This window comes from Malaclemys terrapin, chromosome 11, assembly GCF_027887155.1.
Source record: "Malaclemys terrapin pileata isolate rMalTer1 chromosome 11, rMalTer1.hap1, whole genome shotgun sequence".
Taxonomy (NCBI): Eukaryota; Metazoa; Chordata; order Testudines; family Emydidae; genus Malaclemys; species Malaclemys terrapin.
Genome location: NC_071515.1, coordinates 26,018,714 through 26,162,892, shown reverse-complemented (window position 1 = coordinate 26,162,892; position 144,179 = coordinate 26,018,714). Strand labels below are relative to the sequence as shown.

At 40.2% G+C, this 144,179-nt stretch overlaps 1 long non-coding RNA gene across 1 annotated transcript; it reads right to left on the bottom strand.

Annotated features, from left to right (window-relative positions):
- Window positions 1-8,123: 8,123 nt before the first annotated feature.
- On the bottom strand, window positions 8,124-9,784 carry LOC128845702 (uncharacterized). Its single transcript, XR_008446706.1, has 3 exons — window positions 9,492-9,784; window positions 8,911-8,962; window positions 8,124-8,654 (listed from the first exon to the last, which is right to left on the bottom strand). It is a non-coding gene; the product is annotated as an uncharacterized LOC128845702 (long non-coding RNA).
- Between the last annotated feature and the right edge of the window lie 134,395 nt (window positions 9,785-144,179).

The following is a 144,179-nucleotide window of genomic DNA, read 5'->3' as shown; positions in this document are numbered from 1 at the left end:
ATATTACATTGAGGGAGAATCACTTATAAGCTCTCTTGCTTGTATCCAATAGGTGAGAGAAACCATGATGGTGAAATTCTGGCCAAATTGAAGTGATTTGGAGTTTTGATTGATAGGGGTTTAACAAATTACATTGAATATATCTCTTTCTGTGGATTTGTATTAGTAAGTGAAGTATGGTGCCAAATTGAATAGTGACTGCAAGATTTATTTTTCTGTAATATTTAGAGAAACTGATATAAATGGATTATCTATATTGTTATTGTTATTTTTAGGTATAAATTACAGAACTGAAATTAGCCTGTGTGCGTGTATGTATATCCTGTATTGTACATATATATATAAAATATTGTTGTTGTTTCTGGGTAATCACTAATGAGGCACTCACTTGTGTTGTAGCTATAAGTACCTCTCTGCTCTTCCCTATACCACATCATGCCACCAAATATACAGATACTCACATGAATCACTGTAGTTCAGCAAAGGTTTCCCAAGAAGCCTGTAACTTTTTTGAAATATTTTTTGATACTACTGTCCAGAGCAATGCAGATGTGGTCTCCTCTGGCTTCAATATACAGAAGGGGTCTAGTTACAAATAGCCACTTTCTCACTGATATCATAAAATTAAACTCTGTTCCAAATACCACCTGGCTTCTGTAAATGGCAAAAGACTTAAGACGATGCTCAGCCACCCACCACTGTGGATGAGAATTAATTGAGGCCTAAATAAAGGTTAGTATTTGAGTCAAATCTTATTTTATCTGAATCGGTTCTATCCACCGTATTCCAGAGTCTAAGCTGCCTTAAGATATTTGCAAACTGTTTATGTAATGAGCTGCATCTAAAACTCTAGCTGTGGAGTCAAATTTTGTTCTCAGTTGTATACCAGAATAAATCCAAGGTAACTCCACTGAAGACACATTATGGTATAAGCAAAAGCAGGATCTCACCCATATAATACAAATTACCATCTCATGTCTTAAGAAGTAATTATCTAGTGTCATGAGCAAAGCAATAATGATTATTTTCTAATGTTTCCAAAGTAACATGGGAAGCATCAGGCAAGCTGAATCCATTCCGAAAAGCACAAAATTGCTAATTAAGATGGAGGCTGAGTTAGTGGATATAACAATGTAATCCCTCTGAACAAAGTGGCAGATATGCCAGCTTGTAATTGCTAACTATACTTTGTGGTGGGCTTTTTCCTCATATAAGGCAAAAGTACGCATTTTCTCCAATCCCTTTTCAATCATTCTTTACGTTATGTTTTGTTCTTTTTTACTGCACATGCCAGGTGTTCCTTTTTGCTGCAAAACAATACATTAGTTCATTTTTTGAAGCTCAGTGAGTTGAGGCTTTCTACATTTCCCTGCTCTCATCCAATCAGCAAGCAGGAGCATTGGCATGTGTCATAAATTTTACTGAGAATGTGGAACAGCTGAAAAGTGTACCAATCCAGAGATCATATCTTCTCAGAATCCCAGTGGGCAGAACGGGAAATGAAACGTGTGGTTATGTTCTCATGAAGAAATAGGCTGGAGCATGAACAGAGTGTTTTTTAAGTCCTTAGAAGAACTTCTCTTAAAACAAAACTTTTTAAAAAAATTAACTCCTTGACCATTATATAAAGTTTACTTTCAGGGACCAGTTTATTGAGAAAGAGAGATCTAATCATCTGAGCACGGCACCAACACTCCCACCTGCTTGGGAGACCCATTTAAGGATCTTTGCGTCAATTTTCCCAGGTACAAAATGGACTTGCTACCTATTTCACAGGGGTGTTGTGAGCATATGTTACAATTAGTGTTTGGAAAGCTCATTGAAAATGAAAACTATTATCACTGAGAAATATTATTTTTGGTGAGGATTCTTGCACTGTCTGGGGTGGCTCACAACCACGAGTGCCAGCTTCAGGGCAGACTGTCAAAAAGCAGGGCAGAGACCCCAAACTGTTCTACAGTTAGCTTTCACCAACCCAGTAACAAGTGTGAACTCCTAAAGCACCATAAGAGTCTTACCACGAAGTCACAAACCGTTGTCTTGGGCATTCCAGTCTATCTTATCACCCAGACAAGCTGGACCTAGTGATGGTTGCTATACACCAAAGATCACAAAAGATTCCGGTTGCTTCCAGTCCCCAGGAACCGTCACTTACCCCACGTCAATTTATACCTTAGATCTCGCCCCAAAGACAATGGTTTCTGCCAATCCTATAGCAAACTATCTAAGGATTTATTAACTAAAAAAAAAAGAAATGAGAGAGTTATTGCAAGCTTAAAGCAGGCAAACATACATTTTTTACAGGTACAAAGCAAAAACTTAAATATTACCTTCTAGCATGTGATAAAGAAATTATAAATGAGATTAATATATGCAGAAATTTACAAGCATTTCATAAAGTCTAAACACTAGATAAATTGTTATCAATCCAATACCCATCTTAAGCACACTAATACAGAGACTGGTTTCCAGCAATGAATTTGTCAGTGCTCAGCTGAGGCCTAAAGCCTTAGCAAAATCAGGCACTTGGCTAGATTACTTGGATGCTCATTGTTTCTCCACAAAAGTACACAGGAGCTGCTTTCCTAGTCATTCATTATGCCCCCAACTCTTCACTATCTCCAAACAATGCTCATATGTATTGGAGAATGATAGCCACAGAGAGCCGGTTGCCAATCTCTGATCTCCAGCCACCCATTCTCTACAAGTGAGGAGAACCTACTCCAATTTCTGCCACTGGCATAACCTCCATAACATATGTAGTAAGGAATGGAAATACATAGCTAAAGCACTCAAACTATCTTAACTCCTCCCTACAGTGATACCAGGAAGTGGGGGAAGGGGAGAGGAAATGGAAGAGAGAAATCTACTGTGGTTTTAAAAATCAGTTTAATCTAATTTGGACCACAAACAATAAAATGCCTTAATCTTATGGTTATTGGATGTTATCACTGCAAGACAGAGTTAAGTATGTTTGTGTGCTCTAACTGCATATTTCCACATCTAACTGTGTTTGGCTTTCTTTTGAGTTTAACTTTAACTCTTGAGTTTGTAATGCTTAGTTTGGGGATTTACAATATCTCTGTAATGCATTTTACCCAGTTTACTAATTTGTACTTCCAATCTTAACTTCATTTTACCACAATTTTTTTGTCTGGGAATATTTTATGTATATGTATATATACAGTATGTGTATATATAAATATACAAGCCTGTGCTTTTATTAACATGCATAAGATGTTTGTGTTTTATTCAGACTGGCCTGCATATTAATTTTAAACAAGGATGAGATACCTGGAAAATTCCAGTGTTTACTGCTAAACCCTTTTAGAGTTATGTATGCTTTAAAGAAAGTCTTACACTTTTTGTGCTGTAAAAAAGGTTTTATTTTTTCACACTTGCCTCATTGAAAAAGGAGTTAAAGGAATTGTTCCACATTCCAGCGGGGAAATACAAACATTCAATTTTGGGTTGAAAGAAGTATGAAAATTTTCAGTTAAAAGAAGAATTTTCAAGAAAATTACATGAGAACACAGGAGGTTATAAGTATCTCTCAACAAAATCTTAACTGTAGCTTCCACAAGGGAGGCTGAATCTTGTTGCCTTTATAGTTAACATCAACACTAGTGTTGCCAACTCTCACAAGTTCATTGTGAGTCTTGTGATATTTGGTGCTGGCATCTTGTGAATACAAGAGATTCTCAGCTTTTACTTTTTTTAAAAAAGCAAGTCTCTAGCACTCGTTGCACAAAACAGTTTGAAAATGTGAACCAAGTGTACCCTACATGCTCAGAAACCAGAACGCAAATAAAAAGGGTGCAAATGTATTATTTAAAAGTCTTATGATTTTTAAACTAATTTCATGATTTTTGGGGAGCTCATCATTGGTGATGCTGCAACGTTCCCACTGAGTTCAGTGGGAATAGTATTGATACCTGAGTGAAAGCGGTTATAATTAGAGGTGTGAGAGAACATGCACAACAAAATTTAAAACACTTGAAATTTGCCTAATTTTGATTCTGTGGAGCTTCCATCAATGTGATAAATTCTGTACAAAAAAGTACATCATCAAACATATTGTCAGATGCAATTTCTAGTGAAAAGAAAAAAAAAATCACTCTTCATTGTGCCTGGACCCTAAGCACAGATTTAAAAAGAAATACCTACTGTTGTCTGTTTGTTTCAGTTTATTTCTTCTTAACTTTGCATCAAGGGTATGTATTGACTTTGCTGAATTACAGAGGGTAGTTGCAAATGATGCATGAAATGAAAAATCCTTCTCCGCCTATTACACAGAGAAGCTACAGACAATGCTTAGCAGTCACGGCTGTGCTGCTCTGGTTTCTGTGATATTAAGCGTAACTAGATACAGCCAAAAAATGTGAGGTTTAAGGGAGTGCTAGGGTTGCTATTTTGGGCATTTCTTTAATTCATTTAACCTTCCCTTTCAGGAAAACTATCCAATTAAGGAGTAAATTCCATCCCTGAAGACAATGAACTCACTCCAAGTGTAACCTGGTGTAGAATTTGGCCCTAAGCCAAAGGAAACAGAGCACCTACAAATGGGCTTGCAGAAATCAGGTTTTTCTCAGCTTCATTCAGATTTATGACCCTGAGTGTGCCTTTTAATATTTATTAAGGTCAAACTTGGAATAGAATACATAAGAATTACCCTGTAGCCACAACAAAGTAACGTGTACCTATATGCAACAAGTAAAGCAGTAATAAAACACAATAAAAAAATCCCACTAAAGAATAAAACACAATTTTTTTTTAAAAGAGAGAGTTAATAAATTATATGTGGAAGAGAGAAACATTCTTCAAAACGTATTATGCAAAGATACAAAGCCTTTGCCATTATACAATAACAAAAAATGGGGGGGGAGAATGAAATAGACAAAATATATTGGGCTAGATTGTGGCTTTAGAAACAAGACCTGACTAAGAGATGGTGTGTAGCTACAGCATTCAGGAGTAGTCCCGAGAGGCAGGATGACTCTGAAGTGTGTCTCTGAGGCACAATGCTTCTCTTACTTCGTCTTTGCTCCTGGATTATAGTCTCTATTGCTGGTCCATACCATCTGTAAATTACTCTCAATCCCCACATGTTGGCTAAACTACTTGAAACTGGCAGGGGATTGGTGATGCTAAGATTCCACCCATTACCTATGTCTACCTGCTCTAGGAATGGAGTAACAGGGCAAATAGACCAGTTTATTTCTGCTTGTCCAAACCTAGGTCCAGGTAGCCCACATAAGGGCATTACGTGTTTACTCCAACTTACTTGCATGTGTGGGCCTGTAGTGTGAGTCATAATCTAGCCCACAATAAGCATTTTCTTTGGACCCAAGGGAAATTATACGGTTGGGAGCACTGGTAGCATGGTGTGAACAAACACACAAAAACCATTCGGGTAAAGGTAGGTCCAAGTGGACACCCATTCCCATCATGTCTCCCATACAGTTATCCTAATCTACTGTCTCAATTTCATCCTGGTGAAACAAAGTCTAAAAGATGCCTGTGTCTATAACTGCTCTCATCATCCCAATTTCTGGTCATTCAGATCCTTCCCTTAAACCCCACATGTTCCACAAGGTCCACACATACAAAAACTTGCCTCATATCTTTTCTGTGAAAATTGATCCAGTTTTTAGTTCATAATAAAATGTAAATAAACCCTAGCCCCTTGAATTCCAGGTATTCCTAAATATTTTGTACACCTCTGTTTTGAATAAGTTTAATGTATTATAGCGAAGCATCCCCGATCAGAAACCCCTCACCCAAACTTTGATGTAATTTAAAAATCTTCTGAAAAGATGTTTTCAGAGAGTAAGTGCTAATATCAGGGTTTGGAGTTTAATTGTGACTATGCGACACAGCTGCACTGACAGATTAGTGCTAACACCAGTCTGTTCAGAATTTATACCCTCATATAGGTTTTCAGGAAAATTAAATTTGAGGAAGTTGTGTTTATCAGCTTCCTGGCTTACTGTCAACAGACAATGCTGCTTTCTTTTTCAACTGTGAGGTGCTAATTATGGTTTTCTCAGACTTCAATATAAATGAAAATTATTTGGCAGTTGCCAACAGCTTTGCAAAGTTTGATAATGCCTTTATGAAGCTTTGAAAGTCTGAGCATAAGTTTATGATTTTAGCACTTCTGACTATATTTTATATAATTCTAGTGTGCACAGGAAGATATGACCTTCAGAGGTCACTACCAAAGAAACCTATTTCATAGGTGAGTATTTTGTTTTGGAGACAGGGAAGAAACAGTGTCTGAAATTGCAACAGCAATGAACGTCAGGAATACCAATCTTGTGTGAAAATATGAGCTTGAAGAAAGTTGATCCTTAATTGATTATTTGATTTTTAACAAAGAACATGATGAAGATTAAGCAGAGGTGCACTTGAGAACTTCTTGTTCTGTAAACTTGGGAGATTTTAGTGTTGGGTAAATTAGATAAATAGCATGGCTTTGTCCTTCCATATTGACAATAAACAAAGATTTGTGGGTCCTCCTACAAAGAAAATTAACACTCAGCTTTCAACAGAGGAAACCATAACAATTATCCTCTAAGATAGAGTGAAGGGAGCATTGTCTAATGAAAATATTATTGTTTAATTATATAGATAATGAACTATTGGAATATGAAAATAGACAGGTATATTGCTAAGAAGTCAGCACTTTGGCTCCATTTCTGGTTCCACAGGCCATGTAGGAGGTTGGTGCAAAAGCCTTGAAGTTTCATAAAGAGGCTCGTGATAGTTCGTGGGAGGGGCGGGAAAGCAGTCTCTATCCCTGAATCTGTAGGAACAGGATACTGTCACTAAACATAAATTATATTGTCAAGTCATCTAAGCCATTCCTCTTTGTCTCTTCATTGTTTTATGATTTTCATATCAACAACAACTTCCTCAACAACAGAATGTGGAGGGAGTCACAGTGCAAATATCCTGATCTGAAGCAGTTAGACCTGGTGGTTAGAACTGTAGTCAGGCCTAGTGGTCAGAGCAGGAGTCAGGAACTGGAGATCAATGACAGAGACAGTGCAGGAGTCAGTAGCCAGGGGTGGGGTATAGAAGCAGGGTTATAGAACAAAGCAGGAAGGAAGGAATCGGGAATAAGGCAGGGCCCAGGAGTCAAGCAAGAAGGTTGAGTCCAATGTAGCAGTAGCCAGAGGTACACCCCATTGGTCAGACAACTTCCTGTGCTTCCGTCTGGCTTAAATAGTGAGCTGGGCCAATTGGGTAGGCTGGACTACTCCTTCAATTGGGAGCTTCATGGGTGATGCCTATGGTGAGCTAGGTCCACCTGCCCACATTCCCTCCAGCACCAGCGAGCTGATGGGTGATGACTGTGGTCCAAGAACTGTTTGGGTAGCTGTGGATCCCAGTTTGAGCCCCACAATCCCTCACAGTTACAGACAAACAGAAAGAGCATCAAGCTGTGTGTTAGGCCTTGTTTTGCTTGGCCAATTAAAAGAAACTTTCTCAGCGATTGTCTTATTGCTTTTTAAAAGGACACTGTACCTTGTAAGTTTTCCTCTCATTCCAATGTGCCATTATCTTCCATTTTAGAATTATTGTCATATTTGCAATCACCATCTCCATTTCTTTGCTAGTGTTTCCCAAATCATATCCCAAATACCATAATACTCACCACTCCCCTGCACATGAAAGTCTGTGTCCACTGTGTAATGATAACAGCATCAATTTACAATGTTCACTTCCTTCTGAACAAGCTCTTGATTGATGTGTCAGTGCCCCCACTCTCGCTACCCTCCTGAGAGTACACAAAGGAGGGTAGCCTCCAGGGAATCCTAAAACAAAACTAGATAACAAATAAAACACTGGTTTTTCCCTGAGGAGGTATTAACCGTGCACAGGAATCAGGCAATGTACACATCTCTCTCACAAATGAGAGGAAAGAGCATTTATTTGGATTTCCAAATTATGTTATGTGAAACATGCTTATGTCCTGTTTCCCCACTCAGGCTACAGCACACATTCAGTCCAGTTCAATGAGTTTTATTGGCATTCATTGTTAAAGTAATTAAAAGGGACAGACCCCTCAGGTGTCTATCAGATGTATCATCATAGGGCTATGCATTTTTTTTTTTTTTTTTTTTTTTTTAGTTTGATCCCCTGTCCACTTAGTTTTATTGTCCATTCCTTGTCTGCTGGCAGGTTGCTACGTAAAGTGATGCCATTTCAGCCACATGTCTCCTTCCTACCAGGCACATGCACAATTTTTCCTCATTGCTTTTCCTCAATCTTTTATGAATCCTGATAGTTTGAAGAAATGTCTCCCTTGCACTTCATTGCATTTGTGACATTGGTGTAGAAAGCATCTCTCTGTTGCATTCTCTCCTGTTACATTCCTCTCAGGTTTAAACTGTGCTCCAGTTTCAACCTCTAGTTTCTGGTCACTGATTCTGTACTTGGTGAAAGTCTACTTTAGTTGTAGACATTTCACTGAGGTGAAGTAGTATGACAGTTCTGTGGCAATCTAGCTTACCACTGGCTTTGATTTGTCCTTCCAGTGACTCATGGAGCGGTGCTTCAAGTGCTGGTCTAGCATTTTTCATTTTTGAGCAGGGTTGTTTGCCCCATTGGAAGGAGGTTGGAGTTGCTGAGCCCAAACAGCGATGCTATATAAAAGTGGATCAGATTAGTGAGTCAGATTAGTACCTCAGATGAATTTGTGGCTCAAGAACAGGACAGGAATTGAGGTGATCTGGGTGACCTTGGGCAAGTCACTTTTTGCCTCAGTTCCCAGCTGTAAAATTAGGATAAAGCCTCCCAGGGGCATTATTTAAATTCTTGAATGTTTGTAAAGCGCTTTGAGATCCTTGGACGAAAGAGATTATATAGGTGCCACAATAAGGATTATTAATAAAAATATACCTCTTCAGATGTCCCAGTCTTGGAGTTATGGATGGAGAGCTCTTTAATAGACCTGTAGTTAGTAGCGGGTAAACAGATGGATTCAATCAGCATTAATTTATCCACAGATAGCTGAAAACAAATCATGCACTCCACACATACAATGGAGTTAATGTTTTGAACTATGCCTGGCAGCACCACAAGATCTACGGTTTAACTAGTAAAAATATGGGGTGATCTCCTAGAGAGATACTAATAACAAACAAAGGGTTTGTGTAGGTACTTTGATCCCAATTTAACAAAGTACATCAATCTATTCTTAACTAAAAAACATAAATACCCCAGAGGACATGCTCAAGAGCTTTGCTGAATAGAGATCTCTCCTAGGATAAGTTTCAGAGTAGCAGCCGTGTTAGTCTGTATCCGCAAAAAGAACAGGAGTACTTGTGGCACCTTAGAGACTAACAAATTTGTTAGTCTCTAAGGTGCCACAAGTACTCCTGTTCTTTTTCCTAGGATAAGGAGTTGCAGTGCAAAGAGTACAAAAAACAGGTACCCATTTTCCTTCCAAGTATCAGAAGGAAAAAGAACAGCAAACTTACAGCATAGATGTCTATTTTTACAATGTTGTAGAGTATCTCTCAGTAGGATTCCTTCCTTCCTTTGCCAGGATTCTTCTGTTGTGAGACTGAATGTCTACCTGGGTAGTAGGACTCAGTCCGTGTAAACTTGTCTCCTCAAGATTCACGTTTACCTTTTAACTTTCAGCTCTTCACCCTCTGCTGTGAAAAAGAAACAAGTTGTGGTTTTGATGAGGCAGCAAGCAGTCTCACTGAAGGGATCTGATTTCCTCTGGTGAGTTAAACAAGTATAACTACATGAAAAATAAGTAGGAATGGGAATGCAGTTTTAGTGGAGACTGGTGTCATCTCAAAAAAAGGAGGTAAAAGTGTGCTCTGAGGCAATTTACAGCACTAAGTAAAGATCATACCATATTTGATTCAAAACAGGGTAGGCAATGTTTACTCTGCACAGCTCAGGAAGCCTGAACCGACATATTTTGTAAATGCCAAAGTGCAAAATTTGCTGATTTCATCTTATGTGCAAACTTTTGCACAGCTGTGTTCACCCCCTGCCAAAAATGTATTCCTTATACATTCCTTTATTCTTTTCAGTCTAAAATGTGATCATCAACATAATAATTTATTTTTGCATATTAAAAATGGAAATTTCAGAGCCTGAAATACAGTTTTCTGTTGGTAGCTGGAAATGAATTGAACAGTAATCTCATGCTTAATAAGCCATTTACCAGAATAAAGTAGCTTTAGTTAATATGCACTCTTCAAAGATATAAATCCCCATATACCTACATGTGAGAATGTATATGGTACACTTGATTCTCCCATTTGAATAAATAACAAAGACTGTAAATTTAAATGTGCCCTTTCCATCTTGTATTTGAAACCATTTGTAGTTTCTTTATGTGAAGATACAAATTTGATCTCATCTCATGAGAAGGAGATGTTTCTTTTTGGCTAATGGTTCTTTTTTGAGTAATGTAATATTCTTTATGCACAATGACTTACATGTGTGTCATGCATCTACTGCATCCAAATCATAACTTGCACATTATTTGTTATATCATAAAAATAGAATGGAGAGGAATTGATAAGATTCAGTCATTTTAGCATGTCTTGTACTTTTGCAATTAAATTCTTAAAATCAGTAGTGCCGCACACACTTTTTCATTGTTATTCATGACAAGAGAAATATTAATACACCAAATAAATAACCCAGATTGAAAAATGTATATGAAAAAATCATCAACATGTAATGGCTGAACTTCAGATAGTGAAAATAAAAGGGAAAGGGTACTGAATTTTTAATCATTATCATGTTTGGTCTACATTTTGAAATGTGTTTTATACACAAAGAGCAATCATATTTCAGTCAGATGACTTTTATTTCAGATTAAGTCAAACAAACAAGAGCACATAAAGAGCTCGATTCTCTATTTATACCTTTGTAACTCTGCTAACTTTGATGGTGTGACTTCAAAGACGTCAGATATCCAGCAGTGAAAGTGAAAGCAGAATCAGTCCCAAAGTCTTTCTGTGAGAGAAAGTAATTTATTCACACTAACATTCTTTATCTTGAACTAAATTACTCTCCAAAGGGAATTACCTCTCATGCCAATTTTAATATAGGCATAGATCATATGTTATAATATTTTTATTTAGATATTGTTAAATCTTAGAGATAAAATAATCCAAGAACAGAACATCTACAGCTAAATGGAGTCTCCAGAAGGCTATTAAACATTGTAGTTCCATAAAGAATGGAAAACAGGTCAAATAATGATAGCGAACCCACTGAAGATAATTTGAGACTGTCACAAAATGAAGGTAAACTTGTCATAGAGTCAGAGTTTAAGCCCAGAAGGGACCATCAGATCATCTAGTCTGAGCACCTGTACATCATAGGTGACCAACATCAGCCAGTACCTGCACACTGAACCTAACAACCAAAATTAGACACAAGTATTACAGCCCACAAGAAACTAGACTCTTACGTGTCATAGGCAGAGAATAGGAAGGGACCAAGGTGCACCAGTGGCGGAAGCCCCTGCAATGTCAGAGAAATAATTAAGTCGGATATTTGACAAGTGACCCACCCCCACATGCTGTAAAGTAAAAAACAAAATGAAACAAAAACACAAGGTCATTACCAATCTGACCTGGAGGAAAATTCCTTCCCAACCTCACATATGACAATCAGTTAGACCCTGCGCGTATGAGCGAGAACCAGCCAGCCAAGCACCTGAGAAAAAGAATGTTCAGTGCAGCCTCAGAGAATTGGTCTGCCATGTCCACTGACTCATCTCCAGCCATCGCCATCTTGGAGGCTTCAAAAGAAGGAGATCAAAAAACCAATACATTGGGGAGGAGAAAAACATCCCTTCCTGACCCTGCAAATGGTCACTGAAGCCCTGAACCATGAGCTTTTAGAAACATAAGTCAGTAAGTTATAACTTAATTTATATAAGGTTTGTCCAGAATATTGCCATATCTGTCATAGTCTTAAGGATTTTAGGAGTCCAGTGTATTGAAAATGAAATTGTTTCTGTATTGTTGTGGAACTGTTTGTAACTTCTCTAGGAGATACGATTAACACAACCCCTGGGAAATATTAGGAACTTCAAAGAATTTTTTGGGACAATGCATGAAGTGGATTTCCTAGGAAATACTTGGTGTGAGAAGAAGGCAAATGATCCACCCCCACCCTTTTGAAGTTTCACCTTGAGCAGAAAACCACGTCTGGCTATTACCTAGTTATGGTCTCTTAAAAGGCCCAAACTGGATAAATGAATGACTCACAGAGACAAGAGTGTGCTTGTTCTGAGCTGAAGCTGTGATGAACTAGAGACCACTGGAAAAAGCCTTGTGTATTTGGTTAAACAGATTAATCACCAACCAGAAGCCTGTTGGCATGAGGGTGTAATGTCTGCTAAGCTTATCAGCAGGGGTGGATGTTCTTTTATTGTTTTTAATATTTTCTCTGTATTGCTTTTATCTTAAGGCTAAATTGCACTTGCTTAGAAATAGCTGTGTGGTAGCTTAGCTGTGGCAATTACATTGTATCATTGTGATCTAGGGTGCCTGGGGTAGCCCTCACTGAAAATGCCAAGGTCAGGGCAGACTGCGAAAAGGAAAGCAGATACTCCCAAAATTGGTGGTTAACACTGAAGTTAGACTCACCAACCAGTCACAAACTGTGCTCCTGATCCCCCACACTGGTTATCAAGAAGCTTAAAAAGACATCACACAGCCCCCTTCATTGCATTCCAGTTCTCTGGCTCCCAATCAGCACCTGGGTCAGTACAGTGAGAAGTTATTTAAAAACCCTGTTCACCTATACAAAATGTTCTTCTGACCCCAAAGGGCCAGCCACATTACTGGGTCAATATCAATTTGGATCTTAACCAAAATACCACACACCTACACAATCCTTTAGCACCTAAAACTAAAGGTTTATTATGAAAGAAAGAAAGAACAAGAAGAGAGTTCTTAAATGGTTAAACAATAATATACATACGTAAGACGACGAAGTCCATATATCAGGTTCTTAGTAGTGTTAGTGAGTTTGCTGGCTTGAAAGTCCTTCTGGAATACATCCAAAGCTTGGATGGGTCACGCAGTCCTTTATTCAGATCTTCATTTGTAGAAAAGTTACACCAGAGATAAGAAGCAGGAATGAAGACAAAATGGAAATGATGCAGCTGCCCCTTATATTTCTTTTGCCATGTGGCTTGTACTTCCTGTGTCCCAAACACAAGTTTCACGGCACATGGGCATGGAAAAGTTCTCTGTCTATAGGCATACACCTACAAGTCCTGCTGACTCATAAGGTGTATCCCCTGGCTCTTTCAATGGGTTCATTGTACAGTTTATGACCCTTGATGGGCCATCGAACAGGCTAGGCCGTGCTAATGACAATCTTTCTGGGCTTAATGCCACCCAGAAACACAGGACAAGTTTTGCAATGTAGATATAACATACATACAACTCACAATATAACTCACAATACAAAGGTGATACAAACATATAAACAAGATTATCATTCTTGGCCAATCATAGCATTTTCACAGATACCTTACATGGTATATCTGGTCAGATTCATTGCAATTTTATAATATTGGTATTAACAGTATTATAAAGTGTTCCACATATTCCATACAGTGTCACAGTCATAACTGAAGAGAAGGCAAAATAGCCTTCTAAAGCAGCCTGTCTGTTTGATGTGGATATCACAGTTTAGTCAAGAGACTGTGCAGCCTGGAAATACCCTAGTCAGAAGGGAGAGAGACGCGTGTCTTTAACCAACAGAGGCAATGGCTGGGAAGCTGGCAGCCTAGAGTGAGTGTCCTTGCTGGACCATTGAGACAATGCAAGTGACAAACTGAACTGTGACAAAGACATAAACCAGGAGTGAGTGCCAGGGCTACAGAGTCCTGGCCTACCCTCCTCATCACAAGCAATCCCATCATTCAATCATACTGATACATTCATTCATCTCTCTCTTAATCTAATTAAGTTGTTTGTTCCCACAGATCCTATTGGGAGTCTGTTCCAGAACCTCACTCCTCTCATGGTTAGAAACCTTCTAATTTCCAGCCTTAATTTGTTCATGGCCAGTTTATATCCCTTTTTTTTTTTTTTTTTTTTTTTTTTTTGGTGACAATATTGTCCTTTAGATTAAATAGTTCTTAATTCTCCCTGGTGATTATGCCCTTCCCCATTCACACACACACACACACACACACACACACACACACACACTCCACACACACCATGTATTTATAGAGAGTAATATTCCCCTCTCAGCCTTCTTTTTGCTTGGCTAAACAAGCCAAGCTCTTCCAGTCTTCTCTCATAAAGAGAGGCCCTCCATTCCCTTGATCCTCCTATTAGTTCTTCTCTGCACCTGTTCCAGGTGGAATTCATCTTTCTAGAACATGGGTGACCAGAATTGCACACAGTATTCAAAATGAGTTCCTATCAGTGCCCTGTACCGTGACATTAATATTTCGCTATCTCTAAAGGAAAATCTCACCTGATACATCCTAGGTTCACATTTGCCTTTTTCACAGACACATGACATTGGTGGCTCATATTCATCCTATGACTGACCCACACATTCGGGTCTCTCTCTTCCTCTGTTGCTTCCAACTGGTAAGTTCCCTTCTTTTAGCACAGATTCTTATTATTGAACCCTAAGTGTATAACCTTGCACCTTGTACAGTGGGAATTTCATTCCATTTCTATAACTCCAGTCTTCAAGGTCATCCAGATCTTTTTGAATAATATCCCAACCCCTGTATTGACGATGCCTCCCAATTCTGAATCATCAGCAAATTTCATAAGCACATTCCTAATTTTGTGCCAAAATCATTAGTAAAAATATTGAATAAGCTTGTTCCCAAGACTGTTCCTTGAGGAATTGCACTAGTAACCTCTAATTTAATAGTTCACCTTGCAGCACAACCCTTGCCTTCTCTTCTTTAGTCGGTTCCTTATCCACCTTACAATGTTTGTACTAATCCCCATCTTTTCTAATTGTACTAATAATTTCCCATATGGTACCATGTCAAATGCTTTACTGAAGTCCAAGTATATTACTTTCACTGCATCAGTTATTTTCTCAAACAAAGAAATCAGGTTAATGTAGTAAACCCTTATTGCAGTAAGTCCCCTTTACCATTTACCTCCATAAATTTAATTATTCTTTCCTTCACAGTTTGTTCTAACTTGTCTGCTCCAGTTTTTAAGAACCCATAAGTATATATACCATAAAACAGAAAATGTACCTGAACTCCCGCTTAGTTTGGATCTGGATTCAAATCTGGATCAACATTTCCTCAGAGTTCATTCGGATTTAAGATTTTGGTTTGGGTCCATCCCTAGATAATATCTTTAATAATTTAATTTGGAATTTCTTAATTTAATGTTATTTAGAAATATTTACTGAGATGCTCATGCTTGAATGAGCCAATTTAATCACTGTGTAAAACTATTATTAAACAGAACATTCGTTTTATTTGAGATTATTGAAATTTTTTTTTTTTTTTTATCTTTGCAGTAGGCTTGATTCATAGAATATTTGAGTTTTTCTGAATTAAAGAAACATGTGATATCATTTTGGATTCCAGATCAATCTGTATGTCTGCTTCAGATAATCTGGAATATAAAATGCAATTGCTTTTAATGGTTTCAGAAAAAATCTAAAGACAATAGCTTGATCAGAGTTTCGGTCAACCAATAAGTTTTAAGTTCTGTAAATGTCTTTAATTTCAATTGGTTGTTTTCAAGGGAATTAAATTATACAAAATGCTCTTTAGTCAACCAACAAGGGTGACACAAACAAATACATGTGTGAGAGAGTAGTTAGGTAAGTAAAATACCTATCTAATTATGTGGCTTCAGAAGACTAGCACGAAAAATACATAAACTGTGGTATATATGCACTACAAAGGAAATTAAGAAATTTGAAGTCCTAGCTAAATATATTAGAACAGAATCTCTGCAGCAAAATGTTGCTTGAACTGAATTAACTATGTGAAGTGCAAGCTACCTTAGCACATAGGAACATATGAGGTTCTTCAAGGTCAATAAAGGTCACTATTAAAAAGTGCATGATGGCTTAGAACTGTGACTGCATTCTCTAACAAAGCAAGAAAGGGGAGGAGCAAACATGTCAAGCCTCTGAGAAGCTTCTGGCAGTTGTGCAAAAAACTAAATAAGAGGCAGGCTCATTTGCTAGGGGGCAAAGCGGAGGCTGATTACAGCACTCTGAGTTCTGTAAATGAGAGAGATAAGGGATTCTTTGCTGTACAAATGGTGAACTTTGCTCTTTGTTACTAAAGCAGAAAGCACTGTTATTCTGGATGCCATACAGGTGGTGTCAAGACCAGGGGCGGCTACAGGCACCAGCGCAGCAAGCATGTGCCTGGGGTGGCAAGCCGCGGAGGGCGGCCTGCCGGTTGCTGTGAGGGCGGCAGTCAGGGGGCCTTCGGCGGCATGTCTGCGGGAGGTCCACCGGTCCCGCGGTTTCAGCAGCAATTTGGCGGCGGGTACGGTGAAGCTGCGGGACCAGCAGATCACCCGCAGAAACGCTGCCGAATCCACGTAACCGCGGACTGCCCGCAGGCGTGCCGCCGAAGGCTGCCTGACTGCCATGCTTGGGGCAGCAAAAAACATAGAGCCGCCCCTGGTCAAGATGAAGATGCATGAAGGGTGGCTACTTAATTTGATTCCCAAAGCTAACGGACCTGAATAATATATGACTCTAGATGCCCAAGCTTACCGCAATGATCAAAGGTGAGACACAGCCATATGGACTGAGATTTACCTATGCGCTGTGGAAGCCAGTGGAGGGCAGGAGAAGCAGTTAAATGAGATGTTATGTCCTAGAGTCATGATCCATAGTGGCAGTGATGTCCTTCGGGATAATCCCGGGTCTTTTTGCAACAGTGAAGACTTCCCAAAGCCAGATAGTTGATTTTTGATAGGGCTAGAAAAGTTGAGCCCTGAGACAGAAAGCACTGAGCAAACCAGAAGAAGATGAAAAAACTTCAGGAATTAGAAAATCTTTTCAGAGTGTGTAAAGTGAAACACATCTGGGCTAATCATGAAATCAGGACAAATGGAACGCAGGAGCAAGAAGAACTGGCAAGATATTCACGAAGCAGGATGTTATGGGAAGCTGAGAAAATGCCAAAGCAGTAGGTGGCAGAAGGAAGCAGAAAACTGCCTGAACCCTGAGGACATTGGCTAATCCCCAGTCATTTCTTATTTAGGGCCATCTGGCTACTTGGACAGAGCAGATCCCAGCCCTAATAGAGCCAAGAATTATCCCTCCTCCAGACCCTTGCATAGCAGCTGGTTCAGAGATAGGGCTGGCAAGAGAGATGAGGTCAGTGGGCAGCATGAGGTAGCTGGCTTTACTGATGGCAGGGCTGGGTTTTAAGGCATAGACACAATAGGCATGAGTCTAGAGTTTCAGTCCCCAGTCGCGTGATTACAGCAGACGCTAAGCATTTCTAGCCCTCATAGTTGCAAAGAAAACCTTGAAGAATGTGACCTGAGCATAAATGATGCAGTGATACCTGTCTGAGTCTGCAGACAGCCTTAGATGTGGCAGCCACTAGAGTCAGGCAGGAAGCATCCTGATTCCACACCCAACAGCAGACAACAGACCCTGCTTCTCTAGGGAGGGCCTCTGTGACTGCTCAGTGGGGAGGGGCACCCTGCTTTACACTACCGTATCTTGGAGCAAGGGCTCCTGCCTAGGTGGAATACCCATGTCAGGATGTACTTAGTATCCTAGCGTACCTCAAACCAGTCCTTCTGAGGGTGGCACTCTGCAAAGATGAATGAGGCTGAAGTAAAGGCAGAGGAAAGGAGGAGGAATTGGAAAAGAAGGAAGTGTGATGCTCTGATGCATTGTTCTTGGCCATGTTAAGTACAGCCCAAAAAAATGAGAGAGAAAAGAAATGCCAATTTATAGAAAATAAAATGATCAGGTAAATGCACCTTGGCAATGGGCTCAGTTCAGTCCTGAGATAGGGATTAACCTGCCTTAATTCTCTCCTCCTTATCCTGAGTTCTTGTCAACTCCTTAGTTTGTCAGGAAGCTTCTCTCCCTCCAAAAGCCTTCCCTTGACTGTACTTATTGTGCTAACAGGTACTTTCTAGCCTCTGAATTGATTACTCTACTTGTGGCACCTTCTGGACTATTAAAGATGCATCAGCTTCTCAGTGCTCTTCATATGTTTAAGTAGCTTTGCCTCCTTTTTCACTTTAATCCATTTTCCAAGTATTAGTTCCACTGAAGTCTGAACACTGGTTTCTTCTGAAATTAGAAGGTGGTATCATCTTATTTCCTCCTGAACTCCCCTTTTACAGCTCTACAGACTAGTCCCAGGAGCACTTGCAGCTCTGCCGCCTTCTAGTTCTGGGAAGTGTTCTGTAATTTGTCCCAGGCTTCTACATTCAGTGCAGATCAGACCCACCTTTAAAACGCCATTCCAACATTACTACTATGTCACTCTCCTTTCTCTCTCCCACCACACTGACTAGCAACTTCTGCTCTGGAACTTGATTTCTTGTGGTTTTAGACCTTTTCAGAAAACTGCAGCTGTATTTCTTTCCACCTCCTCTGGGATTTGGCGCCTGATCAAGCCCTTGAGGAGGAAAAATTTCCCAAAAGGATCTGACAGCTTTTGAGTAGTAGCCAGCAAAACAGAGATGCGTACATACTCATACAGAGGTGTGTGTGTGTGTGTGTGTGTGTGTATGTGTGTGTGTGTCTTTGCCTCAACAATTCTAGGGTGCTTCTCTTTTCTCATCCCACTGTCTCTACAGATCTTCTAACCAGAGATAATTTTGAGCTTCATTTGCCAGGCTCATGATGGAAATCTTCGTTTGCTTAACTATAGCCAATCAGAAAAGGATTTGATCCACGGCAACTTATCATCAGTGCTTCTCTCTTCCCATTTGGCTGGCAGGATATGTAATCTGTTACAATAACTTTTTTAATTATTCACATCAGAAATATAGTAACATGGACTAAGGATTTAGAAAGGTTTATGATGAGGAAAAATTAATCTTATGTGATACTAAGATTCCTGCACTAAAATATTTTATTGCTTATTTTGGAACACTCACCAGCATAAAATTCACTGTAAAACACCAAGAAAAGGAAACTTCTAATTAAAATTAATATTTTAACTTTTATATGATTTCCCTAATCTTATTAGCATCCATTCATTTAATACATTTAATGGTTGTGACTCATAAGCCTAAAAGCTTAATTTTGTTAGATAAATACACCAAAACCTAACATAAAATAGCCTATTATGTGTGAGAGGATTTTCTTCTGTTAATTGAAAACAAACTGGAACAAAGCTAAATTACATGAATATTTAATCTTTCTTTGCTACACAAAGGTTGTTAGGAGATGCAAGTGAATACACATTTCTAAACAGAAAACAACAAGCTATTGACTGTCGCAACTTTGGTAAATTCTAAGGAGCCCAGTGACCTGTAATACCAATAGGAATAAGAACATTTTGAATTTCCTTGAATATTTCCAGTAGTAACAGGCGGTATCCCTTAAAACTCGGGTTTGTCTTGCTGGGGGAGCTTGAAAAAAACCTACTTGCGAATAAGCTCTTTTTGAAAGTGTTGCCTCCATCATTAGCTTAAAGGGAGTTATAGCCTTAGAAAATGATGCAGATGGACAGGTTTGCAGATGGACAAGCAGAGGAGCTATTCTAAAAATCAAGCAGCTAGGAAGCAGAACAGATTGGAACTCGTGCCTTCGGGGAAATTCCAACCAGATATTCCTCCCTATGGCCAGAAACCCTCACTAATTTCATACTGTCTACCTCTTTTTTAATATGCCCTGCTTACAGAGGTGGGAGTGTAGAATATAGCTTGTAGGGTGGCTTAAGTGGCACTGGGGAGGTGAATATGAGATAGTGCATAGCCAGAGAAGAAGGAACCCACAACAACACAGGGGAGGTCAAGTGGGAATGCTTTCAGAGGAGGTGGGATGAAACTGGCAAGTAGAAGGTGGCTAAATCTCTTTATAGGGTGCAATGGTGTGATCAGTGACTGCCTGGGGAGAGGCAGAAACGGGGAGCTGAAGCTGCTTATAGTCTTCTATGTCTTGGTTTGATTTACTGACAAATATACACCTCCCAGGTGTGTTAAGTGTTAAATGTTAATGCTGCAATTAAATGGAGAAACAACTGAGACTAAATCATTACAGATTTTTTTTTAAAAATCATTTGTAGCCCTCCTACAATCTTCTCTACTTTTATTGGAAAAAAGTTCAGCGATTGGCTGAAGTAGGACCGAGAGGACTTGTAGATTCTAAAGTTTTATATTGTTTTATTTTTGAATGCAGTTATTTTTTGTACATAATTATACATTTGTAAGTTCAACTTTCATTATAAAGAGATTTCACTGCAGTACTTGTATTAGGTGAATTGAAAAATACTATTTCTTTTGTTTTTTACAGTGAAAATATTTGTAATAAAAAATAAATATAAAGTGAGCACCTATGCTTTGTATCCTGTGTTGTAATTGAAATCAATATATTTGAAAATGTAGAAAACATTCACAAATATTTAAATAAATGGTATTCTATTATTGTTTAACAGTGCGATTAATCGCGATTAATTTTTTTAATCGTGCAATTAATGACAATTAATTTTTAATTGCTTGACAGCCCTACTAATAACTGATTCACCAATCTGCATGCAGACTGTTTGCTAGCAAAGGCAGACCAGTTATTTGCTTAGCTAGCAGTGATGGTTTAGCTAGCAGGGAGGCAGAAGCTAGCAGGCTCATTTATCTAGTCAGTGTGCCAATGTCCCCTGGCCTACAGGAACAGAGGCTTGTGTGCACCTGCAGCTGCAGAGAACTGGGGGGAGGGAAACAGCTGGAGTCACTGCTGAATGCAGCTCCCTCTACCCATGTTTCTTGTGTTACTATGGAGACCAAGCAGCACTACAGGAAAATGAGCTCTTCGGTGGCTGGGAAGGCAGAAAAAGCTGGTGGCAGCAGTTATTGCTGGGAATCACTATGAACCGAGGCTGGTGAATACCCTGGCCACACTCCACAACCCATCTTACCTTAGAGATGTGAAAGGAACAGTGGGGGGATAGTCAGGGACTTTCACATGGACTGCAGTCACTGACTGGAGGTGCCCATGTTTCCAGTACCAATGAACAGGTGGAAAGGACTTTCAGTAGGTATCTGGCTGGCTGAGTTGTGAAATGACTACATTCATGTTAGTTATTTAATTGTGTTATTAATGAAGCTAGAGCACTTGAGGCCTAGACAGACATCTGTTTTTATATTTTTAAAATCTAAAAAAATAGGTTTCCCCTGTAGCAGGAGGTCTCCACACAGGAACCAGGTTTAGAAGAGGCTTCCCTTTCCCTGGTTGCTAAGCCCCTTGTGGTGAAATCTGGGTGTACCCCTGGAGGCTACAGGTGGGTGCAGGATTGGAGTAATGGCAGTAGCTAACTGTGCATCACTCATTACAGCTAGCAGAAGGTTGCAGTTCGAGCACTTTTGAATCCTAATCAGACAGAAATGTCAGGACAGGGGCCAAGGAGGTTGAGATGTGCCCATCTCAGTGGGTGGAATATGGGATGGATCATCTGGTGAGTACCCCTGTAGCTAACAGTCCCACTCTTGTAGTGAGGCAGGCTTATCCAGGAGTGTCTGTTCCAATCAGTGTGCACCTTCTCAAGATCAATAGGGATAATATTTTGAGGACAATATATAGAAATATTCTCACTATTACACAGGCAAGTGGGACAAAGAGCAACAGGAAGGCCATGGAGCATTACAGAAACGCTACAGTAACTCAGATGTGGGAAAGCTGGCATACTGCCCACCTGCTTTTGTGCAGAGGCAAGTTGTTCAGAAGATGTCTCAGCCTGGCTAAAATAAAGCAACATCTTCTGTTGTGTAACCAGCTTTTCCTGTTACTTTGAGGTATGCTCATTTATTAGGGTTACTCTTCTGGGGGGGAGGATTCTGTATTTCTGTCAATGTACTGCTTGTGTCACTTGTGTTCTCATACGGAGTTCTACTTCTCACTGCAGCAAGTTCCCTCCCAATGGAGCGATCCTGCAGGACCTCGGTTCCCCAGGGCTGGGTTCTTCCAGCCCCAGAATCAGATGAACACACATACACATTAACAGCGCACATCTGAGAGGACCGGGTTAATCAGCACTTCCAAGCTGTCACCCTCATAGGCCCTTGGACTCTGTAAGCTGGGTCGAACAGCACCTCCAAGCTGTCACCCTCATATGCCTTGGGCACTGCACTGGAATAGAGCACACCTGAGCATACTGGGTCGAGCAGCACATCCAAGCTGCCACCGTCATATGTCCCAGATTCAGCATGTCTTTATCCCCACTTTCACATTACAGTTGTCCTGGTAGTAATCTACTTGATGAGCAAATCCCACAGGATTTTGGGGCGCTGCAGGGATCTTTTAGCTTAGGTACGAGGAGCATTGCTGCAGAGCGAATGAAGAAACCAAAAAAACACCCATGGGGGAGGAGGCACGGGGGAGAGAGAAGCAACCACATTAATCATGTTATTTATTGCCAGGTAATAACCACAGGGGAGCCAAACAAACAAAACAGTTATAATATTAAATCTAATTTAAACTTGATTATAAAAGTCAGGTTTAGAAAACTATAACTCATCCCACAAGTCAGGGTCAGAAGGCTATACTGAGAGAGAGAGAGAGCTGGGTTCTCACCACTCCATGAAGCTTGAATTGATCAGGGGTCCCAGGTGGTGGGGGTACCTGAGGGTCCAGAGTGCTGGGGACAGGCAGAGCTCCCAGCATGATCAGTCAGGAGAAGATGAAGTCCCAATGGAATTGATGCAGATTTTGGATCCAGGCATCAGAACACTTACTTGAGCATGGATAGGGGGTTCTGTAGAGAAACAACAATGGTTCAAGGGAGAACACTAGATTTGTTTATGTGTAAACAAGGGAGAATACCAAAGTTGTTTTGTTCAGGCTAGACATGGGAGCTGATCATTCCTGGCTTTGGGCGATGTTCCTTGGAATGCAATTAGGGAGCTTCACTATTTTGGATACCAATAAAGGATTTATTACTAGAATTGGTCTGATAACTACTGAGCTGGGTGTGTGCAGGTGTGGGTTTATTAACATCTGGAGCAGAGATCCCCCATCAGGCAGTGCTCCCCTGCTTTTCTGGTCCCGGAGTTCCATGCGGTTCTTGCCTTGGAATCTCTGTTCTCTATTCTGTATGCTAATGGAGATGCCTCATTGTCCCATCCTCGATGCAAATGAGGCTAGGAGAGTTTCCTTAATCCTTATCCCAGGGGTTCAGGTGTGTCTCCCACAGCCTTTTCGTTGCTTTTTGTAAGTCTTTCTTCTGATGCAGATTTGGTTCAAGCAGAGGCTGGGGGGGGGGGGTCTTTCATGGGTCAGACAGGCTGGGTACTTCACCCTGGTTCCCCAAGAACACAGAGGTGCTAGGTAACAAGTGGGTCCACAATACATTGAGGACCCATGAGGAAGAATTTAGATGGATGGCTGCAGTGTGCATTGGAATGAAGTGAGACCAGGCTGATAGTGATATGGTGTTAGAATGGTTGACTTTTGCTCATCCGGTACCATCACTGGTTTATTAATTCCACAGCAGGCAGGCCTCCCACCTGATCTTAACAAACAACTCCATTGGGACTTTAGTGAGTTCAAATGTTGTTGGAACTTGCACAAATATGAATGTTAAGGTGAGAAATGTGTGGGTACTCAAGGAGCACACATTTGCTGCTGCTCCCAGGGAGGGGGCAGGAATCAGTCAAATGCTCCTCATCTACACACAGGGCCAGTAGTGAGAGTATGGTAATGGCCACATGCCCAATGAGCTCAAGATGCTATGGGTACTCCTGTGGGAGTACGGTGTGGGAAGCATGTGCAGTAGGACTCAAGATATCATATTAGGTGGTACATTTGACAGGATAAGTTGAAACTTTGAAGACCTTAGAGGGTTTACGTCACATAGTAAGAGGTAAGATTTTGCAAAAAACATCCTTGTGAAAAGTTGCAAGGCCTTTCAGGATAGCAAATCTCCTGGTACTTCCTTTGGAGCAGGTGCCAAAAAATATCACTTGAATATCCCAACCTTTCATACCAGGAAGTTTAGTGACTGACAGGAAAGATCAAGCATAATGATCTGTTTCTTATTTTTCCTTTGAACTGCTCTAAACATGGTGAAGGCTACCAATTCACACTGTCATTTTTCTGGCTACTCCCTATAGCACCTCAGCCTTTTATGTCTGGGTTTGTATTCTGAAGGTCAATTTTATTTTGACAAGTTCAAGCCCATGGGATGCTTGGGATCATGCTCAGGTTCTGAAGGTTCAGTGCATTGTCAGAGAGGATAATGGTATAGAGATCAGGTTTGTGACTGACCGATGGTGGTGGGATACTTGAATAAATTTTTAGCTGCAGCAAGGGTGAATTGAAGAACACATACAAGCATGTACAATCCTGTTCATCTCATTTCAGATTGTCCGGTAGCTTAAGAGTGTGTCCTAGCCAGAGATAAAACAGTACTGTGCTTTTGGCCCACTGGCATTTGGCCAGTTCCCCCTGAAGTTTACAGCTCTGCCCTGAGGCAGCTCTGAGTAGGTATGGATGGAGGGGCACACTTGGGCCAGTGGATTCCCTTCTATGTTCTTTAGCCAGGGAGAGGCCACTTGAATTGGTCAGTGTGCACTTGGGAGAAAATGATTTGGGGCTCTGTATGGGACTCAATTAACAATTAGGGCAAAGAGAGATTGGGGTGAATCCAGATCCTGGGAGTAAGTATAAACTGGACTTTGCTGCTGCTGAAGAGGATCTAGAGCAGGAGCTCCCAGGCTTTAGTGGGAAAACAAAGCCTGGATAGAGTTAAATTGGGCAATGGCAAAATGAGGTTGGTTACAGATGTGGAAGGGGACAGGGCAGATGACAGATCAGGAGGTAAACACCTTTGTTCGGTTGGACTCTTAAGATGCCATGCAAACTCAAAGTTGGCGAAAGCTTGGGGCTTTGCATTAGCTCTCACATGGCTGAAATAATTTTCTTCCTATTCAGCACTTAGCATAGAGGATATGAGATTCAGCAAGATTATTTTCCAATAACAGAAGAGAGCTGTAGTAGGGACACAGACTAAGGGTCAAATAAGATTGAGCACACTGTGAGCTCCACTGCATAAAATATTTTGGACCAAATATAGATAGCATTTAGCTCTTGTTCTACCACTCTGGAGACTTGAAATCCAGACTTTATATACCCGTTAAATATATGTAACCATTTTGATCCAGAACTGTCAATCAGAACCTCACAATAAAACACTACCAGCTATAACTCTCTCACCTCCAAACTGTGGACAGTCTTGGCTCATTTCCTTTTAGAGATTAGCAATGCAGATAACAACAGATTATAGAAAAAAATTTGGAGCGTTTTCAACAATGGTGACCTATCAGTTTTGGCTGTAATATAGTGCTGTATTTATTACAATTAATCAATCAAAGTATTAAAAGGAAAAACAATTTAATTTTAATCTGCTCAGTAGTTCCTACAGCAAGCATAGAATTCAGCTTAAAAGCCTAAAACCTTATACATCTGCCAGTGTGGAAAGTTTTGTGTGTGCGTGCGTGTGTGCCTGCGTGTATATGAGAGAGAGAAAGAGCCTCACAGATTTCAGATACTGATCTGCCATTCCTCTTTGTTTGATCAAAGAAGGCTCTAAGTAAAACAGAATTTAACTGAAAGACAGGCAAAGTATGATTTTTCCACCTATTTTGTCAATTAAGATATTCCTGAACATTTTTGGTTTTCACATTAGTAGAGACACTATGTTAACTAATTATTCATAGAGTCAAATTATCCATGAATAATTTTGAAAGTACATGACAGGCCACACTTAAGGGATATAATGAGTTGAAGTATTGTGTCTTATACTTGCAGTCAGGACACTGGGAACAAACTAACTGTGGTTTTTACTGAGTGCACCTGGCAGTAAAAGCTTATACATTGAACTCCATCATGGGACTGATCTTACAGGAGACAGAGCCTGATCCAAGTCTATTGAAGTCAATGAAAGATTCCCATTGACTTACACGGGCTTTGGATTGGGCCCTAAGCCCCAATTGTAGAAGGTAAAACTCTAGAAAAGGGGCAGAAAAGAAAGGGAAAAAACAATATAAAGTCATTCGACATAGAAATATAGATATTGCTGTACTGGATCTGAGTTAAAGAAATGAGATGTGATTGCTATAACTTGTTTTCCCTTTATTCACATATTAATTTCCTGTCACGGAATTCTAAGATTCTACCTTTGGAAGCCAGATCTTTTAGAAGCATATGGAAAATTTCAACTGGTCTTACAAACAGATTGCCCGATTCTCCAGTCCACATTTCTGCTGAGTAGCACATGTAGAAGAAATCCCATTGAAGTTGCATGATATAGCTGCTATGCAATTTAAAAGTTGCAGAACTGAGCTCAGAATTTGGGAAACTTGATTAGTCTGTAGAGTATTTAACCAAATGATCTCTTCCCCCCCGGTTCCCCCAAAATATGAAACTGCAAATATTTAACTAAAGCTCATGCCATTTATCAGACAAACGTCAGTAAAAGAAGGTACTGATTTATTATTGCTTCTCTGTAACACTCCCCAATAATTACAATGGTAGCTACTTACTAAAGTAGGTTTAAAATACTATTAACAGGCTGACATTTTTGCCCTTTGAACAAATAATTATTATGGTTTTTTTTCAGAGTCCTTTATGGTGTCCCAGTGCCTGGAAGAATATTAGTTTAAAATTTCAAAACAACATTACCTGAAAGCTCTTTGTTATCCAAAATGCAATAACAAAGCCATTTTGGCATGTGGTCCAAAACTCATTATCATATAGGATTCAATTTCTAATCTGTTAAAGCTAATGAACCTTCAGTTTGGCATGCAGGTTGCTGCTAAAACAAAATATCTGTTTAGTGAACCTTTGGAATATGCACATGATTGGAGCCAGATGTATCATTACTTGCTAAATGTGAATATCATTTACAGTAGGTGTCATGTCTGATTTTGATAAACTGGAAGAAAACATGTGACGGATGTAACATTGTGTATGTGATGCTGCTAGGCTTGCAAATCTAAGATTTATTGGAAAATATGATATATTACCTAAGCATTCTCATGTCTAAAAAGATAATGAAATGCTATCTGATATATGAGATGGTGTCCTATATACAAAAGCTCAGAGAAGAGAAGCTAAATCAACACAACAGTTTTTCTCACCCTAACAATTCACAGTGATGGGGTTTCTATATTTAAGTCTTCCAAGCACAGAGCTTGTCCTTGGTTATAATAATAGTAATACTTATCACTTGTATAGCCCTTTTAATCTTCTAAGGCCTTTACCAACATGAGCTAATTTTTCTCACAACAGCCCTCAGTTATAAGCAAATATTTTTTAACACAAGAAAAAGGAAAGGAAACAATTTAGAGAAGTTAAGTGAGTTGCCCCAGGCTATAGACGGAATCAGCACATGAGCTAGGATTAGAATGCAGATGTCTATGGATTTCAACTGATGCTTAGACCCTCCTGTGTTGTAAATAGTGTAATTGTAGCTGAAGAAATACTGTTAGCCTGTGATCATCAAATTTGGCATTTTAATATCAAGAAGAAGATGCAGTGAAACATGTTCAAAACTCTTATGCTATTAAAAGAATATATCCCTTAATCAATATATCATCATACTTGAGTCATTTTTGCTCTATTGCCATTTTACATGTATTCTTGTCTCCTGAGTATGTCTTTCTCTTTTTCCCGTTCTCTCTTCCATCTTTTCCTTCCTTCCTCTCCTGTTTTCTTCATCCCCCTTTTACATCATCTCCTTTAAATCCAAAGTGGCCACTCACCCCCTATATCCATTAAGCATTTCCAAAAGCTTTATCATCTTATATGAGGAGTTTCCCAAATGGGCAAATCCACTTAGCAGAGAATACCTGGAAAGACTAAATTTCTCAGAGCCATGTCAATGCCATCATTGCATGAAAGTTTGCTAGCTTTGTTAATAACTTTACATTTGTTTCAAAATTCTCAGTTTCTGTTTTAAAATATGAGTTTTTACAAATATTAAGTATTGTCTTAAGTATTTAAATTATTTTCCTCCTTTGTCTCCCCCCACTATTGTATATATTTATAGATATAGATATTGATATGTAAGTCAAATTGCAACAATTAGATATTTGAATAAAATGAAAAGATTGCTCCTGGCTGAACATTTATGGTCCACATTTTTAAAGCTACCTTCCCATTTTAAAGCTGCAATTATGTGGGTTTGCATAATAAATAATAATAATAATAAATATAAATATACTAATGTGGTATTGAAAGGCCCCAATGAAGATTAGGACCCCATTGTGGTAGGAAAAGTGCAAAAACAGAAACAGTACCTGTCCCAGAAAAGCCTTATGTTTCAAAATAATGCTGAATGTGCAATCATGTCTTTAGTTATCTGAATGCCATCCACTGCACCTGTGAATGTTTGGGCCTGCAGTTCTGTGTCTTTGATTGTGGTTGCAAACTAGAGACTTGGATGAGGCCCTGTAACAATTTTGGCCCAATGTTCAGTGCTTAGACCAGACTTAATATTTATGACTAACCATTAAAACTCCTGGAAAAGAAGGATTTATATGAGAGAGGCTAACTATTGCCACCACTTTAACTTGAGCAGCATGAGTAGTGCTACCATAATTTCAGTCTGTTATAACACAGAGCCATATGCAATGAAATAAAATACAAGACAAACATACCAGTGCATCTGTTGTTCCAGATTTTCTGCCTTATAATTGTGGTGGATGTCTGCTAAGGGTCTGACATTCAGCATATCCCACTGTGTGTACAGTTTTTTTCTTATAATTTGGCCAGATTAACAGAGCCAAATTACAGATCTTGCTGGGGAGAAATGTTCATTTTTCATTTAACACTGAAAGGCCTCCCCATCCCCTCTCCCCATCCAAAGTCTGTTGAAATCAATGGGATTTTTTCCCAAATAATTAACAATTAAACAGGACATCCACTATGCAGGGATGTACTCTTAGATTTAAAAAAACAATGAGTCCTTGTGGCACCTTAGAGACGAACACATTTATTTGGGCATAAGCTTTTGTGGGCTAGAACCCACTTCATCAGATGCATGGAGTGGAAAATACAGTAGCAGGTACAAATACACAGCACATGAAAAGATGGGAGTTGCCATACCAAGTGGGAGGTCAGTCTAATGAGACAATTCAATTAACTGTAGGATACCAAGGAAGGAAAAATCACTTTTGTAGTGGTAATGAGAGTGGCCCATTTCAAACAGTTAACAAGAAGGTGTGAGTAACAGTAGGGGGAAAATAGTATTGTAATTTTAAGAACACTTGATAGAGATCCTGTAGGTGTTTGTCTGAGGGATTGGAACAAATGTGGTTGTGTCTTAGAGCTTGGCTGTAGACAATGGATCGTATACAGTTACAGGATCTCTATCAAGCGTTCTTAAAACTACAATACCCACCTGGTGAAGTGAAGAAACAGAATAACAGAGCCAGAAGGGTACCCAGAAGTTACCTACTACAAGACAGGCCCAACAAAGAAAGTAACAGAACACCACTAGCCATCACCTACAGCCCCCAATTAAAACCTGGCCCATTTCAAACAGTTGACAAGATGTGAGTAACAGTAGGGGGAAATTATTATGGGGGGAAATTTGGTTTTGTTATGACCCATCCATTCCCAGTCTTTATGCAGGCCTAATTTGATGGTGTCCAGTTTGCAAATTAATTCCAGTTCTGCAGTTTCACGTTGGAGTCTGTTTTTGAAGTTTTTTTGTTGAAGAATTGCCACTTTTAGGTCTGTTATTGAGTGACCAGGGAGACTGAAGTGTTCTCCTACTGGTTTTCGAATGTTATAATTACTGATGTCAGATTTGTGTCCATTTATTCTTTTGCATAGAGACTGTCCGGTTTGGCCATTGTACATGGCAGAGAGGCATTGCTGGCACATGATGGCATATATCACATTGGTAGATGTGCAGGTGAACGAGCCCTTGATGGTGTGGCTGATGTGATTAGGTCCTATGATGGTGTCCCTTGAATAGATATGTGGACAGAGTTGGTACCGGGGTTTGTTGCAGGGTTTGGTTCCTGGGTTGGTGTTTTTGTTTTGTGGTGTGTAATTGCAGGTGAGTATTTGCTTCAGGTTGGGGGGCTATCTGTAAGCGAGGACTGGCCTGTCTCCCAAGATCTGTGAGAGTGAGGGAATGTCCTTCAGGATAGATTGTAGATCCTTGATAATGAGCTGGAGAGGTTTTAGTTGGGGACTGTAGGTGACGGCTAGTGGTGTTCTGTTACTTTCTTTGTTGGGCCTATCTTGCAGTAGGTGACTTTTGGGTACCCTTCTGACTCTGTCAATCTGTTTCTTCACTTCACCAGGTAGGTATTGTAGTTTGAAGAATGCTTGATAGAGATCCTGTAGGTGTACACAATCCATTGTCTACAGCCAAGCTCTAAGATACAACCACATTGGCTCCAATCCCTCAGACAGAGACAAACACCTATGGGATCTCTATCAAGCGTTCTTAAAACTACAATACTAATTTCCCCCTACTGTTACTCATACCTTCTGTGACAGACCCAGACCAGTGGGGTACAGGAGTCTGGTAGAGGGCAAATATACTGGTCACTGGATGAGTAGTTTTCTGTTCCCTGAGTGACCAGAGCAGGGGCTGCACTAGAGTAATCAGGAACCTGCTAGAACCAGTTAAGGCAGGCAGGCTAATTAGGACACATGGAGCCAATTAAGAAGAAGCTGCTAGAATCAATTAAGGCAGGCTAATCAGGGCACCTGGGTTTTAAAAAGGAGCTCACATCAGTTTGCAGTGCAAGTGTGAGGAGCTGGGAGCAAGAGGCGCAAGGAGCTGAGAGTGAGAGGGTGTGCTGTGCTGCTGGAGGACTGAGGAGCACAAGCGTTATCAGACACCAGGAGGAAGGTCCTGTGGCAAGAATAAGGAAGGTGTTTGGAGGAGGCCATGGGGAAGTAGCCCAGGGAGTTGTAGCTATCATGTAGCTGTTACAGGAGGCACTATAGACAGCTGCAGTCCACAGGGCCCTGGGCTGGAACCCGGAGTAGAGGACGGGCCCGGGTTCCCCCCAAACCTCCCAATTGACCTGGACTGTGGGTTCTTCCAGAGGGGAAGGTCTCTGGGCTGTTCCCCAACCCACATGGTGAATCTCTGCGGCAAGAAAATCCGCCAATAAACGCAGGACCCACCCAAGATAGAGGAGGAACTTTGTCACACTTCTTGTCAACTGTTTGAAATGAGCCACTCTCATTACCACTACAAAAGTGATTTTTCCTCCCTTGGTATCCTACTGTTAATTGAATTGTCTCGTTAGACTGACCTCCCACTTGGTATGGCAACTCCCATCTTTTCATGTGCTGTGTGTTTATACCTGCTACTGTATTTTCCACTCCATGCATCTGATGAAGTGGATTCTAGCCCACAAAAGCTTATGCCCAAATAAATGTGTTAGTCTGTATCAGCAAAAACAATGAGGAGTCCTTGTGGCACCATAGAGACAAACACAGCTACCACGCTGCAACGTCTTAGATTTAAATTACTGCCATGTTAGTTTTAGGTAGACTAGGAGGCTGGGTATTATGATTCACATTATACTAATTTGTGGCATCATAATGGATCTCCAGTACATTCAGAGGACTTTATGTGAGCAGATGCAGAAAAGAAACAAAAGTTCAGCTGAATGTATGTCAAAATAGAATAGTCAGAATAAGGACTTCTAGATACTAGGCAAATGCCACACCACATTTCTGCACATGAATCACACACAACTGAGAACCCTGATACAGGAATCACACCCATCCAAAGAAATACAGCTTGGATTTTCAAAGGAGCCTGTGGTACTCAAATACCTTTGAACATTAATGAGCATTGGGTGGCTAGTTTTCAAAAGGCATTTAAGTGCCTGAAGATGTAGATAGAAGCCTAGTGGGCTTTACAAAAGCAGCGAAGGGAGTTTTTTTGAAAATCCCACTAGGTGCCTATCTGCATCTTTAGGTGCCTAAATACTTTAGAAAATTTGGCCTACATTATTTTGGCTTTTTCAAAAATCCCAATAAACCTCATTTCATGAATGGCTTGCAGGAGCTGTGTCTCAGTGTCTGTAATCTGTAACAATTTTGGTAAGGTGCCTTTTTAATTACAAATGGTTTGTGAAACCCTTGAATGAGTATCTGTAATCTAGAACTGCAAGAAGATGGCTGAAAAATGTTGATGAAATATTTTGTTCATTTTAGCTTGATGAGGACAGTAAGTAGATATTCCTTGCATGACTAATACAAAAATGATTATTGGCTTCCTGTTTTGGCGACCTGATGACAACAATATTGGCATAAATGATAGAGAAGAGTCTTCTTACTGAATTTTGAGTGTTTGGCTCTGTAACTTTAGGGGTCAGCTAAAGACATGCAGAGGATGTAGGTGAAAAAGCTGCTTATTTTCACTTTAACTTGCTAAATATCAAAGAAAGTGAGTTCTACTGCTTTGATATTCTGGAGTGTAAGTGACCTTGCATGTCTGAATAGGTTGTGTGGTTTGAATGGAGTCTAGCTGGTAATGCAGATTCAGCTTGAATACACGATGATTGCATTGCACTGACATGACTATAAAAATCATTTCAGTTGAGCCCAATGAGGTTGAAACATGCATACACCTGGGCAATAGCTAAATCTATGTTTTTTAGGAAAATGAAGGACCATTTCTAAATATGTATTGTAATGTCTATTTTGTCTCATTGGTAAATTAAAGTATCCTAATTAGTCAGAAAAAAAAATATTCCTTCTGCATAATGTAAGCCCCAGAAGGTTTGGATTCTGGGACTCAGAAACTGATTTAATTCAACAAGATGAGCCAGCTGCTGAAGCCCATAACAAAAGTGGACACTTCACAGCCTAGCAGACCTAACCAGAAGGCAGAAAGTTCATGTCAACTTGCTCTTTTATTGGGTCCTGATACTGCTCACATTGAAATCATTTGGAAAACTCCCATTGACTTCAATGAACCAGGATAAGGAATTTAGGGTCCAATACCCTGTTATTTTTCCTTATAAAATATACTCAGTATAGTGGTGTTGGGTCAATTAATTGTTCTGATGAACAACCAGAGGTGAAGGAACAGACAGACTCAGTGGTTTAAATTAAAATACCTCTCAGGGACTGGATGGCATGAAGCTACGGGTCAGTGGCCAGTCACAATCAATGTAGGCTTTTTTCCAAAACTTCTTGAGTTTATTTACTGCTCTTGCCTGGGAGACATCTCTATTAGTGACATCATCTAAGAAAGTGGCCATCAGGTTATGTTTTAAACCTGTATCCTTAAAAGTTCTTTGCCAGATCATTGGTATCCGTAGCTAGTCAACTGGGAAATAACCTGGTCCCATTGTAGGACTTTTGGGTGGGGAGTTGAAAATGCAAGAATATCCCCAAGCATCTTCATCTGGAACCTGACACGATCAAGGACTCCAATCCAAAGAAAGCAGAATTTTCCTCCTGGAATTTTGATTAGTTTCTGCAACTACAGAGAACAGAAAGATGTTCACATTTTCCATAGGCCAACATTCATGGAAGCTATAGTCACATCACTATGAGATTGTCATATGCTTTGGTCATGACACTACATTTCTTGCAAACAAACCTCCAATTGAAGGCAGTAACTCCCATTGGAGCTAATGAGATTTTGCTTTCCAAGGATTGTAGGATCAATAACTGGTAGTGAAATATCAGAACATCTGTGATTGCAATATTTTGGGGCCACCTGGAACTGACAAGTAAAGGAAATCAAACAGGAAAACCTGAGGAGATGAGATAAGATAGCCCAACCAGATTCCAGAGCAGATTTAGCTGCTGTAAGTTTTGAATAAGCATAAAATCATCTGCTTATTTAAATAAAGCCAACCATCCAACCTCTGGAGGAACCTATAGTAACTATTACTGGGCTAGCAGGCAATGCTCTAATGGATACAGCTAAAATCAATCCACTAGACTCTATTAATCATTATATTCTTTCCCCAGTATTAAAATTAGTTGTACTTTATAACCTTCAAGTATTATTCATGTCTGAATAGGAATTACTATTTACCTTCTATTTTCAGATTTCATAGTTTAAAATTCTTTCTATTCTACAGGGGAGTTCCTGCAATGCATGGTGAATTCTTTTAAATAACAATGACATTCATTTTAAAAAATAGATCTTCCTTTCCTGCCAATGGGACTGCACTGAATGTATGTGAAATACTCATCTCAGACCTCAAATCCATTCAAATATCACCTTGGGTAATTCCAACCCTTAGCCCCATGATGCTTAGCAGGTCTCAGCCCATACTTACAAAAGTTGAGTTAACATAAACTAAAATTGTTTGCTTAACTGGAAACCTGATGAATCTCCTTCCACGATGCTAGCTTGCTTAATTTTTTACAAAAACAAATCCTAGGACAAACCTTTCCTATCTTAGATGTCATGTTGTCACCCAGGGCTGGCTGATAGAGGACAGAGATGAACTCTAGCAAGATGGGTGAGGGAAACAGTTGTGGCAGTACAGAGGAGATGGGTGTTGTGTGCTGTTACACTTAAAACTACAAGGTTTGGTTCATTTCTAACCACTATAAACCAAATAGCAGGGTCTACTTTGTTAGCTGACCCCTGCAGTGTTCACAGAGCCCTGCTATTTATATCACAACTAATGAGAAATGAATTATTACCTTAATTTCAGAAATGCATAAGAAATCGATGCAATGCGGTTGTTATTTAAAAGTTAGCACCATGTGACTAATTCTATCAGAGTTTATATTTTGTTCTCCTGACATCTATAAATTACTGAGCTTCGCTCTCACAGTTTATGATGTCAGCTGAATCCCCTGAGAAGATATTTTCCTTCCAAATGCTGTTTAAATGTCTATAATTCTATGTTGGATGGAGTTTAACATCAATTGTAATGCTTTATGGCATACAGTAAACTCCCTTGTGTCACTATCAGCCAACTTGGCATTTGAGATAATTTGTTAACTGTAGCAAAAATATATAAACAATGTAATTTTCTTTTAAACATTTGCTGTATAACACATGAAATATAATTGATAACCTATTTCGTAGTCATAGAGAATACAATTTGAAGTGGCACTATGTGATTTTGAGTATATGAAATCACAAGAAGGCAATTGGTTTGTGGCTCAAGTTACTTTATGCAGCTAAAAACGAAAAAAAAAAATCTAGTGAGAAATTACTGCTGAAATATTTTGAGCAGAAACACCGTACTTAAGACTTAGTCCCCTTAAGTAGTCTGACAGAATTTAAATGGGGAGGATAACATGGAAAGACAGAGCAACTCAGGGGACTGGTGAGAGGATACTGAACTCTTTGGGTCATCCTCAGATGGTATAAATTAGCATAGCTCCATTGAAGGCAATGGAGCTTGAGAATCTGTGTATAAATCTGCACACACTTAAGAATTTGTGAAAAGTAGGCCAGAAAAATGCCGTGTATCTGGTATATCTCTTTCTATAGCTATCTAAGTATAACATGGCTCCTGTTATCTGAATGTATCCCAAGCATGTATGGCTTTCCTTCAAAACACTCCTGTGATGTAGAGAAGTAGGACTATTGTTGCTATTTTACCAATCAGATATTGAGGCACAGACACATCATGTGACTTGCACACTGTCACCCAGGAAATCTATAACAATACAAGCAATCAAATCAAGTCTGGGGTCTGCTCTGGCGGATGGAGTGCAGACTGAGTGGGCTGAGAAGAAAGGCCAGGAGTGGGGAAGACGTACATCAGCCACCTTTAGCCTCGTGGTCCTTATCTGGAAAATGCAATATAGCCCCAGGCTTCACTAGTTTTTCCATATAGCCTCATGGGAGAACCTAGGGCTGTTATAGTAAAATAGGAGAATCCCTGTTAGCTTTGCTCCGTTGGAGTCATACTGCCAAGGACCAAGGAATCAGAGCCAGGTAGGAACATGTGATCATTTAAAAACTAGAAATTAGTTTTCCAAAAAAATAAATTGGTTGATTAGGCACCATTTGAGGAATCATGATGTTTCTAAGGTTACACACAAAAATCCCACATCAAACTCATTTCTATTTGGCCTGTATTACTAACCAGCAGTGTCCCCATGTACTTTTGTACTTAAGTACATACTTGAGTACTTTGAAGAACTCTATATACTGGCACTTAAGAACTTTGAATATTCTGTACTTGTTACTTGTATTTAAGTACATTTAATGGGCGCTTAAAGCAAAAGTAACTTTTTAATCAGCAAGTACTTTTTTCAAAATAGTTTTTTTTAAACAACCACAGCCTTCCAAAGAGTCCTAGATTCTGGCTAGCCCCCAGAACCTACTGTCCCAACTTGAAAGCTTCAGGCCCTGAATTCCGGCTGCCCAGTTTTTTCCGTTGGCTCTGCTGTTGCACCAACCAAGGAGTGTGGTTGCCCCGTTTCCTTCATTTCTTATTGGTCACTGCAACCAGCAGCAGGAAGACTTGCAAGTAACTTCCCAGCCCAGCATCAGTGAGGAGACTCACTGTCTGGCCTGGCCTGGCCTAGTGGAGGGATGAGTCAGTGGTGGGGTGAGAGACAGACATGTACATCTGAGTTCTGCATTGAGAGAACAAGTTTGGTAGTTGCATCTCTTTTTCTTTCTGTTCCACTATGTGCTTCTGTTTTTTAAGTAGTCGTCCATATATTGACCAGACAATTGCAGGGAATATAGGAGTTGAAATTACTTGTGCTTGTTGTTGTACTTTTACTTAGAAATACATAAGTACTATTTCCACAGCATATTCATACTTCTGTAATGGTGTACTTGGCACTTATGCTTTAGTCCTTTTCATCAGTACTTACGACAACACTGCTAACCCATGTCATATGGCCCATGTTGTCCATTCAGAGCCTCTATTCAAAGATTCTCAAACCTCTCACCAAATTGTCTCAAAATTCAAAAGAAGCTGTCAGTTTTCCAGTGGATGTGCTTTGGAGCCAGTAAAATATATGTCTCCTATGCCACCATCTTGAGCATCCAAATAATGTTAACAATAAAAGATTCAACTGAGAGACAGTTTTATGCTACTATAGATTGGATGACCCACAGTTACATTCCCCCAACTCAATCTGTTTTTTTCTTGACTACAAAGAAATCCCCCCACTATATCTAATAAAATGTGCTGCTCCTACACATACAAGAAGGTGTCCCACTAAAACAGTCACCATAACACCATAATTAATATTATCAAAACAAGTTGTAATTTAATCAGTTAAGCAAATAGGAGATAAATTACTTGGTAAAATAAATACTAGACTATACAATTAGTTAAAATTCAATCTATTTTGAACATCTGCAATTTGCTTTCAGATTTCTAATCATAGGACTCTTCCTTGAGAACTATTGTCAAGAGGAAGCCACATATAAAATCTTGTAAAATGTTCAATATTTCTGTCAAATGAATTGTCAATTGCTCCAACATATAACCTGCGTCCTTCATCTGGACTCTGAAAAGATTCATTTACCTGTTCTATTCACTTTGCTTTCTTGCAGGGCTTTCTTTTGTGAAACAGCTCTCTTTGCTGTGTCTAGGCCTTTTCTAGCAGATAACTGGGCTACCACAACCTTTTCCCATTCACTTTGCACTCCTGTTATTATAGCAGCTATCCTTTGTGGAATACTTTTGTCCTCTAAACTTCTATTTCTTCTGATTCAAAATCAAATACACTATTTCTTCCAGCACATAATGGTGGAATATGCTTTTCACAAAAAAGATCTTTATCTGTAGGTCTCTTAGTTATCCGTCTCAATACTGAACTTTTTATTGTGTTTATATTATGAATTCTATTTCTATCTCAATTGTACTTACAATATATTTAGAGGTATGTGAAATATTTGCAAGCCCCTTATCTTTATTTAAAGAAATAAAATCTTCTACCCCTATATATATTGTTCATGCACAGTAACGCTGTTGCTATGGGTAGCAGTATTTTTGCAGCATCTTCTCTAGCTGAAGTTTCATTTTAGCACTTGTCAGCTCACTCAACAATGAGAACAAAGCAAAGGATTTTTAAAAAATCTTACCTGAAGCTTTATACAGATTCAAGGGTAAGAGCACCAAGCACTCTATTCTCCTGTCTGTTGGGCTCTGTGTATTTCTGGGTTTTGGTGTGATGTAAATGAATGCAGAATATCAGTGTCTCATTCAAACTATGCCTGGTATTTTTGTCTCCAAGAAGACCCTGCTTAATTACTAAAGGGGGGGAGGGGGTTACGTGTTCAGTAATGAGATGTATAAAATGGGCGGTTGTTTGCCCAGAGGAAGCAAGTTTCTTAATTTGATTCCTCCATAAAACTGCCGTTTCATGAAAATCTAAACATTTTAGTTAGAACTGTCCAAGGGCTCTTTAACTCTGATCCAGCAAAGCATTTAAGCAGCTACTTACCTTTATGCATGTGACTAGTCCCATAAGCATGTACTTAAGTGTGTGTTTAATACTCTATCAAATGAACTGTAAATTGCACTAATGTAACCAAAATTAGTGGATAAGGGCTAAGGAGGTCTGTACCTAGCCAGATTGAGCCCCAGCTTGGAGACCCTAATGTTACACCCCAATTATTCAGCTTCCTTTCCCACCTTTGCAGTTAAAATGTATTGAATATATAACATTAAAAATCACAGAATCTCTTCTTTGAAATTCAATCCCTATCACTGGAAATGCACAGTACTACCCAGATTACCTGGAAGTCTCAGGTTCTGTTGAAAAGTTTAAAATCTGTGAGAATGAGAAATAAATGTACGGAACAGCCAGCATGCAGCTCAGTGCAACAAGTAAGAATCATGGACAAAAAGCAGAGCTTCTGTTCATTCACTCAAACCACTTGGGACTAGACTGTGGCTTTTTGCCACTGCTCTGAATTGTGGGGGCTGTGCGGAGCCACATCCTCACAGGATGTGCCTGTATGCTGGAGGAAGAGTAATGTGTAATAGCCTTTTAAAGCATATAGCATACTTCCCTTTGTGTGGCCAAACATCTTTTTGGGGAACAAGTGGTAGAGCATTCTGTGCCTTGCACCCTACTGAGTGAGTTGGTCCTGTGCAACTTGAGCAACTTGATAGGCAATTCTGGGCAGACCAGCACTAGTTATCAGTCTGGAGAGCTGGAGAGTTACACACCTCTCAAGATCAACTGTTCATCACCGGAACCCAGCTCTTACTGGGGATAGCTAAACTGGGGGAAAAGACAGGGCCAAATTTGTGGCTTTCTTTATTCATGGGCTGAATCTCCCTGTGCCATGTATCACTTACAGCAACTACTGTCTCCAGCTTGGCACCAGCCCAAGATCCCCCAATACTGTGGGAATAATTAATGAGAGATGACGGGAGTAATCCATGAAGCCATTTGCACTCTGTGCTAAGATGTTTACAAAGGTAATTAATATCAATATGTGTAAAGCAACATGGGCTCAGACACTTTCCAGTCACCAAGAATTTAAGCTTGTGACATCCTGTTGCATTAGTCCATACCTGTAGATTGAGCTGTTATTTCTTTTTTAAAATCAAGGGGCAATTTTCTCGTTGGCTGAGAAGTGTGCTTTTATTGAGAAGCGCTTCCAATAAGATCCTGTCTCGTCAGTGTCATAAATTTCCTCAGGCTGCAATCCTTCATTTCCCATTAATTTAACTAATTGCTGCCTAAATGGATCAATGGGTTCAGTAGCAGCCTACATACACTGGCCAGTAAAGGACAGTTGTCAAATTTCATTAAGTTGCTGAAAGCTCTTAAGCCAGCCTCTACTTGCTGATCAGCACCATGTACATCATGGTTAAGGTTAGTTAATTGTGATAGTATCAAAATAGGAAATGTCAAACTTTAGCTAACATACAAAATCAAATAATCATTTTTACAAAAAAGTTTATTTCATTAAGAGTTTTAAACCATGTGAAAACTCACACTGAAGATGCATAGAGCCATATACGTAAACAATGATAGCGTCTCAGGGGGCCCACCAGGGTAATAGAGAAAATGGGCAGGATCTCCAAGTGTGCCAAAGGAACGCTCTGTGCTTCTGGGAGTGGGGATGCATAAGTGGCTTTATAGCACGTTTCTGGCTCTCTAATATTGGGAGCTTGAACTGGTCTTCAGTACAAGAAAACCAGCCCCACGGCTGTTCTAATTGCATGTTTGGATAACAACCCTCAAGGAACCAATTGCTGGCCAGGACTTTTAGATTATACCATTTGCCAGCCCCACTTCTCTCTTTCCCAGGCCACCCCACAATGTTCTCTACTCTGGAGGAACAAGAAGGGAAAGGAATAGGGCCGGCCAACAATAACTAAATCACAAGAATTGAGAACCCTAATACTATAAGAAAAATAGCATTCTAGCCTGTCTGTAACAGATACTACAGCAGTGGATATCCATCCCACTCCACCTAAAAGCCCATGTCTTGAACCCTTCAGAGAAGCCCTGTTATACAGGCTGACTTTTATAGCACACACTGATGATCAGCATAATCAGACTATTTTGGACCATTTAGGGAGTGAGTTCAGAGTCAATGGGTCCTGCCAGTCACCCTGTGAACAACATGACCATATGAGTGACAGCAAACCAAACTAAGAGCTATTATTCATGAAAATCTTCTAAAAATAGTTTATTTGCTATTTTCCCACCTTTGTAATGATGTTATTTGAATCTTTAGGATCCTGTACCTATGTAATTCCTATGTAAGGATTCCTATATAAGGAATATAAAAACTAATTGTTTCTCTAATCCTAAAAAATTATATCTCCAAAACAGTTGATCTGAGAGGTGGGAGCACTTGGAGTTTTAGAAGGTTAATGGTGCAAACAAACAAAGCCATTTCTCAACTGAAAGCACTGTACTATACTCTACCTCAAGCATCAGAGTTGTTTCATTGTTACGTTTGCTAGGCTTTCATTTATACCTCTTTTAACACATTGTTTGGTTATAGTTAGTTTTAAAATAAAAAACCCTGAGCAAATCTCTTTCAATATAATTAGACTTTTGTATGCTTCCTTTGATAGAAATATATTCAGTTTGCTATTCAGCTGTTATTTTTCCATTTCCATTTCATTTTCTGTGGGATAAATCTTCTTATTCATTTGTTTCAATGGAGCTTGAATAAAGGTCATTTAAATTGATTCACCTTTCTTATCTCCCTTGTGTTTATTCTATAATCCTACCTTCCATTGTGCAGGGGAGAATAGCTTCCTTTCCACTGCCTCTTTCAGTTAGAGGGAAAAATGTAACCTTTTATTAAATAAATCCAAACAAATTGTACTCTAAGTCCATATTATCACTATTTTGGGGAACAAATTATTTCATAAACTTTAAACAATTTTTCTGAAGTTCTTATAGTTTGTTACTAGCCGTACTGTACTTTCGGATTCAGAAAAGTCACCAGAATGGATGGGGGAATGCCTTGATATAATTTGCAAAGGCAAGTGTAGATACAAGTGTCCATTCTGCCTAATATGAGAATGAATTTTTATCCAGTTCACAACTGTCCCTTAGATGGTACCTTTGCAAAAGTGTTGCAATGTATTATTTTTTGATACAAGAGATTATGTAATGTAAAACAATACACAATACCATACGCACCTTCAACAATGTGGCTGTGTTCACCACTTGCTCTGGTCCAGTTCTATGCCAGTGTAACTCCACTGAAGACACTCAAGATGACTGAAATCAGGGAAGTTATACAGGCCCCAACCCAGAGTAGTACAGTGGTAATGGTGATTAACCTTAAGTGTCTGATGTGAGTTTTCTAGTGTTTCCGAGTTCTGATTCAGGCTCTGATCTGAAAGTCGGAGCCATGTGAGTAGACACTTGCATCCATGCAGAATGCCGCTGATTTGAAAGGGGCTATGTGCTTGTGAAGAACCCACGTGTGCAGATTTGCAGGTTCAGGGCTTCCCTTTGTATTCAGACCCCACAATCACTAGGTTGATCCAAATGATATGAGCATCTTGAATCTGCAAGACTGAGATAATGACCTTGTGAGACTAGGTTTCTTGGGCTCCTGGCACTTCCATTCCCTAGTCAGAGTGTAAATACAAGAATAGTCTTTTCCTGGTGTGCTTTCAGGTCTTCTGGCCAGGGATGAAAGCAGAAGTGCAGAAAAATGACAAATCCCAGGAATAAAAGATAGCTGATATTACAGAATATATAAAAGATTAGTTTTGGTTCTGTTGTAGAACCTGAACAATGATGAGGGGGGAGTGGTGCATTTTATTTCCTGACTCGGTTCACCCATACTATCAATTCTAGTAGCACCCACTGAGACTGGGGGACCCAGTGGGCGAGGTGACATATATACATATAGTAATTGACAATCGCTGTCCAGAAGCGATTCTGATCTAAATAGACAAAACAGGCAAAGGCAGGGAAAGAGAGGGAGCATTACCATTCCCATTTTAGAGAGGGGAACTGAAGCACAGATCGATTAAGTGATTTGCCCGAGGTCACACAGGAAATTAGTAGCAGAGTTAGGAACTAAATTCATATGTCTTAGGATGCAGTTTGATCATTTAACCACCATAACATCCTTTTTCTTTATAGCTAGTTCACACCTCAAAGATACAGAAAATTAATCCAGAGCTCCTGAGTCCCAGTGCAGGGTTTTATCTATAAGAAGATCCTTCATTTCTATGATTTCCAAATATTTCCAAGTTTAGAGGCACCATCCAAACTATGGACACATCTCTAAGCTCAGCTTCTGAAGCTATCAGCCTTCAAGGAAATATTTCTGTTCTTACTGCCTGAGGTTCTTAACCTGAAATATATACTATTTGCCTCTCCATGCACATTTCTTTCTGTCATGGTCTTTTTAAATGCAAAGCTATACTTTTAAGAAGCACCAACTGGAACAGAGTAAGTTTATACACTCTCGAAAAGATTTGATATGAAAATAATCATGGGTGATTGCTTGGTTTGCCTTGAAAATTTACTGAGTGCATGCTTTTATTTTCCATTTATTATTGGTTGGAAAGTGGCTCTGAGGCAAATATAGACTCCTGCAACATTTTCTGATGACGTTTGCACATCTGGTGCTGTTTTATCATATGTGGCTTTGTGATGCATGGCCAGTTTTATATAAGATAATACATGATATTATCTAACACTAGAATGATTTAGAATGTGGGGGAAGGACCAGAGAGAGAGAATAGAGAATTTGAGCCATATGATCAGGAAAAAACACCAAGCCAATCTGTTAACAATATGCTTAGATAAATAGGATATATGTTCCTCACTTTAAACAACTCTAGCAGTATCACTATTATTTCTTGTTAATAATTAGTAACAACTTTTATTTGTAAATGGCATTGCATTTTAATGTTTAAAAGAACTCTGATCAAAACTACCAGAGCTTTGACAAATCTTTGTTGTCCAGAAGGTACTTGTGAAAGCAAGGTGTCAATGTTACAACACTGGAAAGTGGAGGCCACTCTATCTTATAAAATAAGAATAGCATGGACAAAATTAACGTAAGATTACCTGACTGCCAAACCAGTGTAACTCCAACTTGGCCGAAGGGAGCATTGCTAGCTGTATGAAAATAGTTCAGGGTCTGTGCTAGTCAGAAATTTGTCAACAAAAGTGAAGCTTTTTGGAATAATGTGTTGGTTTCAATGCAAATGTCCTGGGGTCCAGGATGGGAGGAAGAGAAAGAGAGACCCACCCCAGAATAACCAATATCCCAGTGAGTAAGGCCCTCATCTGTGAGCACACTGCATGATACAGAGCAGGGACCTTACCTAGTGTCTCCCACATCCCAAGTGAGTGCCCTAAATACTGGGGTTTCTCTCTCTCGCTCTCTTTGAGTGGGATCATTTTTGTCCTGATGCAAAACAAAAACAAACTGCACCACCTCAAAAATTTTTCATGAAATTAATTAGCATTTTCCACCCAGTCCTATTGCCATGGACTGCTTTCTTCTGAATTTACTTCTTTCATCATTAAGGTTGCCTGTTGTGATGGTGGTTTTTGTGGCATGGCCATTCTCCATTAGCCACTGGCATGAGACCACCTATTATAGGCCAAAGTACAGTGAAAGCTGTGGAATATAAGTTTGTTACCCCTGTCCTGAGCTAACCAAATATTGGGCTGTATCAAGAGACAGAACAGGGCACAAATCAGAAGAGAAAGCAATGGCACACAACAAAAAGCTTATGAAACCACATGTAGAGTATTGTGTACAATTTTCAGCAATATATGACAGGCAGACTATTGAGAAATGTAAAAAGATACAAAAGAGCACAGCAAGAGTGATAAAGGATCTCAGGAGCTATAACTAGAAGGAGTGTGTAGGTTTGTATTAATAAAAAAAAGATTAAGTGGGGACATGACTGAGGTATATGCAGTTCTGGAATACAGAGATCATTGATACCGCAAAATAATCAGAATGAAAGGCTCAGAATTAGCAGGGTTCAGCTTGTTGCTAAGAAAAGGATCCAGTCCTGTGGGTATACACAGAGGCTGAGAAGACAGATTCTTCCTGGAAGCTACATCAGCTCACAGGGACTAGCAGCTGTGGCCCACAGCACCCTTCCATAATTTTGTTGCCCAGTGGATCCACAAAGTGTGCAAAAACCACTTGTTTTCTCTTTAATCTGTCCAATTTCCATCAGGCTCTGAAGCCATTTAGGAAAAGTAATTGAGGAAATGCTGCACAGAGGGGCTCATAATCCCCCATGCTTTGCCTCTTTGTGCAGCACACCATCAGACTCTAAACTGATTTTGGCCACTATCCCCCTGCTGTGACAGATGCATATTTAAGAGAAAAGTCTTTGCAGAGAATTAATTAGCATGGGGAATGGTTGCTAAAAATAGTGATAGGGCTGAAACAACCAGTATGTTAGAGAAGTGCACAAGTAATGAGGGGGGGAAATACTAGAGTACAAATGTTAGACAGGGTCTAGACTCAGATGGGACATATGGCTGCCTTGCTTTTCTAGTGTTACTATGTTACTCTTTGCTTGTTTGTACATGTGGTAGGTGTTTGGATCCAGTGAATCACAATAACCTGGCAAGATACTGCATTTCAGAACATATATCAGTTTCTGTTGTACAGCAATAGTGTTAACATTTTATATGCACACAGATACTGAAAAGTATTATCACTGATATGTACAACAATTAATTTTCAACTCTGAATTAAAAGGTCAGCTATTTGGGGCATATTTGTTGTGGTTTCTTTTTTTAAAACCACCACCTTCAGGTCCCAGATCCTATATGGTAAATTTCACTGTAGATAGTGTAACCCACACACCTCCTGGATGTGGTGTTCTGTCCCATCTAGTGGCACCGAGACCACTGAGAGAGAGAGATTAATGAGTCTGCTCTACAGCCTTAGCTAACAGCCAGTTGGCTTTTAGCTCATGCTATATAGAGGCTCATGCACTAAGCTCCAGAGATCCCCAGTTCAATCCTGCCTGTCGGTAACCAGGGTCTGTCGACATTACAATAGCACTCTTACCATAAAGATGTAATCCCACAACAGAAAGAGTTGGGGGCAGTCTGGGCAGCACTGGTGACTTTAGGTACCTCATTTGTTGGGTTCCTAACTTGAGACAGCTTCTCAGAAAGTAATAATGAATCTACTCTCTGAAATTCAGGCCACTGTAATGATTTTCAGACTGGGCATCCAGAAAATGAGACACATAAAATTGTCAGTCATTTTTGAAAATCTTGGCCAGAACTCAGAACTTTGAAGGAGCTGTGTTTGTTTGTTTGTTTGTTGTTGTTGTTTGAATGATGGTCTGACTGAAATTTGTGGAAAATCCTCTCACTATTTTGGTTCTGCATCAAATCAAAACTGGAAGTGGCCTATTTACCAATTTGATTAAGGTGGTGTCAGCAACTTGTGGTATTTCAATGTCACCAAATCCAAATCCCAGTTCTGAATCAATCTCAAATGCAACCCGCAGTTTAGCTTAAATCTAATGCAGATCTAGATCACTCACTGCCTCATCAACCCACTTATTTTTTGGAATAGAAAGAGTTAATGGAAAAAGGGGTAAACAGTGAGGCAGTAGAGTTTGCAGATACTAAATTACTTAAGAAAGTTAAATCCAAAATTGACTACAAAGAATTACAAAGGGATCTCACATTGGGTGACTGGGAAACAAAATGGCAGATGAAATTTAATGTTGATAAATGCAAAGTAATGCACATTGGTGAACATAATCCCAACTATACCTACACAATGGTGGGATCTAAATTAGCGGTCACCACTTACGAAAGAGATCTTGGAGTCATTGTGGATAGTTCTCTGAAAACATCTGCTCAGTGTGCAGTACCAGTCAAAAGAGCTAACAGAATGTTAGGAACCATTAGGAAAGGGATAGGTTATAAAAAAGAACATATCATAATTTCTCTTTATGCAGTTCTGGTCAGTATGTCAAAAAAGATATAGTAGAATTGGGAAAGTACAGAGAAGGCCAACAAAACTGATTAGGGGTAAGGAACAGCTTCCATATGAAGAAACATTAAAAAGATTGGCACTGTTCATCTTGGAAAGGAGACTACTGAGGGGAGATATGATAGAGTCTATAAAATCATTAATGGTTTGAAGAAAGTGAATAAGGAAGTGTTATTTACTTCTTTACATAATACACAAACCCGGGGTCACCCAATAACATTAATAGGCAGTAGGTTTAAAACAAATATAAGGAAGTACTTCTTCACACAATGCACAATTGGCTTGTGGAACTTGTTCCCGGGGATGTTGTGAGGGCCAAAAGTACAACTGGGTTCAAAAAAGAATTAGATCAATGGCTATTAGTGAAGACACAACCCTATGCTCTGGGTATCCATAAACATCTGACTACTAGAAGTGGAATTGGATGACAGGGGGTGGATCATTCAGTAAAGTGCCCTGTTCTGTTCACTCCCTCTGAAGTAGCTGGCATTGGCCACTGTCGGAGGACAGGATACTGGGCTAGATGGACCATTGGTCTGACCCAGTATGGCCATTCTTATGTTCTTACTACTCTGAAACAATGATAATTAGCATGTGGCTCTCAAAGCACCTGTTGGTCTTCATAGTCAGCCACATCTCTCTATTCCAGTTTGAGAAATGCATTATGCAGTGCTCTGACAGAGTTGCCTCAAGACAAAATGTTATTTTAAAATCTATAGACATAGAGACGAATAGGTTAAACCCCCGTTTCCACTGGTAACCAAATACTGTAAGTCAAAACTTTTGCTTTGATGTTTTAGCTTTAAGAAAATTGCTTTATTCTAAGTACCTGAATGTTCAATACTCCTGTGCTTCTCTGAAACTCTCTTCGGTGTTAAAGGTTGAGTGTCACTGCCCTAAACTATAGCCATACTACTAGGTGCTGCTATAATGACCTTCATGAATATGTATCACATGCTAAGTAAGGCAGAATAAAAGATTAGAAACTCTTAGCATTCAAAAATCTCTAGTGTTTCAGCCTCTAAGATAGAAAATCCATCTTGCTTCTTCTAGAAATAAGAACTAAGTGATCTCTGGGGTCTCTTTTGTCCATCATTGTTGTTTCTTGGCCTTCCACAAAAAAAGAAAAGCTCCACTTGTCACAGTCATAAAGATTTTCATTCCACAAACAATAAAACTAAATCCAACTACACATCAAAATAAAAATTAACCAAGAAAGAATTATGGAATAATTACCAATAATAATCATCATAATAAAACCTGCTTCCTCATACACACATGGGTTTTACGGAGTTTGAATTCATTTCAGAATTAGATCAAATTTAGCACTGCGCAGAATGGATCATTTTCAATATAATCATAATGAACATTATCATGTACTGTGCAATGAGTGAGCTCAGCTGAGCTTGCCAAAAATTCATTCCTGAAATCTCTGCCAGTGCAAAAAATAGCTTCTTCCCCTATGCGTAATATTTAAGAGTTTTAAAAATACTTCAGAGTGATGATAAAGTTATTTTTCAAAAGTAACTAGTTAGGTTTTGGAAACCACACCGTGTTACTAGTTCCCAGGACTGATACTCTTTCCAGGTTCTCAGACGTTATGACTTTGTGTGGTCATTCAGTGACCATCTGCCACTTACGTCGTGTGCTTTCATCACCATTGATTTTTTCCAAATGGAACAACCATAAACAAAATGTAGCAATTATAATGGAAAAACTGCTCTTTGTTTCTCTAAAATGGTTTGTGTGTCAGTAAAGCATCAGTTAGAAACACCCAATGTATGAAGACAACATTTTATAAAGGCCCTTTGCACACTGACACCATTAAGCTCATGCCCGCAATTTCATTATCAGCCCTTATTGTCAAAGGACTATAATTCAACTGTAAAAATTTCCATATTAAACCTTAATCAGAGCTGTAGCAAAGTATTAACTTAGCCTCTCTGAGTTGTTTAGCTTTTTTCTGTTCACTGGTTCTTGCACGAAACTGCATAATCCTCCTTGGAAATTTGAGCAACTGATTTATTGGCAATCCCTCTCTCCTCCAAAGTACTGAATTATTCTCCCTGGCCAATACACATTATTGTATTTTTCCTGCTCTGTGGTTAGACTGCTCTGGTCCTCCTTTGGTGCCTCCTGATGTTGTTATTTTTGTTACAGTAGCACCTAGAGGACTCAACCGAGAGCAGAGACTCATTGTGCTAGGTGCTATACAATGTATGAAGGATCCTTACCCTGAAGAATTTATGATTGAAGGTTGTGGTTCAGGAAAGCATCCCCATTCAGGAACGGTGCTTAAGTGCATGCTTACCTTTAGTGGGACTTAAGAACATGCTTAAATCAATGGGTCACGGTGCATGCTTAAAGTTAAGCACAGGCTCAATGCTTTACTGAAAAAGGGTAGACTCAAGTAGATGATGAAATATTTAGCTGAATTGCAGCCTAAATAGGCCAAGTAGACCAAGGATAGGGAGATATCTTACTATTCTCATGTTACAGACAGGTAGCTCTTGTTGGCCTGTGCTGAGAGGAGTACGTGCTGCACTCTTTTATTAAGCACCCATCTTTCACTGTAAGCTCTTATAAGCATTATGTAGTATTCCCCCACCAGTAATAATAATTATAATATTCCACCTCTAACTATCCTAAGCCTCTAACCTGCCTCCTTCCAAAATAATGAGAAAGTTGCTGCTTCTGAGCACGCTTTCTCCCTCCCATCCTCTCACCCCGCAGCTCTTGCATTCCCTGCCTGAACACTCAGTAAATAAAATGTCTGTAGCTGCTGCAAAATCTAGCCACTGGTGGGAGGACTTCCCTAATAGTCTTTTTCTCACCGCTGCATTATTCACCTTTAAACCAGTAGTTCCATCATTGCAGCACAGTGTGAAGAAGCAGGCTGCTTTGTTTAATCTGCAGTGACATTTTCTATTAAGCCTACTCTAAATTAGCTGACCACCTCAGAGCACAGCGTCAGGTAATCGCTGTAGAGCGATGGTGCTATGCAATGTCTCTGGCTGTACTGTACATTCATAGCACATTGTATTTGCCTAGTGCAGGCAGCTTTCACAATGTTAGATGTCTCTAAAACTATGTCTTGGAAACAAAAGCATTGTTTTCCTATTGTTATTCCCAGTAGAAATGCTTTGTAGTTACTGTAAACCTGCAGATTGTCAGAAGCATATTGGAATACATACACCACATCATGTCAGCTAGTTATAATTCTGCTCTTTTAGAAAAACGCTCTACCATAAGTCTCCTATAAAGATTACAGGTGAAATCCTGGCTCCATTGAAGTCAGTTGGATTTTTGCTATTAAATTCAATGGAACCAGGATTTTTCCCATCATCTGGCTAGTTATCGTGAGGTATACTCAGTCTTCCTTTAACAAGTTTATTTCCCAGATCAATTCCCTGTAGAAGCAGAATATAAGAGGCACATTCTGCAGCTCAGCACTGCACCAATAAACAAGGAGGGACAGGAGGGCATACCAGTTGTAGCAAGAGGCTGGAAGTGGAGCAATACACCCCCCCACAATGACAAAAAGCATAAAGTGACCGTCTTCTCTTCTCGTAATGCTAACACATTCTAGCAGTAAAGATGGGAAAATATCCCGTCTCTTTGTTACTCTTCTTCTCAAAGCATAGAATACATTTCTATCGAAGAAAACTGTTTTATTTTGGAGGGGTGGGGGGACTAAAAAGCATGTTAATCTCTTTGCTGCCTGTATGGCTGCAGTCCAAAAAAGCCAATACATGCCTAGGCTAACTGAGTTTTGACTAGCAGTTAACTAGCCACATTTCAGCGAGGATGAGCTGTGCATAGTTATGAGGTAATACAGCGCCTTATTGCAAATGCATGCTGCAATCATTGCTTAGGTAATAATCAATGTGTGTAATTTATATATGTATTTGATCAGTGTGTGTGTAGATATGAATTACTACTAAATACACTAAATTATTACTATCACAAACTGATTATTAACTAAGCAATGATTGTAGCATATATATATAAACTGACCAAATACGTCCTGGAACACAATTTATAATAACAATACTATATTAAAAATAGGATCTCTGTTGAGCAATATCTCAAATATTATCTTGCACAAAGTTATTTGTCTGAATAATGTTGCACAATAATCCTGATTGCAAGCACAACTTTTGCCTTTTTGTGTATATTGCAAGTAAAATATTGCTGTGTTTATTCACATTACATTTAGTTTTTTGACGAGTGATATTTAGCCCTATATTGACATTTTCAAAAACAACTAATTCTAGTTCCACCTCTCTTAATCAGCCTAATTCTGAATCATCTAGAGTGAATTTCACACCTGAACAGAGGACCAGCAGAGGCTTTCACATATTTAAATCCCACTTTTAAGCTTTCGATGAAAGCTGAAAGGTGAATTTCACCCCCAGTCTTCTTTCTCCATCCAGTACTTCTCACTGGTTCTGTACAAAGATATCAGTCATTAATGTTTCTCCTCTCAATCTAGGTATTTCTCTTATGCCCCCCATCATGACAGAGTCTAAGCACCTCACGATCTTTAATGTATTTATTCTCACAACATCCTTTTGAGCTAGGGAAGTGCTATTATCCCCATTTTACAGATGGGGAAGCACAGAGAGACTTGCCCACAGACACCTATGGCAGCTGTGGTGACTCAGGTAATTGGATCTGGGTCTTCCAGATGCCAAGTAAGGCCCTAGCCACTGGACTATCCTTCCTCTCTTCTTATGCCAACTAATCTTCTAGTCTCCATCTCTTATTTTCAGTTAGCCCAGAGACAGTCCATGAGATTTTGATGCTGTTTTTCCCCTTCACCGGTGAGTGTGCCCCAGTGGATAGTCAATATTGCCCAACCAGCTGAGAAATTCCATAAGAGAGCCATATTTCAACCCATTTCTGTGAGTTTGTTCTGTTTTGTTCTGGTAGTTGTTGTCATTCCTTTGCAATTGAATTCAGCAGACATGGTACACGGGTCTTTGTTTAGTCTGCACCCAACTCATAGCACTCCCTGACTAGGGTGACCAGACAGCAAATGTGAAAAATTGGGACGGGGGTGGGGGGTAATAGGAGCCTATATAAGAAAAAGACCCAAAAATCGGGACTGTCCCTATAAAATTGGGACATCTGGTCACCCTATCCCTGACAAACAATTTAGGACTGCTGAGTCCATACAGCCTTTGCAAAAAAAAAAACCCAACTGAACACATTTGTATTTGCACAAGTTTACTGTTGCAAAGCCCTTAGCTGATGTGGCAATGCATATCTTTAAGAGTGTTTTTTTATATATAACCATTTGAAATGTTTTGCTTGAAATCTGTTCTCTAAGTGTTTTTTTCTTTGCATTCATCTCCACTCTATCAGATTTAAAATGTTTCCAAAGACTTCTGGGAATCTATAGCTCAGTTTCCCCAGAGGAGTTCTACTCAAAGAACACTCTGTGGAATGTGAAGGTGTCAAGCTCCAAACCACAACAATAGGTCTATCACCTCATAATTGGCATACTAGGCAGCCACTTCCCTAGCTGAAGTTTCAAATAAGTAACTCAGTATGTCTGAAGGGAACTGGTTGCCATGGTATCGGGGTTAATTGCCAGGATATATTGTAATGAAAGAGCTATGTGCATGTGTACCACTCCATCTAATGGATGGAATCAGCACAAGTAAATTTGTGGGTCATAAACTCTCTACTCTTAACAGCTAACAGATTCTCCTTCAGCCCCTGTGGTAGGTGTAACGTTCAGTAGGCATTTGGGGAGAGGCAGGCAGGTTGGAGAGAAGGCACAGGTATCTGCAGTCAGCATATACTGAGTTTCCTCAGGGTCTGGGAACATTTTGGTTCCTAGTAGTGGACATGCATCCAAGGCACAAAAAACACTCCAAATTTGGCACCATTATTGGTAGGTAGCCTTAGTAGAGATGCCAGCAGTGGATTGGGTTTGGAACCTGACCTACACTTGCTTCTCAGTGGGTTAGAGAACCTCCAACAGTGCCTTGTCAAAGTGTCCTTTGGGGGAAAGGTTGAAGCATGCTGTTGGAGCACGAGGGAGATGCTGTCACTGCAGCTGCCAATGCCATCCCTGTGTTGGTGATCACAGCAGAGGGCTGCTGATTCAGAACCTTACGTGAGCAGTCACCAAAAAAATTACTCCAAAATGCTGGAATGCCAATGCGTATCTGATTACTTATAATGATGTCCTTGGTATTTGTTTATTCATTTTTAAAATGAGGTTGGCCATTGGCTAAGTGGTAGCAGAATTTGGGGCCTTGCCATTCAGTTTACCATGTGGATCAGAAATCAGTGACAGGGTTGGTTTTTTTTTTTTTTTTAGTGTAATTTGTTTCTTTACAAAATGTTCACATGTCCTGTTCCCTTGAACAAGGGTGGTAACAAACAGCACACAAGCAACTCCTTTGTGCAGAAATCAGAGAAGGCACCTCTGCCCTGACCCCCCAATCAGCTCTCTTGCACTGCTGTCTCTCTCCAGGTCCTCACACAAGCCTTACTGCTTAACAAACTCTGTGCCTCTTTCCCTCCCTCAGCCCTGCACTTTTCACCCAGGAAACCCCTAGTCCAAAGTAGCTCTTGGAAACTACAGGGCCTAGAAAGGTGTGTCTGGGTATCTACCCTTGTTTTGTGGAGTTGCTTTGCAATACAAAGGAACCACTAATAGCCCAGACCCTGGAAAGCAGCTTAATCCAGGCAATACTGTTAACAATTCTGGGGGTGAGGTGATATCATGGCATCTGTAACCCTTTCTATGGAGAGTGTCACTCTGAAAGCCATTGGCACCCTTTGCCACAACAATAATAAAAACATTGGGCAAGTTCTGGTCCTACTGAAATCTGAGAGAAAACTCCCACAGACTCTAATGGGACCAGAATTCGTCTGACTATGTGTGACACACCGAGGGTACAATCTGGATTGATGAACTGCTGTGTCCCCTCAGTTCTCCAACCTGGGGTGCCTTTTACACTGCTTTGCTGTGAGAGCTACCACTGCTGGTCTGCATCCAGCATGTACGTTACTCCCAGCTATAGTGTATGAGTGCTATAGCCAGCCACTCTTGAATTACACTGCAGACTGATACCAGCAAACTCCAAGTCCCAGAAATGTATGTCTTCTACTGCCCAGCTCTCTCCTGGACCATATAAAGTCTGTGATTTTTATTAATAGAAAAGGATATGCATAAATCCTGTTATCTCAAATAGAGTTCCCCAAACACTTCATTTGAAACACCCTGGTTTAGATAGAAAAATAAAACAAATGTATTCATTATAAAAGATAGATTTTAAATGAATACAAATAATGGGGTATACGGGTCAGACTATATTACAAGAAAAATAAAAGTAAAACGTAGCTAATGCCTAACTTAACAAACTTGAGTGAATTCATAGCAAAGTCTTTCTCTCCGCATGTTCCAGCAGTCTTACTGGCTGAATTTATTTCAGTAAGGATCCCTCCCCCAGTCCAATACTGCTTCCTTTGTTCTTCAGGTGTTGTGGATGCTGTGGATAGAGAGAAAAGGAGGAATAATTTGGGGCATTTGCTCTTCCTTCTTATAGTTCTTTCTCTTCTTTGAGAATTATCTCCAGGTCAGGTTAGGGAGACAGAAAGTCAGTGTGGATGTGAACCCCAACCTGTTTCTTTGTCAAGATATAGATTTTTCACCAACACCCTTTTTCTTGCCAAAGAGTAGCTACTTAACCAGTGATGTCAATTTGATTTTGTTGACACCTGGCTGAGGTGCCAGCTTGCCTTTTGTCTGTGAGGAACTGGTTTGTGACTGCTCCCAAGCCTTGGTACATGTTTTAATAATACCATACTGATGAATCTTTACATACAATGTTGCCACACATATTTTACCAGGACAATAATGATCAGCAAATTATGAGTTCTCAAATGATACCTCACAAGGCATACTTTGTACAAAATTTATCATAGTCCTGTAAAAGGGGTGAATGCAGGAGTACAGACTGTCACACTATGAACATCTAACACTTCAGACAGTTTTCTGTCTCTTGTGGTTACACTTCAGCCTCTTATATCCTGTTCTAAGGTAGAAATCTTTCTAGCTATTCTGTCCCTTTTTTGAGCCACTCCCCCCTAATATATGACCCTAATATAGATCATGTACCAAAATAAGCATTCACTACAGCTTAGGCCTGGTGTACACAAGGAAATTAGGTTGGTTTAACTATGTCATTCAGGGGTGTGAAAAATCCACACCCCTGAGTACTGCAGTTAAGCCTACCTAACTCTGGTGTGGGGAGGTGGATTACCTATGCCAACAGGAGAACCCATCCCATCAACGTAGGTAGTGTTTTCACTGAAGTGCTACAGTGATGTCCCTGTAGCCTGTTAAGTGTGGACAAGGTCTTAGACTGTCACTGAAGAGCTGATCCTGTATGCACTGAAGTCAGCTGTAAAGCTCCCATTGATTTCAGTGGTGTAGTACCAGATCCTGAGAGCACGTAGTTAAAGTCCCACATTATTCACTCACTGCTTTACATAGGAGAAAATCATCCGCTACCGCACTCGTGTTGTTAGCAGTGTATTACAGATAGCATATAATTGCAAGTGCATATGTACACAGTCTATTGTAGAGGTATGCAAATTACCAATTTTTCAGTCTGGTGACCAAACCAGAAAAATTGAAAACAACGAGAAAAATTTTCATTTTTTCCAGACAAACTAAAATATCAAAAACAAATTCTTCTGTGTTGTTTCATTTTTGAGGGCTTTTTAAAAATATAATAAAACTGAATTAACTTATACAACAAAATACCTTTCCAAAATGAAAAGTCAAAACTTTATTTTGGAAATGCCAAAATGAATCATTGCAACATTTCCAATTTTTTTAAATTCAGCTTAAACAATGTGATGAAATCCATTTGAATTTTTTTGGTGAAAAAAACGATTTCCATTAAAAATTTTACCCAGTTCTAGTCAATACTACAATTTGCCAGAAACGGAGTAAAAATGGTGGGTGGCACCTTGTTAGTGGCATATTGGATGGGGACCTCATGAGGGCATTTTTTGGTGTCACAGGAATTAATATGGGGGGAGCCTTTTAGCTAATAAAAAAAGGACAGATAAGACACCTACTATAAATCAACTTTTTAACATGCAGGAATTTTAGAATACACTTTTATTCACTTGATCAGTCCCCTCTGAGATTAATTTCTTAGGGACTGGATACAGGCATAGAAATCTGTTTAAGAATCCTTGTTTCTGGAAACAGATTCTGGTTAGAAATCTGTGAAGCATCTGATTAGTACTGAAACACAATTAATTGGATGACTAGTAGTTTGGGACTTCAGTTATTTTAGGAATTGTTAGAGCCTATGGGGCTAAGCAACCAAATGTTTCCATATTTTGCAGTTTAGAAAATCTTTAATTAATACATTAAAAGCAAGCCAAGAAAACTATATAAGCAATCCATCATCCTGAGTTTCAGACCAGTTATTTAAATATAAGGTTAGGAAGCTTATTGCACCCCTATAATTGTAAATTACATAATGAGAATGTAAGGATCAGTTTATTTTCAATGCGAATTAAAGAAGAAAAGCATTCAGTTCTGGCCTTCGGCACTTTGGATTTATGCCAGCCACATTCTTCTGCTTCTTATCACATAACATTTAATATGAATAAGAAACTACTGTATTTCGATACAATGTTGTTGTAAATTATTTCCTTCACATATGGTCTTCTAGACATGCATGTTTTGCCATTGCCTTGTTTAATATTCCTGCCATCTGATTTTTAATTTGAATATCTCACTAATATCATTCCTAGCAGCAAAAGGCTGAAGTTCTAACTTATTAAGGTTTATATAAATGAGATACATTTGGATTTGGATTTAGATGTGAATAATGTAAATATATACTGTGCATTGGAAGACAAGAAGAGACATTGAAGGATATATATAATTTAACGGTAGACCAAATACACAGAATTATGCTTAGCCTTTTCATCAATATGCTGTGCAGTTTCTGGGTCCGATTCTGTTCACAGTTGCACTAGTTTATATTGGTAGAACACTGCTAACATCAGTGAAATTATTTCTCATCTTCAGGAGTGTATGTGAGATGAGAATCATGCCATCAGAGATTAATTTAAGTGCATCACTTCTTTACTTTTACTAACACAAGATAATGATGCTAAGCACCTGCATGCTGAAACGATTGCTCTCTACTGATGCTTTCCATTACATGAAAACATCGCCTGGGAAAGATGCCATTATTTCCTTTAACACGCAGCTTTCAAAAATCAAAAGGCTGTTAAAGGGGGGAAAAGTGGCTCCAAATTTTGTGTTTCACAAATATTCACGCATGACACTTGTGAGAATATTCATAAATTAATCTAAAAGGAAATGATGGCTTTATTCATTTTTACCAGTTGACGGGAGTTAGGAAGAAGCTGGTGGGCAAGTTATTTCTGAACTGCCTACTGCAGGATTTATTGCACTTTCCTCTTAAGCAGCTGAAACTCGTCACTTTTCTCTATATCTTCGGTGCTTATATGGTCCAGATTAAACAATATTTAATTTATTTATCCACACAACACCTCTGTGAGGTAGGGCAATTCTATTATCCCCATGGAACAGATGAAGAACAGACAGACTAGGGACCAGGTTCACAAAGGTACTTAGGCATTGCTCAACTCAGCATTGCCAAGCCTCACTCTTGGAGCTTCTCATGGACTGGAATATTCAGCCCCAAGTTAGGCACCCAGGCTCCCCAGACAATATATGAGTAGAGTTAGAAATCCTAAGAAATGGATCCTAAGAAGCCAGCAAATTGAGCAGGGAGCCACCTAAGCTAGCCGGGAGTGAAATGCTGAGGAAAAGAGCAGGGCTGACCTGATGCACCTGGCTAATGGACCAGAGATAGGTGCCTCCCTCCACTCAGGATCCTCAGCCACAAAACCTTTTTTTTGGCGCCAGGTGCCTAAGCCAGATCAGCTGCTTATGTACCTCATGCCCTAGCATTTGAAACTATCTCTCACTCTACTTCTGTCTTCTGCTCACATTTAATACCTCTCTTACACTAACCCTATGTTTCCTTGTGCCCCCAGCTGTCTTTCATATGGCTGCTGTACTGCCCACCTTCCATGGGTGGCATGTATCTGGGCCTCCTACTGCAGAGTCTGACAGGAATCTTGTCTTAGGCATTTTCAGAGTATGCCTACAGGACTAGGCCCTGCTGGCAAGATAGGCATTCCTCTCCTAGTTTGAGAAACCGGTTTTGTCTCTGAACTGCTTGTTAGCTATAGTATCAGGGCTTAGGCAACTTTGTGCAGAAACTAAGGAATTTAAGCACATAGGGGTTAGGTGACAGCTCAGTGGTGGTTATGAAGAGGTCCGTAGCACCTTAATGGTGGACTTAGGTGCAGGCCTAAAGAGATATGTGCCTAAGTATCTTTGAGGATCTGGTCCAAGGTCACACAGGAAGTCTGTACGGGGGCAGGCAATTAAACTAGGGTCTCCCAAATCCCAGGCTCACACCCTACCCTGTGAACCAGCCTTCCTCTCTGCTGGACCGTTCTTCCTCACAATTACTAGATGGACCACTGGTCTGATCTGGTATGGCAATTCCTATGTTTCTAATTGCTTTCAGCTATGTCTAGCTCCAGGAAAAAAAATTCAGAAGGGAATTATAAAAATATGAACTGTATATGAAATATAAATTATTCAAGATGACAGAACAGAGCAATGTTACTGATTTTTTTTATTGCGGTATTATTGCCTTTGGGTTTGGTGGTTCCCCCCCCCCTTGTTTTTGTTTCTTTTTTTGGCTTCTTTTGGATGGTGCTAACTAGAATTCTAGAAACTGCAATAATGAAAGAGAAAACAAAATGTCCCTGCAGTGCAATGTTTTAACCTTACAATGAACAAATAGCTGTGAAAAGATGGTAAGTTTTGGCTTTTGTATTGTCAAGAAAGAATAACCCCGGAGCAGGTTATCTGGGCAAGAAATAAGTGGACACAGATTGCTCTGTTCTGAAGAAGTGAGCTGTAGCTCACGAAAGCTTATGCTGAAATAAATTTGTTAGTCTCTAAGGTGCCATAAGTACTCCTGTTCTTTTTGCAGATACAAACTAACACGGCTGCTACTTTGAAACCTGTTGAGTGATGAGCATATCATCAGTCGTCCCTTTTCCTTTTCTAAAACTAAGGAGCTTCTTTCCTAAAATGGGCTCCATTCTTTGAAGAACACAGCTACCCATGATTCTTTCTAACTGTTTCTTATAGTGGGACAGCAGCCTAATTACTCAGGACTGTGAACAGTCACATATGTCACATTTTTATTTGTATATTTGTATAAATCTCCATTCTGTTGAGATTTTCTTCTCTTTCCAAACTGTTCAGAGGACTAGCGTATACTAAGCTCTATCCAGGTGTTGATCATTTCCACCATGACTTTATCTGGGCCTGCTGTTTTACTAGGTGCTATCTTCAGCAGTGCAGCCTTGATGTCTGCCTCTCATAGGTCATTGACATCTGTATTTATTGGTTCAGATGATGGTAGCATATAAAGAGTTCTCATTAAGTAGATCCTCTTAGTATTCTTGCCACGGTTGTGTACCTTGTCTCCTGTCACAAGCAGTCTGCCCCCTGCATCTGTTTGAATGGCGTGTCCATTCTGTCTTCCTTTCCTTTGTTTCTTATTTCCATGATTGGATATATTTTCTTTTTGGCAAGTTGAGGGATGTTGTTCAATTCATTATAGAGCTCAGCTAAGGCTAGGTTTCTCACTTTTCTGACTGCTTGCTTTGCTGCTCTCTTGGAGGCTCTAAAAGCAACAACTGCTTTTTCCAAAGGGTTATTTTCAATCACCTTTTTGCCTTCTTTCTTATGGCTTGCTACACCTACTCATTCCACAACCATTCTTCATGAGATTGTGGTCTTCCCAGCTTAGCACGTCCACATAGCACCTCAGCTTCTTGGATCAATCCATTGTTGAAGATACACTACTCCTCTTCTGCTGCTCCAATTTGTGTTTTTCACTTGGCTCAAATCTCACAGCTGTCTCCCTACACTGGCCTGCAGTCACACTGAGCAGGATACACATCCTGATGCATGTCCCATTGGCGCAAAGCATATGCCAGATCCATTTGCCAATTGCAATCGTAGCCACCAATGGCTTGCGTTGGAGTGCAACCATTTCACTTTGGATAATCTCACAATCCTTAACCATCTTCCTCTCGTTCATTTGGGTTGCTTATTCCACCTCTATGGTATGCGTAAAGATGATTTTATCTTTTCTTAAATCAAATGTTGGCAATTACCCACTCATTGCTTAAACACATGACAAGCAGTGCAGCAGCCTCTGCATTCTGTAATATCTGTGCATACTGTCACAGTATCTGCTCACAGCCATCAGCCATAGACATCATCTTGAGTCCATATGAGCACTGAAATTTCCCAGGATGAGCAGTAATTCCTCTGACCCAGCCATATCTGCTAAATTCTGCAGACTCTGCTTCATCTCTTCCTTTTCTTCCTGATAGCTCAGCCCAGAATGCTTTGCATTTATGCTAAGTTGTATAACTATCACATGTACTCCTCGAATGTCTTGTACTCACACTAAGTTTTATTATTGTAGCTTCTGTTCTTTGTACACATAGTGTGTGTCAGAAAAAAGTTGGATGTTCTGTTGAGATTTGTCAAATATGAATTGTGTGCTGGGTACAGTTAGTGATGTCTCTAAGGTGTACTGACATATGAAATGTTATGTACAAAACCTAGGTAAGAAAAGGTGGTGGAATCTGGAATTTTCTATATATCATAAGCAAGTGGGATATAAATATAAGTAAAACTGAGCTCATAATTTGGAATAATATTGTAACAGATGCAAGATTGTTCTCCAAAGAGGTAATTTATTAAGCTTTCTGTATTATACTGATCTATCTTTGATTAATAAACTGATTAAGCCTGATTATCGACATCTCATCAATATGGGAATTGAATGTTCAATACTTCCTCAGGGCAACTTTGTTGTGTGGTATATACCAATACCACAAACAACTCACACTCTTTTGCATGTATTCATACAGTCGTTAAATGGTCATTCATCCCCATAATTTCCCGGTTTAATTGCAAACTACCAACTTCTACACCATTTCTCCTTCCATTCCCACCTGCACAGTAGCATTTACAGCCCAGACCGAATTCTCATGCTGCATGTCCTAACCATCTGGTCTTCTGCACACAGTATATCAAGTATATGGTCAATATTTTTTTAGACCATCATCTCAGCCATGCCTTTAGTTGTAAGGATGACACATTGATGGTAGCAACTCTCAAAGATTCATTAGACATTTGTTTTGCAAGTCTGAATTTTTGTCTAGTGATTCACCTTTTTGGCTCTTCTTCCTGACTCTAGACCACTGGGAATCCTATTGGCCCAGGGCTGCCAACAGACCTGAGTGAACTCCTAGTCTAGGACTATACAGCCCTCCCACCATTTGTGAGACTCTCTGCTGGGTTGATATATAGGCTAAATTAGCCACCCCTAAAAACAGATAACTACTCCCACCCTTTAAGTGCAAGCTGAAAAAGAACAAAGATCCAAAGTATCACCTCATGCCAAGCTCTAGGTATCTGGCTTGTTGCTACATCCCCCTTCAGGGAGTATTCCACCATCCAGTTGCTTCTCAGGAGAACATACATAGTATCCACTTGTCTCTCTAGAGTTCCATAAAAGTACTGCCACTGCTCAGAACTCTAAAAGTTTTTCTCTCATCTCAAGAGGATTTAATTCACAGTTTTCCTTCTCCTAGTTTAATTGCCTGCCAACAAACTTGGTTACTGCTCATGTCCTAAGCATTTGAGTCACCAAACTGAAACTCAGGCACAAAGGTTCCTGAAAGCGGGTAGCCTCTGACCAGAGTTAAGGTATTTTGGCAACTTTTACTGCGTGGGTCCATACTTTCAAATGTTTTAGTTTCTAGTAAATTTAACTCTGAATGTCCTGCCATTTTAGTGGTTGGTTGTTGGGTCGGGAAAGATATTGGGTTTTTTGCTGACTAAAATGTTGTAAAGATATGCTCCTAAATTATTGCTATGTGCTCTCAATCTTTAATTTGGTCATAGCGATATTTTTCCCTGGGGAGTTCTAAAGTTTGTGAAATGGTCCTGATATGGAACTGGGAGAGTAGGGAATTGGTGGGAAGAGGCAGTCCCCTCACTCCCAGTTGACTTCCTAGGTCTGCAAGAGAAGAGACCCACTCTTCTGCACTTCCTCAGATCAATAGAATAGAAACATTACCCTTTGGAAGCGGGAAGGATAGAGGAATTCTTCCTAGGTCTACTATAAAGTCTTCAGTCAGTGGCAGAGCAAGAGGATTAGGAAGGACAACATGCCGGGATTCATTTCCCCTCTCCCTGCCTGGAGAGTTCTGAAGTCAACATGAGACCCATTTCTGACCCAAAATGTACTCCTACATATGTGCATCCGTTACCTGATGAGCCTTAAGATGCTTATCCCCTATCTCCCTGTGGGCCTAGGCATAAGTACCGTAACTTGACTCATTTCTTAGTGTGCATGATTAAGAGGGTAAATGGATCAGTACAGTAGAGACAGGATGTCTGTACTAGCTGAGATAAGGGCGAACATGGTGGTACTGTTTACAATGGACAAGACAAGCTAGGAATATAAGATGAGGTAAGGAGTAGGCTGTGCATGCACAGCATGTGGACAGAGCATGCTGTACAGGGATTGGTCCCTGCAGAGTAACCAAGCCAATCCCAAAGCGTGGGATGCAATGTATAGTTAGGAATTCATGTTATTAGTATTAATGTATAAATGCATGTATTATCAGTATAAAAGTATATAAAGAAAAGTGTTGCTGTATCATTTTGGCTGTGTGGTACACCCTATATCCACCCCCACTCTCGAGTCTGATCAACTCAGTGTAGCTCTGCTATATGAGTGATGAGATTAAAGTCAAATTGAGTTATTGGGAAATCAAGTGGAACAGGTCTTGGGGGAATCCCAACACTCCCTTCCAAAAATGTTAAGAGATTTGTGGGACTCCTCCAATACTAACCCCCTGCACATCTTTGAATGCTCTTCAGGGGCCATAGATCTCACTTATAATTTTGAGGATAATATATTTATATTTATTTATTTATTTATGGATTTTATGGAAAGATGGGAGGGGGAATAAAATCATGTTTATATTGGGAATAATTGCAACCCTATGTATGGGTTGCAATTCTGTAACATCACAAGCCACGTCTTCCTATGACTTCATACACTGGTCTTACCCAGGTACTGAATACCAGAGAACAGAATGGAAGTTGTGAGCACCAATCAAGAGAAACCGCAAGGTGAAGATTAGTAAGTGCTTCTATTCACCCTCTGAGACCTCCCATCCCCTTGAATTAGGTGTACAATACCTCATGTGCCAATGGCCATAGTTTCTTCATCATCAATACTTATAGCTCAAAACTCAATAATATATAATGGGAAATGTGCTGTGAATCTTTATAATCTGATTTTCCTACTATTCCATATGTCAAGAAGAACCATATAAGCATACCAGTTGATATACAACAGTGAGTGTAAGCAATACATCTCTTGACCTTCCCCTTTCAGAAAAGGGTTTATGAAGAAAATAAAATACTTTTTCATAACAATGAACAAAGGAATTGTGTAGGAAAGAAAGGAATCAAGAATAATGAGGTAATAATAATAGCAGGTTTGGTGTGCTAGAAAACAGTTCCCCATGGGCACAACTTGCCTCATTGTGTAGTTTATATATAGCTTCATTATAAGCAAAAGTACAATTTACTAGAATTATTTTCTGGAAGGCCTGTTTTATGCATCATATACCTCACTGGCAGTTTACAACCATTTTTAACCTGTATAAAATTAGTTATATTTATAGCTGACACCTAAATGAACCCAGCATATTTTTCTCCAGCTTATTTCCTGAATCAGATACAGTCGCTTAACTTAAACCTGGTGGATTATAGCTTTGCCACTGCTTCTGCAACCTGGATCAACCTCAAATTTTATAGTCCCATATCTGGCTCACCCAAGGAAGCTTCCTTTTGCCTCACATTTAAGATCCATAGCCTATGGACCAACTGGAACATGGTTCAGGTCTCAGATATAGGGGTTTCCACACAGTAGTATGCTCAGGATAGGCATAGAAACCTTATTGTTATAAAAAAAGAAAAGGAAGATTAATTCTGAGTGTTTAAATTACTTGCCTTCACCTGACCCCTGGGATTGCCACCTGATACAATACAAGAGAAGAATGATAATAAAAGTCAAACAAGAATTCAAAATGGAAACCATACAAAAACATTATTTGTAAGTGATAAGGAACAGAGATTTCTGATATGCATATAGTAATGGAATCAATTGATAGAGTAGAATTATTCTTTCAATAGGTAGTTAATCATTCCATCATTTGATAAGTGAGTTTTGGTTTATTTGGCAGGCATATTGAGTTATTTATGGAAGCTTCATTGTCACATAAAGGTTCTGAAGATGAACTAATTCTCATAAAATCCACCTCCAAGAATCTGTTCATTAATGGACATTTACTGGACATTTCCTACTAGATGAGTCTGAATCTTCATTTGATCATGCTGGAACACTGTTACTTAGGTGTATTTGCATACTACCAGTTTTGACTCACCTATGCACTATAGACCTGTTCCAAAGCCCATTGAAATCAATGGAAAAGCTGCTATTGGGCACTTTAATGGGCTTTGGATCAGACCAGATATAAATTTAAGGTTTACTCTTAACACCCTTCTCTGTGTGTAGTAGAGGCAATAAACATGATTACTGTTGACATTTTATGGGATACCACTATATTTCTATATGTTGATGCTACCTGATGTGATCTTCCAATTATACTCTGACAGTGCAACGAATAATGATGGTGTACTTTTGTCAATATTGTTGGTAAAAACAAGCAGTGAAAATAACTTCCTTCTCTGTCAAGCTAGCTTTCTCCCGGAGTCAAGTAGAAGTATGAAGGGGTTGTTTTCAAAAGAAAAAAAGCAATCTCAAACCAAATGATATAAAGAGTGTGATGCTTTTAATATTTTTATATTAAGTTAGCAGTATGAAATCAGAAGATAGAGATATATGCTTTAAAGTCTTCTGTGTGATAAAGATATAGAAATCTCACAGCAGATACCTGCCCTGCTGATAAAAGAAAAGGTCCACTGGCTACTTGTGCCTCACAGATTACTACCACAGCATCTAAAATACACTCCCAGGAGACCTTTCGCTGAAGCCCTGCATTGATAGCACTGTAGACTGAGAAAACTGTGTTCCAATATATGGGATAAGAAAGGATGATGCTTCATTACCATATAATGATTTTCCAGAGCGAGAGCTCATCTCAATAGTATAGTAAAGCAATCCATTCAGGTGTAACACAATAAATAGGCCAAACTATATCAAAAATCCCTGAGCCAATTGGCAATTGAAAGATAAGCTTCACAGTAGAAGCTACTGTATATTTGCCTTCTGGTAGAAGAACTATTTTCAAATCCCCAAAGATTTATTTAAAAAATTCTGCAAAGACTCTTGGAAGACCAAGGTCCAGGGACAGAATGGACTTCTAGATCAAAGGCTCTGCATGCTGTGACTGACTGTTGTGTTCTGCGTAGCATTTCATTTTGCCATCCCCACATAGGGTTTTGGGGTTTTTTTGAGGGGATGGGGAGGTATTGTGTATGGATTATGGAACTGTTCCAAATCCCATTGAAGTTAATGGGAGACTTTCAAGAGGCTCTGCTGCTCTTTTGCAGAGGCCAGCAGAGCTTGCAGGGGTATAAAGGGGGACTACATGCACACTGCATGTGCTTCCCAGAACCGAATCCTCTTGGTTTGTACAGTAAAACATAGGCCCTTCACACACTCAAGGGCTTTGTCTTAAAGAGTCAATCTAGTATTTAAGATTGCACTGTGCTAATGCCGAATAACTTCAATCTGAAATTAAACAATAATAGCTAATGGGGAAAATTCTAGCATGTTTTCCTCAAAATCACATTTTGAAAGGGAGTGGGCAGAGATCAGGATTACACAGCACAGTGGGGAATGTACAGTCCCCATGGCTTATTATTTCATTTTGTTTTCTTGCTTACTGTGTGCTGAAGTCTTATTTACAATTTGGGGAGTTTAGGGGGCAACAAATTTTAGAAAACTTTAGTGGGGCTAATTTCAGAGACAGCAAGACCTCCTAGGAATCCAGTGTGCTGGGAGCCTTTCTACAGTGTCGTTATTATCTATAAGTATCTATATGGCGACAAGTGGAACAATTACGGATATTTGTATTTTTGAGAGGGCCACAAAACTTTTGAGTGGCGTGACAGAGAGACGAGCAGCCACAAGTGAGTAGTTGTATGTGACTGAGATCAAAACTACAATTATACTGTAACAGTGAGAAGTGCTTAGTGAATTTAGACCCAGCAAAGATTCAAGAAATGAGTTATTTTTCTTCTAAGAGAGAATGAGTGGAGCACAGGTAGTGTTATGAGCTCAACGAAATCTTGTTAAGGATTGAGTTAAAACCTCTTTAAACTGAGGCATGAACGAGTCCCCCATTTAAGTCAGTTGTAAAAGATATTGAAGGGGCCACACCTCAAACAAAGCCTAATAAACTCTTGGTCCAGGAACTGGGTATTGAGACCAGGTGTGGAGGGAAGCAGATGGAGGGGAGAGAGAATACACACAAACTCAGAACAGAATGAGTGTGAGAGACAGCCTGAAGGAGCAGCTGAATAAGTGGCTGATTGTGGAAGAAACCAAGGGAGATTTTTTTTGGCTAAAAAGTCTGCTCTTCGTGCTGTGAGCAAAAGAAGCTGTTTCCTGCTATGTGATTCCTTCCGAGTTCAGAGACATGGGACTTCTGCTTATTTACAAGTATGTACAAACTGCATCAAAGAAATAACTGACTATTACCAATTTCTGTTCCCAACTGGAGCACCCACCGGGCCCCAAACTTTAACTAGCCTCTTAGGTTGAAAAGGGGCAACAATTCCAAAATAATAAATTATCCTAATCTGCCCTTATCTATAAACATACAGGTCCTACAGACAGACTGGGTGAATAAATGGGTTTCATGAAGCAAAAACAGCCCTGTTCAGATTTTCCTGCTGCACTATTTGGACTCTCTCTCCCCTGCTGTTACCCCTTTGTTGAATGGTAAGCAGATTTGGGACCTTGCAGGATGGTTTCTGTTTGGACGGGAAAACGATCACACAGAGTTAGGTATTTTCTTACTCTAATCTGTTTATTTACAAAATATACCCATGTCATGTTTTTTGGAACAGCAGCAGGAATAAACAGCATGCCAGCAGTAACATTTTGCAGGAATCCGAGGTCAGCAACCACCACCTTCCCCCAGGAAGCAGCTATACTGAGCTTCTGCTTTTCCCCAGGGATTCACAGAGACTCACAGCCAAACACAGACTGATTCTTTCCAGGGACCACTCCAGTGTCAATGTCCTGATGCTTAACAAATGGCTTTATTCCAGCACTCAATCCCTAGCGTTTGAAATGCAAGAAATCCTATTAGCTGCACATTCTTCCTCTGGACTGCCTGGTCTCCCAGATTTCTCTTTTGTGTGTAGCTCTCTTGCGCTAGCTAAGGGCTCCAGCTGCTTCTACTGTTGGGCAAAAAGGAGAGTGCTTTGGCACACCCAATCACTTAAACAGGATCGCTGTTCGCCTCTGAATCCAGGACCCCTAATGTTGGGCCAGTTTTATTTTTGTAAAACAAAATATGTTTTCCTTTTTAGTTTATTATTTTTAAAGGAAAATTACTCCGCAAGTTTTTCCGGACTGTAAGGGCTAAATGACTGTGCTTTTTGGACAAGAACAAGTCGATAAAACATGTAAACGTGCAGTAATGGATGCTGAAATCCATACGTTACTGAATATTTTTCATGAGACATCCTGCAATTTGTCCACATTGTATTTCAATGAATAGTCTTCAGATATTGTATGAATCATTGAAAATACACAGAAGTTTTCTTTGTATATATTCACATCATTTATGCAATGCTGCTATATGATTGGTACATTTGCTCAAACATAGCTGAAGCCTGCTGAAATGACAGAGAGAGTAATACATCCACGTCTGCAAGCTCATCAAATGAGTAATAAGTCAGAGACAGTGTCCAGATGATAAACATCTCACACACCTGAAGGGACACTATTGAATTGTATGGGGAAAGGAATGCTTAGCAACACCGTAGATGTAGTTGATGAGGGGTCAAGAACGCTCCTTGACAGACAGTGGGAGCTAAGATTTTTGAGCAAATGTTTTTCTCCAACAACAAGATCAGGTCATGATCGTGTTTGGGACCAATCCATGATAAAAGTCAAAGAACTCTATGAATCTGGCCATCAGTGACTTGAAGGCTGGCTAGAGTGAAGTGAGACACTTTTAGCACAAGTGCTAGATAGGACACCATTCTGTCCAGGAGGAAATTTTGTTCAATAAGTCAAAACTCATTCAACAGAGCTGCCATATGAATATTACTTAAAGATTATGCAGGAGCACACCAACTATTCTGAAAGGCTAAACAGTTTCTCGAAATTCCACTTGAAAAAGCTCTCTGGTAAGTGCTTTCATAGTAATTGCATTCAAATTCTGAACAACTTTATAGGCACAAATCATCAAAGCTAGACTCACTGAAAATAGGCTACTCCAGGGGTTCTCAAACTTCACTGCACCCTTTCTAACAACAAAAATTACTACATGATCCCAGGAGGGGGGACTGAAGCCTGAGCCCATCCAAGCCCTGCTGTCCTGAATGTTGGGCCAAAGCCAAAGCCTGAACCCCATTGCCCCAGGGAGGAAGCTCAAAACAGAAGCTGGCGGCCTGTAACCTGGGCCCCACCACCCAGGGCTGAAGCCCTCGGACTCTGGGTTCAGCAGTGGGGCTTGGGTTTCGGCCCCAGGCAGTGGGGCCTGGGCTTTGGCTTTGGCTCTGGGCCCAAGCAAATCTAAACCAGCCCTGGTGACCTTTATTAAAATGAGGTCGTGACCCACTTTCGGGTCCCAACCCACAGTTTGAGAACTGCTGAGCTATTCTAAACACAAGGACACTGATTAAAACAGAGATTGTGGCCAGCAAAGATGTGTTGGGCATGTTTAAAAATGGGTGTGTACCTGCTTTAAGAAGACCGAGAACATAGTGGTAATTAATTATCTACACAATAGGCAGTCTACATGGGTATCATTTGAAGAACTGACACTATTAGTTATGATGATGATTGTGGCACAGCCAGGAATGCTGTTGCTGTATTGTTTTATTTTGTACCTATCCATTCATCATGTTAGCATTCTGAAGGGCAAGCATGCCAAGTACTAGCAAGTAGCAAGTAGTTCAATTCCTGTCCATATTCCCCAGCAACGATGCTCTCTGCACAGCTTCAGACAGTGATTCCCAAAAAAGAAATGCTGTTCATATTCTAAAAAAAAAAAAAAAAAGTGTCAGATTATGGCAGAATAACCAAATATTGTATAAGAATCACTGCATGCTTTAGCTAATCCTCAAATATCAAATCTGTTAACTCAGGATCAGATAGGGCCCTGCCCCTGTGTGGGCATACAGAATACTTCCCTTATCCTGCCCCCACAAAGGGATGGGGCATAATTTCAGTCTGTGCTCAGGTGAGAGAGCAGAAAGGGGAGGGGAGGGCTGACAGGGTCAGCATCGGGTAGGCTGCAAAAGGCGGATGCATGTGGTAGCCTCCTAAGTAATATAGCAGAGCCAGTCCCCTGCTGCATGTTCAGGACCTTTGGGAGCCAGTGAACACCTAGTATCCTTGTTCTGGCAGAGCAGTGGTAAGGCTATGTCTAAACAGAGATAAAAAACCCGCGGCCGGGTTGGGTTAGCTGACTCTGGCTTGTGGGGTTGAGGCTCCGGGGCTGAAAAATCACTGTGTAGATATTCAGGCTGAGGCTAGAGCTGGAGCTCTGGGACCTCGTGAGATGGGAGGGTCGCAGAGCTTGAGTTCCAGCGCAAACTTGAATGTCTACACAGTGATTTTTAGCCCAGCAACTGGAGCCAGCCTACTGGACCAACCACAGCCATGCCACATGTCATTTAATCCTGTGTAGATGTACCCAGAAAGACTCAATCCTAGTCTTGTCCTTAGGTAGGTAGTAAATGGGAAGATCCATTTCCTTATCCATCCATTAATGGCAGTGCTGTGTCAGAAAGCCTTTTCCAACACAGTATTCAGTCCCATGTCTCTGTGGGCCTTATTCCATCACCCTTCCTTGTGGCCCAACTGTCAGAATATGATACGAGGCATAAATAAGTGTTGCAGAATCAAGCCTTTTCCTAGAATTTTCCTTAGCACCAATCATATGACATCTAAGTGATTCTAATTGCTAGTACTTCCACAAGCAAGAGCAGAGTGGCTTTTTCTTCTGCCTGATTAGGATCCGGGTATGTTGTCCGTGGCAGTGAAGTAAATGTTGCTGACACACCTAAAGACAGTGAAGACAGGATGGAAGTGCCCCGGATCATTTCCCATGTATTTCCGCATTATAACAAATTAGTAACTCTTTCATTTCAATATTCTCCTGTGTTACCTTCAGAGTGAACCAAGTGTATTACTCCTCATCTCTACACGAATCAGATGAACAATATGTAACCTAATTCTCCACTTGCTTATATTAGTTATACACCTTCATAACTTCACTGAAATCAAAGCAGTGGAGAACTAGGCCCTTGCTGTACAAATGGTGCATTTAGGACCTTTTCTGAATGTAAAACTTTTCTTTACAGAACATAGTAGAATTCTCAGCCAGAAATGTACAATCATTTAGGATATCATTGTATACTAGCGGGGCTATGCCTGGAAATGATGAATAATAACTCTATTGCCAAACTTTTGCACTTCCTAATTTGTAGCAGTGATCGCCACATCTCAGAAGGTTTAGACTCCCATTTCATTTGGTTCAGACCATCATCTAAAAGTTCAGAGACTAATCTGAACTTATTCAAACTCCACTGCATTGGGCTAGGAATTTTGTGAAAACAATCTTTCAGCCCTTTGCTTCTACTTCTTGCTGTAACCAGATGCAGAAATGTATTTAAAATTAAAATTAAAAAATTAACCAAACTTCCATGAAAAAAAAACACAGGATCTGGTTTGGGTTTGAGGTGAAGCGCCATGTAACTTCTTATTTTATCTAACTGGTTTGCTCATGTGTACTTATAAGCAGTAATGTTAACACTAAAGTCTCTCCACCTTAGTTTATAGCATATTAAATTGCAGTAAGTGATTAAATCAGTGATTTAATGTATAGCGGTTGTTGTAAAAAGCAGATATTCTGTTGCTCAGATTATTATACCTATTAATGCAAAAAACCATTTGATGTGTATGTTAAGAATTCTAGCAGATGTCTTTTTGATGTCAAATATGAAAGAGCATACACTTCATTAAATGACACATAAAAGCATGAAAATGCAACCATTAATCTATATTTAATGGCACCCTCCTAATAATGCCTTGTAGAAATTCAGAATGCACAAAACAGTGAAAAAAAATATAGAAAAATCTAATTTATTCTATAAGAGATAGGAGTAAGTTCATAATAGTTCATTTCTTTGCTTGTTTAAATTGTTTTAGATATCCATTCTATAAATTAGGAAAATGGTAGGGTCCCATCTAGCTGTCACTGATGTCAATGGCAAAACTTATACAGGCTACAATAGACACAAGATAAGGCTCATACGGCACCAAAAAAAGTGCAGTGTCTTGGGACCTTTAGCAAATTTCCTATATTGGCTCTTTGAACACAGTCGACTTTTTCTTGGTTCCCAACCAGGGCTGAACCTGTCCCTATCATATCTTAAATCAGCATTATTCATAGAGCTGGCTATGTGAGCTTTACAATACCTAGGGGTTTTCCCTACATCGGGGAATCCATGGGTGACCTGTTAGGGCAGGTCTCCATTCCTAACAGAGTGACACAAAGAGGATGGAGGTACGATCTGGCCCATTGATTTCAATAAGACTTACTGTAGTAAGAAGCACTTTTCCTGATAGTACGTCTTTGCAGAATCAGACCTTTAATCTTTTGCTGATCATAAGCGTTCATTACTGGAGAGTAAAATGGTAGCTGAAGTACAAAGAATTGCATTTATGTGATGCATAAACTTGTTTGGAAAGAAATCTCTTGAAATAGAATAAGGTTCCTGTTTAACCAGTAGATCAAGAATTCTCTAGAGGAGAGGAATACAGGTGGAAGGGTGCAAGGGAGTCTTTTCTGCCTCCAATCCAGGTTATGCCACTGCCAGTCATCACAAGGGACCATTATAGCAACAAGGTATTTGCAACTCTCCTCTCCCGTGGCCACAACCGTAAGCCAGCCCCCTGGGTGGTGGTACAGGAGCCATTATGCTATATCCATGGCACTGGGGAATCCCTCTTTTCTAAGGATCTTCATATTTCTGACTATGGAAGTGTTGGAGCTACTTTGTACTGGTAGTGTAGCAGAAAGCTACACGTCTAAGATCCAGTGCCCAGATTCTTACCACATTCCTGGCAGCAAAAAAATAAACAGCATCAACCCTGCTGACCATTTAGGGTGAAGCAGTGCTGCCAACTCCTGTGATTTTATCAGAAGTGTTATAATATTTGACATTTTACTTGAAAGTCCCAGCCCCCGGATTTATATGATTATGCGAGACTCTCAACTTTTTCTCAAGGTTGTGGAGAAAAACTTGAAAATACAACCTGAGTGGACCCTAAAAGCTCAAAACCCAGAAAGCAAATAAAAAGACCCTACAATGTATTATTATTTATTTAATCTCATGATTTGTAAACTAAAATAATGATTTCAGCTTGACTTACACTTTTTGAATATTTGGGGTTCACAATATTGATTATGTGACAAAATTCTGAAGACAGCCATAAGGTAATTTAGCCATTACTGCTCACAAATTACTACAATGTTGGTGCTCCCATCCTGAAAAAGCTGAGCACCCTCAAATTCTATATGCTTCAGTGGCAAGCCAGGGTGCTAAGGACCTGACAGGATCAAGCCCTTCATGATTTGAAGTAGGGCTTGGTGAATTCCTCAAATAATTTTCTCTAGATATTCATTCATATGGAAAATGTAATTTGATTCACTGTCTTCATAACCCTTTTGTGTGGCCTTTCCATGAATTTCCTAGTGACAAGTTACTGGGTGAATGTTCAATTAAACAGAAAACTTTAAGGTAATATTGGAGAATATTCACAGAAGGTGGATTTTAAACAAGTAAATGAGAGAGTTGGCACCATGAACGTCATTCTAAGAGTCAAAGTTATCCAGAAACTATTAGAAGAGACACCAAGTGATCTACGTATACAATCAAAACTGATCAATACTACTGGAAATTTATATGTAGCTATGAACATTTTTAAACAAGCTGCTCTTGACAATTTCTACAGAACAAGAGTGAGTACAGAAGTTTTAAGTGTGTCCACTTTACTCATGCAAAAAAGATTGTGAAGTTCTAAGGCTACAATATTGTCAGAAGGAAATGTTGAACTGTACTTCAAAAATGCTTATTGTATTATTTAATGACAAGTATATAAGTCATCCAGGCATGGAACAGAAGTTACCAGGTGACCTCACAAGAAAGCTTGCTTTTCAAAGTTTGGTTATGAAAGGTTATGAATAAGACCCTTCCAAATTCATGGCCGTGAAAAATGCATAACGGACCATAAAATCTGGCTATTGTAGGGGGGTCGCAGTATTGCCACCCTTACTTCTTCACAGCCTTCAGAACTGGGTGGCCAGAGAGTGGAGAGCAGCAGCTGCTGGTCAGGTGCCCAGCTCTGAAGGCAGCGCCACCACCAGCAGAAGCACAGAAGAGAGGGTTGCATGGTATGGGGGAGGAAGGGCATCACTTTTTGTTGGGAGGCAGGGCCAGCCTTACAGGTGGGTGACATGGGCGACTTCCCAGGGTGCCATGGTCAGGGGGGCACCATGGTCACACACACATAGATAGCCAGCCTAAGGGTCCTTTAACCCCCCAAGTGCTGGGCCCAGAGCTGGGGAAGGGCAGGACTGGGGGCACCCCTGCTGAGGGCTCCTACCTTGCACTGGGCTCCAGCTGCTAGTCCTGGCTGAGTTGGAGAGGGGCGGGATCTTAGACCAGTTGGTTCTGTAATTTAACATCACCTCAATATGTTTTGCCTGTTTACATATGGTGTGGTTTGTGCTGCACATTAGCTTTTACAAAGGTACCTTAGCAAACTTCAAAAGGGTTGTAGAGATTTTCTGTATGTTCTCAGTCTCTATAAAAGATTTTAGTACACAGTGAATAACAATAGAGTCCTGCTTTCCCTTGTAGCTCAGAATAGTGTACTGTATAATGTTTAATGTCTCATTTAAAAAAAACTCCATAGCATGCTTGATGTTTTGATATTGGCTGTACAGACTCATAGAGCTGGCAACATCTGTGGAGTGAAATGAGGAAGACAGGAGAGGTATTTGGAAATGAGAGAAAGGAATTACATCATCAAGAAACACAAGGTGTCTTTATGATCAGAGTGGGGACACCAAAGACAAGGGAGATTCATGATGAAGTGTTATATGAAGAATGAAAACCAGTTAGAACACCACAATAGTAGGTATATCTTAGGATCTCCAAAGGGAATTCTGACTGATACAGGTCTTGGGGTCAAGTGTCCAGATGTTTTTGGCACTCAATTGATATCAATCAATTAAATAAAAAACCAAACTAATTAAAATGAGTAATATTCATTGATTTATTTCCCTTTGCCATTAAGAAAAAATATCATATTTGAGTCTGACTATACACACATAAATATGTCTCTAGCAGGGCCACGGGTTGCTGTTAGATATGCACTGGAAAGCTTCACTGGCAGTAGCATGCCATGAATAAGAGGGAAAAATTAGACCTGAGGTATAAAATCTTTATACACAGAATTACAGTGTTTCAATGGTGGCACCATGGTTATGATTACAAGTGAAGATCTTGATTTTGCAACTAGATCTATGTAGGGGGACCATTGAACTCCCATAGTGCCCCTTGTGTCCCTTTGTATGTATCAGGAATTTTGGTTTGGGGATTGATAACTTAAAATCAGCTTCTTTTTTAAAAGTTCAAACTGACTATGAACTTGAGTTCTGACCCAATGCCCACTGATACCAATGGGAGTCTTTCCATTGACCACAGTGAGCTTTAGATCTTACTTCTCAACATAGACAAATGCCTTCAACATACTGGGGTCAAATTCAGTGCTGGTCATATGACTTCAACAAACATTTTGCTCTTTTATACCAGGGCGGAATTTGACCCTGCAGCACTATAAAATCACATACTCTTAAAATACAATAGAGTGCACAATGTCCAATCAGCTGGACACAGAGGTGCAACAATTCAAGTCTAAACACACACCTATGTAGTTGGAGCATCACACAGCTAAATCCAACATACAGATGTACAATATCAATTCCCAGCTGACTCAGCTTAACATTGACTTTATTGATCCCTTCTAACATCCTGTCCTTCTATTTCAACTCCCCCTCTTGTGTTTGTTTTCATTTTAATGTGTGATCACCATATTGCATATTGCTGCAAACATTGCATTAATTAAAGTTTATGCTGAGGGCATGGGGAGGTGCGAGATACCCTTCAATACCATATTAAATTAGAGGCTGATAAAAGTTTTAACCTCCTCAAATTGTACTCTATATAAGGAAAGATTTTGTTTTATGTTAACATAAAATGTCTGCTGTCTTTGCACATCTCCAATGCAGTAAATAGTAATATACAATAATAATATACAGTAATATTTCCATCAGTAACCAGGTTGGAGTGGATATTGTTTTTGAGTCAATGCATGAATGTAGTGATAATTAAAAAAACAAACAAAAAAACACACCACAGCTCCTGCATGGACATTGCAGCATTTAGTTAGAAAATCCTGTCTCAATAGCAGCCCTGAGTTAGGAAATCCTGTCAGGGTTTTTTTTTTTTCTTTCCTCTGAAGGTCAAAGGTTTAATTTGTATGCTCATCTCTCTTTTTCACTTTCCAACATATCCCTAATTGAAATTTGACACATATACCCATTAGCTGAATTTATTCCTTTTCCATGCTTCATTAACAATGCTCTTTGCTATACTACAACGATAATGCTCATCATAAAATGCTCTCCTATGCAATGTGGATTACAGTGGATGGTGATTGATGGTATGAAAGGTAACATGGAATCTATAAGGTAAAACTTTACATGCTGAATTTGCAAGCCGTGTCATGAATCTCAACATTAAGAGGCAAATTCTGCTCTCTCAGCTTCTGTGATATGGGTGTAAATGTGAACTAGCTCAAATGTTGCCAATGGAGTTATACTTCATTTTACATCTGTGTAACTAAACCAAAATCTGGCCACCACTGCATATCCTGATCCCGAATTTGTCAAAATGATCTTCTGCTAACCAAATTTGATCTTGATCTATATTATTCATCAGAAATGTTGAATATACTTTTCTCTGCTAAATTGTGCACAATTGGATGTTGCAACTAGAAAATGAAACTCAAAACTCATAAATGCAAAGGAGAGTTTCATTTTAAAATTGCAGTTCCCTCTTCTGGAGTGCTGTACCACTTGTCCATGAAGTTATGTCTCTTTGGAACATGACATTTCCCCATGGCATATAAATTTCACTGGGTTGCCATGGAAACTGGGCCACTCTCTCTAAAATATTTCTTTACCACAAGAGGAAAATGGTTGTCGTTTACAGTGCATAGTTCTGCAGGTTAAACTTTCTATGAGCACTCTGATAGTGATATAATAGAATTCCAGACCTGAGGGACAAGAGAAACGGAAGGAGTGTTCATGTATTTAAAGGGTAACAGTCAAATGCTTTACTGACTGACATCCTTGTTTCTAATGAGAGGTCATGGGCTGTACGTGTAACATGCTGGCTAAACGGCCCGAGGATGGGTAATAGTGATCCTATTATGACCCCCGGATTTTTAGGTTGGGTCTACATTAGCCGTGGTCTTGGCATAGATGTGAGAGGTCTTTGGGGCTGCATGCCAGCTAAGAATAGCAATAGCACAATGAGTTAAGTATCCTGGCTCAGAGCAACTCAATATCCAGGAAATTCTCAGCGGCCAGATGTTGCTTCTTTCTGGCCCCTCTGCACTACAGAGTGGCACAAAAGGAGCTGAAATGCACTAAAGAAACTGACCCAAAATCTGTATATATGTGCCCCATAGAGAGGATAACAACCCAATATTTAGTCTCAGCTAAAGGAATTATTCCTATAGCTCAAATGGTAGGGGTTGGTGCTAAAAGATCATGGGTCTTACCCCTGCTGATGACCCATGCTGGGGGACGTTTACATAATTCTGTCTAGATTTTGGCTCCATGACTCTAAAGAAAGACTAAATATCCCATCCACATAAAAAAGAAATTTCCTACAAAAAATTTAAGTGCCAATATGAGTGAGAATAATTAGTTGGCATAGAAAGCCTCTTAAGGAAAATGACAGGAGCACCGACCCTGCTGGTTTTACAGCCCACCTGAAACCAGGAAGAATTTAAATCTTCGTTATCAATGTGATCATTTTTTGCCTGAGGAAGTTAAGATGAGTTGGGATAATCTTTGGCTTAGCATCTGAACTTTTAGATGTTTATCAGAATCTTTTGAGGTTAGCCAATCACTAATTTTAACACCTGCACACAAATGAGCCACTACGCAGGGTAAGTTGAGCTCTGGGTGTGAGAGGCAGATTTTTTGCTGAAACTGAAAATGTAGGGACATTTTAGTGTAACATATATAGCAGGGGTGGAAAGCAGGTGTTAAATTGCAAAATACTGGACTTTTTTAACAGCTGAATATTATTGACAGTAGCAGAAAATCTGCTGCAGTGATTTTCACACTACACATTTCACCTTTCGGGAGCTACATGACTTTAAATTCTCAGCATTAGACTATTCAGCTCAATAGAGGAATTTATTCCAGCTTCTAATGAATAGCTCTGCTATGGGCTTCATGATGTGAAAAGTGAAAGTGTCTAAATAGGACTTTGCAGGAACACTACATTGCACTTTTACTTGAAGAAACATATGATACATTTTCCAGCTGTTTCCCAGATATCATATGTATAGGCCCCTACTCTATTGAGAATGTCAATAGTGCCACTATCACTTATGATATACAAACACTGAAGAATAAAGTGCTCTGAGTCCAAAATGTTGTAGAAATAGAAGGGGTATGAACGGCTGCTTAGAAATGGGAAAGAAAACAGCCTCGGGGAAAGAAAAAAACTATTCTGCCTCATATTGCATTGAAGTCCCAGGTTTAGAATGCCAGGGCTTTGACATTTCTGCTGATAGGGACCGTGAAGGTGACACATTCGTTCTAGAGGCGCGAGGGGAAAAAACAGCACTGCATTACCTCCTATCAGTCAATCCACAAAGCAGCATTGAGAAAGCCAGCTCATTGTGCCACTAGACCTAGATTTAGATGCCTAACTCCTGGCACACAAGTTTAAAACACCCTTCTTTTGTAAGCTACCGCAAGAGGGGAAAAAGCATAGGCGATGGTTTAAAAATGTAATGAGACCTTTTTAAAGTAAAATTGTAGACAGTTACCAGCTCTTGAGAAATCTGAGGTGAGACGTACTGATTTCTTGGCCAGAGTGAGAGAGAAATAGAGAATGGATGAAGTCTCTTTGCCTAATTCCCAGCCAATTTGATGGGATGGGGTGGAAAGCAAGGCACCACAGCAGCCCTATTCCTGCCATGCTGGCACATTCTGCTACTGTACCACTGTATTTGAATACATACCAGAAGAAAATAAGTTAATGAAACCTGTATAAATTGCCAGGTGGGTAAGGGACTATTATGAAAGTGCAGAAAATTTTTCACTTTTTTCTTTATACAAGCAGTTCTCATCATGATTGATAGCTGGTCTCAGCCTACTATAATAATTAGCACTGGCTTTTATTGTGCTGTTTTAATTATAAAAATAATATTCCTGTAGTGAGCTGAGATATTGTTTAAATATGTAACTATGTAAGACTGGAGCTTACTGTCTGTCATTAGCTGGTGTTCACACTGAGCAGCAGAACCCAAATTATGCTTAGAATCCAACCACGTAACCTCCAAATGACCTCATAAAGAACACTGTGATTTCAGTAGCTCAATGATAGTTACTATAAATTGCACTGTAAGTAAAGTATATTTACTTGTGGGTATTTGGTCCAATATTCCAATGGTACACAAGTGAATCCATTACATGAAATGTGACTGCAACCTTTTCCTTGAAACTACAGGTCTGGCTTAACTCTCCATACCTATGTCACCTATAAATCATGTTGAGAACAGCTTGTATAAAGAAAAAAGTGAAAAAGTTTCTGCACTTTCATAATAGTCCCTTACCCACCTGGCAATTTATACAGGTTTCATAAACTTATTTTCTTCTGGTATGTATTCAAATACAGTGGTACATTAGCAAGCTGTCACAGTACTTTAAGATATCTCTGAGCTACACATAAAGGAAGTGCACAAAATTACAAATTGTTCAATTTGTTTTTTTATGGCATTTTCCTTATAAGTAAGTATCACAAAATGTTCCACATTCTGTTTCAGATTATAGATTCTTTGCTACATACATGGGCTGGCTGGATATCCTTATAATTCTTGTGTCTTGGGTTGTCCATCTTTTTTACTGTCAAATGGTTCTGGTTGTCATACTCACCAACTGAAAGCTCATGGTCTGTAGTAAAGATGTCAGGAGTAAAAGTGTTTTTAAGATTGGTCAACAGATGTCCAACTGGTATGACCAACGTATCTAGATTAGGACTCTGGGTTCAGTTCCTGGATCAGCCATAGACTCTCATCAATACTTTGGGTAAGTCATTGAATTTCTCTGTGCCTCAATTCCCCATCTGTAAAATGGAACCATTGAAGATTCCTTTCTCCCAGCCTTTGTCTTTTCAATTTAGAATGCTATCTCTTTAAAGCAGCACTGTCTTTTACTATATATATGTACAACCCTAGTGCAATGGGACCTTGATCTTGGTTGGGGCCTCTTGAGGTAATCATAATATAAATAAATAATAATTGTATGATAAGAAAAGTCAGTTTATTCACTATGTGCAGCTTCCTTAAGCCTCATTTACAAAGCCACAGGTGATGTGCCTATAGCACATAATAGTCTAGTCCCCTGTGAACTGTAATACTTTGGTCTAATTTTGGTTGTTGAGCTTAGTGTGAGGTGCTGGTGGCCCGTGATATGCAAGAGGTCAGACTAGATGATCTGGTGGTCCCTTCTGGCCTTAAACTCTATGACTCTGGAGTTTGTTATACTTCACTTCATTTTGTTTCCACCCCCTGTCTTTAGTGAAAAGCAAAGCTAAAGTAGACAAAATGCAAAACTGATGCTCAAGTTCAAGGTACAAATAGATGAAATGTGATTTTGACACAATTACTGTGAGCCAAGAACAAGAAGTTTTAAATTGGGGCTGAAATGATGAAAGGTCTAACCCTCAGCTAGTAATAATTAAAAGCAAAGCTGGTTTCTGCAGGCAATCAGCCAAGGGAAGAAAGGAAATAAGACATATATGCAAATATCAATAGTTAGCAGAATATGCTGAATATGGAAAGTGGATTATTAGCAGGTTTTAATATATGTTAAATTGTTTTGTCTAAACTTTTTAAAATTTCCTAGTAACTTTAAAAAGCGTGTGCAAGGTGAGAGAGAAATGGGCAAATATTCACTGTATAGCAGGCAAGCCATTGTGGAAGGATAGTTTTGCCATATTCTGTCATCAACCCATGAATGATACTCCTCACTGAAATCAATGGGCATCTCTGTGTAAAGGTGATTACATGAAATGGCTCTTACATTGTGTGAGAATGATATGTTAGCTGAAACTTTAGCAGTTCTGGGTTCCATCTCTCTCTCTGACAAACAGCATAAAGCTGCCCAGAAGCTGGTTTAACCAGCATAGAGGATTCCTTGGGTGACCTGGAACCACCAGTGACAGTTCCTATGAAGTAGCTCTCCTGGCACAGACATATAACCAGGGAAAAGAGAGTATTGTGGGCTGTCTTTGAGGACCTTGACAGCTGGTGTAAATTGAATGCTGCTCTAATTTACCCCAGGCACACATACCATGGTACATGCCAGAGTCACTCTGTTGGCTATTCTTGCATGACATGTCATAACATCCTATAATTTATCATAAATGATCAAGAAAGCTAACTCTGACCATGTTGCCTAAAAATGTGACTGATCTGCAGGGCAATTTCTGGTCTGCAGGGGAAGCTATCTTGATTGTCTATAAAAAGAAACATTTCTTCTGCAAAGTAATAACACTTTCAGAGCTATGGCATGTGCCACTTAATATATGCCCGTCTTTTCTTGAGCACTACAGGCTGGTGAACCATAAAATAAAGGTGAGGTAGCCAATATGTCAACCAATAAGAAGATGACATTCATATTTGACAAGTTTCAGAGTAACAGCCGTGTTAGTCTGTATCCGCAAAAAGAAGAACAGGAGTACTTGTGGCACCTTAGAGACTAACAAATTTATTAGAGCATAAGCTTTCGTGGACTACAGCCCAGCATCCGAAGAAGTGGGCTGTAGTCCACGAAAGCTTATGCTCTAATAAATTTGTTAGTCTCTAAGGTGCCACAAGTACTCCTGTTATTCATATTTGAGCATACTCAGACATTTATAATTGCTGTTCATTAATAGATAATTATTAATTCATTATATAAATGAATTCCAGCTGGTTGTGGAGGGCTTATATACTTACATTATAAATTCACAGTGTTGGTGTATGTATTAATTGAACATAACTTTAAAGATCCTCATCGACTTTAATGGGATTTGCATCAGTTCCATAGTGACCAATGCTTTAGGGCTAAATCCCAACTCATTGAGTGATAGATGGATGTGCGTAACTACAGATCTGCTTACCCCACTATGGCCCAGTCACACACCCCAAACAACCCTCCTGCGTTAGGCCATAAGAAGCTCTTCTTCAGTGTAAATTGATGGTGCAGGCTCCCTGCATCTTGCCAATGTCCATGTAGCAGACGCATAGTAATTTCACTGCATTCATGGCTTTCCACAGCTGAAGATGGGGAAATAGAATTTGCCCCATAGGCTTATGGGACATTCCATAAATACAAACAGCAGTAAACAGGCCGTTTCTTTTCTTTTTTGGAATGCTTCCTTAGCCAGTTTGCATTCTTCATTTACTAATATTTTGAGATCAACAAGAGAGGAGGGAGTATTCCAGCAAGACAGGAGGACTTCTAAATGTCCAAATCATCACTAATTGTCTGGTGGCAATGAGGCAACTATTGACATTATTATTAGTTGTACACCTCAGGGTATTTTAAGAGCTGCATAGCAATTTAGCCATATGACTCCCATTCTGCCATGCAAAACTTAGAATATTGCCCTGCATGTAACTAGTGACCTTCAGGACACATCTGATAACAGTTCAAGATAAAAGAGCGTAGTTACAGCAGCAGGAAGCAGGCAGGCTATGAGCGTGCATGTTGAAACAATTCTAACTTATTGAAAGGAAGAGAAACCTAACCCTAATCCTGCAACTCGTTCTGCACACGGACCCCTTTGATCACATCCCGCTGAATCCTAAACTCAAAGGAAATAGACAGAACATTTCGGACCAAAAGGTAAGCAATCTTTATAGTTCAAGTTCCTCAGTAGACATCTGCAGATTATTTGAGTTTTAGGAACAGATATTGGAATACCAGTTGAACCAAAAATATAAAGAAAGGTACTGCTGAGAATTTAGTTGGCCTGGTAATTCACTACAAAATTCAGGGTGGATACTTGTTACTTTAGTTTGTTGTTCTGGCCCAGGAAAGGTTTCTCATGTCAATTTGGTCATTGCAAATAAAAAAAAAATAAAAAAAGAAAGCAGTCTCCTTTATCAGCCTCTTCCTATCCTACATCGCTGGTAATGAAACATGTATCTATATTGTCCCTATCACAGGAGTATCTGCACTAGAGATAGATATCTTAATTCCACCCCATTTCTAATATTAACTGTTTAAAAAAACAATTTGTTATTTTGTGCATTTCTTTATCATTCTAATAAAAGAAATTGAGGATATGTCTGGATTTTAATACACTGAAAGGATGACATTTGGCTGAGAAAACCACAGGAAAGAGCAAAGGAGTGAACCTATAGAGGTTGTGACATGAAAGCAGTAAATAATGAGATGGAGAATGCCACCAGATGGAGAAAAACAGATCATTAAATTGCTAAGAACTAGCAAAGATACCTTAATACAACAAATGGGGAAGAATGACTTTGACAAGACTTTAATTACAAAAAGGCTCTATATGTCACAAAAGTACATGAGGAAAGAAAGGGGAGAAAGGAAAGTTCAAGAGTTCTGTTTTAAACATTTTTTTTGTTTTAGGGTTATATAAAACACATTTTTTAATTAAAAAAATTTCACTCAGATAGCACCTGTGACATCTGAAGGCACTTTACAAAAGAAAGGTTAGCAAAGGAGAAAACAAACGAGTCCTCAGCTTTGCTTTTAAAGAATAAAGAACAGTTCCTGACTTTTCAGCAGGAGATCTCAGAGAGTAGTTTGTAATAAGCATTTGCAATGCTCATTCACTCTGTACCACCAACTGAAAAGGCTCAGACTGAAATAACTAGCACCTATACCAGTGATTTGTTTGACTCACTTTGTACCTGAAAAGTGCTGGTAAAGGGACTGATTCTATAGTCATAATGGTATAAATCAAGAAAAATGCCACTGAAGCAAATGGAATTTCATTTGTGTAATACAGTGTGAGAGCAAAATCAAGGTAAAAGGAGTTAATTCTGACTAAATTATCACTGAAACCCATGAGACCTAGCTAAGAAAGCGAGCACACCTTAGTAACCTTTATTACAACTCTTAGCTCTTACAGGAGCAGATTCCAGTCTCCCTTCCAATGGTATGGATCTGGGGTAAGTCCATTCACTCAAAGGGAGTTATGGATTTAATTCAGCTTTACACTAATGTAACAGACATCAGAAGCTGTCCCTCCATTCATGAGTACCCAAAACCTTATACAACACTCCTCTCACTGGCGAAATGCTGTGATAAGATCAAGTGAGCATTGTAAAACACATACATATAAATCCACTAAAACCCTCATTAAAGGTTAAGCAAGTTTCCTCCCCCTTGCATAAAAAAAAAAAAGGTTATTCATTTCCCTGGAAGTTTGGCAGATATTAGGTTTACAAAATAGGTCAAACTTCCCAAATTATGGACATATTTCTGAATCAGTGTGGCCCTTTTCTATAAATTATCAAAACCCATTTAAACTTTTACCTTTTTAGCCTTACCCTTAATGAAATGTTGTATCCCCCCAAATAATTCATTTCTTACCATGTGAGGCTCAATCCTGCTAGTTTGCCACACACACATGGAGCTTGCATTGGTCACAATGGAGCGGTTGCAGTTTTGGGCTCAAGAAGCTACTTTACCAATGGGCATCCTTTGTGTGGTTTGGGTCTAGTTCTCAAATGAGAACTAGCAAAATTTAGAAACAAGCAAGTTGACTCTTCTAAAAGAAGACACTTGTTCACCTCTCTGTACTGATTGCACGGAATGTACGGTATTGAATGTACTAATAGGTGAACTCTTCGGGACCAGTGCTTTTGTTCACTCTGCAAAGCAAACTCAGTGGCGTTATTCATAGATGTTAAGTAATAGCAATGAATAATATAGAATTCTTTTAGTAAGGACAGGAAAAGAAGACCCTAAAACAAGCCCAATGGTTTAACAGAAGAAGAAATGAAGCTTTATGAGGCATAGAAGTGATAAAGGAGGCACCTTATGTTAGCTGTTGTAGAATAGCTGTAAATAGGATTTGTTCTAGCTTCCTTCCCCCCACCGCAGGTAGAGAATGTAACTAATGGATTAACTTGGGTCTATTTTTAATTCTTCAGATGGCCCTGAAGAGACTGCTGATACCAGCCAGACTGGTTTCCCTAGCTGTAACACAAAATTGTAAACATTATTGTGGGTTAGTGGTGCTGGAAAGGTTAATGGCTGCCATCAAAGGGGGCTTTGAGCTATAGACAATCACAGACCTTGTTGAGGCTGATGACATGCTAGCTGCCCTTCACTCAGGCTAAATGGAAGAAGCAATTAAGCTCATTTATGGGGTAAGATAGCTGAAACCCTAAGAGAAGCCACTGTACAAGGCATGGACCAGTATGGCAAGGCCTGAGTAGAAACATGTAGCCTCAAGGGTTTCCCTGGGACCACCTGAAAACACAGGGGTGGGGCACTGATTGGTGGAGTTTTATGTGTTGGGGTGATCAAAAGTGAAAGGAATCAGAAAGTGAGCAGACAGAGAGAGACACACTGGTAGCATAACCCTAGGAGGAAACTAAAGGAAAGAGTGCTTTTTGGGGCAGAGTGCTATCTGGAAAGGCAGGCTTGGAAACTGTGAGCAAGGAAACTGTTGCTTGTTCCCACTGTGTTCAGGAAAACAGGACTTTGTGTACTCCGTCATCAATTTCTCCTCCTAGTAGAAACACGCCAGCAAGTCCCTGAATACTGGCTAACTGCTCAGGCCAAGAAGCGACAAGTTGTATACAGAGACAGCAGCAATTAAAGGAAAAAGCATGGAACTGGGATTCAGGACCCTAGGGCAGCTCTGCCACTGACTTTATTATCATTATTTATTATTTGTATTAGGGTAATGCCTAGAATCCCTAGCTGGGAATCAGGTAGTAGGCACTGCACTTACACATAATGAAATGACACTCCCTACCCCAAAGAAATTACAATCTAAGTATAAGATCAGAGACAAGAGGCTCATACAACACAGAGATGTAGAAGCACAAGGTTTCAGTGAGCTGATTATAAATGACATAGTAAACAGCAGTCAGAGCACACTAACTGCCTAGCCATTGTCTGTGGGACCTTGCACAAGTTATTTAAGCTCTTTGCTTACGTTTCTGCACCTAGAGAACAGATATAATCCTTAGAGGGGTCCCATGTTGCAATAAGTGGAATTCTCTCAATTCCTGTCCTGTCAATTGGAGTTGAGAGTGCTCGTTGCCTCCCAGCAAGAGCTCAGCACCTTGCAGAATGGGCCCTTATTGTTTAATGCTCAGAGACACGATGTTATGAGAGTTAATGATGTAATGCTTCTGCAGTGCTTTCAAACTGTGAAGTGTCAGATTAGTGCTGAAATAAGTGATGGTCTTGTTCAGGCACTAGACTAAGACTCAGAAAACGTGAGCTTGATTCCTGGCCCAGCCATGGACTTCCTCTGTGACCTTGGGCAAATAACTTAATCGCTGACTTAATAGTAAGACACTATGTCTTACTCTATGGTACATCTATACTTACCCGCTGGTTCGGCGGCAAGCAATCGCTCTTCTGGGATCGATTTATCGCATCTTGTCTAGACACGATAAATCGATCCCAGAAGTGCTCGCCATCAACGCCGGTAATCCTGCTCCATGAGAGGAGTAGGCGGAGTCGACAGGGGAGCCTGCCTGCCGTGTGTGGACCCGCGGTAAGTACCTTTAAGTTCGAACTAAGATACTTGGACTTCAGCTACGTTATTCACGTAGCTGAAGTTGCGTATCTTAGTTCGAACTGGGGGCTTAGTGTGGACCAGCCCTATATAGCCTCTAGCATGGTGGGGCGCTGATGTCAAGTGGGGCCTCCCAGTACAACCAGAATACTAACAGTTAGTAACATTTCCTAGGACCTGCTGAGCAGTAGCTGAAAATGAAAGCAACATAAAAGTCTCCATTTCCTCCTTAGTTAACTTATGGCAATTGTGAAAAAGCTTTGGTATCTCTGGTGTTAGGAAATAAAAGTAATATTCTAACAAGATCACAAAACAATACAAAAATATGAATAAGGATCTACTGTATATTAGATATTCTGTATTATAATTCATCCACTGACAGTACATGAAAAGAACATGAGACATCCAAAACTTTTATTTTAATTTCAGGTTTAACATGAAAAACAATTCCTAGAACATCCAATTTCATGATTAAATTAGGACAACCAAAAGTGTATAGTAACAACAGGAAAAAAATACATAGTTATATATGCATTATTATTCTTTAGGTTAAATAATGTTATGTCATTTAAGGTTTGGAATAACCTGAAATAGTTTTAATAAGAAGTTTATAACACTATTGAGTACACTGGAGAAGAAAAATCCCTTCAATTGCATATCCAGTTTCTATGTCAAACCCGAAAGAAGGTATATTCTCCTAATCAAAGTTACAAATGGGCCTAATTAATTTTATAATTAACCTTGATAACTTAAAGAAAAATTTGTAACCTTCACTGAGTTTGTTCAGTCTTTAGTTTCAGATTATGAGCAAATTCATTTTAGCTAATAAGGCCAACAGTCCCAAATGCTGATAGTATAATGTAGAAATTAATTAGTACATGCAAATGAAGACTACTTTTATTACACAATACTGTAGTTCCTAATTTATTCCTTCACAACAAGAATCCATCTGTATAGTAAGTATCTAGAATACTGTGTTTTAGGCATATTCAAACTATAGGGCTATTGTATTTCATTACAACTAAAATACTACTAAAGGACATGTTTGCTTCAACTATTTTTAAAAGAAGTAAGTCCTAAAATGCCTTTGTGCATGATTCTAACTGGTAGCAAATCTTGGAGTCCTTTTTCAATTCAGATTCAGACAAAACTTCCCTTGAAGTCAAGGGGAAATTTTCTGGAGTCAGGACTTAGTAAAGTCTGCAGGATTTGGCCTTTAGTTAAATCTATTGAAAGATCTCCTAGTTCTGAGCATGACTGACTGTCTACTAGCTGGCAGACTAGGTATTTTGACTCCTGTACACAAGCTGAAATAAGTATTGTGCCAATCAAGTAGCTGATCCTGGAGGAACTCTACACACAAAGGATTATTTAAAGACATAGTATCAGCTCAGAAGCTACTGTACTGCTGGTGTCACACATACAGTATCCCCTAACTAACTGGCACTGTGACAATCTTTCCATTTTATATCTGATTGGACTCTTGAATCTTTAGGATGGAGAAAAAATTCAACTCCTCTGAATCCCCTCCAAACTACTGTTCTAAAAGTTTGCAAAGCAGGTTTTCAAAACAGGTTGCTACTCTATTTTGAATGGACAGGTGGAGGGAAGGCTAAAGTGGGGATTAGGAAAGCATCTCTATGAGCCAGATTCTGCCATCCTTAGACACATTGAGTAGCACTGTACTTCTCAGGTGATTGTGTTGAAATCAGCCTGACTTCCTGAGGATTAAGGCATTAATCAAATGTGTAAGGGTAGAAGGGTACCATAACACAACCTCTGTCCTAATGATCCTAGTTGTCAGGATGGCATAGAACTGTGGGTAAAGAACTAATAAAGGTGAGGGGGGGACTGAAATAGTGAAATATAATGTTAAAATGCTTTAAGTTCATTTACTTGTAATTTCTGATTTTTCTGGGTTTGGTGCAATGGCTCCTGACTGTGAATCTCAACTGAATAATATTGGTTATTGCAGGAAATTGCAACAGAAACTCTGAGATCTGGATGGGCAGGGACTCTTCATTCCAAATTTTATTTAAAAAAAAAACATTTATTGGTTTTCTAAAGACAGGATAGTTACACTGAGATAGCAATTACCAGGAGAATGCAAGACTGTAACATGAATGATGTATTTTAGCATTTACTGCTCCACACTCAACTCAGTAACTGTTTTGTTTTCCATACATGTATGTTTAGTCTAGAAGTCTTTTATTTCAAATTAAGATAAATAATATATATATAAAAAAACAAATATAAGCCTCCACGAGAGAGAACACAAAAGCATATCAGGGATACTGCTTGCATTTAAGGAATCAGCAACAGAAAACAAAATCTTAGCATCACCCCTACTTTTACATAGCTACATACACCTCACAATAAACAGAGATAGAAGATACTTATTTCTCAATTTTCTCTTGTGCATGAAACACATCACTTTTGGCTACCAATTTAAAAAAATGTAGCACAGTATAGAAAGCTCTTGATCTCAGACCTACAACAGGACTATCAATGAAATTAAAAAAGTTTAGACACCATACTTTTAGGCCAATCTGACAGAACATAAAATGCAGAACAACAACAACAATTACAAAAAAGACAATTCAAAAACAAAAGTGCTGCATGGTCACTTATCTCCTTGTATGCCAACACTCTCCATCCTCAAAGACTACCCAACAGTCTGTCTTCCTTTGTATCAATCTCCAACACACCTTGCAGATTATGCAACATGAGAGTAGGAGGTGGACCAACTGAAATATCATCTATGTACAGTACAATTCCAGAGATGGCATATCAAACAGGCCAGAACATCATTCATTCTGTGATTGGTATGAATTCTACAAAGCCCTTACATACATAGCCTTCTTAACTTAAAGTATAGAAGGAACAAGGGAGTTTCTTCTGTTATGGTTGTTTTTCCTAGAGTAAGGGAATTTTCTTTTCCCCAAATAATTGTCCCAGCGGCCAGGAATGGAGAGATGCTCCTCCAGGTCAGGTAGGAGGTAGTCCAGCAATGAAAGAATCTTCTTGAGTGAACAATGTAATGATATGACCTAGTCACAGATAAAGAGTGAAACATATTTAGTCTCAAGTTTGGGTAGCTTGCCATGTTTGGTTCTGTTTCAGAGATCGGTCACATCAGAAACTGAGAACCTGGACAAATTAATTTTCAATTGACAATTTTGTGGGTCTAACCCTGACCTAAATAGGGGATGTTACCTATTTTCTTCTGCCCGATAAGAGAAATTAAAGGGAAAGATGATTAAGTTGTGACTATTCTACATACCATTCAGTAGGCCTATTTTGACAACTTGCAGCCAGCCATCCTCTCATGCTTCCATTTCCTATGCTGCAAGATACACATTTGTGGCTGCTAATTTCAGGTGAAGTAGTTCTGACATGCCAGTTTTAGATTTCAAAAAGCACAGAGTCTTGTAGTGAGGATAGCGAAGGAGCTAATGTTGCTTGTCCATGTGGATTTGTGCAGGACCCTCTGAATGGAATTCAAAAGCCTTTATCGAGGCCTCAGCACCACCAGAGAGGCAAAAAGCAATTGGTGCTTCCTAGCCCAATGCTGAGAGTTCATTGGCTGCTGAATAAGAGTAAATTAGTACTCTCTGAAGCGGCTGCTCCTGCCAATAAGTAACCAAAGGTAGCTGTTAGTTCCCAAAGTATCAGCTTAGTGTGGTAGTGAGGAATGAACCCAATCAATTACTTGCTGAGAAAAATAAAACTATGTAATAAAGCTTAAGTTAAGAAACTGAATTGTACCATGAGCATTATTTGCAAGTGTGACAGACTGACAATATCCTGAATGAATTTTATTGCTTTAAGTTAAACCTTATTGGATTAGTTTCAAAACCTTTGGGGTCTATTGTATCAGAAATGCAATTGTGTGTGTGTTATTGTGGAATTGCATATATGTGCCTTCATTAGGACACTGACTAATGAAATCTCTGGAAGATATTAGGAATTTCAAAGGACTTTTGGAACTATCTGTGGGGAAGTGAATTTCCTAGGAAGTACCTGGGGATAAGGGAATGCAAATGATACCTGGAATCCATCCTTTTGAAGCTAGGCTCATGGGAAGAAAACTGAATGTTTACTAATTACATGTGTTTAGGTTCTTTTATTGTTTTTGATATGTTTTCTTTGCAGTGCTTTTTATCCAAAAAATAAAATAGGCTTGTATAAGGAGAACTGTGTGGTAACTTATACCTGTTGACAATCTGTCAGACTCTAAACAGAAATAAGCAGGTGTGCTTGGGCAGCCTGTCTCTGCTGGGAATAACATGGTGAAGGCAGAGAACTGTGCAGTCTGAGAAAACCCCAGTGGGAAGGGAGTAAGAGGCAGGTCTGCACCCAAGAAAGGCAACAGCCGGGGAGCTGGAAGCCTGAACCTGGGTGCCCTGGCTGGACCACTAAGGAGAAATAAAGCTGCAGCTGCCCTGAACTATGACAGCAAGTGCAGAGATGTGTTGTGGCCATGGAGGAAACAAGCCCAGTAGTCAAGGAAATGATCCACATAAAAAAAAGACCCAACCTTAACATCTCTATGATATGCCTTGACTTATCTGTCTTCCATTAGATCAGAACAGGCGGTAAACTCAGCCCCCACAGCGATACTGGCATTTTTTAATGATTATTTAAGACTATCTCCTTCTGAAATAAAAAAGCTCTTTGACTCCTGGCACTTTAATAAAAAAAAATGTATAGCTCATTTTTCCTCATTCCTTGAAAGCCATTTAAGTGTTGTAAAAGGATGCCTATCTTTCTGAGCATCAAGGACAATGCATTGGAATTGATTCTGGAAGACACAGGCTAAAAAGGTCACTGCTTTGCCTTACAGACTTGGAGGGGCAAATTTAAGTGTCATGTAAAAAGACCCATCATGGTATTTTTAACACTGCAGTATTCAAGTGTCAACAAAATCAGGTAAAGTTCCTTTCAATCTGAAGGACTGCATTCTCCTCCCCTACTTTAGAATTGTGTGTGTGTGTGTTACTTTGTTTCTGGCGTTTATCTTTATTAAAGTGTTGCTAAGGTATTCTTTAGGTGTAGTCAATGTCCGAAGGCTTTTGTGAGATGGCCCTGATATTTTCCTCACAAGGTTATGAGAGATCTAGAGTCGTCCTGATTCTGGTAGGCAGAAATTCCATAGCCAAGGGCCTAAGAGCTAAAAAGCCCTCACGCTGGGCTCTATCAGCAACAGTGTAATTATCTGTCCTTTAAGGCTCCCAGACTGTTGTAGCCTGAGAATCCTAGACTGATGGAAGTTAGCCAAGTGATGGACCTATTAGAGTAGAGAGCAGACTGCTGCAACTTCACCATTTCATATTTACCCTATATCTGTGTGTATTTGTGGTTTTGTACTTAATTTACTTCCATAAGATACTGCTTCCCAGAGTGCCTTTATGAATGTAGCAGTGATGGCAAGTCACAGAAAACAGAACTGAAGTGGGTATTTTTCTTGTGCTCCAGAATTTAAGCTTTTGTTTAATAAAATAATAGCAAAGGTAAATCTTCAGAATGTGAACTGAGTATAAACTGATGAAGTGATGTCTACCAGAGTCTGCAGACTGCCTGAAAAATAGCTTTGAGAGGTATAAACTGTCTGTATTCAGATCAATTTGGTGTTTACTCTGAAGTTTCATTATGACAATATAAATGGCAACCTTGTTAACTATTCCACTGCTGATTATAGCACACAAGTTGGAAGGACATGGTACTCAGTATGAGTAAGGTATCAGACTCTGACACATAATAAGAAAAACATCTGAATGGTATGTTTTCTTTTGTGAGGGACTGAGGCTGGCTAGTGATTGTTACTAAGTTTTATTAACAATATTAAAAATATTTTTAGTTCTTAAAGCACCTCAACCCCACACCACCTAGGTGCTTAGTGTGATAAATAATAATATATAATTATATTATAATAAAATCCTAATTAAAAACCAAATAATACTAGTTTAGCAAGACTGCTGACATCCGATTTTAATAAATGACCAAATATAATGTATGTAGCTGCACTGTTTATTGCTCTACCCCAATATTCAGCATCTAATTTAGTTTCAGCCATTCAGCAGAATAGACATCAGGTATAGTTCTACCGACACCTTATTTCTTTCTGGTTGGGTTTGAAGTACTCTGTACTCTGCCCATTGGCCTCGTCCTCAAAAGTGGTGAGCAGCCTCAGCTCCCATTTAAGTCAATGGGAGGTTAGGGCACTCAGCACCTTGCTGGATCAAGCCTTAAAGTCTTTAGTTCATATACTATAACATTTAACAGGGCCACATACATCACCCCAGAGACTGCATCATTCACCTGGGTTATTTACCTAATACTATTCAAGAACATGAAAAGTTAAGTCTTTCCCATCACAGCCTACTACTACATAGCAATATTTTGGACTTAATCAATAATGCCTTTCATGTGGTGAGCTCAAAGCACTTTCTGACCGTCACAACAGCCCTGTTCAGTAGATAAATACAATTACATCCATTTTAGATAAAACGGAGGCACAGGGAGGTTTGCTAAAGACACTGAGAGAAGATTTGCCCAAGGTCACACAGAACATACTTTACCATAAGTATGGCCAGCTGGAATAGGATACCTTCTTAGACAGACATAAACTAGAGAGTTTCTACTACTTCCAGAGACTGTAACCAAGCATGGAATAGCCTAAAACAGTATTTTCCCTTTCCCGTCTTCCACAGACTGAATAGATTGCAGTAACCAAGCTCAGAATTCATAGCATTTCCTTTCATTCTATAACAAAATGGATCACAGAAAAACTGCATCACATCTGGTAATACCATATCAAGAAAATGTGCAATTTTCTTGGTTAAAATACTCAGAGAATTCTCCTGGCCTGTGTTATAGAAACTTAGAATTATCCTTTAGAATTTTTTAAACTACTTTAAAATGATCTACCTACAGCCAACAGCTGGTTCCCAATATGACTGCCAGTTTCAATGAAAAATCTCTTCAACAGCCTGCAGTGTATGATATTTGTAGTACTGTTACATCTAGCTCTACTGAGGCAGATGTAATTTTTTAAGACCTGTGTTTGTTCATCACTGAAGGCTCATTTTGTAAGAAAAATGAATTCTAGTACAGTGCATTCCATTCCATGCATAATGACAATACAGATCGTATCAGCACTTAGAGAATCATTCTTTATATCTGCTACACTATATTTTAGCTCCTGTTCTGATACTCATTTAAAAAAAAAGAAAGAAAAAAGGAAAAAGATAAAGGTTCATGGCCCAACTTTCAGAGGTACAGAGAACTGGAAATCAGGCCATCAAATCAACTGTTCTTAACCCTTTGATGACCAAATCCTCTCATCCCCATACACAGTGCTTCCCAGCCTCTTTGAATCACTGTGCCAACTTACCTGGCTCAGACATTTGGCCTGATACATTCTCTGGATTCTGACTGAGGAGCCTGGGCTGCTGGCTCCCAGCACTGCTGGGATGCAGTATCACAAGCTGCCTACAACCCTTACTCTGCTAGTGGGACCAGAGCCTAAACTTATCAACATCCCTTTTTCAGAAAGAGGATTTTGGTTAGAATCTCTGATTCTGTCAAGCAATCCTGCTTAGTGGGGAAGAAAAGCTAGTTCTGTTGTTGAATTTTAATCCATTTGCAAGTTTTCTGGTCACTTTTCCTGCCTTTGACAAGACAAACAGACACAATGAGGGAGAGGAGAAACAAGAGTAGAGGTGGGGGAAATATGGCTTTTTCCTGAAATTCTCAGATATCAAGGCAGCTGGTTAGTCACAGATCAATACTCTAAGCTGGCAGGCTGGCTATGACTGCAGTTGCTCTTGATCCTGGCTTACTTCCCTGGTCTGGGCAGATATTTCTTTTTCACTGGTCCTTCTGAGGCTGGGCAGAACCAATGGGCCATTTCATCTCACTGTGCTGGTGCCATGCAATGCAGTTGGTCTCAGGATCAGGTCAAAAGCTGAGAGAAAGAGAGAGACTAGGAGGAATGTAGTGGGAAACAGAAAGGGGAAACACAAGAAAAAGGAAGAAAGAGCAGGATCTCACATGTATTAACCCAGGATTCTGTCTAGTCTGGTGATCCTCACTGGCAGCCTGTGGGCTGAGTGTTACAATGATCCTCAAGGCTCACCAGTGGAACAACAAGTCTCTGGAGTGAAGCAGAAGTCTGTCAGCTTTTCCTGAGGGAATCCCCCAGGAATCCGTTCTGCCATTTTATTCTTTGAATAAAATGTGTGTTAAGGACCACAAAATCAGATGATTTACAGAATAGGCCATCCCCTCATTATTCTGTCAAATTAGGCCTAATTTGCCCTCACTTTTGTCCCATTATTTCCCGGTTCCATTTTCCCATTGTTTAAAAGTTACAGCTTCAACTCAGTCATTTGGTTATACCAGCAGCCATTTTTGTTTGTACCAGCACAATCTGTGTCTATTTTGTGTTTTTTCTATCAACATTCACTGTTACAGGTCATTGTAACATTTTATGAACTTTCACCCACTTTCCAACAATTGATCTCAGAATAGAGGTAGGCCCTTAAGACCCCAATTGTGAGAACACCTGGGAGAATTAAGGCAGCATTGGTACCAGTGCCTGCCCTTGGCCAGGGATTTCCGTCGCCATTGGTGCAGCTGATCTAGGTGCAGAGTGGGGCAAATTTCACCACCACCTTTGCCCTGAATCAAAATCATTATTTGTACTAGTCAGCACTTGCACCTCTAAGTGCAGCGGAGCCGGGTTGACTTTGGGGAGCTCAGATTCCATTACAGGCTTGACCATGCACAAATAAATGAGAGGGGGATCATGGTAGTGCAACCTGATAGTCCTCATTAAGCCTCTGCAAATTAGATGGATGTTATATGAGAAATGGCTGATTTCCAGGGTTTTGTGGTTGCTATTTAGGAAGGGCAGGACAAGTTGGGTGCCAGGAAGAAAGGAGGTTTTCTGGTGACAGAGAGAAAGGGAAGGTCACCAGTCTTAAGAAAAGCAAGTCCGACCCTGCACTGCCTCCTTTCTGCCAAGAACTTTCTCCTCTTCCTCAGCCTGAAGTTTCAACGTGAAGCACCCATTCTTGGTGCCCATTGGTGCTCTCTCCTTGGAAGGAAGCCTGCAGGAGGGAGGCAGGTTGGCTTGGTTGGGGACGGAGAGGAACTGAAATGGAGCCAGCCAGCAATGATGGAGAATGGAAAGGAGACATTGATGGCTGGGCCAGAAAGTCAGGCAGCATAAGTCTGGAGACCCTTTGGACAGGAACAATTTTGGGGGTAATTTGTAATGCAGGATGGGATAGTATGGAAGGGATAGGCAGGTGGAAATGTCTTGGTTGCTGTATGGAAGGAGTAGGAATTGATAGGGAATGCGATTCCAGCTGGCAAGACAATGAGGAGAGTAAGTGCTGAAGAGTTTTTGAGTTTTTGATACCTCAGTAGTATTATTTTCAGGACTTCAGTGCAGAACACTCAGGATGAATAGACACATCTTTAGTGAGGTGAGGGTTAAGTTAAGGAGAAACCCGAATGACAGCACACTATGTATAGTAGTGGTTTGAAACCTCGGCTTTTAGAAACTCCTTTGGCTGTCAGTCTATAAAATGCCAGTGTTCTAAAGGTTAAACTATCCATTTCATTCTCAAAAAAAAAAAAAAAAAAAAAAAAAAAAAAGATAACATCTACCAGCCTGAAAACACATCTGCTAAAAGCTAGTCAGTAGATTGCCCTGAAGTAAGGAATAGCTATAATATCATACAAATAGATGAGTCAACATCTGAGGTTTTTAAAATTTTGATGATGATAAAGCCATTTGGAACTTGTGGGAGGGGAATAATTCTCAGCCCTTGCCTTTTAAGAACCTCTTCAGTCATAAACTGAAATCCACTCTTCCGAGTGTGATTTTGTTCCTTACTTTATTGTCCCAGTCTAGCCCATAGCCTAATCAATTGTATTCTTGGATCTTAGCCAGATATTCCATCCAGTAGTAGCAGAAGCAGCCAAAGTAGGAACTGTTATATTGGAGGGAGAGGGGGTAAAATGGGGCCTAACCAAGGCCACTGCTCCCCTCAGTACCCCACATGACCCAGAACTGTGCAGGGGAGACTCCTTCCCCATTCTGAAGGCATTAGGAACCAAGTGGTGCCTCATCCCCCTTTACTCCCTCCACCCTTTTGCCAAGTGGTCTTGGGGGGAAAGCTTCAGAGAGAGGAACCAGACATGGAGTCCAACTGGTAGGAGCAGAAGCAGCCAAAGCAGAGACCTCTGGATATTCAGAGCACCTTCTACAGTTTGACTGGACTTTCTCCGCTCTTTGTTGACTGGCTGTTTGCTCCAACCCTACACCTTCCGCTCCCTCACCTCAAGTTCACTTCACATCTGCCCATCTTACCCTCTTCTCCACTGCCCTGCTACCCTCAGCCCCTTCCTTTTCATTGAGCTTATCCCCTCCTAAGTACACCTACCTAAAAAATAAAATTGTGAAACTAATGTGACAGTTGCTGTCATCACATTGGTCACTCTGCTTCTGTGTTACACCCCTTCCCCTACTCTGTGTCTGACTTGTCTATTTAAATGGTAAGCTCTTCAGGGCAGGAAATGGCTGCTACTCAAGGTTTGTTTAGTGCCTGGCACAACAGGGCCCCACTCTTGGTTGGCCCTTAGCCACTAACATAAAAAGTTGATTAATGGAATAACAGGCCTTTATCTATAATTAATTATTGTTATTATTCATGCAAGGAACTTGCTAACATATGAAATAATTTTAAAGAACTAATTATGTTTGCATGCATCTTAGGGATGTCTGAGTCAAAATGAAGCTGATCAACATTTTTAAATGCTCAGAGTTTGTGACAGAAATCACTTGATCATACAGCACACTAACCTGACACACATTATAGGATAATCAACATTATTGAAAATGGTGAGGATTTAAAAGACTCTTTTTTTTCATTTGTATGAAATATTTTTAAAGTGTATCTCATTTTTCAAAAAAATGTATCAACATGGTTATTGACTATTTTAATTTACCAAAATGCCAGTTTTGAATAAATGAAAATGTGTTTGTTGAAAACTTGGTGTTTAGTAAGTGAAAATTTCCTATAACCATTTCAAACTTTTTTATAAAAATGTTGATAAAAATTTCAGTTAAGCATTCCACTGCATTTTTCATGGAAATTTTTTTTTAAAACTATTCAATTTTGTCCAATTTTTACACAAAAAAGTTTTTTTTTAAAGGCATTGCTCAATGAAAAAATCTTTTCAGTAGAAAATTTCAACCAGCTCTAGAAATAAAAGTAAAACGTTATCCCTAGTTGACTAAAATTAGGGGACTGAAGGACTTTTAGCTGGGACTTCAAAATATGTAAATATTTGGTAGAGATAAAGGAATGTTATTCCAAATCTGACAAAGCAAAATAGAAGCAAAAGTAAAAGATGGGTCAAGACAACTATGTTTCTTTCATATTCAGAAACAGATTCTACTACCCTCATTCCATGAGTTGTCCCATTGATTTCTGTGAGTTTCTTGTGAATTAGATACTACTACACATAAAGGAGGTAGCATATGTCTCTTACAGAGGCAGAGGAATAATGGTGGATTTGCAGTGGCTAAGTATTGAGGCCGTTCTTGCAGTACAATCATAGCAGCAGTGATCAGAAATAAACATGATATCATCTGCATTATACAAGCATCGTTCAGTGTTGTATGAGCATCATTGGAAGATTGGCAAAGACTCTGGGTTTTTTTTGTCTTCCTCTGCAGCATGAGGCCTGGGTCACTTGCAGGTTAAACTAATGTAAATGGTGGTGTAACTTGAAGTCTTTAAATCATGATTTGAGGACTTCAATAACTCAGTCAGAGGTTGCGTGTCTATTACAGGAGTGAGTGGGCAAGGTTCTGTGGCCTGCAACATGCAGGAGGTCAGACTAGATGATCATGATGGTCCCTTCTGGCCTTTAAGTCTATGAGTCTATGTTTCCCTACCTTCCTACTAATTAAATCAAGAAGAGGCCCCAGCTAATTATTCTGAACAAGATTCACGTTTTAGTAGCAGTGCTATAATATCATGTTAGTCACATCAATATGCAATTTTTCTTTGTATTTATTTATATAATGAGAGTCATTCAAGACTGACACTCAAAGCTACAACTCTAGCCACAAATATCAGCTATACCATTTGTATCAGACTACTCTGCAACATGTTTAACTGTGTTGCAGGAAATACACAAGTTACCTACTTTTTTTTTTTCACTTGTAGTGAGTGGTAGCTTCCACTCACTTAGGAAGTGCTTTATTGATTGTTACATGACTCTCACCCAACTACAAGTGACATGAATGCTTGGTGTGCTAATTTCCATGCCAATACCTAGAATGATATTCCGTCTCTCAAGAGAGCCAAAGTGGATGAGGTAATATCTTTTATCACCCACCATGTCCCTCTAATATCCTGGGACCAATACGGCTACAACAATACTGCAAACAACAATGGAAGATATCACATTTTGCCATCTGAAATGGACACTCCACAACATGAAGAAAAAAGAAGCAAAATTTAACAGTGACATCTGTTTTCTGAGCAAATGCAAGAAACAAAACATCATTCCCAGAGGACTCCCCATCTATAAGCCTCTGATAAAAAAGAATAATAAAAAAAAAGAAGTTGGTCCAATAAAAGATACTACCTCACCCACCTGCCCTCTCTAATACCCTGGGACCAACATGGCTACAACAACATTCCATCGCTGTTTCACAATAGTGTTACTGCCTGTTCTCTAGGGAATCAAAGTCAATGGACATGTACAGACTCTTTGTGCAATTTCTACATTAAGTATAAAAATTATACCCAAGAATTGTTAAGGCACAGCAGAAGGCAACCACAATGACAGAGGGATTTGGATCTTGTTCAATAATTTAAAAATAAATAGGTATTTGTTCTTTGGAAACAAAGAAAGTAAGATATTTGTGTCATTAGATTTCCCAGTTTGCTTTTGCCATAGTGAAACTGAAAGTTTGATAGTACAATGAAAGTGAAGGGCAGTTAAAAGCCAGTGATCAAACCAGCATGTGACCTCTTGTGGTCTGAATCTTGCCTACGTGATCAGCATAGTTGTCTCCTGCAATGAGGAGATACTGAAAAAGTAAGTGAGTCCCTCCAAAACCCTAATCTTTTTTTGTTGCTAAGCACCCTCCAGTGTTGTTGATAATGATGTACATACACTACTCAGAGTTAAACACAATATTCCAGGTGTGGTTGCATCATGTTCACATAGAATCCATCCTTGTAAGGCGTTCTATCTAGTCTATCTATCTAGGTTCTTGTACCACGCCCTTCGCTAGGATATCTTTGCTCCTAGCAAATTCATTAAAATTAACACAAGATATCTATCTTTTTTCTCTCCTTCCCACAATCTGCAGGGACGTCATGGTGTTTTATATCTTAGTGGAGTTACTGAATACTAGATCAAAGTGGTGAGTTTTTTCAATTGATTCCAAATATGCTAAGGTTTTTTCTCTTAATACATCTTCCTTTCTTTCCCTGGAAATCATAGTCAAATGTGCCAGACAGTAACTGCAATAAACATTCTTTTTCTTTCTTCACATGGGTACCACATTTCCATTTTCAGTTCTGGGAATTTTTTCAGTCCCAAATCTTTGATAAGTCCTTCATGAAGCCATATTGATTGACTTCTTGTGGAGAACACGTAAATTTGACCTACTAAGACCATTTCCTCTGAAAAATCAAAGAGTGAGACGCAGGGGGGGAAATAACAAGAGCAGCATTTCCTTCCAGTGGTCATTTGCAATCAAATCTTTCCTAATGTAATTTAGTCAGAGATCTGTTACTCCAGCACTAACCTCCCTAAATCAGCACCTGTGCCAAATAATGCAAAAAACAGGGCACAAAAAAGGGACAAAGCCAAAGAGAAACAACAGGGATAACGAAGTGGGAGGCAATTATTGTGTCATATCTATTTTTATCTCATGCATGAAGTAGAAATTATGATGGATGGTGTGCTCTGAGAATCCTTTTGAGGCAACAATGGAGAAAGGAAAGTAGAAAAAACTTGTTCATTGCTCCAGGCATATTGGCATTTCTTTTGATTTTACACTCTTACTGCTTCACTTAGTGAAACTTATGATTAAAAAAATAAATTATGAGACAATTAAAAAAGAAAGTCAACAACTGAGAAAGAAAGGACAATTTTGGCTAAACGCCCATCCTGGCTTAATGGCAAAGTGAAGGCAGCAATTAGAAATAAAAAGGCAATATATAACAAACAGGGAAATGGATAGCATTTGATATAAATTAAAAGTTAAGAAATCCACAGAATTTGAGGATGCTAAAGACATCAGGATGAAATCCATGGCTGGCCGGGGTAAGGACAATAAGAAGGAATTTGTAAGTATATTAGCAACAAAAGAAATCCTAGTAACAGTATATGCCCCTTACTAGATAGATATGGTAAAGCTGTAATGACGCAGAAAAGGCAGAAGTGTTCAATAAATATTTCTGTTCAGTATTTGGAAAAAAAGTAGGATGATGTACTTCATAACATATGAGGATTATGAAGTACTTTCCAGTCCATGAGTAATGAAGGAGGATGTGATACAACATCTATTAGAGCAAAATATTTTTAAATCACCAGTCCCAGATAACTTGCACCCAAGAGTCCTAAAAGAGTTGGCTGAGTAGATCTCTGGCCTGTTTATGTTAATTTTTAATAAATTTTGTAATACCAGGGAAATTCCAGAAGAGTGGAAGAGTGCTAATGTGCCAATATTCAAAAAGGGAAAACAGGATGACCCAAGTTACTATAGGCTGGTTGCCTGAAATCAATCCCCCCCCCCAAAATGGAACATCTGATACAGAATTCAGTTGATAAAGAATTAAAGTATAGCAATATAATTAATGCCAATCAACACCATTTTATGGAAAATAAGTCTTGTCAAATAACCCTGATTGTATTGTTTGATAAGATTACAAATTTGGTTGATAAAAGGTAACTGCGCAGATGTAATATAGTGAGGTTTTTGTAAGTCATTTGACTTAATACCATGCAATGTTCTGATTCAAAAATTAGCATTATACAATATCAACAGAGAACATGACAGATCTCAGAAAGCAGTGGTCAACGGGGAATCATCATTGAATGGGGATATTTCCAGTAGGGTTCCCCAGGGATCGATACTAGTCCCAAAACTGTTCAACATTCTCATCAATGATCTGGAACTAAATACAAAATCACTGTTGATAAAATTTGCAGAGTGGTGGAATAGTAAATAATGATGAGGACAGGATAGTCATACAGAGCCATTTGGATCGCTTGGTAACCTGGGCCCTTCCAAACAAACTATGTTTTAGTACAGCCAAATGCAAAGTTATATCCAGATGGATACTATGGCAAAAACGGCTACTGCGACCCTGGGATGTATACAGAGGGGAGTAGTGAGTAAGAGCAATAGTAAGGGAAGTGATTTCACTTCTGTATTCAGATTTGGAAAAAACAATGCTGGAATGCTGCGTCCAGTTCTGGGTCCACATTTTAAAAATTAGAGAGGGTGAAGAAAATGCCTTTTAGTGAGAGACTTAAAGGTTTAATACAGAAGAGTGAGGCTACATCTACACTACATCTACAAGCTAAGGTTGTGATTCCCAGTTCGCATACACATACTCATACTCATGCTAGCTTGATGAAGCTGATGTGAGGATCTGTATGCAAGCTGGGAATCGCACACCTAGCTCGCAGTATAGATGTAACCTGAGATGTGACTTGATAAGTGTATATGTACCTATGCGGGCAGAAATTAATGGGTACTAAAGGGATCTTCATCTAGTGGAGAAATACATAGTAAGAACTAATGTCTGGAACTGGAAGTTTAAGCAAAATTTTAACAGTGAGGGAGACAAACCTCTGGAGGAAACTACCAATGGTGGATTTGGACCTTTTGATGTCTTCGGATCAAGACTGAATGCCTTTCTGGAAGTCATGCTTTAGCCAAACACACGTTATTGGGTTCAACATAGGGGTAAATGTGTGAAATGTAATGGCCTGTAATATACAGAGGGGCAGACTAGATAATCTAATTGTCCCTTCTGGACTGAACTATGAATCTATGAAAAATGAAGTTTTGTCCTAGGAGGGACTGGTGACTGGCTGCCAGTATGTTGTTGTTGCTGTTTACTTTACAGTTGTGGTGGGCATGTGGGGCAGAAGTGCCAAACTGTTTTGTTCCTGTTATTTCATGATTTCTAGCCTTCTGTTTGGTTTCTAAAACTACCATGTTATTTGCTACAGCAGCTCTTGTGATAGGATAACTACAACATATTTGTCTTTATTGGGGATGAGCAGGTCTGTGTTCTAGCAGCAGGCCATCTCTATAAACTTCAGATTTTTGTATGCAGGCCCTTTATGAATGACCTAGAATAGTAATCAGACCACCTGCTATCACACAGTTACCTACAGGCATCTCCAAGCCCTCCTGCTGGAAAAAGGGTGTTTGGTGACTGCTGAGCAAGGAAAGGATGGGAAGTGGGGGTTGGACAGGGATAAAATAGGATATTAAAAACCAAGCCTATGTGTAGGGGAGTATTATGGTAATCTCACATACCACATTTTTAACAGCAACTGATGTCTATGTAGCTGACTCCTGCAATTCCAACAGCCAAATTCACCCCATCTGTAAGCAGGTGCAACACTATTGACAGCAATGAAGTTATGGATTTGTACATACTTACACCAAAGATAAAATTGGCTCTGTTTACAAGGAAGATTCTTCAAAATGTGGAAGTGCAGAGCTGTAGGGAGCGGAGACAGACTCGTGGGGCTTGTTGAGCAGCTGGTGAAACTAACAAGTAGTTGTTGGGAAGAAAAAACAGCAGACAGTTATGGCAATCATACAAGTCAGAGCAATAAAGCATCTGCTCGCTATAGTGTTCTGTGATTTTGTTTTGTAGTAAAAGCCAGTGAAAGGTGGTTCAAAGTTTATTGTGGATGGATCAACCTGGTGACCACCTGCTTCATTTAGTCAAGTTTGTTAGTAAGATCAAAGAGGTAAATTATTTAAATTAATAACTCAGGGGCCTTAGAGTGTCTGCAAATAATTCCCTCTGGAGGCCACCACCTCCTCTTTTCAAGGGTATGATATAAATGGTATTAAAGAAGGAACTCCTTAAACTGACAGCTCTAGTAGCTTCTTAGGCCTGGTCTACACTAACCCCCCAATTCGAACTAAGGTACGCAACTTCAGCTATGTGAATAACATAGCTGAAGTTTGAAGTACCTTAGTTTGAACGTACCGTGGTCCAGACGCGGCAGGCAGGCTCCCCCGTCGACTTCGCGTACTCCTCTTGCCAAGCTGGAGTACCGCAGTCGACGGCGAGCACTTCCGGGTTCGACTTATCTCATCCAGATAAGACTCGATAAGTCGAACCCAGAAGTTCGATTTGCTTGCCGCCGAACTACCGGGTAAGTGTAGACCTACCCTTATTCGCTTATGTGGTCCAGCCACTAGAGGGGGACAAATTCCCACATGTTGCTACCATGGATTACAATAGCACAGAAATGAACTGTTCCTTATTAAAATTAATTTAATAACTACTTCAATTCACATTCCCCGCAATATATGATGGATAAAAGAAAACAAGAACTAGCTCTATCTGTTCCTTCCCCTAAACCTCAAACTGAACCTGCACCAAATCCTCTTTTAGGTTCGATTAAGTTTTGTTAAAGTTTCGCCACAGAATACAGACAGTATGGGTAGTGACTGTGCAAGCTTCCCCACACTGCCCTACCAATAAACCATAAACTTGGAGGGGCTCTGGCTAGAGTTGAGAGAGTTCTTCATTCCCCATGCAAACTGAATCCTTAGTCTGTCGGCTGAGACTGCTTTTTGCATTTGTCGGAAGGGGTTTTGTGATACTGAGGCCAATAAACTCATTTCCTACAGGCTGATAAACTGCCATAATATGGTAACAATATTCAATCACTAATTACCTTGACTGAATTAAAACTGGTCATTTAGACTTGAAAGCTTTCCTAATCCATTAACAAATGCTTCCACTGTATATTCTGAATATTTTCCAAACTATCATTATCAATTACAAACACAAGTATCTGTAGCAAGAACAATTAATCTCTGTGATGTATTGAGCTGTCCAGGACAGACCCAGAGCAGTTTATTGTAGTGCCTGACACCTTCCTGAAAGGCCAACAGAAGAGTCATCAACTTTGATTGTTTTCCAATCACTGGGACCGACCAAAGAGAAGCCAGGCTGTAGGGAACTGGCGTTCCAAGTTTGTACTCCATGCAGCTGAAACTTCCCAGGTAACCAGATGACTTGTGGTTTGCAGCTGATCAGTTGGTCACCCAACAGAAGGGGTAGAAATCTTATTTAAAGGTCAGATCTGCTCTAAGCTCCATTTTTCTCTTTGGCTGACCATTGAGAGACAAGCATCGGATTGCAGGAGGCAGAGGACAGGAGAGGCCTACCTGCCTGACACACTGACTGGCTTAGGAATCACAAGAAGAGAGATACACATATATGCTCTCTCCCATGTCTAGGCTTCTTTTGTTTTTCCTAAAGAGCTATAACTCTTGTGATCTTTGAAGATAAAAGTTATTGTCTTTAAAAAACTCCTGTTCAAAGCCTTCATTCTTTGGTTACTTGCCATGTGGTCCACGAGGGGTTACTCTGCAAACTAGAGTTCCCACAGCGCGGTGGAGCATGAATAAGCAATTTAGGGTATGACTATACTGCAGCTGGGTGCAAGCCTGTTAGCGGGGCCCATGCTAGTGTAACCCTTCTGCCCCTCTGAGTTGGCAGCAACAAGGGCCGGGTTCAGTATCTAGGGGTTCTGTTTCAATAATGCAGTGCAAACCCGGCTCGAGCCCCCACCCAGTGACAATTACATACCACCCCCGGGCGCCTCTAGGAGGCAATACTTCCCCTCTCGCAAGCACGGAGTCTGAGTGTAGCAAAAGCCTTTTAATAAAGGAGGGAAACAATGCGGCATTATGTTGGGGAAACACCACAAACAGGATTCATAACACAAACCATGAGCAAAAGACCCACCTCTAAGTAAGTTTGGCAGTGTCCTTTTCCCCTCAGGGTCTTAAGTCCAATCACCCCAAAGTCCAACAACCCCAAAGTCTCCATCCCTGGTCAGTGCCGCCCCAGAGTTCAAAAGTTTATCTGCAGAGTTTTACCCCCCCACACCTGAGCGGAAATGGGGTGGGCACACGGGGCACCTTACGAGGTCCGAGGCCGACTGCCCCACCTTTCCATGGAGTTCCGCTGCAGCCTCTACCGTGAATGTCTCCGCTCTACCAGCCGTGCCACGCCTCCAGCCGTCCCCGCAAACTGCTCCACTCTGTTCCCAGTTCCGTGGGCCGCTCCAACCATCCCACAAATTGCTCAGCTCTGCCAACCACTCCACTCCACCAGCCGTCCCATGAACCGCTCCAGCTGCCCCCGCAAATGGCTCAGCTCTGCTCGCTGTTCCATGGGCCGCTCCAATCGTCCCATGGGCCACTCCAACCGTCTCACAAACTGCTCGGCTCTGCCAGCTACTTAGCAATATAGCTTCAGGCTCCCCCACTGGTTAACACAGCACTCAGTGATCTCAGCTCAGCAATTTTAGCTCTTTTAGTGATTTCAGCTCTTAGTGATTTCAGCTTGTAGTAGGGGAGCCCCAGTGCTGGTGCACCATTAGCCCAAAGTGAATTCAGTTTAGCAACTTCTAGCTAGACTCCTAATGGAAGCAAACTTGGCTCTGCTATTCAACAGTGGGGAGAGAAGGTAGTGCAATTGGTGTTCTAGGCCCTCAAAAGGGGCCTATACTATCAGATACACATACCTATCCCCAACCTCTCCCAATTCACTGGGTTTTGTAACCCATGCCCCTTGTCTAGTGAGTTCTACTTAGTTACTGGTGAGTCCCAACAGTTCCACTGGCCTTGATTCACAGAATCAGAGTAACAACACTTTATTCTTCCTGCCCCAATAACAGAGAAACTGGGGATCCCACACCAGCCAAAGTAACCACTTTCAGTTGTTGTTGTCCCAGGCTAGGCAGGTGGGTGTGCCTATGCAAACAAGATCAGCCCCTGAACTTCTTTTCCACCGTCGCCATAATTCACCACCAAATGTCAGGGTAGAGCTTATCCTGACTCTGCTCACACTAGTGTGCTAAAAATAGCTGTGTGGGTGTTTGTTAGGCACTGGTGGAGGCTCAGGGGGATGGGATTGACCATCCGAGCCTTGCTGCTAGGGGGGCCCCTGCCACATCCATGGCAGCAGACAGCTCCGTCCCCCACCCCTGCCACGGGGGCTGACAGCTCCTGCTTTCACCGCAGCCACACCAGTTGAAGGCAAAGAAGTCATGGAGCTTCATTAAAGTCAGGGAATCCGTGAAACTCCGTGACTAAATCTTATCCTTATACATGGCTAATGGCATTAACACTGCACTGTGAGGCTGTAAAATAAAGCTTCAGCACTTGGTTTAAGAGACGGCTGAAACTTTTACTGCCGTTAACCATCCCAAATAGCCTTAACTCATTACTCAGCAGACTGCCCAGTATGGGCCCAGTATGAAGAGTGCCATTAAAACAAGGACATTTACTGAATTGAAGCATTAACAGCATTCCTTATACTTACAATAGAAAGAAACTACTAAATCTGAATATCAAAATTACTTATTTGGCCCCTACTGCCCTAATATCTGAGTGCCTCACAAGTGCTTAATAGAAATGAGCAAGAATGTGCAGTTCTCACAACCATATGTTCCCCCAAACATAAACTTTCATACCTGCCAATAACACACAAATTCATGAATTGCTGTGCAGCAGATGTTTCACTAAGGATCTGGGGATTTTAAAATCTGGCTTCATTTTGAATTGGAGCAAAACACGAAGATACTGAAATTCTCTGTGGAGGAAAATTCTGGGGGCAAAAAATAATTTGGGATCAACTGAAACATTTCATTGCAACAAAATCAAAATATGCTATTTTGATATTTGATTGTTTTATATTATTCTTTATATATAACACAAATTTAAAACATTACAAATGAAAAATCATTTGAAGATATGAAATCAAAATGTTTCTTTCCAAAAATGTCTAAAGAGAATGTTTCAACATTACCACAACTGGTTCTTTGTCTTTTCTCCAAAACAATTTTTTTATGAAATCAACATGATTTCCCAAAGCATTTTGATTTTGACAGAATTTTATTTTCCAATGGAAATTGGTTCAGGCCAAGTTTTTCTGAGAATAGGCTCTACCTGCCACAATAGAGATGACCGAACCAGCTGACAGGTACCCTTCTAGTGCCGTCTCCTACCTTCAATGCGGTGGTCTAGAGCAGTGGTTCTCAACCGTACGTCTACCCCTGGGGGTACGTAGCAGTCTTCCAGGGGGTACATCAACTCATCCAGATATTTGCCTAGTTTTACCACAGGCTACATAAAAAGCATTAGCGAAATCAGTAGAAACTAAAATTTCATCCAGACAAGTACAATGTTTATATTCCAATTGATTTATTTTATATTTATATGGTAAAAATGAGAAAGTAAACAATTTTTTCAGTAATAGAGCGCTGTGACAGTTTTGTATTTTTATGTCTGATTTTGTAAGCAAGTAGTTTTTAAGTGAGGTGACACTTGGGGGTACATAAGACAAATCAGACTCAGGTACTGTAGTCTGGAAAGGTTGAGAGCTTAGAGGGGGAATCTACTCATTCTTCTCTTCCAGAGTTTGCCATGAGGTATTGCAAGGGAGGCTGGTGTGCAGATTTTGGATAATCCTAAATACAGGATATATGTCCAGACGACAATATAACTATTTCTCACTGGGCTGATTTATTTGTGTAAGTCATTTCCAAGTTAAAATCCCCTGACAAATTTGTTTCTCACTTTAAACTATGCATAACTTACCGAATTGCATTCCTGATATTGACATTGATGTAATAGAAAAATACATTAATCTATTACTGTCTATTAATCATTTAACAAAAATCTATGGAACGTTTGCAAAACACGTTCTCCTTAAACAAAATAACTTGTTAAATGGAAAAAAATTGGATGAAGCAACAGGAGACGAATGAAGCAGCATAGCAGTTTTTAAAAGATGGTTAAAATGAGGGTCTGCTTTTAATAAATAACCCATGTGTCATCTATAGTGGATATAGCTGCGCAAATATTGATACATATAAATCTATATATCACATGAATTGACTTGAAGCAATGAGTTATAAATCATCATTTATGTGCAGCCCAAGAAAGAATTACTTCCAGTGATGATTTAAAATGCACGTCAATAGGGAAAAAATGTTGTAGCAAAATTGCCGGGGATTTTCTCTACCCTCATAAACAGACTCATTCACTTATTTTTCTTTCTTTACTTGAAATTGACTTTGTTCGTGTCATTCATATCAGTGGGATTGCACTTCTGCCTCAGTTACGTGTGGGAAGAAGAGAGATTACAATTCAAGGAAATTTTCTAAGGTCAGGTCAACACTAAAAAGATAGGTTGACCCAGTTACATCGCTCTGGGGTGTGAAAAATGCACATCCCTGAGCAATGTGATTAAGCCGACCTAACCCCCAGTATAGACCACACTAGATCAATGGAAGAATTCTTCTGTCAACTTAGCTACTGCCTCTCGGGGAAGTGGATTAACTACAGCAATAGGAGAACCCCTTCCATCACTGTAGTGAGTGTCTACACTGAAGTGCTAAAGAGGCAAGCTGCAACAAGCAAGAGATAGCCTAAGAAATAGTGAGGCTGCAGCTGGCCAAAGAGAGATTCCTATCCACTTAGACATTTATATTCATGTGCAGAGTTAGACATTTATATTGGGTGCCAGTTAAAAAATGACCCTCCTCCTGGCCACATAGACAGTATGATGCATGATCCTCCCGATCTCACTGCTGTCTGTCTAGCTTTTTACACTTAATATCTAAACTGACAATATCAGGCTTATTCATTGTCCTCATATGTTACAACCCATCAATGTCAATGAGACTTACATGGATGCAATAAGGGAAATAGGCGATTTGCATTGAAGAAAAGAACAGCAATGATAATCGTGGGAAATAGTGCCTCCTGCAGGGTTCTCAAACTGGGGATCGGGACCCTTCAGGGGTCACGAGGTTATTACATGGGGGGGTCACCTCCACCCCAAACCCTGCTTTGCCTCCAGCATTTATAATGGTATTAAATATATTTTAAAGTGCTTTTAATTTATAAGGGGGTCACACTCAGAGGCTTGCTATGTGAAAGGGGTCACCAGTGCAAAAGTTTGAGAACCCCTGGCCTACGGCATTACTCACTGATGACACTGTATATGAGGGAGACATAGCCTAGTGACCTGAGCACAGTACTAGGAGCCAAAAGTTTCTTTGTTCTAATCTTATGTCCAACACTTACCCCCTCCAAGACTGGAATATCCCCTTTCCTTTATACAGAAAGGAAAACTGTTATTCCTGGACATGAGACTTGGGAGTCATTTGAAAAGTATTAGAGGCTCTGTGGCATGCTTTCCTTTCCTCCCAAGCTTACAGGAACCACTTTCTGCAAACACCGCATGGTAGGTGCTCTGTGACTACTAGGGGCAAGGCTAGCCAGACAAGAGAGTTGGATCTGGGAAATAACTACTCAACTAGTATGCTCTACTTAGAAAGGACTCTAAAGTCTGTAGTAACTTGCTACAGACATTGGTACCAACCCAACCAGTATTAACTTTCACAGAGGAGATTACTGTGTGCAGCTGCAGAAAGGGATCCAAGGGTAGCAAGGGATCGTGCTGCAGAAAGGAGGAGCACCGCAAATCCAGCAAAGGTAATTTTGCACCATCAGTCTGCTTGGGAATTGCATGCATGGGATTGGCACAAGATTTATTTACAGCTAACTGGCCTAGGACCAATCCCCACCCCCAAAACTGCACACACTAACATACCCCTCTTCTGCAAAGCCATCCTCATGTTTCTTTAATATTAGGGGAGTACTCAAAGGAAACAGAGTGATATTTATCTCAAGACATTCCTAGATCCTCTATCCATGCCTAACATAGGTTATGGCCCAAGTATTTGCATTTGTCTAGGCTTAGCTATTTTCAAACTCTTTTCAGTTCCACCTATAATGCTTCTATACATTGTGGTGCTTCCATACTATGCCAACCTGTCTGGGGGAAAAACATTGTTTACAACTCTGTAATAAAAGTGTTGTTGGCTGTAATATTTTGGACTAATACCATGATGTATGGTCGGTTTGTTTGTGTACAGCCTGGGCTCACCTTATCACCTGCAAAGGAAAGCTCACCAGAGGCGGGTTAAAGCAGTATAAGGCTTCTGCAAGACTGAGGGCTTCTCTCCACTATGGGGAGATAGATGCTGTTGCAATTGATGCAGCGGAGGTCAATTTAGCAGGTCTAGTGAAGACCCACTAAATCGATGGCAGAGCACTATCCAGTCGACCCTGGTACTCCAGCTCCCCAAGAAGAATAAGGGAATTCGACTGGAGAGCGTCTCCCGTCAACGCAGCGCAACAAAGATACTGGGGTAAGTCGACCTAAGCTATGTCGACTCGATCTACATTATTCATGTAGCTGAAGTAGTGTAATTTAGGTCGGCTTACCCCGGTAGTGAAGAGAAGCCCTAACACTGATGGAGGGTTCCAACTGACCCACCCAGTCCCCAGAACAGGCAGAGGATGTGTCAGTTAAACACATATACCACCTCCACCCCAAACTCCCAGCACTCTGCCATCATGGCTCCTACTGAGCCCCATTGCAATTTAAATTTGCCCTCTCTGCAGGGCCAGTGCAAGGATGTTTCGCGCCCTAGGCGAAACTTCCACCTTGCATCCTCCCCCCACCCCAGCCACACGGCAGCTCCCCACCCCCCCTCTGCCCTGAGGCACCCCACCATGGTGGCTCCCCCCCCGCCACCCGGGGAGCCGTGCGGCAGCTCCCCACCCCAGATCACCTCTGCTCTGCCCCATCCCCAGCCCTGCGGCAGCTCCCCAACCCCCACCCCCGCCCTGAGACACCCACCCCCCCATGGAAGTCCCCCCATGGTAGCTCCCCCTCCAGCCCAGGGAGCCATGCGGCAACTCCCCACCCCAGCTCACCTCTGCTCCGCCTCCTCCCTGAGCACGCCGTTGCTGCTCCACTTCTCCCACCTCCCAGGCTTGCAGCACCAAACAGCTGTTTGGTACTGCAAGCCTGGGAGGGAGAGAAGCAGAGCAGGGCAGCATGCTCAGGGGAGGAGGCGGAGCAGAGGTGAGCTAGGGCGGGGAGTTCCCCTGCGTGCCGCCCCCCCTTACTTGCTGCAGGCGGCTCTCCCCACGCCCCTCTGCCCCAGCTCCCTCCGCCTAAATGCCAATGACGACTGAGGCGGCCAAAGATTCGGCCACCGCGGTCGCCGCCAAAGAAAATGCCATCCCCCAAATGGTAGCGCCCTAGGCAACCACCTAGGTCACCTAATAGGTTGCACCGGCCCTGCCTCTCTGACACCACTCTTGAGGGTGGAAAGCAATGTAAACACTGCCTGATCTCCCTGTCACACTGTCTGGAGTAGTTCATGACCATGAGTGCCAACCTCAGGGCAGACTGTCAAAAAGCAGGGCAGACACCCCAAACTGGTTGTATTTTCAATAATTAGATTTCACCAACCCAGTAACAAATGTGAACTTCTGGATCACTGTAACAGTCTTACCATAGAGCCACAGATAGACTGGAATGCCCAAGGCGACTATCTTGCCAGCCAGGCAAGCTGGACTAAGTGATGGTTGCTACTCACCAAAGATCACAAAAGATTTAGGCTGCTTCCCGTCCCAAGAGCTCAGTTACATACCCCAGGGCAATTTGTACCTCAGATCTCACACCAAAGACAATGCTTGTAGCCAATTCTATAGCAAACTAACTAAAGATTTATTAACTAGGAAAAAGAAATTAAAGAGTTATTTACAGGCTAAAGCAGGCAAACGTATATACACAAATGAGTTACAGTCTGTGAAAGTTGACTGTCCAAAAGCTGACAGAGGTGCAGCAGTCTATCAGCATTGAATGTCTTTTAGGGCTAACCCAGGTTGACCCTGGGGATCTCTGTTTATGTTTCATAGCTCCAGACCTGTGAGAGTCCAAACAGCAAAAGAGAAGAAAAATATTCTTGTCCCCTATCTTTATTTCCTTCTTCCAGAATTCAAGCTGATGGGACAAGCCCTTCTGCGCATGGCTTCTTCATGTATGTGAAAGGGCAATTAACATGTTCTTTGTATTGTGATGTCCCACAGTGGCACATTTAGTTTTGATAGCGTTGATGAAGGTTAGGAGATATATGAACCAACCTAACTTGGTTCATAGGTTCAGAGCAAACATTTTTTACAATCATAAAACAAAAACTTTAATATTGCCTTATAGCATGTGATAAAGATATCATAAGTGATATTAATGCATGCAGCAACTTACAAGTATTTCATAAAGTCTAAACAGTAAACACATTGTTATAAGTTCAATACTGATCTTAGCCACCCAGATACACGGGGGAAGCAGATTGGTGTCAAGCAACGAATTTTCCAGTGCTCGCCTGGCGCCTAAAGCCTTGACAAAAATTGGTATCTGGTTTGCCAGCATCTCACTCCCTGAGGGGTGAATCCACCAGCTCTGAGCTGGAAGGGATACAACAAGCCCTTCATGCTTTGACTGTGTCCTGTGACCGTCCTTTATCACACTGGACATCAGTTATTCACACAAGTAGTCTCGTTGACTTTGAGTAAGTTGCTGCTTCCCAGTGTAAGAGCATCTCCCGCCATCCTTATATGCCCCAGCAGAGTTGCATAGATGAACTTCATGGTGTGCTGCATTCAAATGGTAGGTTTTCCTTTCAAAACTTGCCATATTTAAAAGTGTTTAAAACAAAATTTAAAATTCTATTTTAATGTAAATGTCATTTTATGATACATTATAAAGGCAGCAGTAACCTCCTTAAAAGCACTGTAGATGAATAATCACAGAAGGATTTGAATAAAATCATATGCTTATGCCTCTTCAATAAAGCAACCACTCAAAGTGTAATGGGGGAATGCAGTCTATGCAGATAATGTTTAGAAATGAAGGGATGAATGTAGGTAAATTGTATAAGACTAGCAAACAGATTGGAGAAATTGTGTTATACCAAATTTTCTCCATCTTAATGCACAAAATTGGGAGTTGCACATGAAAAGGAAACCTGCAGTTATATTTATAGACATTTAAACCTTAGGGAACAAAGGAACTGATGATCCTTTCCCTCAGGAAAAAGCCAGGGGAGGAAAAAAGTCCACTGGAGCCTCTACTGGGAAATCAGGCTGAAGTGTTGTGAATCTTGGCTTTGCACAGTCAATTCCAGTTCCTGTTTGAGGCTTCCTGGATCCCCCTCTCCCTGTGAATAAACCAGGCTTCTCCCCAACACCTGCACTGTTCTTCCCCTCAGTAGGGGACAGTAAGGCTGATTGGAGTAGCATTAACTCCCAAGTGGATTGCTGTTTGGATACCTGCCAGCGTAACAGGGGACTCACTATGAATAAAGTGACTGTTCTTCTGACTCCACCCCACCATGCAGCCAACCTGTCCCATTCCTGAGCCTCAGAGCACCTACCCTCAACACCACTCTGCAGGCCTTGAGAGTGAGAGGAAAGTGTTCCACAAAGAGGCTGGCCCCACCCCTTTTCCACTGACTTTAACTGCCCTCTCCTGTGGAAGGAAGCTCCTGGCCCAAAGTATTCTTTTAGCTTACTTAAAAAAGGAAATACTTCCAGGAACAGTGGATACTGACTTGTTGTTTAACAAAACACTGAGAGCAAATGAAGTGAGATAGGATATAGCTTGTGGAGTGAGCTATATCCGCCACAATTCAGCATAGGATGCTGGCAGCTATTGTAAAGAGTTGGCGATAGAGGAGACAATGTCTTAGCAAGAACTTTAGCAGAAAATACAAAAGGGGATAGAACATGAAATGGGCAGGAAGCTGACGTAAAAACTAAGTCTGCTAATGGCATTGACACAAACATAGGAAGGTATTTGGGGGGAGGGGTTGTGATTAATTTTAATAAATAAACAAATAATATAAAATACACAAAGGTGAATAACTTACTCCTTGTATATGTTACCAAATGCCACACGTTTCACAGGCTAGCCAATGAAATTATGCATTTACACATTTTGACAACCTTTCAACGCTGCAAGATCAGACATTACAAGATAAGACAACATTACACAGATATACCATGTTAGAGTGGGGGGTTAACAATAAGAATAAGAATAAAAAAATACGCAAATAGGCAAAAAAGGACGGTGGGGATGAGGGGAGCAGCTTCGGGGGAGGAAAACAAAGAGGTCAGGAGGAATGGAAGTCTGGCATTGTTTGAGCTATCACAGCATTCTTTATCCAAATGTATCAAGAAACAGGGTCCACATTTCTTCAAATTCATATAATTGTTCTCTATATCAACAAACTATTCTTTCTTTTGCCGATAACTCGGACAGGTCTAAATGCCACTGCTTTATTCTGGCCATACGCCTACTCCTCCATTTTTTGTAAAATTGTGGGCTTCATAATCATTGCAGCCCTCAAGCACCAAAGTCTTTGTAGTGGGGTTAAACCCAGCATAGTAGCTATATAACCTAGGATACAATTTTCAGCAGAAATTTAGTTGCAGAATCCAAAGTCTATTTTCACTCGTGTCCACCTCTTTCCACAGCTGCCTGACGGTTGAACAGTCCGATAGCACATGCATTAAGTTTCCTTTTTCTTTATTACAGTAACAAGAAGCATCAAAGGAAAAGGCCCCCACCTTGCACAATCTCTGTGGTATTCAATATATTTTAATAGACTCTTCTGTTGTATGAGATCTACAAAAGCATTTTTAACCTTCCATGCTCTGCCATGGGGGTTCTTTTATGCGCTTTGATTACTCCCTTTCCCACATTTTCACAAATACCTCCATACTAATGTAGTTCCTCTTCATTAGTCAAACATATAGAGAGGACATGGGCCTGGAGAATTTATGAAGCATTTCCAAGGGCCTCTGGCAGTCCTAGGGCACTTGGACCAAACTGAAACATTAACATGTGTTTTAGTTGTAACTACTACCACTCTGCTGAGTTGCTTTAATGTTAGAAGACCTCATCCTTGACTAATTGGGAAATCCACAGGATGCCCTTGCTCAGCCAGTTCTTCCAAATTATAGGTTTTTTTCCCAGTTTGCATGTCTGGATTGCCCTGATAAGTACTTTTGCATGACAGTGAGAATGAAATTCATATCTCTTAACTAGGATAGCCCAGATAACCACACAGCCACTGCTTTAGGTACCTTATTTTTCTCGATTGGACAAAAAGAGGAACTGAGCAGACCTGCAGGGGGAATTGGATGCATTAATACCAAAACCAAACCCCCAAACCTTCTCCAACATAATTACCAGAACTTTTGCCAATATTTTGACATCATTGTTAATATGTGAAATTGCCCTACAATTGGAACATAGTGTTGCATCTCTTCCTGGTTTAGGAATAATGACATTAGGACTTCCCTCCCCATAGGGGGAAGGGCGCTCTCTAGGAGTGACTCATTAAACATTTTAAGCATCTTGTCAGACTGGAGGTCAAAGAAGTGTCTGTAGAATTTGTCAGGGAAGCCATCTGGCCAGGGGCATTCCCCACTTTCATATTTTTAATTGCCTCAATGACCTCATCTTCAGTTTAGAGGATGAGAGGAAGATTCCCACATCTGTGCCATTCTTTTTAGGTATTCTTTAAAGAACTGTCCCAGACTGAGGTGTCAATAAAGGAAGTTTTGGAACAAATTGATAAATGAAAGAGTAATAAGTCACCAAGACCAGATAATATTCACCCAAGAGTTCTGAAAGAACTCAAATATGAAATTGCAGAACTAATAACTATGGTATGTAACCTATTGCTTAAATCAGCCTCTGTACCAGATGACTGGAGGACAGCTAATATAACACCATTTTTTTAAAAAAGGCTCCAGAGATTATCCTGGCAATTACAGGCTAGTAAGCATAACTTCAGTACCAGGAAAATATGTAGAAACTATAGTGAAAAACAGAATTATGAGACCTATAGGTGAACACAATACACTGAGGAAGAGTGAACACGGCTTTTGTAAAGGAAAATCATGCCTCACCATTCTATTAGAATTCTTTGAGGGTGTCAACATGTATGTGGACAAAGGATGACTTAGGGATATAGTGTACTTCGATTTTCAGAAAGCTGTTGACAAGGTCCCTAACTAAAGCTTCTTAAGCAAAGTAGGCAGTCATAGGATAAAAGAATAAGTGACTGGTTAAAAGGGTAGGAATAAATGGTCAATTTTCACAGAGGAGAGAGGTAAATAGTGGGGTTTCCCAAGGAGCTGTACTAGGACCAATGCTGTTCAACATATTCATAAACGATCTGGGAAAGGGGGTAAACAGTCAGGTGGCAAAGTTTGCAAATGATACAAAATTACTCACGATAGTTAAATCCAATGCTGACAGCAAAGAGTTACCAAAGGATCTCACAAAACTGGGTGACTGAGAAACAAAATGGCTCATGAAATTCAGTGTTGATAAATGGAAAGTTATGCACATTGGAAAACATAATCTCAATAATACATACAAAATGATGAGGTCTAAATTAGCTGTTACCACTCAAGAAAGAACTGATGGAATCATTCTCGATAGTTCTTTGAAAATATTTACTCAATGTGCAGCGGCAGTCAAAAAAGCTAACAGCATGTTAGGAACCCGTAGGAAAGGGAGAGATAATAAGACTGAAAATATCATTCTGCCACTTCATAAATCCATAGTACACCCACACCTTGAATACAGTTCTAGTCCCCTATCTCAAAAAAGATATATTAGAACTGGAAAAAGTACAGAGAAAGCAATACAAATGATTAGGGGTATGGAGCAACTTCCATATGAGGCGAAATGAAAAAGACAGGGACTGTTCATCTTATAAAATTGACAACTAAGGTGTGATAGAGGTCTATAAAATCATGAATGGTGTGGAGAAAGTGGATAAGGAAGTTTTATTTACCTCCCCACATGACAGGGGAGTCACTCAATGAAATTTAGGTAGCAGGTTTAAAACAAACATAAGGAAGTACTTTGTCACATAACACACAGTCAACCTGTGGAACTCATTGCCAGGGGATGTTGTATAGGCCAAAAGTATAACTGGGTTCAAAAAACATTAGATCATGTTTTCTCCACATTTCCTCTTCTTTGCAAATATGAGACCCCTCAAATGGTCTCCTGCAATAGCTCACTGTGGGTTTGTCTGCCTCCAGGAGCAGGCCAGTTTCTTTTTCAAATTTTTTAACAGCGAAGAATTAAATCTCCATCTACATGGCTGTTTCTCACCAGGGCCTCTTGCTATTTGATGAGCTGTAGGGGCATGATCAGAGACAGCAATTGTATTAATGGAGGAGTCAATTACAGAATTAACCAAGTCTCTGGAGATCAAAAAGAATTCTGTATGGGAATAAGAGCCATGTACTGGAGAAAAAGTATGAAGAGTCCCTACCCAGTGCATGTATAAGCCTTCAGATGTCAGTCTCAGATCCTTAATGTGTAACTCCAGAGCCATTCTAGCTTTGGTTGGCTTATGATCCTGAGGCCGAGATTTGTCCATAAAAGGATCAAGTACCTCATTAAAATCCCCAGCAATCACAGTAGGGCTATAGGGCTCTCCATATAATTTAATAAAATCCTATGAAAGATTTCAGGATCATCTAGGTAAGGCCCATACATATTAGCAATAATTAGTTTAGATCCATTTACAGTGACTTTACGGCTTAAAAATCTGCCCTGATCCTCTGAAATTGACTCAGAAACTGTGACTGCCCATGCTTGATGGAAAAGTATGCTACTCCTGTAGGTTTGGATGAGAAGCAGCAAAACACGGCTTTTCCTACCCAGTCACATTCTAATTTAACAGCCTCATCTGCAGCCAAGTGTGTGTCCTGCAAAAGCACTATGTTTGCATTTGCCTTCTTTAATAATGAGTGCACTTTTTCCTTTAATTAGATTGTTGAGTCCCTTTACGTTCCAGGAAATAAAATTAAGATTCAGAACCATTTGGCTGTGTATTTTTGTATGTGTAGTCTTACAAACAAAGGTGATGGAATGTTTGTGTCAATTGCTCTGTTATAGCCCATCCTACTCCCCACACAGACGCCCATGAGGAGGGGAGTCTATGGATGAAATGTCTCAAGCACTTATTCCACAGATTTTAAATTGCCTTGCCAGATGCTTGCCGCTTGCCAAATTTCCAAGAGTAGCGAGGAGAGGGCTCCAGAGAGTGGGAGGGAAGAGCACAAAAAAAGACAATTTAAAGGAAAGATATAAAAACACATAAGGTGTTATATGTTAATAGGGTGACCAGATGTTCTGATTTTTGGGTCTTTTTCTTATATAGGCTCCTAGACCCCCAAACCCCATACTGATTTTTCAGACTTGCTGTCTGGTCACCCTATATGTTAACTTATTATCAAGCACAGGAGATCCCAATGAAAAGACAACAATTATCAAACACTTAACACTGTCAACAAAACTAAACCAATTGTATATTCCAGAGGGGGCAGCTGAGCTTATAGAAGGTGTTAGGATGCAGGAAGTAGCTGAAGAAGTTATGGGGGGAAAGGGTGGTAAAGGCAAGGGGGGCAATAAGGGTAGAGAGATTGGGGGTCTAGGTGGGGTGGTGGAAGTGGGTGGAAGGAGAGGAAGGCAGGGAATGTGGGGAACAGGACAAGTCGGGGCAAGGGCAGAGGCAGGGTCGGAAGAGGAAGTAGGAGGTGATAGGGAGTGCAGCAATTGTAGGGACGCACAGCTTCCGAATCGCCAGTTCCGTGGGTGCGGCATACTGCGCCCGTGGCTGCGAGGCCGAAGCGGCCTACACCCCAGCGCCTGCGATTGGGAAACTTATTGGCTGACCTGATCGTCACCCTCGCGGTTCGCTTTCACGTGCACAAGATATGGGTTTGTTAAGTCATGCTAATGTGTACTGTATGCTCCTCCTATGCACAAAAATTCAACCACTCATAAGTGTTGTAAACATAAAAGTAAGAAAATAAAAACCCCAGTAAAAAGTCCCTGAAAAGCTTTTTTCGGCTACCAAGACCTGGCGCTCTGTCTCCTTCCTTTTTCGTCGCCACAAGCAATCACTATCCATGTAGCTCAGCAAAGTTTCATTGGTCTTCTCTACTGCATTGGTCCGTAGGAAGGGTAATTACGTTGCTCAGCTCCTGTGCAGCTTTCCATGCCACCTTGCAGGGATAGGAGCCATCTTTCAAACCTGCAGCACAGGGGATGCCACGCTGCCTTGCTCTGAGGACCCCCAGGAGTAAGGCCTGGTGACACAGCAGTATCTGCCACCTTTAAAATGTAGTACAGTAGATGCTGGTTGAAGCCTTCACACTTCTACAGAGCAACAGCTGCACTGCCCCCGGTGATCTGTTTGATGTACTTCAGTGCCAAGCTCATGCAGGCTTGTTCAATTACAAGCACGGGTAGGGTTACCATATTTCAGCAAGAAAAAAAGAGGACGGGAGGAGCCCCGCCCTAGCCCCGCCCCTGCCCCTCCCACTTCCCGCCCCCCCAGAACCCCCAACCCTCCCCCCGTTCCTTGTCCCCTGACTGCCCCCTCCTGGGACCCCTGCCCCTAACTGCCCCCCAGGACTCCACTCCCTATCTAAGCCTCCCTGCCTCTTGTCCCCTGACTGCCCCAACCCTTATCCACACCCCCACCCCCAGACAGACCCCTGGGACTCCCACGCCCCATCCAACCACTCCCCACCCCCTGACAGACCCCCCCCAGAACTCCCAACCCATCTAAACCCCTCTGCTCCCTGTCCCCTGACTGCTCCGATCCATCTCCCCACCCCTGCCACCTGACAGCCCCCCCCAGAACTCCCAAACACTCCCCCCCTGCTCCTTGTCCCCTGACTGCCCCCTCCTGGGACCCCTGCTCCTAACTGCCCTCCAGAACCCCACCCCTAAGCCTCCCTGTTCCTTGTCCCCTAACTGCCCCCTCCTAAGACCCCCCCCAACTGCCCCCCAGGACCCTACCCCCTACCTGTACCCTGACTGCCCAAAACTTTCTCCACTCCCCCCAAAAAGCCCCCCCCCCGTTTCTTGACTGCCACCTCCAGAACCTTCCTGCCCCCTGACCTCCTTACCCTGCTGCTCAGAACAGAGTGCTGGGCTCTGTGCAGCCGAGCCGGACACGTGGCTGAGCTCCCCAGCACAACAAAACCCGGTCCCTGGCCCTGCACAACAAAACCCGGTCTGGCCCTGCACAGTGCTGCCGGACTGGGCTGCAAGGGAGCTGCCGGCTCAGAATGCAGGGCGGATCCGGCTCCTCTACAGCTGCTCCTGAGTCCAGCCCGGGACTTCCCTGCAGCCCTCCCAGCCGCTTGCTCTGCTCTGCGGGGGGGAAATCCCGGACATTGTGAGTGCTTTACAAATTCCCCCCGGACGCTATTTTTAGCACACAAAAGGAGGACATGTCCGGGTAAATCCGGACGAATGGTAACCCTAAGCACGGGTGCATATTGATCTGTCCGGTTAAGGATGCTGTCAAATGTTTCATTAATTCCCCAGAACAAATACTGGAGCAAAGGCACTCAATATTGCTAATACACAATTTAAATAAATCCTTTCCACAGTCCGTTCACACCCAGGAGATCAATTTGAAATGAGCTGTTTCCTTAACTCCCCTGCAGGGGCTCTTCACATCCAGTCATTTGATGAGAATTGATGGACAAACACCAAAAGTTAAAAAAGCAAAAGCTTAGAGCAGAAGAGTGAACCCAAATAAGAAAGTTAGTCACAATAACTTTGGATAAGCTCCTAAGAGTGGGTAGGATAGATTTAACAACTGGGAAATAAACTTGCTATAACACAGAACAGGTACTCAATTCACTGCAGGCTATTTAAAGAAAGTTGTGCTTCTTGTGGCTTATGGACTGGATGCACTTCCTCACCAGCCTTGAGTTGGAAACTTTATAAAATATTTGTGCCCTGGCTAGTCCCTGTGCTCGTCTAAAGGCTCTCTGCTCAATCACATATTTGCAAAATCTTGAAACATCATGATCTTATTTTGTGGCATCCCCCAAAACAGTTCTTTGTTTCCACAAGCTAGCTGCACTATTTTTTTTCTTATATAGTAAATCTGAGAAATTTGACCATCAGTGCACGAGATTTGGCATTTGAGGCTGGCTTAGGAGCTAAGGATCTATGCTTGCTCTCTAAATCAAATTAAAAATCATCCGGCAGGCTGAGTACTTCGGAAAGGACCAGGGAACAAATTCTATGAGGTTGCCTTTCTCTGCTCCTTTAGGTACTCTTTTAATTCTCAAATTATTGTGGCAAGACCTTCCCTCAAGGTCTCCCACATTAGATTTAAGACAAGATAAGTCTGTGAGACTTCTCTGCACCTGGGCAGAGACCCCTTGTACCTGACCTTACCAACAATATTTTCTCGGTGCAATCCTGACCCTGCTAAAGTCATTACCACTTTTGCCACTGACTTCAGTGAGGCCTGGCTTTCACTCTTGCAGTACACTGATGTAGCTACATTGGCGCAAACCCCAAGGATAGACACACAGTAGTGGTATAAAAAGTAATGTGTCCCATGCAGCATTGTCCAGTTTCAAGTCAGAGTAAACCATACTACTACAAGCCACCTTTTCTACCTGTGCAACACATCAACAATAGGGACCGTGTAAGCAAATCCTTATCTGCAGTATATACTGCCTGACCTTATCTGCTGCTCTTGGAGCATTCAGCACTTAACCATGGAGTTAACTCATTTTAATATTTTCCCCTGTTCTATTAAATTTAGAGTCTAGCCACTGCTGTACATTACAGGAAATGCAATTACAATTCTTCATTATTTTTTTTCCTGTGGGACCAGGAAGGAACTATGTTACAATCTGACAAAGCATTAGCAAAATCATCAGCAATCCCAGTGATAAAACTGATCTCTAAAGCCATTTGGTTGATCAGAAACTTGAAAAAAATGTATTCCGTCAATTGGTGCTTGAAACAGCTCAGCGATGAACTGTTTTCTTAGTAGAGTTGGGCCCAAAGTCAAAATCCAACTCTTAACTTTCTGGATATTACAAATCAGAAAGTGGATCTGAAGCCATATTTTGCTGATGACTTTTATCTTCATAAGAGGCTGATATCCTGAACTTTGTGGTATTTAAAATCTATATCCAGATCCACATTTTGCAGCTTCTACCCATCTGAATTCCTTGTGATTTTGGGATCTCAATTTTTAGATCAAGATATAATCATTGGTGGCATAGTTGGAAAATAAGTGTGAGAACTGGTCTTTTTAGTGAGACAGAATAAAACCTGCTACAAACTATGGATGTCAGTTGAGCTGCTGGAGTCAGAGAATCAGAGCTCAGAACATCTGACTTGACAGACAATGACATGCAAACCAGCATTAAAAAAAACTGACAGTAAAGAAGGCATTAAAAACTAGGCATGTAGTCAATAAACATACACATATAACAGAGGTGTCTGTGTCAACTCGTCATGTGTAAGTTTGCAACCGCTTATTTCATCATTTTGTCAAAAGCTTATTTTCATTGCAGGTCACCGTGTACAAATTCTGTGAGCACACAATGGAGAAGAGAACCAAGCAGGAAAGGGAAGCAATGCAATCAGATTGAGAAGAAGGCACATGCCCTTCTTTTGTGGGAGTTCTGAGGTGAATTGCCTAGGCTAAAAGGACTAATGGAGCTGGATCGCCTCATTCCTTACATTGAGGAACAAATGTAACAAAGATGCGTGAGAGAAAACAATAAACACCCTGGAGAGAGTCATAGGAGAGAGATTAAATGCTTTTATCATTTGCCACATGGAGAAGTTGCCCTTGATATAAAAATAGCAATGAATATGGTCCAGCTAGAGATGTTCAGCACCTTTGTTCTTAAACCAAAGAAAACTTGGTCAGTTGAAGGCTGTTATTTCCAGCTTCACATACCATCACATAGATCTACCTCACAAGCTGAGGCACAGCTCACTGCATGGGATTTTGCCAATATCCCCACCTTTACTCTGATATATAGGCTCCTGCTCACCACAGTCAAATGAACTGTTATAAGAGAGACACACAGGCTATAAGCGACTGTTGTCTGCAATGTACTTCCTAGCCACCTTAGGTCAGAAAGAGTACTCTGATATTACTCCTTCATTTGGGATGGTACTTCTCAGTGCACAGTGGAGGGCACAAGACATTCTGCACAAGAACCAGGGATGCCAGTCGCAATCCCTTGCAGTCCCCTTCGCTTTTGGGCCCCCAGGGGAGTACATTACCCCCAAAGGACCTGACCCACTTCATTAGCCTGATGGTCTTTTGGTTTCCCTTATATTACCCAAAGTCAGGAGCCAGGAAGGGTTGCAGATGCTGTCCCCCAGAGTGATTGTTAAATGGTCCTTTCCCCCTGCTTGATTGCTTTATTTATCTTACATGTAAAGGTACTTTCATTGTCCTCTGCGCGTAAACAAGCTGGTCAGACAGGTAAATACACATTCTTTTGTCTAGGGCAAGCTGGGTTTAAGTGCTGCCTCTCAAACACATGTTAAGAACATTTTTCCATCATACATCTATCACTCCTTGTACACACCTGCACATACTTCACACAAAGATTTTTGGGACCAGTTTGTCACCAGTTTACATATGATATCTAATATAACACCTACGAGATACCTATTAAGACAACAGTGTGTTGGGGCAATGAGTGTGCAGGCCTAATATGACTTACAGAATGGTGGGCCCTTTGCCAGTTGGCTCTGAGGGGCTCCCAGAGTCACAGATGTCTCTGGTGATTCTACTGATTCAAGACTGGCAGGATTCTGAGTTACATGGAATTGATCTTTTGGTTTTGTATTCCTGAAACCTTCACTCTGTTATCTTGGTGCATTCCACAGAACTCTGACTGCAAATATCAGGACAAGTACAGTTAATGAGGTTGGGTGGTATTTGGATCTTGTAAAACCTGGACTCCTGTGAAAAAGGAATTTCCATAATCAGGACTTTTTGAAGTATAAAAAATGTCCATTTTTACCATGTTACATCAGTTGAACCTGGGGAGAATATTACAAAAATTCTGCACTTTGAATCAGGAGCAATCACTTTATAAGCAAACAGCTAGAAAAGAACTTGCGGTGTGTGTCCCTGATTTCTTCATTTTGTGCAGTTTTAAAATATGTATACATGTGCCAGTGTGTTTTATAATTCTTTTGATGTTTTATTATCTCTATCTGTGGGTGGTGTTGATTCCAGCTACAGTTTGAAGTGCAAATTTGCCTCTCAGTTCTACTATGTGATGGTTAAAAATGTTGTAATGAAACAGCCTCTGTGATTCCTTCCTGGGATTCCAAAGTAGTACTCAGGCAAGACTCTTTTCTTCAAATGTTCGTATTAAATAAAAACTAATTCAAATAAAAATAACCAGTCAACTGGTAAACAAACATAGAAAGCCCCAGATCCCAACTTCCCTAGATGCTTTTCAGTATCCCTAAAGTTTTAAGCCTAATGTCCACTCCATTAAAATGCTAAAATCTCTTAGGAAGAACAGGCAAGACAGCAGAAGGAATTGCTCCATGTTGGAGATTAACTTAGTGCTTGTCAGGTTCAGCTCCCTACATGTTTTCATGACTAATTTGAAAGTGAACTCATTTATCCCAAACATACCATAAAAAAACATAAACCTAAAAATCATATGTTTACTATGCAAGCATCTCGGCCTGAAATAACCAAAACATACAGTAAAGCATTAGCCAGGAGTTATTTTCCTCCCCTTATTTTGGTATTATGCAAAGTAGCAAGGATTTTTCCATTTCTGTGTTTCCTCTGATAGGTGGCACCAACAATTTCTCCTTTTGTTATAATTTGTACATATTGCAACACTGTTTCTTATGCTTTTGGAAACTTTTCCAGAGAGACAATCACATAGGATATACTGTATAAGAGAATTTAATGGCAACGCGGAAAGAAGTAGAATTTTCACTTTTTGCCTGTTCTCTACATCCAAAACATAGATATCAGACACATTCTCCAGCTGTACTGAGAATTTTAGCATATAAAAGATGCCACAGAGTTAGTAAGGTTTAAATAGCACGACTAAAAAGCAAAGAAAGGGTTAAAGAGGGAGAGTGTCATCTTGATTTGTTTTTCTAACTGACCCTATTTAAAAAAAACTTTCAATATTATAAGTGTTTTCTTTTCTCCTCTTGAGGTGTAAAGCAACAGGGAAACTAGTGAAGGACTAGATTATGCTCTGGGATGGGTGAACCTTGGTTCTGCCCTCCCATCTCACTGGCTACCTGGACTAGCCCAGGGGAGTGTAATGCTTTGCTGCTGGTATAGGCCAACAGTAAATTATTACTCCTCTGTTTGAGACATAACGCCTTCCTGGGATCGTGCCTGGAGCAGTACAGCAATCTGTCTCCCCCTACTCTTGGCTGTGTCCTTGTGACACAGTCTAGCCCCGAGTCTTCATGAGAACAATTAAACTGACTATACGCAAATGGCTATCAAATGCACAAAGTAATAAAGGAGCTAAAAAATATTCCTTTGTTAATTCCTTTCAATTATAGAAATCTGAGGTGTCCACTTGTAATTATAATGGGAATGCAGTCTTCAGACAGAAGCATGATTTTTTAAATTGCTGAGGTTCCCTTTAATGCTGGACACAGATTATAATGGGGAAGGCTCATTGCCCCAAACTAGTTGGCTATGAATGACCTGAGCCCACACTTCTGATGTGCATTGCCCTTCCCAGAAGGCAAATATTTCCTGCTGTTTAGCAAGAGAAATCTGAAAGCGAGGTGAAGTACTGATGATGAAATGATTTTTAAATCCCATGCTGGTATATGGTGTTAAGATTCCTAACCCAACCAAATGCTACGATGAGAATGATTTAGATCAGTGTATTGGCCCTTCCTCTATTTCTTTGAGAAAAGTTTTGCTTTGTTAATATTCTGATCCGTTTTTACTAAGCCTTCCTTTTTATGATTTTTTTTCTTTCACTTAACCATGATTTTTCATTTCCATTAGTTGCTGCTTTGCATCTGATTTATTAACACCTCTCTCTCACATACACACACACCCTCTCAAGTGAGTGCTCAGATATTCTGTAATGTAAGAGTGCATCTTTTTATTTGTGGGAGATATTTAAAGCAATGTTTCCATGCCTCACTTCCAGTAAGAGCTTTAAGGGGCTGTTTCAAGGGGTTTTTTTTCCCCTCCAGCATTCAGGAATGTATTGGAAAACAAAGATAAAATTGTGGCTCTTGAGCAGTCATTTAATCTTGGGGTTGCCAACCATGCTTTGATTTTTCATTTTCTTTTGTTCCAGGGTTACAAACCTTTCAGTTCATTTATATTTATAAACAATGTTCCCACTATATTACATGCATGGATTATTAAGAATACCTCCCAGTAGAGTTCTGTCAACTTTTTGTACATAATTAATTAAAAGCCTCAAAGTTACCTTTTATCAAACTTTCACAGAGGTTTAGCATATCAGAAATCTCAAAGTAAAAGAACTCTATTTAGACCAAAGGGCTATCCATCTTACCCTGGTAAGGAAATACTCTTTATTTCATGGGATTAAAAAAAAAGGGATTAAAGCCAAAGCAGAAATCACCTAGGGCAGAATGTGGTTTCACTGATAACAGAATTATATTTCACAGTAAAGGAAGCCAAACCATGGATCTAATTAACAGACCAACTCTGATAAAACAAGTCAAAGGAGAAAACTGCTAGCCTAAAACTATGCTCTTACCTGCAAAAGAATTAAAGTGGGAGTAAAAACTGACCCCTAGCAGTTAAAGTGCTTATAAATCACACGCAAAAGGAGAAAAGGAGTGTAACTGTAAAGCACTGCCTATCTGTGTGTCTTCTGCTTTTTTTGTGGTATTTCCCCCAAAGTAAGCACAACATTTCTCCTTCGCATTAACTTATAGAACCCAGGTCTAATAAAGGTCCACGCTTCACGATCTTAATCCCTTACAGGCAATCTGCCACTTGAGTGACATGTTAGAATAGCTCACGGAGGATGCTACTGTATCTGGGGTATTCTGACTAAACAGAATGAATACATCTGCCACTGAGTAGGAAATGTTGGGATCCCCCAAGACCCTCTTCACTCGATCCCCAAAAATTTAGTTTGATTCCAGAATTTGTCACTCAGGTATCTTTATTTGGCATACAGCAAGATGGTCAGGCTCAAACACAAGGGGTAGGTGAAGGGTACGTCACAAACCCAAAGATACACAGTAAAACTGTTCCTGATATTCAACTTTACTAACACCTGCATTCCTAACTATACATTTCATCATGGGCTTCATGACTGGCTTGGTTACTTTTCAGGACCCAATCCCTGCACTGCATGTTCTGTCCATGTATAAGCTGATCTCAACATTCCAGATTTATTTTGTTTTTATCCATTGTCTCTAGTACCAGGGTGTTCCGGCTTGTCCTACCTACACTGACTGCAGCCTAATGTTGGTTATGCCCCTATCAACAACTTAAGTCTTCCATTCACCTTTTATTTTCTTGCCTTCAAGCAAACCTCTAGGTTTGTAACAGTAAAGTCGCTGTCAGGGAGACAGTGTCATAATGAACGAGTTTGGAGATCCACAAAGCATGTTGCAATGCTTAGCTTTTTACCGGAGCTTTTGTGGAGGGGGACATTGCTTACAAGAGAATAGCCAAATTATGCTGTAAGGGATTAAACTCCCCAGGGGGCATTAGCCTCCCATCTGTAACGTATATTATAGCAACACATGTATTTAATAGCTTTAGTATTGTTTCTATGCACAACTTTTTATTCTGGTCCAGACCCTGCTTGTGACATTTGGGAGAAGATAAAGAATATCCTGTAGTGTCATGTTGTTATAGGTGTTTTTACTGATGCGTCCATTTGCCACTGACTATAGAGTATGTTAGAAGCTTTGTTGATCTGTTGCAATCATTTTTTGATTCAATACATTTTTTCATGCATTTGTGCCCATCGTTGTATACTGAAATACTATTTTTACATTAAAAAGAATGTTCTGGAGCAGCAACAGCTCAATTTTTGACTGGATCAATTGCTCGATAATTGTTCATAAATAGAGCTTGTCAAATATTATTCCATGTATAAAGTATCCATCGAATTGTGCCACCTTTCATCAAATACATTATTATTCCACTAACACTATACTCAGTACAGACTATGGGCCCTGGCTATTCAAGATGCATAACTCCTTCCACCATCAACCATCAGATTCCATAACTATTGTTTGGTTCACTGTTTGCAGTGTGTTCACTGTCATTTTCCTTGTCACATATTACTCATGGTGCCATTGTTAAAGACATGTTCTTAGGGAGAAAACTTTGGCAGCTGTGGGATGCATATAGTAGATTTGTTTCCCATTATTTCGTACAGGACAGAACTCTTGCAAAAGGGTAGATTATTTGGAATACATCTGATCTTCACATTTCTACAGTCCATTCTGATGGTCAGGAGATAATGGAGGATCAGAGTACTAGTAAAGCAAAGCTCTGAGCCATACTGCCGGTTCTTATCATTTTTTAACAGCAGACTGAAACCATTTCCTAAGATCAACAACTTTCCATTTTCCAAATGCTACAAAGCGTAGTTCTGTAGCATGGCTATCTGCCAAGGAGTTTTCCTTCACCTAGCTAGGTCATTGCTAGTGACGCAGGAATTGAATTAAATGGACAGTTTCCCTCTAGAGAAACTCACATATTTCATCTCTCAAATGCCAGAGTCTATCTGAGATTTAATTTGAAGCCTGCGATGCTTTAATTCAAAATAAACACTTGGCAAAATATTCATTACCAAGCAGCAGGGCATCAATTTTATGAGACAGAGTTCTCTAATTCTGTTTGCTACTAATTATCATTAATGATTACTGTTTTTTATCTTAAAAAATTAAGAAAATAAAGGCAAATGCTCCTTTTTAAGTGACCTATTGAGTGCAGGTAATATATTGCATAGGGTTATATAATTCTGAGACCCCCTCATCCCCCTGGTACCAAGGCACAATAATAGTTCAAGAACTTAATAATAATAACAATGATAAATAAATACATTATTTAAACATTATTTGTATTACAGGAGTTCCTAGAGGCGAGGGCCCCATTGTGCTAGGCATTGTATATAACAGAGGAAAAGTCTCTGTCCCAAAAACCATTGCCTTATGTTCTTCGATTTGTGTCATGATGCCCAAACTTTTAAAAAATTGTAGTTGAAAGTGCATGAATGTTGATAGGGCCCAAAGCTGTTGTGAATGGAAGGGTAGACTATGAAGTTTCACATGTATAACTGTGATTGGAATTTGGCCATTCACATTCAAGCAGACTTATAATGAAACCACCACAAATGCATATCACTGCATAATATTCTCATTTACGTATTCCCTGACACAGGGCTGGCATGAGTGGAAGGATTATATTGGTTCCACTTAACCCAGTACTCTGAATGAGTAGTGTATATATTGCATAATACCTTGACAAGTGTATCAACAGGGGAAGTAATAGTGTTTTACCTACCAAAAACGCTGCAATGATTCTGGTCACATCGGCCAATAGATCTTCATAGCTGATCTTAGGTGTTAATAAATAGTGTTATCTTCTTCTGAAAAGCTAAAGTCTGGTGTGTTGGTTTAAATCAGACTCCTAAGAGAATTATCCACTGTTCTCTCTATAATGCCTTGTTATGGTGACGGTGTAGAAGATGATGCACATGAGACAGAGTGGAAACTTGGACTCAGAACTTAATTGCTTCGATCACATTAAGTCATAATACAAACTTCTATTTTAATATAATGTTTACTAGAGAAGTGTCATGCAAAGGATCAGCAAAAATAGCTTTCCTGCTGAAGGCGGTCCTCTAAAGGGAAGGAAATCCTCTGAGATAACCTAAAGTGATTGATTTTGTCTATTGTATATGTCATAGTTTCAGGGTTAACTGTACCTTTGACCCGACCTGCAGGCTCCCAGCTGTCACATTTCTTGGGCAGAGACTCTGTCTGTCTCCCTTCTGACTGAGGTTTTAAGGCTACACAGCTCCTCCTTTACACTACGATATGCCCTGCAAGCCACTCTGCCTAATGGCCAGCACCTATGTATTGCTTTCTGCCTGAGGGCTACAAACACAGTATTGTCAGCAGTTACAAGTTACCATGTGGCTCTTCTAAGTGAGCACATTTATTTTTAAGGTAAAAGAATTACAGGAAAAGCATACCAAACAAGAATAGTTCCTATATGCACACTGGAAGCTTACCAGAGGTTACCTATTAGTCTTATGGGGTCCTAGTGGGCTAAAGCCTTTCCCACTTCTACAAGGGTTGAGGGCCCCTCGGAATAGATAGTTCTGTCCATTTGCTGGATCAGAGAAAAGGCCATGAGTCACTTTAAATGCAGCCTTTTTATATCAAAAGCCCTTTCTTTGCCTGTTGGTCTCTGAAAAACCTAATTTCATGTAGGGGGTGGTATCTCTCTGGAGGTGTTCACAACCCAAGTGATTTGCCTTCATCACCTCCCAGTGTTTTTAGTTCCTAGAGGAACTGTGATAACCTTCCTACCTGGAGTTGCATATAATCCGTGGCCCACAGTGATGCATAATCTCAATATAATATGGTCCCCAAAGACATTGCATGCATTTGCAGTATCTGTCACTGTATAAACCCTTATGATTCATATTACTTTAAAATACTCTATTCTTCTTTATCCCCTGTAGCAGACCAGTCTTCACCCAGTGTATTGATCCATCCTTCTTTCTTGTTCACTGGATTATGTTGCTACCATGTTTTGAATTGTAGAGAACACTAGCCAACCATTGTCTGTTATACATGTGGCAAAAAGCAGAAAAGGGGGGAAGAGTAAAGGGAGAAAGAGAAGACTTAGTGAAGGAAGCTACAGGAAGGAAGGAAGCCCATAACCCCCATTTCTTTTCCCTTCCATTTCCTTATCTGTCTCTTTCCCTTTTATTTTATCTTTCTTCTAACTTCCTTAATTCCTCTCCTATTGCTTCGCATTTCTGTCAGCATTTTTTATGGATGACTACAGCTGAGTGAATAGTGTCACAGCATTCCATGAATATTCTTTCTCAATATTTTAATGAACTTCTTTCCACTCTCCTCACAGTAAGCTTGACTATTGTGTTTGCTCTCCAAAAATATTCCAGTGAGCAATTTTACAGGTGGAAACAACAAATATGAATTGAATTTACTATTCATAATCATGAGTGTTTTTACCAGATTTTAAGAATGACGGTCACCCAGTCAGGGAACAGAAATATACTGTGTGACCTACATTTCTAGTAAAAACAGCTTGAATTTTGAATATTTAATGCTCACAGTGTACTTGCAAATGACCTACTGAACAGGATTTATTTGAAGAAATGATTTGGCGAATTCATTCAAGGAAATTGATCTTCTCATGGATGACCTGTGACCAGATTATCCAGCTCTGTTGCTAAATCTCCATTCATAGTTTGCCTATAACCTCTTTATTTTTTTTTATAAATCATCCTTCCAGTCTATTATCCTTTGCAATCTGAATTTTTATTGAAAAAAAAAAATTAAAGTCATTTCATTGATCCCATCACAGCACCACTCCAGCTTTTCTAGACTGCATGCCCCATTTCCTTCACAATAAGCTGGGTTTTATGCTTTCATTGAATAACTGGCATGAGAATCTACTGTTAGGTCATCCTAATCCAGGCTCTGATTCAACAATTTACATACATGTTTGACTTCACACCAATGAAAGTGAGTAGTACCATTGACTTCAGCGCTTAAAGTCAAGCAGGGAAGGTCTAGCAAAGAGAGAATGTCAGCCTGCGATTGAAGCCAAAGATGATGGAAGACCAAATTTTCCATCAGATCTTGTACTGACATGGGTAAAGTGCTGTCCATAGAAAAGTAGTGGCAAGTTACAGGCATTTGCAGGAAGTCAGAAGTTTTCACAATCATTTTCTTAAAAAGACTCCGGTGAACCTGGTGAACAGGTGAACAAGCTGAACAGACTCAGCCCACCAGAAGAGCAATCAACAAATATGGTTTTAATTCCACTGCTTCCCAGAATTCACACATATATGGCTGGAACACTTTTAATTGTATGACTCCTCTCCTGATGAATACCAAATTTAATACTTGACTCCTCAGCAACACTACTAGAATTCCCATTCTAGCACCCAGGAAAGAAATAAACTGGAGCTTTAAGATTTCAAGCCATATGCCCAATAAAATCTACAGATGTTCTTTCTTCATCCTATGTAATGAAACTTTGCAGCACTTCGTTGTCTCATTTTTCTGTAAGAAAATCATTACCGTTAGCATCTATCTGTGTATTTCCCATAAACAGTGAGAAATGGCCAGCATTCTTTGTTTAATTAGTTGTTAGATGGAGAATAAAACTAGATGTCAGACCTATAACTATGGAAGTTTAGATTATTCAGCAACCAATTCTTCCATCTCTTCTTCCCAAAGAAGAGAGCTCAGCTGAAAATGTTCAGGAATTTCTTGAACTACTATTTCTATGCAGAGATCTATATATAGGTAGTATTATTAATAGGTGAACCTCAAAACGTTCAGAGGTTTGGTTCTGAGGAGCCTCCAAACCTTAGAGCTAACAAGAAATGAAGATTTTTCCATTACAAATATCTGTCTGTGCCTGTCAAAGCCTTTCCAAAATAATTTATTCAAAATAATGTAATCATTGGGAGTAGTGGGGCAGGTAGAGAAGGTAATGAAGACTGGGTATAAAGTGTAAGTAGCAGCTCTAGCTCATTCGTGGATCATATTATGATAAAGGATTATTTTTAGAGTCAGTGTCAATTAACATCAATTCATTTCTCTCTCTTTCCACCAAAATTGAACAATCCAATAATAAAATCTAGTCATCTAGCAAGCCGAAAATCTAACACGTGTCCTTTGGGCCTGGATAGTTCAGTATGTGCCACTGCTGATTAGAGATTGACCGCACCGCACCTGAAGCGCTGGGAACGTTGTCCAGGCTTGCCGAAGGAAGGCAGCAGTGTGAGTGATGATCAGCTTTGTGGTGCTGACTCACCCCCTCCCTCCCCTGGGAATGTGAGGGTGGAAGGCTTTAAAGGTGCAAGCCCCTGGCATTGGAAGCCCAATCTCCATGCAGCAAGCAAGGCAGCACCTCCTCTCCTTCCCTCTCCTTGAGGTGGCAAACATTAGGTTGGGTTAGGACCTGCTATGGTCATTGTGCTAGTCGCTCCTTTTTAGAGGGGCTGGGAAGGAATTTTTCCCACGCCCCCATATTGGCTTTGGTGGAGTGAGATTTTTTCGCCTTCCCCACAGCAGGTGTTGGGATGGATCTTTTCTGGTGAGGAAAAAGGTGGTAAGTTGTATGTCATAACTCATGTTTTAAGTGTGGGGTGGATGTCCACTTCAGGTACTCCTTAGGGAAGGCATCCAGTGACGAGATAAATGACTTGGTAAAGGACTTAAAAGGAAGTGCTGGTTAAAGGAATGGAATGAGCGGGAGGAGTGCAGGGCTTCTATGATTGGTACAGCAAGAAGCCAAATCCCCTTTCTTATAGCCCACCTTAACCCTCCTACGAAGGGGGGGGGCGTTGGTAACGTCCAAGCCCTGGGTTGGCTGGAGGATGGAAAATGAAGGGGGCTGGTGGAAGCCCCAGGTAGTTATTTGAATAATCAGGGAGTTGCCAGGTAGTCCCAGACATCTAATAATAAAGTTGCAGCCTGATTAAACCCATGTCGAACGTCTCTTGTCCATCTTTCAGTATAGCCGGACAAATGCAGACACTGTGTACCACTAAAATACTCAACTGACTTCTAGGTAGATTTAATAAATTTGCCCAGTTCTATAAAATACCAGCCTTGCTACTTGGTCAGAAGTACAAGGATATCTGTCAAACTGTCAATAATCAAAGAGTTTCTGTTTTCATGAGAAGGGTGTACATGTCGTCATTGGATATGATATGGAGACTCTGACCAATGGTCGTTATTAAAGATCTCATAGCACTTTTCACAAGAGTTAGGGGTATTAATTCCTAGGTACTATCCAGATTTCAGTTTTGGTAATTACATTCTACCCAGGGCCGGCTCCAGGCACCAACGCAGGAAGCAGGTGCTTGGGGCAGCCAATGGAGAGGGGCGGTACATCTGGGTCTTCAGCAGCAATTCGGCGGCGGGTCCCTCAGTCCCACTCGGAGGGAAGGACGGGCTGCCGAATTGCTGCTAAAGATTGAAGCGGCGCGGCAGAGCAGCCGCTGAATCGCGGCTTTATTTATTTCTTTATTTTTCTCTTCGCCACTTGGGGCGGCAAAAAAGCTGGAGCCAGCCCTGATTCTACCTACATTCTCCATTTAGTTTTACTTTTACAGGGTATTTCTCACTTCCTATACCATAGTGTTCTTTAGCGTTATATACTGTTAAACAGATATCACATTCACCTGCAGATGTAGATGCATTTCAGTAGTGGTTAAAGTGGTTATATGTATGTTAACATGAATCTGAGCTTCTTTGGAGTGAAAGGTGGTATATACAAATAATATAATATTAATTAAGATTTATCTTATCTGAGTTGACAGGTATTAGTAAGAAGTACTAAGTGCAAATGTCTTATTCAGTGTTTAAAGAAACAGCTTGTGCAATTTATATAAAATCCCTTGCCTGGGAAACCAACATTTTCATCACTCTAACACTCGAGTCTAAAGAAAGATATTCCAGGAAATGCTTTTTTCATTCCATTTCATTTCCAGAGTTCCATGACAATTGCATTTTGGTTTGACTTTGGGTGAGATGCAAAAGGCCCATTCTTATAGACTGGAGCACTGAGGCATAAAAAAAGGAACATCGTAGCTGACATTGATGGAGATTTCTGCAGTACATCCTGACAGTGTGAGAATAGATGCAAGCTGGAGAGTCTATAAAAGTCTTGCAAGTCTCAGCGTTTATTTTAAAAGTTCAAGAACACTATTCAGACACACACACAATTTCTGAACTGTCATGTTGCCCCTGTTTGCAAGTTTTAAAGAACTGCTCCCCTGCCAAAAATCTTAGGGTCTCCTCTGCCCTGTTCAGCCTTCCTGTACTCTACACATTGAACACATATTTAGAATGAAATCCCATTGACTTCAATAGGGCCAGGATTTCACTCTTAAAATGTGAAGAAACCCCAATCTGTTAAAACACAAAGCTTTTCTGTGTACAGTACTGTCGTTTGTGTTTAGTGGACATCAGCGTTTAGTGGAACTTATTGAAAACGATGCTCTTTAAATAATACTTGTTCAAAAAATAACTCAGTCCGCAGCAGACATGCCAAAGGTAAAATTGAGAAAGATAATGGGCCCAATCATGCAATGGCAAAAAAAAATAGGATTAAGCCAATGTTTTACAGCTAGGGCCTGATACTGCAAGTTGTTCCTGGGGAACAGATCCCTGCATGCATACAGAGCCCATAGGCTTCACTGGGAATCCATACGAGCACACAGGCCTGCTTACCTGGAACAACTTGCAGGAATGGTGCCTTAGTTTTTGGAAATGCCAGTTGTCTTGACTATTTATTCAAACTCCAGCTCAACAAGAACTAAAACCAACTCAGTTTACTTCCAGCAGCTCATAAGTCTCTTGCTCATAATTATTGTTTCCTTTCTAGTGTATATTTTGTATAGGAGCACTAGAATTTTATAAAATAGAGCCACTTCCTAATTAAATCCTTCCACATGGAAAAGACTCATTGAAGACAACTGTATAAAGATTGCAGGATTGGTCCCACAGATAATATACTTTTGTTATTCACATATATGGGATTTTATATTTCTTCGCACAATCCAGGTTATTTAGGGTTCATTCCCATGTTTAGAGATGGTCCATATCCCAAGTTTGTACTGGGACATTTAAGTTTGCAATGAATGAGTGCATTTAGGCCCACAGCTGCACAGGGACATAAGGGGCCCCTACAGCCCTGCACAGGCTATCCATGTTACCAGTCACCATCCAGAAGGCTGTTTGTACACATGCACAGGAGGGAGACTGAGAGTGGGCAGGCCAGAGTGGGGAGTGCTCAGAGCTTTGATTCCATTGCCCCCAATGCACAGAGTAGCTGCTCAGCTAGTACAGAGGAAGAAGTAACCTCACCAGATAAAAAGGTGACACAGCTTTGGCCAAAGAGCTTTCACCAAAGAGCCACGTAAAACTTGCCCTGTGGTGAAAATTATACAACAGCTAATAATCAGTTCCCTTTAGCATAAATGAGAACCAGAAATGGCCCTTGTTGTCACTGTGAATGATCACAGCTTCGATACGCTTTGCTGGGAACTTAAAGCACAGCCAACCAAGAAAAGCATCAGCAATGATACAAGAGCTTTCTTTACTGCAATGAGTTACACCTCCAAAGAACAAGGTATATATGTACCAGTTTGACTTCTCAGTGGTCCCAGAATGTAAGCTCCCATAGCTTATCAGTAATATACACGCTACTTTTCCCCTTTCTATACTTTTGAGTAGATGTGTATGTCTGTGTGTGGATGAAACAACTGCCAGGTTAGACCTCTGATAAGAGTTTTACAGGATTTCTATCCTGAGGCCTGTCACTAGGAAATAAGGGATTTTGAGCCCACAATGAGACTGATAATAGAGTGTGAGAGCATAAGTTTACTTTTCAAGTCTTCAGTATGACAAACAAGGGACTTGAGAAGCAGGATCCTCAAAACATAATAAACTAGCCATGCCTGCTGTTACTAAATGCCAGGCAAATACAGATGTGAGCCTAATACGCTGCATGTGTTATTAAGCATCTTGAGGCACATAATAAAACAGGTTTAAATCTTAAAGCGGTTTATTCGTTTAAGCTCCAAAACCGAGGCTTTGCTATCGTTCAGAAACAGTTTAAGAAAGAAAGTGTTAGATCATCTAGCGTAAGCATGAATAATAGAAAAACACAGTCGTCATAATAATCCCCCGAGGGCTTCCCAAGAGAGCTGCAGCTAAAAGAGCAAGAATCAAAGCAAAACTCCTGTAGCTTCTACAGGAACCTTGTTGTTTGCCCGGAAGCCCCTATCATCACCACCACCCCCTTGCATTTTTCTGTCAGACAGATTCTTTCTCTTCCACCCTCACCCTTCACTTGCTACATGTCTCCCCTGTCTATCAGTCGCATCAAGCCTGCCTAACATACAAGCATATTCAGAGGCTCCTGACTATGTCAGGCAGGCATCCGAGGTTGCAGTTTCAAGATTTGTTTTCCCCTGCCAACATTTCAAGGCTGACACTGATGAGGCTTCCTGGATGGGAAAATGGGGAAAGCAGAATGTCTGAGGTCAAATTGCCCCCTTGTGGCAGCAAGTATCACTAATGCACTAATACACTTATTTCTCCTTTAGGATCACTGCTGTGCACTGGAAGTGATGGATTTGACTCATCACCAACTCTATGGACCCATCTGCAGTAGGTGAAGCTTGCAAAGGCATATGTGAAAAGGAGAAAAAATGTAAATGAGCAGTCTGTGCTTACAGTGGAACATGTCATTGTATGCGGAAACTGTCTCCCCAAAAGGTAGCATCATGCATTTTCTTGCTTCTCTGTCAGAAGCAGCTGCAAGCTGTAGCCTGAGCTTCCCCATCTCCTCTCCTCCCTCAACAGCTATATACAAAAATTCATGGCTTGAACAATGCTGGTTTGTCTTTATCCAGTACATCAGCATATAGAAGAGAAATGCAGCCTGTATAAACTAGCAGACCCGTACGATTTGAATGTAATGTTTTAAAAATCTGTTTGTAGCCGTGCTTCATGTTTTTCTCTCATTCAGAACGGACAGAAACTTTGCTTTATTTGAAAGCCTGGCATTGAACTTGTGATACTAGGCCAGATCCTCAACTGGGCAAACCAGCATAGCTCCACTGGCTTCAATGAAACTAGACTGATTTACACCAGCTGAGGATCTGGACATCATTTTGACTCATCAGCCTATAAACAACAGTACAAACTAGTTGACTAGTCTCAGGTCACTCTAGATCCTCAACGGTATTTAGATGCCCATTGAAATCAACAGGAGTTTGGTGCCTCGATAGCTTTGAGGATCTGGGTCAAAATGCCATTTGGGATCACACCTGGAACAGACTGATTGGTGATCATAGTTAAAATGAGGGAGAAAATAATGAAAGAAAGTGAAACCCTGGCCCCAGTGAAATCAATTAAAAAACTCCCCTGGACTTCAGACGGGTCAGGATTTCACCTACCAGCATTTAAAGGGATCTAGGAATACTCAGCCCCCACCCCTTCATTTAAAAATAAATAAACAAAACAGAAAACATTAGTATTTATGAATTAAGCATTTTGTTGTAGTTTGTCAAAGAATAACAGGGATTCAATATTCCTTCCACATGAGAAATCTCACTAAGTGAAATCTACCCACAAAGCTTAAAACAGCACAATACAGCCTACTACGCCTCTGTTTACAGTCTCTGTTATTAAGCCGAGTTGCTTGCTTCTGTGTTTTTAAATCAAGGGTGACCTTGGTTATGCTTTGCCAGTCACAAAGAACAAAATCTGTATCACTGAGTCCAGACAACATTTACTTGAGATTACAGAAAACAAACAAATCCGTGAGGGGGAGAGAGAACATGGCAACTTCTTCTGTAACATTCTCTGTCTGAAAAGACATTCAAAATGGTAGGCGCTTCACGGTGGCCCTTATAGCAATCACAAAGACGCTTTTACATTTAAAGGTGCAGTACAAAGAAAACAGAATGGTGAAAAGGAAGTACCAAGCAGTCTGGGCTTGCAAATCCTGTTGGTGAAGTTCTAGTACAGTGGTTTCCAACCTTTTTTCATTTGCAGACCCCTAAAATATTTCGAACGGAATTGTGGGCTCCTTTGGAAATCTTAGACATAGTCTAACAAATAGTCCGCAAACTGCAAGTTGAAAACCACTGTTCTAGTATATTTCAGCACCATCCTGCACAACATGGAGCATTTTGATCAGAGAGCTGCGAACCCAGGTAGCAGTGACCATACCATAAAGGTGTATTAGTGGACTTGACAGAAGGCAAGAAACAGAATAGACCTTAAATGGAAAATAACTTTCTAAAATGTGTAGAAAAATAAATGTAGATAAATAAATGCAATGAACAAAGGCTTTTGTACTTGCAAAAATCAGTAATGAGCAGATTCTCAGATACCTGTTCTCATACTGAGTAGCACTTCTGCCTTCAAGAAGCCCCAGTGAAATCAACAATTCAATGAAATTATGATTTAGACACCTTGAAAGAGTCGTGGGGGAAGTTTGCTCAGCATAAGCCCACACTATACCTGGAACATGCCAACAGAGCTTGTTTTATGACCTATGAAGGGATGAGGGGTCCTTGATTTAGGGCTTCCCATTTTTAGAGCAGTCCAGAATTACACATGAGATTTTCTATTGCCTGGGAAGATGAGGAGACTTTTGAATGTGTGGTAGGGCCACCAAGGATAACCTCATAATGCACTCCCTAAAAAATACAGCTACTCCTGCCCACCAGTGCTCTGAGTCCTTCAATTTCATGGGAGGTAAATTCCACACAATACTTGCCACAAAGACCTTCTAAAGTCAAACAAAAATCACCTATGTGAACTAGATTCGTTGAACCTCTGTCACTATTTAGATCTATTTTTTCATATCACCTTATTAAGCACTATGTGAGTACATAATATAATTTAGAAGGGCTTTCATGCTGATATGGCTGGCATCTCCAAAGAAGTTAATATTTGTTCTGTGGATCAACAAGCACTACAGCTGAAATTAAAGATGTCTTTTTCATCTAAAAAAATCCCATCTAAGCCTCATTGACACAGAGCCCAATACACACTTCGGAGTTTGGAGCAAAACCAAGTGGTGGAGCAATAGAGTCTGACCAGAGAAAAGTCAGTTATTAGAGCTTTTTTATCCTATCTTATCCTTCTCATAGTAAATTACTATCTCATATGTTTTTAATAAAAGTGTGCTTTCCTGAATATCCATTTACTGATTCCAAAGAATCCTAATATGGAGACCCATATTATAGAAAATAGGACATATTCATTAGGGTATCAATCTTCAAATATATTTTAAGAATCACAGATAGAAAAGGAAACGGGTATATAATTATACAGATTCAGTCACTGGACACTTATAAGGCATTGTTTACAAGTATATACCAATGGAAAATATATTACAGGTAAATTGCATAATTGGGACACAAAGAATGAAATTCAATATAACAAAACTGGTTTACCAGGCACAAATAACAATTGGTGTGTGATTTGGCCCTGTGGGTATCAAATGCAACATGACTACAACAAGCAAAGATACATCAGTAGGAAGATATTGGCCATTTTTATTCTGTTTCACTCTAGTAAATATTTCTTCCCAGAGAATGACATTTTGAGTGTCTGTATTTTGAACTCAGAATTCACTGAAACCCTCCAGATTCCTCTTTAAACAAACAGCAAATAAAAAAGTTTTGTTCCATTTCCCCAAAGGCTGTAGATTCTGAAGAGAGTTCCAAGTGCAGGACTGCTTTGCTTATTTGATTAAAAATGAGCATAGGCGAGCCTTGACTTTATGAGACCTTAGATCAAAAGGTTTAAAAGAAAATTCCAAAAGATTTTTATAAGGTCAAATGAAAATTATGTTTCTGAAAGTCCCCAAGAATTTGCTGTCGGGAGTCAAATCTGTACAGATATTTCTGGGATAGCTTTCTGTCTTCATGTAAACTTGGAAACTGTGCCCCATACTGTGACCAGCTGTTATAGGCAAGAAACAAGAAATTGGTATTTTTATTTACCGTACTATTATTGTTGTTGCTTTGTGGTAGTGGCCTCAATCAGCCTTAAGGTCCCCTTACACTATGCACTGTACAAACACATAGGTATTTATGGTCCTTGACCTTAGGGACGTATTGTTTAGAAATATTGTCGAGGAGACAACCATTTGGAAACACATTTTTAGATTGGTGGGAGGAGACACAGAGCAAATTAGTGTAGCTCTGCATTGTAACTCACAGGGAGACTGAGCTTCCACAGTACCAAATCAAGCGAAGAAAAGAAGAAACAGCAGCACCGGCAAACAATAGCACTGCAAAGAGTTACAGATGAATGGAACTTTCTGTGGATAAAAGTATTTAGCTAGGTTAAATATTATAATTCAGGGTTGAAGGGTTCAATCCAGCAAGGTGCTGAGCACTCTGGCTGCAGTCCTCCACAGCACTTAAGCACGTGCTTAACTTTACGGGCATGATTAGTCCCTCTGAAGTCAAGTTCTGCTTAATAGTAGGTTCAGAGGATTGGAAAGGTCCAATGATTTTAACAGTGCATGACCAGGGACTAAGGATCAAGCCATAAATTGGCTAAGGTCAGATACAAAATTTTCCAGCCTTTAATATTGTACAGCTAACCCAATATATTAGGGGAAGTTGCTATGGTTTTGTATTATACTACTACTTTCCCCTCAAGTTTTTGTCTGAATGAACTATTTGCTATTCCAGCATGGCAGTTTCTCTTTTCTCTCAAAAGCAGCCAGCCAACTTAACACAGTTAGATGTTGTTTATGAATGTTTCTTATGGCATTTTCTTTTATTTTTATTGAGCAATTTTTCCAACATGAAATGGGACATTTATTGTTCACACACAGAGGGTAATGAACCTGCAAAAGCCAAAGCAGGCTTCATAAAACATGTGACTCTCCTCAATGAACCGAATGACAAACCATGATGGGCATTTATAAATCATTCAGGAGCATTCCTCATAATTCCTGAAGTTTCATTAATTCATTTACGAAGGACTGAATTTACAACTCATCAAAAAGGTTTCTGATTGCAAGTCCCAGATCCCTCAACATATAGAACAGATACAACAGGGCAAGCTGCCTCAACTATGTTCCCCAGCCTGAGCTGTAAGAATCACCTGTCCCCTATGGACTAGTCATATAGAATTTAATATGTAGGTGATTTAGAATTCTAGCCCTTCCATACAATTCTAAAACATGGCTCAAAAATGTATATGAAAGATACTGTTCTCTATTATGCATAGGTTTTTAGAGTTACATTTACATTAAAATTATGAAATTATTTAAGCTGTTAAATGTCTATATAGCCCTATTAGTCTGATCCTACTACATTTTACAGAGCTTTTCCATTTGGGCTAGATCCGTAAGGGCTGGATACAGTAGTCCGTGGAGCAGCAGAGAGTATAGTGTGGAGTATGCTCATTATGCCCTCCCAACAGTGTTCCTGTGAGGCAAGATTTCCACAGAGAGTAATTCCATCAACAGCCACACTGTCTAGAACCTGCATGCATGCTGCGGTACCATCACAATGGGAAACTGGGCATGGACAAGCACAGGACAAGGGCACAACCAAGTAACGCTCCCTTAAGTATGATTTAGTGGATACTAATGAGATGTTCAGCAGCCATATTTTTTGTACTTTCCTAATCCTGATCCAACCCAGGAGCAGGATGTGGAGCAATATCAACAGGATAGGAGTCCTGGATTGGTATGAACACTGTATTCTGTTCAGCATCTGCTTCTGCTGCTCATTACGCTCTATTCTTGCATGGCCCTACTCAACTGATGCTCCGTCTTTGACTTCTCAGTTGTGGCTTCCAACACAGTGCAAATTAAAACCACGTATAATGTGGACAACCAGTTTGCCACCCGGAACTGGAAGAACACAAGCTCTTATTTCACAGTCATAGTAGCCAAAACAGTCGGCCTGATCCTGAGTCAATTGAAAGGTTTTTTCCTTTGAAACACAAACATAATCCAGGTGGAATTCTCACAAGAAGGCATTTTGACTAGTGATGGCCTTGGACAGCTAAATTAAGACTGAAATCCTGACCTAGATTTCCAATGGAACTATTAGGTAACCCTTTAACCATGGCTGCCCAAGAATCTTCTTAAAGGAAGATCCCAGCTGTGGAGGGAGTTCTTCAGGAAAGATAATACAGACCCGAAGATTCTTGGCAGAGCCAGTAGGTGATGTAGGTTTTCTTTTCTACATGTATTGCACTTTACTAACCAGCAATGCCTCTGGAGCATCTCTGTCCAAGGTTGCCCTTCCTGGAAGAGGATACAACTACAAGTGAAACTGGGTATTTGAAAATAAAATAAAACATAAAACACTCATTTCTCTAATGAGCTAGTTTTTAAAAAGGCTTCAACCAAATCATAAAAGATTTTAAACAGATTTTCTTGTGGCAACATAAAAAACATCAAAACTTGGCTTCTCTTTGTTGCTAACCCTGAATTAAAAAACAAAAATCTTCAGTACGTGCCCTTAAACTATCTGTGATAATCATTATAAAACAATCATACATAACAATCTCTGCTTCCTGGTGCACAAACAATAAACTACATTAATCTTTGCAAACTGCTCTAAATCTACCTGTTCATGTAATCAGAGAACTTATCATGTAGCAAAGCTGGCACAGCAATTTACTATAATTTAACATGTAACAAATTATTTCCGCAATATGCACAAACAAGAACAAAAGAGCCCTTTCTGGATTTATGGTTACTGTAGCAAGACACAACAGTTTAGCTACAGTGTAACTCAGGATGTATGGTGCCTCCTAGATCATTTACAAAACAGGTTCTTTGGCATTTCCAAGACTACTGGGCCAATTGCTGAAGTACTGTCAATGAACTAAGTCAGAAGATTAATTGCTATATTTATTATAGTTAGTGCTAAATTGGAGTAAAAATGTATATTTCCTGGTTGTTGCAGAGGATACAAAAATTAGTAATGGTTTTCAGTGAACTTTAAATACTGAACCTGGGTAAGCACCCAATGGTTGCTTATCAGGGACATGTCCCATGACTCCAAAAGTTTGGGATGAAGCTAAAAAATGGCTATTTGCTAAAGTAACCAATTTAAAATTTCACCTTCTTACTCAAAATATGTGCCTACAGTAAGCTATAGTCTAATAC